This window comes from Ceratotherium simum, chromosome 10 (assembly GCF_057802395.1).
Source record: "Ceratotherium simum simum isolate JZ-2026a chromosome 10, ASM5780239v1, whole genome shotgun sequence".
NCBI classification, from domain to species: Eukaryota; Metazoa; Chordata; class Mammalia; order Perissodactyla; family Rhinocerotidae; genus Ceratotherium; species Ceratotherium simum.
In genome coordinates, this window is record NC_141909.1 from 37,198,702 (window position 1) to 37,342,880 (window position 144,179).

The following is a 144,179-nucleotide window of genomic DNA, read 5'->3' on the forward strand; positions in this document are numbered from 1 at the left end:
TTTTGTGAGGATAAAGTAGAACTTGGTTATAAATCACTTTGAAATGTCCAGATATTTACCCATAGATACTTACATCAAATTGCGGAGAAGCGAAACTGGCTCAGAAGCATAATGCGCTAGAAAGAACCTGGAAGCTCTAAAAATGAGGAAGCACTTCTTTATAAAGAGTCATATCTGATAAATGATAGCAACAATTGAATATACGGACATATGGGAAAAACAGCCCCATGTCTAATTGATGAAAAAAGCTCTTACTATTAGATTCTTAAGAAAGACGGTTACTAACACACTGGCACTTTTTCCCAAGGTTTGTAGAAGCAATAATTCACAGTAAAACTGTACAGGAACCCATCTTCTTCCATATGTGTTTACCTTATTTTCAGGAAGGGGCTTTTTTTCTAGGCAGATACAGACTAGTAGGCAGCCACATGTTGCAAAGCAGTCAGAACCAGGTGGGTGCAGACATGAGTGTTCTGATTATTGATGCTGGTACCTTATCAGTTATTAGGTGTTTTGAATATCAGTGCTGGGTAGGTAGGGGGAATTAAGATCATTACTTTATTTTGTTTTAAGTTTGAGAAGTGAAAACATACATTTCATGAACGTTTTAAGACAAACATCTTAAGATAAATCAGATATCCACATATAAAAATATGTAAATAAAATAAAACAATAGAACACGTGTCATATGTTTCAGGATTGAAAAGAGTAAGATTTTTTAAATGCTCAAACATTTATCTACTTTTAAATAATGAGGAGACATAAACTTTTAAAAAAAGAATAACAAAATTCAAACTTGGTTCTTTTTCCCAGATACGTCAGAAATCACTGTATGGAAATATATTGCAAAAGACTGGTCTAGACTTTGAAGCCTTAATTGGACATGTTCTTATTAGAAATCATGGCAACTAATACCTGGTCTATTTACCACTGCTGTATTCAAACTGCCTAATGCCTAAACTGGAACTTTTAATTTCAGTAAAATACCCTGCTAACGTGGGTTTTCTTTTGTTTCCATTGGCTAATATAGACTCTTATAAATCATAGGATTTTGGAGCTGAAATGAATTTTATGGGTAAATCCTCTAGTCCAGTCTACTCATTATATAAACGAGTAAACTGAGATCAAGGACATATTAGCGACTTGGTCAAAATTACACTGTAGTTGGAGGACAAAACAAGGATAAAGTTATAGTCTTAATTTTTCCACTAGTAAAGGAGAGAAGCAGCAAAAAAATTCAAAAGTGTCTGCAAAATGTCTATGTGTGAGTTGTTTCCTCTGTTAATTGTGTTTACTCATTTCATAGCCAGGGCCTTATCGTGCCAGACATCATAACTAGATGAAAGAAGAAAGTGTGGTTATTTGTATTCAGATTCCTGACTGGAGAAGGAGAGAGCATAGAGATTACTTACAGATAGTATGCAGTAGACTTTGTGGCCCCTCTGTCTTAACACCATAATCTAGCACCTTTAGACAGGATGTTCTCACACTCTTGAATATACTTTATGAAGATTTGTCCTCACTGAAGTGCTCCTTTTACCCAGTGTATACAAAGTGCAAGATTAAATAGATCAATTCCAGACCTGGAGAATCAGGAAGCCCAGTGTATTAGCAAATATTAAGTTCAGCTGCTTTTAACAGAGGCTTCAAATAACAGTGAGTTAAATAAGGCAGGACTCCATTTCATATTTCAGCAAAATAGAAAAGGAGATAAATGTAGGAACAAAGTTTCTGTGTAGACAAGAGGCGATGAGTTCCTTCAAACAAATGGAAGGATTGGTCTTTATAAGAAATAAAGACCTTTATTTTTATTTTATTGAGGTCACATTGGTTCATAACATTGTTTAAATTTCAGATGTACATCATTATATTTCAGCTCCTGTATAGACTGCATTGCGTTCGCCGCCAAAAGTCTAGTTTCCATCCGTCATCATACATATGTGCCCTTTACCCCTTTTTCCCTCCCTGCACCCGCTGGTAACTATCAATCTGTTCTCCATATCTATGTGTTTGTTTGTTTATCTTCCACATGTGTGAAGCCATATAATAGTTGTCTTTCTTCGTTTGACTTGAAAACTTCCCATTTGACTCTTGAACCACCCTAACAGGAGAAAAGACAGAACACGTAGGTAAAAAAGCAGATACACTGGTCATTCTGGTGGTGGAACCATGAGGCAGGCAGTTCACAAATTATTCCTTTATTATTTGAAAATGAGTTTGAGACAGGATCATCAGCAGGGTAGGGACTTGGTTGTGTGTATATGTGGAAGCATAGGGTTTAGAGTGGAGACTTCATAACAACTTAGAAAGTATAGAAGCTACAGAGGCCAATAAAGAAATAGTGGACACGTGGACACAGTCTAAGATTCTGATATGTGGGTGCGTCCTAGAAGATTGTCAGAGTCGGCAGAAGGTAAAGTTGTGTGAATAAAACCGCAGTTGTGGTTAGGTGTTCATTACACCATACAATGACTATCTCTTTCCCCTATCAGACTGTGAACTCATCAGAAGTAAGAGCTTGTTTGAATTCTGTATCCCTAGCATTTCATGCAAATCATAGTGATAAAAACTTTGTTGAATGAATTAATGGTGTACATTATTAGAAATATGGGATAATCATATTTTGTCATGTCTCTGTATTGTGTCCAAAGATAATGCTCTGTTAAATACAGCTTTCTGTGTGTTATCTTCTAACATACTTTCAGCCCACGGTCCCTGAAACTCATAGAAAATGGAAAAAAAAAACTATTATATAGAGCCTCTGTTTTGGTTTAGATTCAGCACTAAGTCATTGTTCAAAAAGAACAATCAAATTTCTGACTGCCCCAGCCCACTACGATTTCTACATAATAGTGACTTTCTGAGATTTTTAATTGCTTATAATAGGCCCCTCTGTTTCCTTCTAACTCAAACCCTAAAAATAGCTGTTACTGTTTTTTTCCTTTGAAGGCTGTATCATTGAGGTCTATGGAGTATCCCTGAGAGAAAAAAACATCTAAAAACAAGGCCTGGGAACTCTACTAAATGGCCATAAAATCCTTCACAAAATGGAAAATGGAATAGTTATATTGATTATTTTAGAGCCAGAGATGTTCCATGGTTGCAGGTTTGGCACCGTTTGAAGTTGCATTTACTCTTTTAGGCTGTTAAGGCAGTATTTAATGAATCAATTCAGTCATTTAGTCAATAAGAGTATCCTTGTCTCCTAAAAGAGTTAATATACCTTTTCAGTGGTGCTTCACTTATGAAAAAGGAATAGTTAAAACACTCAAAAAATCAGACAATATTAGTTAAAATACCTATTTTTCAAAGATGGATTTTTCCTTACCCCAATGATACACATATTATTTGTGAACAGACTCATAGGCCCACATAAGAAGCATTCTCTGTTTAGAAATGTCAATGGAATGAAATGCTGTCATAGAATAATGATCTCTTGTTCCCACATAAATGCCTGGGGAAAACTAAGATGTTCATTTTCAAAGCAGGAAACATTGATCCACTGGGTATGTCCTATTAAAATGACTTTATTTTATTCCATCAAATAGCTGATGTAAATTCAGTTATTTAGTCTGATAGATATGGGTTTCAGAGAATGACATTTGTGTGCTATAGTACTACTAAGTAGATGATAATCATTGCCTTTTGCCTTGCTTTATTTGTCAGCAAAACAGAATTAAGTTTGTTCACGAATACTCTAAGGTTTAATATTGGCAATTTAGAAATGGTATATACTGATTTTATTTTTCTTTGATTTCTTTTGAGTAAACCTTTTCCAGATAAAATGGTCATTCAGTTACATAGTTTTGAATTATATGCATTCTATTGAGAATTCTATATATTGTTATATATCAGACAGTAGGCACTATAACACAACATCTGAAGATTTGTGGCCAATGACTGTTCAAACGAAGGTAAATGTTACCATAATAAAAAAATGATGGAGAATCATGCCTGGTTTTGATAGTATTTTAATCTGAACAGCAAAAAGGAAAGATGACCAGAGGTCCAGGGGGAAAGATGGAAAAGCACAGAGATTTATATGTTCAAATAATGTGCATGTACATACATATAAGTCTGTGCACAAATGATCTGTAGGTGGACGCATTTTGCATGATGAATAGTCACATAATTCCCTGAAGCAGGCTTAATACCTGCCTTAATGGTGTACACTGTGGTACATGCCGTATCTTATCGGCAGTTCAAAATACAAATTGTGATTCAAATTAATGGGATCAGAATAAGCCTTTATATCATCATTTCCTTTCATTGGGAACTAAATTTCTTGTTACCACCATTCGTATGGCTGGGTTGATGCAGTGAATTGTTTTTTGAAAATTATAGAAATCAAAGTTAGAGTCAAAGGAAAAAGTACCTTTTGTTGAAACAACGTGCACTTCCTTTCAAAACGGGATCATTACATGACATTTCTGAAATGAAAGCCTTTAAAGGACAGTGATTATCAATAAGACGAAAGCTGGACAAAATATCCTCAGATATAGGTTTATCTCAGTTTTTTACATTATTTAAAAGAAATGTTTCCCATTTCTTACCAATGTGTTTTAAGAAAAGATGAGGTCTTGTTACACTTATCATGTAACACCCCTCACTCTAGCCACTCCTACTAAACCTCATATTTTCTCGTTTTTTCTATCTATAACAATTGGCCTAGTTTATGTTTAGAAGTTCTGCAACTTCTCTATGTTGCTTTTGCTTTCTGTTCCGGTATCATTGTCCGTATAGCCATAAGTCGCAGTGGAGCATATTGCTGTTAAACCTAAAAAGATGCATCCAGGCACCATCAGGGAAGATCTTATGCAGTTGAAACCACAAGATTACACGGATACCAGACATTATAAGTACTAAGTACAAAGAGCAGTAATGAAGATTTGCCATAAGAAAAGCAAGTCAAGAACTTGGTTACTGTAGTTGGGGTAGAACACAAAACAAGCTTCGCTATATATTGATCCAGGCTTCAAGTGGCCTAAGACTAAAGGCTGCCCCTGACTAAGGACAGAGTTCCAACAGGAACAGAGTTCCAGCGGTCATATTGAGCAAACATGCGCAAAATACATTGCCCTAGCTTCACAAAGGAGATCATTGCTGGGGCAAGTAGCCAAATACATCTGTACAGGTTGGCCTTTTATGGGCTTAGCCGATTCCTATTTCCCTGAGTACAATATAAGAACAGCAACTGGGCATTTTCTTCCACGTGTTCCTATACTGGCCAGTCACTGTTAGTGATGAAACATCAGCACTACCCAACCCACTCCTTCACAATGCACACAGACGTGCCAAGTATCAGATGAAAGAGTCAGTCCAAGACACACGTTTGCCCTTTACAGGCGCGTGTCAAAAAGAGCAATACAGAGTCAAAACTGCTGCCTTATCTCACACTGCTTTAACACAATGACTGCTTATTCTCCTCTTTTTCTCATCTGACCCTTCAGATTTTGACAGGCTATACCTTTTCCCCAAGACATTTTGACTCTTAAAATAAATAAAATAAACAACAAAACTCCTTTGATCTCTCTCCATCAAGTGCCATGTTCTATGCTCTACCCCTCTATCTGCTGTATTTACACCACCTGGCACTCGGCTCAGAAAATTTGAAATCCAGAGATTTTTCTCCACCATTAAATATATTATTTTAGAGCATTTTCTCAGCTATATGATACAATTGATTAGCCAGAGCTTTACTTAGATTTTCTTTAAAGCCATAAGTCAGAATAGCAGATGCAGTTTATTTTAATATTTGACAACTCAAGAATCATTCACAAAACATTTTTCATTTCTCCTCCCACCTATGTTTTTACACTTTTCACCAAGTGCTATTTTCTCCAAATTATTCTACCATCTTAGATACACAAGGGCAGACACATTTCCTGTCAAATCTATTTTTAGTGACTCTTTTGCTTCATAGACAAAAATCAATTAGGATATACTTAAACACTCTAATGTAATATCAAAAATTACAATCTGCGGGACTAACATTTTCTTGGTTATATTTCTAAATGGAAAGTGATAGGGAATATATATTGGCACATTTAACTGAATAAATCAATACAGTTCCAAATCATTCTGCTTTATTTTAAAGTGCCTTTGTTAAAAATATCTATAGTGACTAATTTATTAACTCCTAGGGCCATTTAATAACCTTGTTTAACCTGTGAAATGTTTCATAACTTTAAAAAGCCCAACGAATGCTATAATCTCAGAATTACTAACTTCCTTTCAAGTAGTGCAACATACACAAAACGGCCTAGATCCTCCTTGATTTCACTGATTACACTTCCTCATATGACCTTTTTCACATCTCCGTTGTTTCTGCTGTCATAAGGCAAAAAGCTTATTAGGTTTTTAAATGCTGAGAACAGGAGGGAATTTGTTAGGTGCTTGCATACTTAGAGTAAATGAAAAGTGTATTGTAGGAGATAGGAAAAATTTAAAGATAACCTATATAGGCAGGACTTGGTTTGCTTGTTATGTGTCATTCCCCAAATGTGAATTTGTTTTCTACTGCATACCAGAAACTATACGACCACAGAATATTGAAAAACTACTTACTTAACTTACTACTTACTTAGAAATAGGTAAATTGCCGCATCCAAGTTCTTTTACCAAGATACTCACTTAGTTCTCTGTCACCTTTGTGTAGAGTGTGTGTGTGTGTGTAACCTTGGAAAACACATTTATTAAGTGAGTATTTAAACTTTGTTAATCACACATAAAAAAATTTACAACACATGTTTCCTGGTCACAAGTGTATGGTCTCAGTGGAGAAAAAAGTCAACAAATGTAAATCAATAGAAAATAATATAAAACAATACATCATCTAATGCTCTGTTTTATGGCCTAATAGTTTCCATAGGAACTGAGGAGAAGATAATTGGACTAGAGTCAGAAACAAGTTAAATGGCAATACTCATGTTTTACTTTGTACAGATAAATGGAAAGGTACAAGCTAGAAATATAGAGGAGAGCTTCTTAGATTATAAAAAATAAAATGAGCATGAATACAGAGACTCCTTACATTATGGTCTAAATCAGTCATTCTTACATGGGGCAATTTTGTCCCCAGGAGACATTTGACAATGTCTGGAGACATTTTTGATTGTCACAACTGAGCTGAAGGTGTGGATGTTAGGGAAGTTGTGAGGGGCAAAAGTGGGTTTGACTTGCATCTAATAAATAAAGGCCAGGGGGGTGGTAAATATTCTACAATGTGCAGGAAAGTTCCCTCAGAACAAAAATAATTATCTTGTCCAAAATGTCAATAGTGCCAAAGTTGAAATGTCCTGGCCTAAACTGGCAGATGTGTTTCTCACATCTTGCATCCCACGCCAGGGTGCAGGGGAGCTGAAGCAGAGCCTCTACTGATTCACCCGGCCATTCAAATGGTGGTAATATGTTGCTCAGATCCCAATGAAAAGAAATAATGATAAAAAGGTTTATTCTGAGCCCAGTAGTTTGCATCACTAAAACACATGTAGTGCCAATAAGCACTTCAAAGCGTATACCACAGTATGTACCATAGGGACACGGGGGTATCTTTCCACTTATTTGGGTCTTTTATTTCTTTCAACAATGTTTTATAGTTTTCAGTACCTGAGTCTTGCACTTAAACTTATTCTTAATTATTTTATTCTTTTTAATGCTATTGTAAGTTGAATGGTTTTCTTAATTTCAATTTTGGAGTCTTCATTGAGGTTGTATAGAAATACAATTGATTAAAAAAAAAAAAGCGCTTTACACCAAGTCTATGCAATTTATGCCATAAATACATCCATTACTTCCAAAATTTTCCTCCTGTTCTCTTTTTATTTTTCCGTGTGATAAGAACATTTAACAAAAAATGTACCCTTTTAGCAAATTTTTAAGTGTACAATATAGTATTGTTAACTATAAGCACTATGATGTACAGTAGATCTCTAGGAAATACTGATCTTGCATAACTGGAACTTTATACCCTTGGACTATCACCTCCCTTTTTCCTCTTCCCCTCAGACCCTGGTAATGGTCATTCTCATCTTTGCTTCTATGAGTTTGACTATCTTAAATTCTTCATATAAGTGGGATCATATAGGATTTGTTCTTCTGTGATTGGCTTATTTTACTCAGCATAAGGCCCCCAGGTTCATCCATGTTGTCACAAATGACAGGATATCCTTTTTTTTAAGGCTGAATAATATTCCATTGTATGTAAATACTGTATTTTCTTTATTCATCCCTCAGTGGGCATTTAGGTTGCTTCCATGTCTTGGTCTTTGTGAATAATGCCACAATGAACGTAAGGATGCAGATATCTCTTTGAAATCCTGATTTTGATTCCTTTGGATAAATACCCAAAAGTGAGATTGCTGAATCATGTGGTAATTCTATTTTTAACTTTTTAAGGAACCTCCATACTGTTTTTTATACTAGGTACACCAATTTACATTCCCACAAACAACGTAGAAGAGTTCCCCTTTCTCCACATCCTTGCCTACCCTTTTTATCTTTTTTTGATATAGCCACTCCAACAGGTGTATATCTTCTTTGGAGAAATGATATTCAGGGCCTTTGTCTATTTTTAAATCAGATTACTTGTTTTCTTTGTTTTGTTTTTGCTATTGATTTGTAGGAGTTCCTTCCTTAAATATTTTGGATATTAGCCCTTTAACAGATATATGGTTTCTCCCATTTTGTAGGTCGCCTTTTCACTTTGTCGTGGTTTTCTTTGCTGTGCAAAAGTTTTTTAGTTTGATGTAGTCCCATTTGTCTATTTTTGCTTTTGTTGTCTGTGCCTTTGGTATTATATCCAAGAAATAATTGCTAAGGCCAAAGTCAAGGAGCTTTTTCCCTATGTTTTCTTCTAAGAGCTTTATGGATTCAGGTCTGACATTTAAGTATTTAATCCATTTTGTGTTGATTTTTGTGTATGGTGTAAGATAAAGGTCCAATTTAATTATTTTGCATCTGGATATCCTGTTTTTCCAATACCGTTTATTGAAGGGATGATACTTTCCCCATTTTGTGTTCTTGGTACCGTTGTCAAAGATCAACTGACCATATACACGAGGGTTTGTTTCTGGGCTCTCTGTTCTGTCCCATTGATCTACATGTCTGTTTTAACGCCAATACCATACTGTTTTGATTACCGTGTGCTTGTAATATATTTTGAAATCAGAAGTGTGATGCTTTCATCTTTGTTCTTCTTGCTCAAAATTATCTTGGCTATTCTGGTTCTTTTGCAGTCCCATACAAATTTAAGAATTATTTTTTCTATTTCTATTCTATATAAAAAATGCCATTGGGATTTTGATAGACGATGCATTGAATCTGTTGCTTTGAGTAGTACGGGCATTTTAACAATATTACTTTTTCTAATCCTTGAACATGGGATGTCTTTCCACTTATTTGTGTCTTTTTAAATTGCTTTCATCAGTGTTTATAGTTTTCTTAGAGATTTGAATTATTTTCTGGGGCTTACAGTATACTTCTCGAAGTATCAAAAACTATTTTAGGCTTTAGGTTTTTACTAACCTAATTTCAGTGAAACATAGAAACTTTACTCCTGTATAGTTCCCTTATCTCCACTCCTGTACTATTATCATTAAACATATTATGTCTATACATATTACAAGCCCAAGAATGCATTCTTATAATTATGACTTTATATCATCTTATGTCTTTTAAGGAAGCTAAAAGAATAAAAGAAGGCAAGTATTTGTTTATAGAGTTTGTTATATCAACCTTCATTTTTTTTTTAATAGTGGAGGACATTCAATGAATTGGAGAGTATTTTTTTTTTTTTTTCCCCTGGGAAAGATTTGCCCAGAGCTAACATCTGTTGCCAATCTTCCTCTCTCTCTTTTTTTTTCCCCCTCCCCATACCCCAGTACATAGTTGTATATTCTAGTTGTAAGTCCTTCTATGTGAGCTGCTACCAGAGCATGGCTACTGACAGACGAGTGTTGTGGTTCTGCGCCCAGGAAGTGAACCTGGGCTTCCAAAGCAAAGTATGCTGAACTTTAACTGCTAGGCCATCAGGGCTGGCTCCATATCAACCTTCTTAATTATAATTTCTCAATTTCTTCTGATGGATTCCAGGTACCTTTTGATATGGCTTTTCTCAAACCCACATTTTTTGTGCTCTTATTGCTGAATATATTATATAGCTATGTATTATAATCTTAATAACACAGTTTTATATATATTATTTTATGCAATTTCTTCTTAAATAAGAGAATAAATGGTAAGTCATACATAATTAAACTATCTTTTATAATTACATATATACCTGCATAATTACTTTTACCAGTGTTCTATATTTTTCTGTATATTCAGATTACTCTCTGGTGTCACTTGATTTCAGCCTAAAGAATTTTATTTAGTATTTCCTGTAGGATAGGTCTGCTAGCAACACATTATGTAAACTTTTGTTTGTTTTTAAATGTCTTTATTTTGCCTTCATTTTGGAAAATTAGTTTTGCTAGATATAGGATTTTTGGTTGACAGTTTTTACTTTTGGCACTTTGAAAATGTCATCCTAATTCTTCAAGCCTCCCTTGTTTCTGGTAGTGTCAGCTGTTAATCTTGTTGAGGTTCACTGGTAGGTAATAAGTTGTTTTATTCTTACTGCTGTCAAGATTTTTTTTGTTTGTCTTTCTGCTTTTTGAGTTTGATGTGTTTGGATATAGATCTCTCTGTGTTTATTCTACTTGGAATTTGTTGAGTTTCTTCATTGTATAGATAAATGCTTTTCATTAAATTTGGCAATTTTTCAGCAATTATTTCTTCAAATATTTTTCTGCTCTTTTTGTCTCTCCCATGTTTCTGTTACTCTCATTACACGGATGTGGGTGTGTTTAATGGGGAAAATATTTCTCTGAGACACTTTCATCGTTTTTTATCTCGGTTTTCAGACTGCATAGTATCTATTGATCTACCTTTAAGTTTGCTTATTCTTTCTTCTGTGAGCTAAAAACTATTGTTGAGCCTTTCTAGTGAAATTTTCATTGCAGTTATCGTAATTTTCAACTCCAGAATTTCCATTTGGTTTTTTATAAATTTTCCATACTATTGATGACATTCTCTATTTGCTGAGACATTTTCATTATATCTTTCTTAGTTCTTTGGGCATGATCTCCTTTATTCTTTTGAACATATTTATAAAAGTACAATAATAATTGCTTTGAAGTCTTTCTTCTCTGCTAAGTCCAACATCTGGACCCCTGCAAAAGAAATTTCCATTGACTTCTTTTTTCAGTCATGTCTCAGAATTCTTGTTCAAAACTGGACATTTTAGGTAATATATTGTAGCAACTCTGGATATTGATCTCCTCACCAAGGTGTTGATGTTGTTATTGTTTACTTAGTCATTTATTTATTTATTTAGTGACTGGGCTGAACTAATTCTGTGAAGTCTATTTCCCCTGCAGTGTATAGCCTCTGATGTCTCTGTACAGATATTTTCTTGTTTTTATCCTTTAGGCTGGTTACCTTGGCATCACTGCAGGGTCAGAATAAGCCACTTGTTGAATAAAAGTTGTGCTTAAGCCTTGCTAGCCAGTTAGATTATTGCCCTTTACTTTTGTGTGTGTGTGTGTGTGTGTGTGTGTTTGTACATGTGTGGCTTGGATGCTGCTATCACTGTTCAAGGAGTTTACATTTTTGCCACCTGTTTAAATGAGGATTAGTAACTTGGATTTTCTCTTGCTCATCACTCCCAAAAGGATGTAGTTATGCACATAAGCTCCCAAACATCTAAAGATTCATGTGATTTTATTTTTAAGCCTGGATTCCAGGGAATTGCTCCTGGGTCATTGTTGCTTATTTTCAGTCAGTGTTTGGTCAGAGGTTGTGCTTAAACCCCTATTCAGTGAGGATTCCAGTCTCTATTGATTGTCTGTATACATTTTCTGGAATGTTTTTAAGTATTCCTCATGCCCTGTTCTGATTGCTCCTGAGTGCTTGTTGTCTGGTGGTTATCTACAGCCTTCCCAATCCCAGAGAGTGACTTTGACCTCAGGATCGTTCTTCTTGGCTGTCTCTTTTCCTGGTTCTTTTTGTTAAACTTCTTATTATTCTTCCTTTTCACTTGTGGCTAGAGTATCAAGGAGCTAAAACTGCCTTCTTTATTTCTCTCCGTTATTTTGAATAACCTTAAGGTATGGAACTCTTCATGCTCTATTCCGAATGAAATTGGCCCCCTCAAGCAGAGCTGTGAAGTTCTTAGTCCTATAGCCTGTTTCTCGGGCAGAACCTCTGTGCCACTACACAAGAGCTGAGGGTGAGACTTGCAGCCCCCTTCTCCTGGAGTAACATACCTGCTCTATCATCCAGATCTTGTAGGATAGCACCTAGTCTTCTTGGCTTGCCTCTCCTGGATTGGAACCTCCACCATAAGTGCTAGCTGGGTTGTGAGTGTTCAAGGTCCAGTGTTCTCCTCCTAACACACCTTGAGTAGATCTTAAGCCCAACAAGTCAAGGCTGGTTGGAAGAAGGGTGCTCTATTCACCTTAGCTGTGTCAGCCCAGAACTACCTCTGCAACCAGTAGCCTGCCCCACCTGGGGTGAAAATGTAGCCCCAGACTGGGAGTTGGAGGGATAGAGAGCCTTGCCTTCCAATTTCACCTGTCTAGAATAGAGGACCACAGATAGTTTCCACAAGATGGAGCAATTTACATGATGGAGCTAGTCATTGGTCCAACACCACAGACTCTTGCTCTTCTTACTTAGATTTAGTAAATTTTGTTGAATGAATGTTTCTGCATTTGCTGTATAACCCTACACAATTTCTAGAGACTTTAGATGCTTTTACTTTTTATTTATTTTTTGGTGAGGAAGATTGGCCCTGAGCTAACATCTGTGCCAATCTTCCTCTTTTTGTGTGTGGGATGCTGCCACAGCATGGCTTGATGAGTGGTGTGCAGGTCTGGGCCCGGGATCTGAACCCACAAACCCCAGGCTGCCAAAGCAGAACGTGCAAACTTTACCACTATGCCACCGGGCCAGCCCCTACTTTTATTTACTTATTTCTTTTTATAATTTTCTCCAGATAAGGGTTGTTTGTTGGGGGAAAGAATTTCCTACGTTCCTCACTCTGCTATTCCAGAAGTCAGTCATATATTTATGTGTGTGTGTGACTGCTGACTCTGACTGCATCTCAAACCCTAGTGATATTAAAGCGTCCTATGGGTTCAAAGACACCTGATCCTAGAAAATGTGAATAGATTCTGTGAAAAAAAATGCATCACAACTAGCTGCATAACAACCGAAAAGTTGTGTGTGTGGCAGGGGTGGGAATGGAGTGAAGAAGTGGATCAGGAATACGCTGGGCAAAGCAGAGCAGTATCACCAAATCTACTGCGGAAAGAGACAAAATCAGAAAAAGAAGGAAAGCGAAGGAAAGAGCATTTTCAACTACTATTTTAAAATATCTACTTCATTCACAGTATTAAAAAATTATAAATAAAATTAGGTATAAATGTTTAATATAAATATGCCTGTTAAGACAATTACCCATATATCTTGTGCACTGTTAAACCATTTATAAAATTCTGGGGAATCATGCTTTAAGTATCGAATTATCTTGAGATTTTAAAATGTATTTCTCATAACTTTGGAGAAATATAAACTTCCTTTGGCCTTACTCTTTGTGCATATTAAACACTGGTTTAGAATATTGCTTAGTTGATAATTTGTTCTTCCTGAAATATTGCCTCTAGAGAAAATTCTAATGACAACCACTTCTCTAAGCACTTTCTTACAACTGCTTATCAATTAATTAATGAACAGAGGGATATCTTTAATGAAGCTTCTCACCTTTTTGGGAAGACCAAATTAAAATCAGAAATCCCCTCCAGTGTGAAATAACAATTTTCCACTTTAAGCTAAATGATGCTCTCAAAACCAAAGTATCAACTAGTACATTTTCATTTACTGACCACTTTTTCCAGTGTCCTCTACTTCCAAAAATAACATGCCATGTGTATACCATTGGTCTAAATGCTCTCTGTATAACTCAGAGTTAAATCACAAATCACAGAGAGCATGATTCTACGTCTGCCATTGTTGGATAGAAATAGAATAAAAAATCTCTCAATATAAAGAACTTCAACTCATGGCTGTGTAACTGCTTAACATTTTTGACAGGTAAGGAATTATCAAGAGGCATAAAGAGTGGAAAATGATAGAGAAGTTTCTGTTCTAATATGGAATAATCTTTCTCATAGAATGTGTCTTCTTCTGGCATTCCATGAAAAATGATTACATGCCTGATTATTATATCTTTATCTACCCAGGATATTAATCAGTCAATGAATTTAATAAATATAAATTCTGGATAATTTAGGGTTCAAAAGCACTCTTTAGTCACGTGCCGGGGGAAAAATACAGAATAAACTTGCCAGTATCTTGCTTGAATAGACATAGTAATATTGTTCTTGTCACTATGGTTTTTAACATTCATTCAAATGTAGTGTATTGTTAATTAAAGATAAATTTACTTTTAAGGGGTTCCTCTGTGTTCCTAAATTTGATATAACATTCTTAAAAATATATTTAAAAGTCACTTAAATAGTGTTTACTATGCATCAGATGCTGTTCTAAGTGGTTCTCTACCAATTCATTTAATACGTCTAACAATGCTACATGATAAGTATTATCATTACTCCTCTTTCATAGAGGAATTCACAGGAACTAACTATGGCCAGAGAGGATAATTCCCCACCAGGAGTCACAATGAAGCTAAACGGCACAGCAGGAGTTGTGACACTAGATCTACAGTACATGCTGCTATTCACCATGCTATGCTGCCTATTTTCGAAAAAAATACAGCCTATCCTCTAAGTTATTTTTTAGCAACATGTATCATCATCATCAGAGCATTAAAGTACTGAGTGGTGCTATACAATCTGTTCTGTACAAAATTAGTCACATAGTCTTCCCTCTAAGAGGTTCCAGCTAAGCATGGCCACAGATTATCAAAATGTAACATATATTATAACAATCCTAACTAAATTATTTTTGAAAGATTTTGTTAGTTTGGCTGATAATTTCCTTTCCCACTTTAGAGTAAAGTTGTGTTATTAAGAATACTCTCTGGTACATATCTTTCTCATACCTATAAAGGAATTTCCATCTCTATTCTCTTCATTCTTTCTTGTTTCTAAACATTCAATGTATTTTTCCTGTATCTAATGAAAGATTGAAGGTCCTTGAATGGCATGTTTGAGGGTATAGATGGTATTCAGTGGAAAGTGGGAGTCATCAAATATATTTTTTAATCAGAAGAATGTAAAACTATCTGTACATGTTTTTTTTTTTGGAAATCTTAAAAGTAAGAAAATATAATTAAAAATCACCTACTCTAAAATCAAATGTAAAACTGTTTTTTTACTGATTTTTTTTTTAAATCAGTGAAAAGCCAAGAGCAGTGACTGTACTAAAGATAATTATTATCTCTGACTTATTTTAATACACTTGAAATTTTGTTTCTCGTAAGAACTATTGCCTTCTTGTTTGACTTCCTGATTAAGTTTCAGTAAAATATGCATACAATAACAATAAACTGTATTCTGTATGAAGTATTTCCTATGCGTGACATCCTTTTTTATGGGTCAATGTTTATATGTGTGTTAATAACAACAAAATTATTATTGAAGTCACACTTATTTGAAATAATTTAAATTCTATCAGGAAATCATTGACAGAGAAGAAGAAATTGGAAATAAAGAGGGATTAGATTTCTTAAGGTTTCAGAAAGCTCTTTATCTAAAGAATCACTTTTTCGAACTGTCTCTTCGTTCAGGATTCTGACAAGATAATTTTGTTGAAGCTTCTCATGATTCCCATGTGTATGTTTGTATATGTGTGTGGGCGAGGGTAGGAGATTAGTAAGTCTTTAGCTAAACTGAATATCACTACTGTATTTTTAATCCTATCGTTTACATACATTTCATTCTTTTAAGTTAGCCATGTAGTTTTTTTTTTTTTTTCTTACCTTCTCCTAAAATTGAAATACTTGAAAGCATGGCTTAAGATAGGTTTTATTATTTTAAGTTTTTTTCTCATTTTATTTAGACATTTATTTTTAATATTGTATGCTTTTCCCAAGTTATAACATTTTGTAGCTCCAAATAAATTTCATGCCTTTCTACAGGAGACTTTTGCATGTTAGGGTGATGAAGGCATAGTGTAGGGAAAAAGCTAGTGTCTTTCTTATCTAGAATTCCTGGGCTTTGGTTACACTGTTGGCCATGGAATTTTTTATTCATCCCTTTTTTGGACTCAATTTCCTCATTTAAAAAAGTCTCAATATTTATTTCAGGTAGTAGTTATGAAAAGTAAATAAAGATTATACATATGCATGAATATGCGCATATATCATATCTATCTTACTAGGTAAGTTACTCTTAATGCTCAATAACATTTTATTTCTCTGACATCTAGTAATCATTCATTTACCAATTTATTTATCTATTTATTTACATATTTATCTATTCAACCAACTCATTAAGGCTTTACTATGTCCTCATTCTGTATAATTTTGGAATATACAGATATATAAGACAGTCTTGGTCCCAAAAAACACACAAGTAAATGAGAAGAAATAAAGATAAATAAATAAAATTAAGTAAATGTGATAAATGTTCCAAAAGAGTTTCGTTTAGAGTGGATTTTTATTGTTTTTGATAATCATATGCTTCATTTTCAAAATTTTATTTTTCACATTTTATTTTCACAAGTCCATGGGTAAGTTACACATTTATGAATAAAGTATATTCCTAACTGTTTCATTCTTTATTTTTTTTTAAATAGTTCCTTGTTTTCAAGTGACATATAGCAAGAAACATGCATTGCCAATTTGATTTTGGATATGCAAACTCGCTTTTGACTTTTTCCTTGAAAAGTGACGTTTCAATACATTATTTGGATGGTTCTATCTGTAATAGCTAAAAATTCCCCATTGAAATTAATAGAGTCTAATCGACAACAAATGCTGCGTTGAAATGAATGGGTTTTAGTAGTGAGTCATCCCTACTGGAATGACAAGTCATGTGTAGTTTATAGATCGTATAGTTAGAGAAGGAAGAGACCTATTAGATCAGTAAGTCTGCATTGTCTGCTTAGTTAGATATAGTCCCCAAATAGAGGACAGAACATTTGATCTTAGCCAAAAAGCCATGAACAAAAGCTATTTAATTTATTGCAATTAAAATGAATGGGATTTAATCTAACACATTTATGAGGATGCGATAACTATCGAATCACATTCATTTCAGTGTGGTGTGTTAGTCATCCAATTCTATTCATTTCCATGGGGATCCATTATTTATTGAATCACATTTATTTAAATGGGGATTCATTAGCTAAAAAATCTAATTAGTTTCCATGTGCATGCATTAGCTATCATGTCATCCTTCCTTTCAAAGACAATTCTCTAGTTATCAAATCCAATGCATTTATGTTTGGATTGGATTCTAGAGTTTGAAAAAGCTGTTACTCTTAATTAAATGGTTGCAATAAACTGTTATCCTTATTATACTGTTGCATATTTAAGAGTATTTTCTAAATATCCAAAGACTTAGTCACCTCAGTTTTTAATAGCTAAATGAAATGATTTTCGCAAAACCTCAGACAGATAGTCTTCAAAAATAGGTTAACAACTATTATCAGGAAAAAAAACCTGATTGCAGTTTTAAAATGACAGTCATCATTCATCATCCTTGCCCCTACCATTTTATTTACACACACACTCACACACGCCACATTTCTTTTTACCAACAACGTAAAAAAAAATGAGATTTAATATTAGCCAGAGAACTGCATTACATTATGAATTGGTAAGGGGAGGGGGGGATGAATTTGTTTATAAGGGTTGGGTCTTCTACTAACAAATATCCTACAAATATTCTTGGAGATAATATTGGTCATAGCCAGCAATTTATGGGCTGTTTTCATTATAACCAGATATCTGAGAGAATGGTCTACCTGTTAGTTGTCTTTCCATTTAAAACACCTATTTAACTTCTCTCCATCTTGGCCCACTGTGACAAAACATAATCTTAGGAATTTTCTTTTAAATTTCAGTTTCCAAATAGTAATATCCAGTAATTTTATGATTTTCTACGACATGCTATTGATAGTATATATGAGAAACAGAAACAAATGCCAAATTTTTTAACTCATTTGTTTACTTAGAATCCATAGAGAAAGTAAAATTATTCTAAATTTCAACAAAAATCACAGGATTTCAGTTTTTTAAAAAATATTATTCCAAGATCCTTGGTTTGGACAAAGGCGATGCATCCATGGAGGTTGTAGAATAGCAAGATGTATAAAGAGAATATTTGAGACTCTTCCACATTTATTATCTGTATTATGTTTGCACGTTTTTAATATTCACTAAATATGTAAAATATTTTAATATTCAATCATTCTTTCCATTATAGTTTAAGCTCAGTGCAAAAGGGACCTAGAACCATATTTACCGTGACTTCCTCCACATTTCCCTCAGCTTAATAAACTTTTTAGAGGTTTCTACTAGATATAAGTCCTTGACTTCACTTTTCTTAGATCGTTTATTTTAGAAAAATTTTATTTGTAAATTCTTCCTCTACCCCGTTGAGATGTAAATCTTCTCTCAGCTTCCTCCTAGTTTTATGACCTAGGAATGTCAAGGACCTGGGAGTTATCCCTTGGAAATGGAATCATCAAGAAAGACAGAGTCACTATTTCCCAGTATCTATGGGAGGGCAGGAGCCTAACTTTGAGCAGCACCGATTAGCCAATACAGATAGCCTAATTATACTGATCAACCTCCCCACTAATGCCACCCTCCAGTTCTCTTCCACTGGCTCACCCCATGGATACATCACCCTTTTCCAAACCAAGGCTCTTGTAATGGTGTTTCTAAAAGAGCTGAAATCCTATCATTTTTCTTCAAATGTAGAATAATTTTATTTAATCTCTCTAAGTGAAAATTGATTTTAAGTGGATATTTGCATTAAATATTCTCCCACCTTTTGTTTCATTGAAGTTCAGCTCAATCTTTCTCCTCTATTGCAATAGTCTTGAATAAAGTCTTCCTTGTCTGTTTAACACCTTCTGGTGTAATTTTTCTTTGATAATATTTGCCTTATTCATGACTGTATACCCATTATTTAGCACTTTATTACTGAGTGCCTATAATGTACCATGCTTGGAATGCAATGATATATAAGATATAGGCCCATCTCCTCTATCAAGGATCTCAGTATCTACTAGAAGATGCAGGCTTATAAACCAAAGATTATAATATAGAGTCAAGAGTAGAGTGACCTTTTTATTTGAATTAAACTATACAGTGACCAATTTTTGTGTGTGTGTCTGATCCACTGAAGTCCATGGGAGAAATATTGAAATACACTGACGCTGTTGCTAGAGACCTAAAGCCCATTTAGAGAAATTACACTTTAGTCACTCTTTGTTTCTCTGCTTCCCAGTTAAAAAAAAGACAGCTGTGTGTTTTTCTGGTGGGAGATATGGTGGTGAATGGCAGACAAGGAGATGTCTCTGAATTTAGTACCCCTCAACCTTTGGGACAAATTGAAATTGCATAATTCTGGAACAGTGGGAAGATCAGACTTTAGTTATTTTAGTTTATGTCTGCAGGTGTAATATGTTAAAGAGCATGTTTAAATTTATATGCTAATCCTTATATTTCAGTGTATATCAGAAAAGCAGCAAGAATTTATAGCATGCTGGTGAAGTTATAAAATCTGGGTTCTAGTCCATGCTCTTTCAAAAGTAACTTTAAGACTCTGGGAAAATCCATTACCTCTGTGAACCTCTCAGTATTCTCAGTTGTAAATTGAGGGTGTTAAACTAGCTGAATCCAAGGTACTATATATTTTAAAAATATTTGACTATGTGCTTTTCTAAGAGGAAGAAAACTGATGAATGGAAAATATTTTGTCATATACCTGGTGACCATGTTTTTATTGATATTTTAGTAATTTTATTTAATACTAATTATTTGACCATCCCATCCCCAGGCAATAAGGCTCTTTACATTCTAGTTCCAACCTATCTCCCTACCTTCATCTCTACCAACAGCTTTCTCCTTTCGCTGAGATCCATTCATGCTGTATTTTTCATGAGTGTCTCACATGCCAGGGCTTTTCCGATTCTCCACGATGAAATTCTCTGCCCAGCTTCTTTGCCTGACAAAACTTCTCTACTTTCTGACACAACTCAACCGCTCTCTCTTCTGTTACTCATCCCTGACTTTAATGCTCCAGGCAAACGCCAGAGACTGCCTCTTTTGTCTGTGTTCCCACGTATTTGGTTCACACCTCTCTAAAACAAGGTGAGGAGGTGATGTCACGAAAAGAGTTAAACAGTGCACTCAGAGAAACCCAATTCCCAACTCTCAGCATTGTTCCTTTGAGTTATGCCTATGAGGTCAATTTGTTTAATCTCTCTAAATCTTAGTTTTTTAGCTTTTAAAAAGGGATATAAACTCCTGCCTTAGATCGTTGTGATTAAAAATGACAGCATGTGCAGTGGTTCTAACACACACTAAGTGTCCAATAAATGACAATTTTCTTCCCCCATCACTCATATTATCATAATCAAAATGTCTGTGAACAAGGGCCGGCCCAGTGGCCTAGGGGTTAAGTTCACACACTCTATTTGGCTGCCTGGAGTTCACAGGTTTGGATCCCAGGCACAGACCTCTCAAGCCATGCAGTGGCAGACATCCCACATATAAAGTGGAGGAAGATGGGCATGGACATTAGCCCAGGGCTAATCTTCCTCAGCAAAAAAAGGAGGATTGTCAACAAATGTTAGCTCAAGGCTAATCTTCCTCACCAAAAAAAAAAAAAAAAGAAAAAGAAAAAAAAATTTCTGTCAACAGAAGGAAAAACGTTTATCTTATTCATGACCTATGACTTAGGTAAACAAAACTCTCTTGTGTTCCTTCTAAGCTGTAGAAACTACTTTTATGTTTTCATCACTGCAAGCTAGAGTTCTTAAAGTCACACCCCATTCTGGCAGAAATATTGCTATTGTAATCTCTCAAGGAATTTACCATTTAGCTTATACAAGTCTTTATGGTCAGCTCAGGTACAACCTGTTGTCTCATGATGTCTATTCCAACTCTTAGGCTGCGAGGTATCATGTATGCCCTTTTGTTATTCCAAAAGTGACAGCCTTCATGCTGCCCTGGGGTTTCCTTTATTACTAGAATTGGCTCATTACACAGAATTAGAATGCATACTTGTAATAACAAGAAATCTTTAGCAATTACCATGGAAAACCTCCAATTGGTAAGGAATCCATTGTAGTAAATGTCTTTTCACTGAAAAACCACTAACTAAATGCTTCGTGTAGATGTTTTACTATGGAACAAAGGATTAGGAACAATGGTGAGAAAAGTAAAAGACTGAGACCTCAGATGAAAAGTATTTGTAGGAAAAAGTCTCGAGACATCAAGTAGTTGCAGAAGTAATTTGTCATTGATAAGATGAGTATGCCCAACCTATTTCTTAAGATATTATGGAAAAAATATATAGCTACTGATCTGTTTGTGTGTTTTGGTTATGAACCCAGTAATGGATTTAATTGGCTTGTTATTGTAGAAGGGGGTATGGATGTTAGAATTAAGAAGGAGGGGTTTCTGTTATATATGTGTTGACCTTATAGTGCTGGTAGGAGAGGCTTTCATTTTTAGGAAAAAAATATACAATTCAATTATCAATAAACATATTTAATATAATAAATACCTACGGCATGGGCAAGCAGCAATGAAGGTATCTATAGTATAGGATTATTTCTGATAGACAATGTTAAAGTATATATATTATTATAAAGATCAACAGATATGGTATAACTTTATTATATAGGCATTTTATGTAAGCATATTTTTAATAATGGAATTGTAACATGCATAAAGCAACAGATGAGAATGCAAAAATAGATCTTCATTTCAGGTCCAGAATATTCTTGGCTTCTATTGTTAACTCTTAGGTATTTTCAAAAGAACCATAGTCTACATCTAAATTCTCAAAGACAGAACCATATGAACTATAATTTTATATGTTTTTAATTAGCAATTTTTAATACCTCATACTGCAGTGATGACTTTTTTATGCTGGAATACCCCCTCCTTTTCTTCCTCCTGAGAAGGTGGACCACATATCATATGGCTGATTCTTGGCACTTTAATTTCAACCACCTTGGCTTTTGAAAAGCACCCTGTACACTTCACAGTCTGTTTTGTGATCACTGAAACAGCTTTTTGAGATATGCAGCAATACACACTATGCATTTTAGATTAGAATCTGCCCTACCCCCTAACCCCCCCCACACACACTTTTAATCATTTGGCTTTATGGGGGCTTTATCATTTTCATTAATGGAAGAAAGATATTTAAACATTTGTACAGTCATTGTATTTGCAGTCTGATCCATACACTAGCTCTAGCACAAGGACATTTGGTCATATATACTATGGCAGCTTCTTTGTAGTACTCTTTCTTATTCATTAAATGAGAGAGATTATTTTTTCATCTAATAGGGTGATAAAATAAAACACTTATATTCGGGGGTTGAATTACCCGGACACAGTCATCTCAGAAATAATTTCCATTAGATAGCTATGCTGTTGAGTGTCTAGTGATTAACAATGCACTAAGAACGTATATTTTGTCATGTGAATTGGTGATTTTATTTTTACCAGAAATCAACACTAGAAGACTATGGCACCAAGTGTAAGAATTGTCTTGAAAGAATTTTATATTTTCCTAAAAGCAGTAGTTTCTCACCTTTCTAATTATTTTTAAAATGACAAAGGGTAATCAAGAAATTCCACTAATATTTTTATATTGGTGATTTGAGTAAGAATTTTGATCATTTTTCCAACTCAAAATAACAAAAGAACTCAAAATAGCAATAAACACCCCTAATAATATCCTTTTCTAAAAATAATTTCCTGTGTAACCACATCTCCCCCCAAGAAATATCTTAGTGTAGATATAACATCTATCAGTTATTTTTTCCCCTTTAAGTAGTTCGGTGAGACAGTGTTTAAAAATACACATGATATACAGTATCAAATTTCAATCTTGGCTTTTTATGCAACTGAATAACTGTTATAATCAATGAGAAAGAAAAAGCAACATTTTTGAAGGTTTTACTTTTCAGAACATTATTTGCCAAAAATACAGAGTGGTTTCCAAAAACATTCACAGCCACCATCACCTCTTCATGCAGTCACAATAAAGATATTTTTGGCCCATTTTATTCTGCAGATTTATTTAAAGAAAATATAAATTTAAAAACTCAAACTTATGACTAATAAACAATTTGAAATCTGTGCGAAATCTTAGCAGTTTTCAAAAACTCTGTATATTTCCCTGGACCTGTTTTATTTCTTCTTGAAGAGTAATGCTAAAACCTGATGCATATTGTTGATATAATTTTCTATGACTTAATACAATCACAAACATTTGGGGCTGATAACATGAAACCCATATTTTGTAGTTACTAGAAAAGACTTTCACCATAGGGGGAAAAAAACGAGAAAAGTTAAGAGGACAGTTCCTCAGTCTGTACTGCTGGGTTGGTGAAAATACATTCATTTAGGAAAATATATGATTGAGGTAGATTGTGGAATGATGAGGTGGAAAATAAAGGTCCAAATTAGGAACTACTGCAAAAGGAAAGCAACATTTTTTAATTTATTTCCAACAGAGCAGGACCTAGGCTTCAAAGACTCCAACGTCCAGCCATTAAATAATAAGGTAGTTTTTATTGAGGAGACATGCAGGATACCCAATATAATTAGATAGTAGGCCCTGGAGGATTTACAGGACTTAGGATTTTTTAGAGTCAAAGAGCTAAGTAAGCCAGTATTAAAAGACCCACCCCTGATATGAATAAATCCCACATCTGTAAGTTGTTTGGGAATTTTGCTTTGAACCTTGTGAGGTGCTGTAACTCAACAGTCCTTTGTTTTCCATGGGGCTTCTTCCACCTTGAGCCTTATATCGGGCAGTCTTGTGGTTTCTCTCTTCTCTCTCTCTCTGCCTGTCATCTCTCTTTCTTTCCCTTTCTCTCTCTCTCTCGTAATAGTTTTTTCTCTCTATTTGTTTCTTCTTTTTTCTTTATGTGCATGCTTCTCTTCAAGTCATTTAAATTAAGAGCTAAAATATTTTCAATACCAAAAGATTATTTTCAGATTTTAAATGTTGCATAATAGAAGATTTTTACACTGCTCTTTTATTGCTCATGATTTAAAACAGAAATATATTTTTTCCACACAAGTGCACTCTCACCATAGGCATAATTTTCCAAAGTATTCATAATGAACTCTTAGTTTAGAAAGGGGGAAAAAAAATGAACCAATGTGATTCAACATGTGATGGGGAATTTTATAGACAGAAAATTCAATAGCTGACCAAAATATGTTTTGTGCTCTGATAGGCAGTCAGAGGCATTGTTTAGATTTATTATATTTCTCTCCAGTTCAATCTCGTCTTGTAGCTTTTCTTTTCTCCCATGGGCCCATTTCTCTTGGTTTGCTTTGTCTTCAGTGTCTAAATCTGGAAATCTCCTTTCTTTATTTTCCTCCATTCTTTTCTTATAAAAGGTTTCTGGATGTAAGCATTTTCCAGTCATTTTAATTTTTTAAACAAATAAAAGAGAGCTGCATGCATGTATTAATCCATTTTTAATAGCCACTACTGAAAGACAGGGCATTTTCTTGGTATTGTTTTGAATTGCTATTATCTTGAAAGAGTTTTATTTTTATCAATATCTATTGTGACATTCAGTTAAAATGACAAAGACTCCCATGCTGGGCAAACTGAAGAAACCCTTTAGTTCAGTGAATAAAGGACTGAGACTGGCTGCGGAGGATTTTTTATGTTTTTGTTCATATTCTATTGATTCTGTAGTTCCTCTTAAATAATTTTCATGTACTATTAAGGGAACATGGTATTTAGTATACAGATAACTTTTTCACAGGGTCAACTATAAAGTTTGTAAGATCTGATACGTTGCTGCCATCTATGGACAGAAAATGAATACTGATTTTCACGTTAAATGTGTGACTGACATTTTCACATATATGTACATAAACTTTTATAAAACTCTAAAGAATGCTCATATGCTTATTTATACATATAAAGAGAGTCTACTTATAAACATCTATTAAAACTCTGAAAAGAATCAATCTGAAAGACATGGATTCAATAAGTACGGGTACCATTATCAGAGCATTGTATGGCAACAGTGTGCAGTCTCTTACATAAGTTGACAAAATATTTTCACATACCTATCTTTCAAGATTATGAGTAGAGAAAATACAATTATATTATCTGCCCCATTTTACAAATGAGGAAACAGGCTAAGAGAGTATTCACGATTTGCTGAAGTCACGGTGCTGATCAGGGGAAGAGTTCGCTTGAGCGGAAGTCTATCGACTCCACTCTCTAGGATTTCTTTCCAGTATTTTGCAGGGCCTGGACTTTTCAGAACACTTGTTCCTCAACCCTTGCTCAAATTTACCATTATGTATAAACAGCTACCACCTAATCAGAGCTCTGCCCCTTCATTCTTTCAATAAATATTTGAGGGCCTACTCTGGGCCAAGAACTCTGCTGGGAATTGAGAAACTGCTGAGAACAAGAAAGAAAAGATCCTTGCACTCTTCAAGCTCATATTCTAGTGTGGAGAGAGGCAACAAAAGCATGTACATAAATGGATGGACAGGACCAGTTCAGAGAGTGGTAAGACCAATGAAAAAAATAAAATAGGGGCCGGCCCCGTGGCTTAGCGGTTAAGTGCGCGCGCTCCGCTGCTGGCGGCCCGGGTTCGGATCCTGGGTGCGCACCGACGCACCGCTTCTCTAGCCATGCTGAGGCCACGTCCCACATACAGCAACTGGAAGGATGTGCAACTATGACATGCAACTATCTACTGGGGCTTTGGGGGAAAAAAGGAGGAGGATTGGCAATAGATGTTAGCTCAGGGTCAGTCTTCCTCAGCAAAAAGAGGAGGATTGGCACGGATGTTAGCTCAGGGCTGATCTTCCTCACAGCAAAAAAATAAATAAATAAATAAAATAAAATAAAATAGCATGATGTGATAGTGAAGATCAGGGCACTGCCAATCCTTACAGAAATGTAGAAGAAATAAAAATACAATCAATGCTTTGAGGAAAATACAGCCTAGTTGAGAAGACAGGAACAAACGATGCTATCATTATGCAACATAATGAGGTAAATATGAGGAAGAATAATAAAAAATAAAAGGCACTTCATTGTGTGGCTCACACTCCATTCCCTGGGCTTCAGCGGTACAGAATTAGTAAAGTTCAATACAGCACTGACCTCACAAAGGATAGAAGTCTCAGCAAAGTCTCCAAGAGAACATTTGATTTGTATAGACAGTGCTGAGGCAGAGGAAACGTTTTTGCAAAGGCATGAACTTGGGGATACTGAAGGAAGGAACTGTGTAGAATAAAGGGACTTGAGAAACGTACTTTTTTTCTAACACAGACATTTATTACCACATCAGGCTTTGTTAGACATTGCATTTCCGAATCCATGCTGTTTTTTTTTTTTTTTTTGGCCTTGGCTCTGTATCCAGAACAACAATCTTAAAACAATCTTTTTTTTACCACACAAAGTTTCTTTAAAAAAAATAATATCACCATAATCTTGATTATTCTTAAGCATTTATTGTGATTTACATGCTGTAATATTTAAGAAGTATTATTGAAAAAACTTAGTAAGAAATTAGCTGGTAAGCTTAGAAAAATGTAGCAAGTAAATAATTGCCATAAGTGGTATTCTTTGTATGAAGTGAGAATTTCTTATTGAAATATTTTTATTCTCGAAATGTCTACTTCTAATTGAATCTAACCTTTTATGATATACCATGAATTCAACTTAAATTCTAATAAGAATAATTGATTATTATTGAATTCAACTTAAATTCTAATGAGAAAAAAATGACTATTTAGAAAAAATATACAGTGGCTCTATGTTCTAGGAAGCAATAAAGCATTATGAGAAATCAGATGCTTTTTGCAAATAAAAGATACAATTCCCATTCCTTGTTGTTAAGGACTCCTCATTCCAGCTCTAAAGAGCATCATTAAGGAATATAGCACCTACCTAAATTTCAGTATCTCAAACAAATACCCATAAGCAAACATATTGGTAACTTTCTTTCTTTTTATGTTAGTTGTGAAGATAGGAAGATAGTAGTTTGAGATAGCAGGAATTTTTAAATAATCTGGAGGTATATATTTATATCCACAGAGTTAGAGATTTATCTCTGAACTGGTTAGTTTGATCAGTGTAAATAATCCATCCTGAATCCAAAATCCAAAGCAGTTCTTCGGGTATGTAATTGAGCCAATGAAACAACGAATTGTCAGTTCACCTCCCTATGCAATTTGGCCACACTTGACTCTATGTAAAGGTAATGATACTAATTGAAAGCACAGTACATTTTAGCCATTATTCAGACAAGACACACAGTAATAAACCAAATTTTCTAGTTTTATTCATCCATCGTGAATGTTATTACTATGAAATGCATTATGCAAGCTATATTTTATTTTCTTCACAAATTACATGAAATGAAATAAAAACTGCACATTTTTACAGCACATACTATAATAAGCATTTTTGACTCAAGTCTTTTCAACATTTTGTGCCCTGCTCTCAAAACTTGATTTCTTTTTTTACACACCATTACTAACTTAAAATGATTGACATTGTTAAGAAAAGGACTATAATATACTGTATCTGACCTTTTTCATTTAAGTGTTACAGTAAATAATCCTGGGCATGCCAGTGAAGCATGGATAACACCTCCTTCAATTCTGCTTCTAATTTTAACAGCAAATAACAAGAGATGCTCTGCATTTGTTCCTTCACACTCACTTTGTACCTATGATTTCCAGTATTTGTAGATTTCTAATCCTCTTGCCTTTCTGAGTATTAGAAAATACTCAGAAGTACTCAGTATCTCTAATTTACTGTGACATTTGTTTGTAGTTGTTAGATAGGTAGGTAGGTAGGTAGATAGATAGAGAGATAGATGATAGATAGATAGATAGATAGATAGATAGATAGATAGATAGATAGACAGATGGAAACCTATAGATAGTTCACTTAACTTAAGAGCAGGGTGTAGTCAGGGGAAGTTTTCCCACAGGAGATGTATTTCTGCTTTGAGGATTATTTTGTGTAATACAATGAGGATAAGGGTATAGGTGGAGGGCAGAGAGAGGGGAAGCATTCCAGGAAGAGAAATTAGAAAGAGAAATGTGGGAAAATAGCAAGGCATAGGCAAGCTTGAAGTCTTATAGGAGTATCAGTTATTTTTTCTGGAGCATAGGATGCATGAAGGAGAGTAAAGAGTCTAGAGAATGAAGTGGCAGCTGGATCATGAAGGTCATTGTACACCATGCCAAGGACTTCAGAGTTTATCATTTTTAAAGGGGTAGAGGTTAGAAAGAGAAGGAAGTGCTTTGAAGTTATGATATAATTAGATTCTTCTTTAAAAAAATCATTTGATTGGAATGTGGACAATGGATTGGGCAGAGTCGGGGAATTAATAGTCCAGGTTATTGATAACCTAAAGCAATGGTTTTAGGTATGAAAAGGAGGAGATGGAAATGTGGAACACTTAAGCGGCACAATCTTCAGAGCCTGCTCACCAAGTAAATACGGGAGCCGAAAAAGAAATAATGGTTTAGCATAACTTCATGTTTTCTGGTTTGAGCAACTGGATGAATAATGATATCCTTAACTACAATAGATAATAAAGAAAATGTGCAATTTGGAGGGAAAAATGATTAATTCAATTTTAGGTATGTTGAATATCATGGATGGCGTAGACATACATCATTTATTTTACTACCTGAGAAAAATAACAGCTATATGTGTGCACAAATTTTGCTTTGAGATGTAAAATATGTAAATATTTTTTTTTAGGAGAGAGACCCTGAGGGGGAAAAAAAATGACATGAAGAAGAGGGTTTATATAGTTTCTGAACATTTTGAGCGCCTAATAGAGATCTGTTGAATGAATGAACAAATTATGTGCCAGATACTGGTCTATACACTAAGAACACAATGGTGACAAACAGTCCCTGCTTTCAAAGAGCTTGCAGTTCAGTGGGTGAGATAGAAATGCAAATAGATAACTATAAAAGAGAGAGATATACAATATAAATGCCATTAGTAGAGGATGTTCTCAAAGTTTTTCAGGAAGAAAGTATAATGGATTCAGGAAAATTTCTAACGGGTGTTTCGCCTAAGAATTAAAGGAGAGATAGGTGCAGGAAAGGCAGCCGCTGCAGTGTGAGGAATGGGTTGGAAGCGAGCAACACAGCCTAAACGTTCTTCTTGGCTTGACTAAACTTTAGATGTATTTTTTCCTGGCTATAGGCACCTGACCTCCCTTTTCTTAGAGCATTTACTTTAGAAACTCGTGGTTGTATATTCTTTCTTTGCCTCTTTGAGATGTAAATCTTCTACAACCCAGGAATGTCTTTCTCAAGGACCTGGGAGCCATCCCTTTGAAATGTAAACATTAAAATAGCACCCATTATCTCCCAGTCACTGTGGGAAGGTAGGAACCTAACTTCAATAAGCACTTATTAGCAAACACAGATGGCCTAATCATGCTGACCAACCTCCCCACTAACTTCCTTCAAACTTCTCCACTAGTTTGTCCCAGAGCTTAACTACCCTGCCTTGGAGTAAAGGGGCATGTATGTATGGTGACGGATAAAAACTAGACTATTGGTGGTGAGCACGATACAGTCTATACAGAAACTGATATACAATAATGAACACCTGAAATTACACAGTTATAAACCAATATGACCTCAATAAAATTAAAAAAAAAAAAAACTCCTCTGCCTTTTGTTTCGTCAGAGTTGACTTCAATCTCTCTCCTCCATTGTGATCGTCCCTCTCCCCTTGCACCAATATTATTCTGATTTCGCTCATTTGTGTGTGTGTGTGCGTGTGATTAATTCTATGCAATTTTATCACAGGCGTAGATTCCTTCACCCATCTCACAGAAAAAATACAGAACAGCTCCATGACCACAAGGATCCCTTGTATTGCCCTTTTCTAATCACACCAACTTCCTATTCCATCTTTTTCTTTCTTCCTGCCAGGTTCTTAACCTTTGGCCACCATCGATCTGTTTTCCAGTTCTCCAATTTTGTCATTTTTGAGATTGACATTTCTCCCTCAGCATGATTCCCTGGAGATTCATCCAGGTTGTTACATGTATCAATAGTTTATTCCATTTAATTCTAAGTAGTATGCCAGAGTATGGCTGTGCCACAGTTTGTTTAACCATCCACCCATTGAAAGACATCTGGATTGTTTCTAGGTTTTGACTGTTATGAATAAAGCTGCCATAAACACTCACGAACAGGTTTTTGTGTGAACATATGCCTTCATTTCTCTGGGATAAATACTGAGGAATATAATTGTTGGGTTCTATAATAGTTGCATGTTTAGTTTTTTAATAAACTGCCCAAATGTTTCCCAAGTGCCTGTACTATTTTATATTTTACATTGCCACCAGCAAAGTGTGAGTGTCCTCTTTCTCTGCATCCTCGTCAGCAGTTAATGTTTTCACAGTTTCTTATTTTCGTCACTTTCATAGGTATTTAGTGATATCTCATTGTGGTTTTTACATTTCCCTGATGGTGAATGATGTTAAACAACTTTTCATATGCTTATTTGCCATCTGGTTATCCTCTTCAGTAAAATGTCTGTTCGTGTCTGGAAGTTTTTGAGACTGAAGACAAGTTAAGCTATTGCAGTAAATCATAGGAAAGAAGATGAGAGCCCATACTAGAAAAGTGTTAGGGGAATGAAGAAAAGGAATCAATTTTAAGTGATCTTTAAGGGATGGTTCTTTGGAGGTAAGGATGTGGAAATGAGTAAATTCACAGATGACACCGAGGTTTCTGACCAACTCAATGTAAATTGAATGGCCAATTCAATTGGTTGAGGAGAAAGTACAAGGAAAAGAATAAACTAATCAAGAGATATTTTTTGAAGAAGTATAAGGAAGTTGTAGCTATAGATGAATTTCTTTCATTATTTTATTCAAGAGATCTAAACAGCATTTGAGTATGTGATTAAATTTGTTCATTTTGTATGGTAATTTCAGCTTGTCAGTAAACTGTGATAGCCTAGGAATTGGCTGAGAGTGTCTGGAAAGATAATCTGAGATGGAAAAATAAATAACCATAAATAAAGCACAAAAACAAACCGTCCATATAGGAACATTTGAAAATACATTGCACAATAAACTCTTTTATCCCATGGTCAAGGAATAGAGCTTGCCAGCTCATCTGCTGATCAATACAGACTCTCCTTGCTTATTACATGGATTACTACATAATTGTTTAACCTTTACTCAAACACACAAACATACATATACATACACACACACACACACGCACACACACAAAACATGAATCATGTTCCCAAGTGTAAAATAATATAGAAAAAGAAAAGCATTTCTTTAGAATTTTATCTGCTTATTTCAAACCAGTATCGACTTTAGGGCTACATTGTCTAGGAATTTGAAACAATTCTACGCAACACCTTGGGAAATTAGTGTCTTCTGTACAAGGAAAGTAGAACACCAAAAATTTTTGTGCAACTTTGCTGTATAAGAAGATGTAGTTTTGGATTCTTGAACCCTAGGAAAATAAGCTACAGGTGAAAAGATTGCACACTGCAAATGCCAAAGAAATACTTTCATAGGTCTGCAAGATGATAATGGTTATCATCTGATATTAGCTTGATATCACTGAATAAACAATTGTGCTCAGGAGGAGCTGGATACAGTTTAAAAGTTAATGGCTGCTTGCACAAGTGTGCACACTGTCTTTACACGGGCATCAATTCCTTTTATAAGAAATTGTTCCAATGAGACCAGCAATTTCTAGTTTCCAAGCTCCAAGGCTTGTCCTAGGAGAAAAAGGAGGGCAGGGTATCATAAAGAATGTTCACACTGCATTGTCTGTATTAATGCTGGAGACTTTTCCTTAATGTCTTAAAGACATTTCAAAGTGAAAACCAATTGATAGAGCACTCAAAAATTTGGAAGTTTTAAGTCCCCAAAGCATTGACTGAAACCTAGGGGACAGTAGTGGGGAGGGTTAAAAGAAGATAGTACAATGAAAAATAGCTAGTGTTCCCTATAGTGAAGATAACTTAAATATGTTAATTACTTTAGAATAGCCGTTACTAGTTTTTGTGAAAATAATGAACATCATTATTGCAATATTCAAAGCAAAGCAAAATGACAGAAAGTAGAAAAAAAGAAAAGGAAAAAAACCCAAGTACTATCATCCATTAATGATAACTATCATTTATATTTGCTGAATGTTTAGTTTTTAAAAATCATCATGTAAATATCATTCCCATTACAACGTATTACTCCTGTGCATATATTATAAAATATAAAAGGTTTGGAAAATTTTATATTTCATAAAAAAATTCACGAGAAATATTTCAACAGTTTCATTGGCAGTTGTTTTAAGTTTATTTTATATTGTTTTCAACATGTAGCTTCTCTGATCTGTGGATTTTTGTGGAAATGTTCAGTGCTTCAACACTCTTGATTTTAGTTATACAGGCCCACCCCCAACCAAAAGTTCAGCTACTGACTTTAGCATGGCTGTCCTCATTTGCATGAAGATATTGATATACCAGGTATTTCTTGGATACTGATCTGTCAATCAAACCCTTTATCTTGAATATAATATCTAACTTCTGCAGTATAGAAAGCTGTCCATTTATCTAAGACAGTCCCAGACAGGCAGGAATATGCTGTCTTGGAGTACATTCTTTCCCTAATATATAACCCATGTCTCTTGAATTGTCAGGTAATTTGAAAGGAAAAGTATCACTGTACATCTTTCTCATTCAAATTACATTGTCCATCTTCCTACTCCTAGCCCCTACCCTGCCTGTATCTCTGGGAACTCTCTCAGCATGTAAAATTAGCGAGGCAAAAATAGGAAAGTTGCCTATGCCAGTCATTGAAATATGAACCTAAATTCTCAGTCCAATTTCTTTTCACGGTTTGGCATTTTATAAAAGTACATAAGCAATTTAACTATCTATTATTGTGCGTCCAGGGAATTGGGGATTTCTAAGAGAAATGCTGATTTCTACTGCAGTGAAGCAAAGGGTAGAGCAGAGGAAAGCTTTTGCTTTGGTCGCTAAAGAATCAGAGTCTCAATTAGATGAGGGGGGGGGTAGCTGGGCTTGGAACATAAGGCGTGTGTCTGTGGTGAAGTGGGGGCACACCTCTGGAAGAGCCAGGTTAGAGTACTCTGTTCTTTTGTACAGTGTGCTCTCATAAATTTCTTGTGGGCAAAGCTTGAGAGGTGTGGGTGTTTGTGTGTAATATGCAGACACATTCTTAAATTATGTTTTGAAGTGAAAGGGTTGTTGAGAAGATGAAAGGATGCATGAATGAGTTGGAAATCCATCTTACAGCTAGTTAGGGACGTTTTAGATTGGAACTTCAACTTGTTTTAGGCTATCAGGCTCCTTAGAAAATTCCAAGTGAGAGTTTGCCTTGGGAAAGAGCGTCTATAGTTTAATAGGTTTGTGTGACCATGATAACTTCATGATCACTGAATTAATGTAAATAGAAGCAAATTAAATTATTTTGGACATTTTCTTTGGGGCTTCTATTATCTAACAGAATCCAGGAAAATCACACATGCACGCAATATGAGTTTTGGGCAATGATAAGAGGATCTTTTTCTATTTTGACTAGATGTTAGAGTTAGATTGCAGACAGTTTGTGTTATTAGGAGAACAACAAGAGCATGCAATGATTTGACATGTGTGAGAAAGCAAGGATAAAGTAGAAAGTGGAAGGAACTTATGCTTATCTCTGTAAATCTTTTTCTCATGGAGTTCTAAATGTTTTTATTTGTTTTCAAATTCAACTTGAAGGTGACAAAGTCAATTTGAAATGGGAGACAAAAACCTAGGTTTCTTATGTAAAATGCATTGAAAACTCTCTAAGAACTCTTGGTTTCAGTAATGATTTTTAGAAATAAGACATTCAAGTTATATTTGAATATTCTTACAAGGATTCTTTTTTAAGAAATTACAATAGAAATGATTTTTAAGTAGTCCAAATTATATATGACAGAATCTTTTAGTATTTTTTATTAAATTGATCAAGCTTGGAGAATATTTGCAAATAAGCAACTTAACATGTTTTTAAACATGGTATAATATGTATAATTAAAAGATATTTGTTTATGAGGCTGATATTTATGCATCTTATTCTGTAAGGTACTACAGAATATAATACAAGTATTATGAGAGATTCCCATAGTTTGAACATCTTACCATGCTTTTAGAAGGAAATTCTAGATCTTGAGATGTTTTTATTGTTAAATACTAATATATTTTTAGAATGAAATATTTTTCACAGAGGACTATACCAGTTAGAAGAATGATTTAAAGAAAAAGAAAGAGAGAGGAAAAGAAAGAAAAAAAGAAATCAAACCTTGGAATCTATGGGAAGAGCAACCATGAGCTCTAGTGGCAAGATGTTATAATGCCAAGCTTGGGTGAAATTCTGCAATGATAGAGTCTTCCCTTGATATTCAGTAAAGATTTCTCAGTCCCCCAAATGAAGATTAATTTCTGGAAATAAGCATTTCTCTAAATCAGAATCTTATTAATTTCCACACCATGCCAACTACTTGGGTAGTATTTCTATAATTTATATAGTGCATATAATTTATCCATCATAGCTTTTGCAAAACAACACCAACAAGCGTATTCTATTAACAACATATTTTATGTTGGAGATGACATAACTTATACTGCCTCTGATCAAGTCATTCTTAAGTTAACTTGGATTTTAAAAGAGTATTGATTTATGTGCTGTGCTCTTGATAATATATGTGAGCCATCTCGTCCCTCTGCTCCGCCATCTGCTTCCTTCACACACACAGGCACAATTTTAAAACAGGAAGAACGCTTCTTTTCTCTAAATCTGACAAAACTATATTTTAATTCTTCAGGGCAGTGGCAAGGTACAAATACAGTTTAATAAACATATACCAGACATCAGTTCAAAGGAACTTTTCGTTTTTATATGTTTTCACAACTTTGGGCAGAAAGAGGTTTGATTTTTTTTATTGCTGTACATTTGTTTTGAGATTATTTTAATTCTATGTGCTTAATCAGAATAGCAACTAACATGTGTAACATCATGTAGAATTTTTAAAACTCCTTATTCATTGAACATGTATTGAGTAACCAAAATGTGCCACGAACTGTGCTCAATGTTAGATGGTGTATATTCAAATGCTTTATTAACTTTTTTCCAAACAGCAATGATCATTGAGTTAACATTATTACGCACTCTTTCTTGAAAAGAATGCTTAAGTTTAGAAAGGTTAAGTGAAACACAAAGCTAATGTATTTCAGATTCAGGATTTGAGCTCATATTAACTGCCTACAAATTCTAAACTCTTTCTACTACGCCTCCCTCCTGCTGTCTTGGTTCCTTTTTGGGGCAATTCATCACAATGAATATAAAAGTACAACTTACTTCAACTGTCACATATACTTTATATTGTATCCAACTTTACTATTTATAAACTGTTCTCACATATTAATATATTTAATCCTCTTAGAATATCCCTGGATATTAAATAGGAATTTTTATTCCTCTCATAAAGTTTCATTGTGAAATGTTCACTGCTCTTAAAGGACTTTTAAAAAAGAGAATATTTTATCTGATCTCAACTAACACATGAAGGAAAATTGTCACGGCCTTAATCCTAAAACAGAATGTAGCTACACATGCTGATCTAAGCTAGAGAAATTTAGAGGGGAAAACCTTAACTTAGGTATGATATTTTGTTCATATTTCTTTACAACACTTCTGATTGCAAGTCTAAATTAGTCAGGGATTTTGATCAGATCCAAATGGAAGGCATTTTGTATGTGGGCAGTTCTGCCATATGGGATAACAGCATGGGGCACATGACAACCACTTCCCACTGGACAAGAGTGTAGAGAGCTGTTTAATACCCGCTAAATACATCAATTAAAAATCCTTACTACTTGTAAAAAAATGCATTTTAAGAATCACATTATTTAGCAGCTGTTACATTTCTTTCCCTGTAGAATTATAGAACTACAAATCCCACTTCAGTCAATTCTAGAGAGATTGCCTGTCATACTTTAACTAACAGGCATATTGTATCTCAGAAACCTTCTGGGCCAAATTTGTATATTAGCCTCAAGTTGGCTTCTAAATCAACAAACTTATATAACTTTGCATAATCAAATTTTGTATAAAATAAAATAAACACACAAAGAGGAATAATAGTTGAACTTAGAGCTCAGTTAGCCTGGTGGGATTTGATACTTTTAATTCTCACACAATCCTCTGAATTCTTTTTTTTTTAATTTGATATATGTATATATTGTGAAATGATTACCACAATAAAGTTAGTTAACACATCCATCACCTCACGTAGTTAACTTTGTGCGTGTATGTATGTTGTGTGTGTGTGTGTAGTGAAAACATTTAAGATCTACTCTTAGCAAATTTCAGATGTACAATACAAGATTGTTAACTATAGTCACCAGGCTGAATATTAGATATCCAGAACTCATTCATCTTATAAATGAAAGTTTGTATCCCTTGACTAACATCTCCCCATTTCTCCCACTCCCCAGCCCTTGGCAACACTATTCTACTCTCTGTTTCTAGGACTCTAACTCTTTTAAATTCCACATATAAGTGAGATCGTATAGTATTTATCTTTCTCTGCCTGACTTAATTCACTTAGTACAATGTCCTCAAGGTTCATTCATATTGTCTTAAGTAGCAGAATTTCCTTCTTTTTATGGATTACTAATATTATTATTATAATAATATTATTATTGTCCATTATTGAATATGTGTATATGTATATACATATATACACATTTATTCACATTTTTTTTATCTATTCATCCATGAATGGACACTCAAGCTGTTTCCATGTCTTGGCTATTGTGCATAATGCTGCAATAATAATGGGCGTGAGGATATCTCTTTAATTCTCCTTTTATTTCTTTTGGATATATATCCAGAAGTAGGATTGCTGGACCCTATGGTGGTTCTATTTTTAATTTTTAGGAAGTCCTCCATACTGTTTTACATAGTGACTGTACCAATGTCCATTCTCACCAACAGTGCACAAGGGTTCCTTTTTCTCCACTACCTCACCAACACTTGTTATCTCTTGTCTTTTTGATAATAGCCATCCTAACAGGTGTGAAATGATATCTCCTGGTGGTTTTGATTTGCATTTCCCTGGTGATTAGTGATACTGAGCACCATTTCATGTACCTATTGGCCATTTGTATGTCTTTTTTGGGAAAATGTCTATTCAGGTCCTTTGCCCATTTTTTAATTGGATTATTTGTTATTTTGCTATTGAGTTGTATAAGTTCCTTATGTATTTTGGATATTAACCCCTTATCATACTTTATGGAAGCCTCCTTAGAACTATAAAGGAAAAACAACTTTAAGTAAATACATAAAAGAGTGAGAGAAAGGAATCAAAGCATGCTGCCATGAAAAGTCATCAAAACATAAAGAAAACAGCAAGAGAGAAAGAAAATAACAGAACTACCAAAGAATCAGAAAACAACAAACAAAACGGCAATAGTAAGTCCTTACCTATCAGTAATTATTTTAAAGATAAATAGATTAAATTCTCCAAATGACGTGGCTGAATGAATCAAAAAAGGGAAAAACAACAAGAATCAACAATACACTGCCTACAAGAGACTCACTTTAGCTTTAAGGAAACACATAGGCTAAAGTAAAGGGATGAAAAATGATATTCCAAGCAAATGGAGAGGCTACACTTAAAACAGACAGGTAAATTTTAAGTCAAAAATGATCACAAGAGACAAAAAACGTTATTAATAATAAAGGGGGCAATTTATCAAGATAGAACAATTGTAAATATTTATGCACCCAACATCAGAGCACCTAAATATATAAAGCAATAATTAAAGAGGAGAGAACACTCCCAAACTCATTTTATGTGGCCAGCCTTACCCTGCTAACAGAACTGAAAAGAGAAATAGACACAATAGAATGATAGCATGGGACTTTAATATCCCACTTTCAACAATGGATAGATCATCCAGACAGAAAATCAATAAAGAAACAGTGGATTTGAACAACACTATAGACCAAATAGACCTAATAGACATATACTGAACATTATATCAAACAACAGCAGAATACACATTCTTCTCAAGTACACATGAATCATTATCAAGGATAGAGCATATCTTAGGCCACAAAACAAGTCTTAACAAATTCAAGAAGATTGAAATCATTTCAAGCATCTTTTCTGACCACAGTGGTATGAAACTAGAAATCAATATCAGGAGGAAAATTGAAAAATTCACAAATATGTAGAAATCAAGCAACACATTGCTGAACAACCAATGAGTTAAAGAAGAAATCAAAGGGGAAAAATATATCTCAAGACTAATTAAAATGGAAAGACAATATACCAAAACGTATGGGATGCAGCAAAAGCAGTTCCCACAGGAAAGTTTATAGCTATAAATGCCTACATTAAGAAAAAAGAAAGATCTCAAATAAATAACCTAACTTTAAACCTCAAAGGACTAGAAAAACAAGAACAAACTAAGCCCAAAATTAGCATAAGGAAGGAATAATAAAGATTAGAGCATAAATAAATAAAGTAGAGACTAGAAAGACAATAGAAAAGATTAAAGAGGCTAAGAGTTATTTCTTTGAAAAGCTAAATAAAATTGATAAACCTTTAGCTGGACTAAACAAGAAGAGAAAGAAAGAAGACTCAAATAAATAAAATTATAATTGAAAGAAGAGACATTACATCTGATATCCCAGAATTACAAAGGATCAGAAAAAACTGCTGTAACAATTATACACCAACAAATTGGACAACCTAGAAGAAATAGGTAAATTGCTAGAAACACACAACCTACCAAGAATGAATCATGAAAAAATAGATAATCTGAACTGACCAATAACAAGTAAGGAGATTGAATCAGTAATCAAAAAACTCCCAACCAAGAAAAGCCCAGTACCAGAAGCCTTCATAAGTGGATTCTACTAAAAATTTAAAGAAGAATTAAATGTCATTCCTTCTCAAATTATTCCAAAAAATGGAAGAGAAGGGAACACTTCCAAACTCATTTTATGAAGCTAGCATTATCCTGCAACCAAAGCCAGATAAGGACTCTACAAGAAAAGAAAATTACAGGCCAATATTTTTGATGAATATATATTCTCAACAAAATACTGGCGACCTGACTTCAATAATATATTAAAAGGATCACACATCATGATCAAATGGGATTCATTCCTGGGATGCAAGAATGGTTCAACACTTAAAAATCAATTACTATGATACACCACATTAACAGCATGAAGGATAGAAACCACATGATGATCTCATTCAATGCAGACAAAACATTTGACAAAATTCAGCATCCTTTTATGATAAGAACTCCCAAAAAACTGGGTATAGAAGGAATGTACCTCAACCCAACAAAGACGTATATTACAAGCCCACAGCTAACATCATACTCAATGGTGAAAAGCTGAAAGCTTTTCCTGTAAGATCTGGAGAAACACACGCATACCTAGTCTTAACACCTCTATTCAACATTGTATTGGAAATCCTAGCCAGAGCAATTAGGCAAGAAAAAGAAATAAAAGACATACAAATCAAAGAGGAAGAAGTAAAACTGTCTCTGCAGATGATATGATATTATACATAAAAAACTCTAAGACTCCACCAAAAAATGTAAGAACTAATAAGCAAAATCAGTAATGTTACAGGATATAAAATCAACATACAAAAGTCATTTTTGTTTTTATATAATAACATTGAGAAAAGAAATAAAATAATCCTATTTACAATAGCATCAAAAAGAATACTTAGGAATAAATTTAATCAAGCAGGTAAAAGATCTGTAGACTTAAAACTACAAGACTTTGATGAAAGAAATTGAAGAAACACAAACAAATGGAAAGAAAGATATCCTGTGTTCATGGACTACAAGAATTAACATTATTAAAATGTGCATACTACCCAAAGCAATTTATAGATTTAATACAATCTCTATCAAAATTCCAAAGGCATTTTTCACAGAACTAGAAAAACAATCCTAAAATTTGTATGGAACTACAAAAGACCCCAAATAGTCAAAGCAATGTTGAGAAAAACAAATCCTCTGAATTCTTACTTAAAAGCTTTCATTTAAATGTAAGTGTGCCACTGCATTAACAATATATGCCAATGACATCTTAAGCTCAGCAAGGAAAGATTCTTTATATAGAATCAATTCCTAATCACCGGCTTTCTTTTCCTTGATCACCATCAAACACATCTGAACAACCACTATGTGCAAGGCACTGTGCCGAGTGAAAAAAGGTGGCTCAATGCTCTTTCCTTCCACATTATTAGTAGGTCACTGAGAAAGAAAGAATCCATTTGGGAGAACAGCCAAGGTGAAATATTGAAACCTGCTCTGTATGGCAAAGCTTTAACTTTTTTCCCATTAAATATTCTAAATAAACTTAGATGAGTTTTTCACCCTTTCACAATTCTGTAAATCCAAGATTTATTTAGAGGTAATTTACCTTAATTTATTTGTGTATTTTCAATCTGAAAAAACTGTAGTTATCATTGCTGTTTAATATCAACATTACTTCTTAACATGTAGTTCTTTTAAGCTCTGAAGGATCATTAATTGTCAATATAATTAAATTTCAGAACAAAGAAAAATTAGGATACTTTTGGTTGTTTGTGATGGGGCCACAAATGAATGGTATTTCATTATGTAAATCTCTCTCACTCTCCCCATCTCATGCATTCATTTATTTACATCACATTATATCTGTCTCATATTAGGACATTGGGGAGTATCTGTAACTCAGTGCACTCTTTTATAGTTAATTATTTTGATTTACCAGATCCTAATTGAAGTGTTTTCACATTTTAGTTATTCCAAAGATAATTAATGTTAGAGATGATAAAGTATGACTTCTAAATCATGTGACTTCATTAGCTTCCCCATTAAGTACTATAGCAATATTTCATAATTTTAAAAATCTAGTCCTTTTGAGAAAGACAGGTTATAAGCTTCTAATGCTTGTCAAAATCTTTTTTCCTAAATTTTTAATCACTAGACTCCTGTGCTTGTCATGAGCATCTCTCAAAAATGTCTTTGCCTGTCAAATGCAGAAGCATACTGTAATTTTAAGAACCAAAAATTTATATAGTGAAAATGAATTTTTTTTTTTTTTTTTTTTTTTGTGAGGGAGATCAGCCCTGAGCTAACACCCGTGCTAATCCTCCTCTTTTTGCTGAGGAAGACCGGCTCTGAGCTAACATCTATCTCCAATCCTCTTCCTTTTTTTTTTTTTTTCTTCCCCAAAGCCCCAATAGATAGTTGTATGTCGTAGTTGCACATATTTCTAGTTGCTGTATGTGGGACGCGGCCTCAGCATGGCCGGAGAAGAGGTGCGTCGATGCACGCCTGGGATCCAAACCCGGGCTGCCAGTAGCGGAGCGTGCGCACCTAACCGCTAAGCCACCGGGCTGGCCCAAAATGAATATTTTTTATAATACATTGAAAATGTGTTACTGAGAATATTTAAAAACAGACAAGTCCTACTGTTTTACAGTAGGACTTTGTTAAATTTGTATAAAACACACAGCAATAAATGGTCACAAGGAGCTAATACACACACTTCTATTTAGACAGTAATGCAGGTGAGGCAATTATATATTCAGCAAGTTTTCCTTCACTGTACTCACCCTACCATAAATCAATTTATTATCACAAAATAAAATTAATGTTAATAAATCACAGTTACTATGCGCTGATCACAATGCTCTTCTCTCTTTGGCTGACACAATGTTTTAATCAGAACTGTAGTGGATCTAATCTCTCTGGCACATTCATTTTGGAATACTAGGGTGCATCTCTTCAGCTCTTTCCATGGCAAGGAATGAACTGCTATTTCTTTCTTTCTTTGGAACTCTAAGAGTTCATCTTCATGATGGATACATCTTCAAATAGATGTATCCATAGGCTAGTTGATTTTAGAGAAGATGTTTCTGGAATTTTTATTCTGAATTATCTACTCTGAGAGAAAGGTTATTGCAGGTGATCACATAATACAATTACTGCAGCTCACTGAGCTGTAACCTCTAAGATCAAATAAAGAACCCAGGTATCACCTCATAATTCCAAGCTAAAAACAGGATTTTGAAATAGACATGAGGAAAATCCTAGCTGCATTCAGGATGTGTTTTTTTGTTTTGTTTTGTTTTTGTTTTTTGTGAGGAAGATCAGCCCTGAGCTAACATCCATGCTAATCCTCCTCTTTTTGCTGAGGAAGACCAGCTCTGAGCTAACATCTATTGCCAATCCTCCTCCTTTTTTGTCCCTGAAAACCCCAGTAGATAGTTGTATGTCGTAGTTGCACATCCCTCTAGTTGCTGTATGTGGGACGCAGCCTCAGCGTGGCCAGAGAAGCGGTGCGTTGGTATGCGCCCGGGATCCGAACCCGGGCCACCAGTAGCAGAGCGCGTGCACTTAACCGCCAAGCCACGGGGCCGGCCCCCAGGATATGTTTTTATATGTCTTACAATTTTCTTTAATTCTCGGTGGAAATAACTGAGGCAAGTCCCAGGGCACTGTACTATTAATAATTCAATAGTACTGATTTTGCAAGTAGTGACATATTGAGCAATAAAAATCTGGCAATTTGTATTAATTGATATCCTCTAACAAGCTGCTCCAGGGTGTGTTTAGTAGTTTGTTTCACCTTTCAGCCAGACCACTTGATTCAGGGCATTGAGATTTAACGGAAAAAGTTTGAATATGATTTTTCTTTTGATCTTGAATAAGATCAGTGAAGATTCATTCTCAGAAAGAATAGAGACTATTAAACAGTTTAATACTAATCACAGGTACAGAGCTATAATTAGAGAAGCTGAATTTTAGATTAAACCAGGAGCACATTTTTTAAAGAGGTTGTTTCCTAAGATCAAAAAGGTCTTTCTTTGAAAGTGTCCACAAACTTCATTAATTTCAATGGCCCATAGGGTGACTTGCTGTCAGATTTCCCTTAGTATCCCTACTCGTTCTTTTTTTGTTTTTTGGTTTTTTTGCTGAGGAAGATTCACCCTGAGCTAACATCTATGCCAATCTTCCTCTATTTTGTATGTAAGCTACCACTACAGCATGGCCGCCGATGAGTGATGTAGGTCCGTGCCCAGGAACCAAACCCAGGCCACCAAAGTGGAGCATGCTGAACTTAAGCACTAGGCCACGAGGCTGGCCCTCCTACTCCTTTTTAAGGCCATTGGCATTTACACAATTAATTTAAGCTGACGAGACTAAGCTTCTTCCCAAAAAGCTAAAGTAAAGAGTTCCCGGACCTGATGCATTGAGTGCATCAAGATAACATGAGACTGCCATCTGAAGGCAAACTGTGTTTTACTAAAACATATAACCTCTACAGCTAGTTTCTTTCATATTAAAATTGTAAAATTATTTTGCTTCCTCAAGTACCTTGTACATCAATCACCAGCCTCACTCAATTTGATGTTTCCATTTTGAGAAGTGGTCTACTCTGCAATCACACGCAGTTACCAATGTGATCTGATAGGCCTGGAGGGCTGGGTCACAGAAGACTTCTTCTATAAATCCCAGGAAATTTGACCCAGTATAATCTGAGAATGTCAGTGGCAGATGGCTCGTGGAGCCTGCCTGAGCTATTTCTCCCTCAGGCTTTAAGACAGGTGTCTGATCATAAGTATTGAACAACAAAAACACCGACGCTGCATATGTAGTACCACAATTAAGGGTTTAGGCTTAGAAAAGAATTCTTAAACAGAATTTTGATCAGTTTATGCTAAAGAACACTGTATTTGCTGCTTTTTAAGGAAAGAGACAAAGATAAGTAGTTCTAGATTTTGTGACTTCATAATATCAATATTTTCATCCTTGAAGAATAAACGTCTCTCTTGTAGCTGTCATTGCTTTTAGTATAGTGCGCAAATTGATGTCTCAGTGATGGCTCTAGGGAATAGTTGAAAAGAACTGAATTTGGAGGCATAAGTGAAGGACTTAACGATTAATTTTTCTCTCTCACAAATTATTTGTCTTAGGGCCATTTACTTAACCTGTGTATTTTTCTTGGCTTTCTTATCTGTAAATTAGACAAATAATATGTCTCTCTGAGAGATGATGTTAGAAATTAAAGGAAAAAGTATATCAAAACACTTAGAAGAACACTTGTCACTATCACTTATCACTTATCAACACTTATCATTTATGTTAAAAGTTAACCAATAAGTGTTAGTCGGGTTAGCTTCAAAAATATTATAGTTGCTTTATATTTCCAAAAATTTTGAAGTGCTCATTCAGTGTTAGGATAGAAAGTTTTACTCATTTTTTATTCCACATAAGATTTAAAGTCATTATAATAAATATATAATATTTATAAAACTATTATTAAAGTTAGATAAGTGGAATTCAGAGGAGGAAAAATTAAGACAGACAAGAATGGCATATAGATATTTACACTCCGTGACCCTGCACATCACCGGAGTAGTGTCATAAGTTTTACTCGAAGTCCTTAGTAGCCAAAGAAAAGAGAACAATATTTTCACAAGAATGGTAAAGTTCATAAAACAAAATAATCATATGTTTAAAACAAACACTAGTTTTCTTAATGCTGAGAGACTTTTCATGAAGACCACAGAGTAATGAGTGAAAAGTCCTTGAAAACATTTCTACAATAAAGACATTAAATAGATTTGTGTGACTCGTCTTCTAGCATCTCTAATGCAAGCAGATGCTATAGTAAAGTCAACTTTTTCAGGATCTAAAAATTGCAGTATTTTATTGTCTGTGTCTTCCAAATCACTGTCCATTGTCACTATGTCATATGCCAGGCACTATTGTAGTCTCCTGTGATAACACTGGTGAATAGAAAACGTATTATTTCTATCCATATGATGTTTAAAATTTTTGTGGTGTGAGATGGAAGTTAAAACACAAAGTAGGGTCGGCTCTGTGGCTTAGCGGTTAAGTGCGCGCGCTCTGATGCTGGCGGCCCGGGTTCGGATCCCGGGAGCGCCCGGAGGCACCACTTCTCCGTCCAACGCGAGGCCGAGTCCCGCGTACAGCAACTAGAAGGATGTGAACCTATGACATACAACTATCTACTGGGGCTTTGGGGGGAAAAAGCTGAATAAATAAAAAATCTTAAAAAAAAAAAAAAACACAAAGTAAATAATGTAATTCCAAATTGAATTTTACATTAAACTGGGAGCACATCAGTAACATGAATGAAATTTGAAAAGAGCCATGGGATAAAGTAGAACTAGAATTATCTGTGTGTAAGGCATTTGGTGGCTCCTTTTGCTGAGATGATTAAACACGTCCTTACAATTAGGTGAAATTTAATGTGAGAACCACGTGATTAGTAAAGCAGTAATGGTAAGTCCAGAAGGAATAACTTTCAGGGAGAAAGAATGGAATGTCCACAGGCCCAGGGACAGAAATGAGACTGTAGTGTTCAAGGGAGAGAGGAGACCAGTATAAGTACAGCATAGCAGATGGAGGCAGAAGGGCAGTGTGAGATGAGTTTGGAGAAATGATCAGAAATCAGGCCATTCACAGCCATTTAGGCCAATGAACATATTTAAATTCTATTCTAATTTGCAATTATTGGAGGGTTTTATGAAGAATAGTGGTAGAGCATAAGTTTAGTTTGATATAAAATTTTAAATCAAAAATATAAAATTTAAAAGAACTACTTTGGCTATTTAACTCAATTTTTCCATACATGTTATTTCTTTGAACTTCATTTTAGGTAAATATTATAATATATATTCTTAAGTTTATAATATGGTAAATATTTGGAGAGTAGAAATATCTTTATTGCTAACTAAAATGAATTTTCAATTCACAAACTGCAATTTGTTGCAAGGTACAAGTTGCAAATTATGGAGTCTATAGCAAATATGAATTAGTACCCTCTGTGATGGTGGACCATAGGGATACCATAGTCTTCAAGGCAAGAGAGTGGTTGAGAAATATATATTTACATCGCACTGTGGTAGTGGGAGAATGACATCGGTAAGTCCAAAATATTGTAGGAAGTGTCTTCGTGTAGGTAAGTCCAATGTGATATCATGCCTACTTTCAGTAAGCAATGAAGAAGCTAAGAAATCACTGCTTTCATTCAGGTGTGATACATATTAAATGTTCCATTAAGTCTAAGAGAGATTACTACATTGTTTTCTGAATTAGGCTACCTGTGCTTTCGTGTACTTTCTCTTAGAATATGGTAAAAAGCAGTAATACTAATAGAGGAGGCTAATAAAGTTATGTTGAAAATACATTTGCAAGCTTCTCTCTTTCTTTCTCTGTCTTTTATTTTTTAATATACTGGATGCATCAGATGACATAAGTTTAGTCGTGGATATGTGTATCATCAGAACATCATCAAGGAAATATCTCTCTTCTTATACAATTACCAGATATATATTTATGTGAATATTCTTATGGTATTCTGACATTGTCACCCAGTTATTTATATTTTGAACAGCATTGGTACTTAAAAATTGCCTTTAATTTCGATGACATTCTGTGATACATTCTAACTGAATATTTCCCCCATGGCTATCTGGTACAGTGATATTTTTGGCAGGATACATTTTAAACTCCACTTAAAAGGGAATCCAGCTAAAGCTTCATGAGTTGAAGTTCTAGACCAACTATGCAATTACTTGGTTGAGATAATCTGAAACTTGACTCAGTTTATGTAGGTAGATATGCCCTGATGATGAACAAAGACTGATCTATGATATCCCCAGATTTTAAAGTGTTAACTCTTAACTATAAAGAGGTATATCCTAGAAGACTATTGACGTGTGTGTGCGTGTGTTTAAACTTTAAATATCTGACTATCCTCTGTCCCCTGCCTAACTATCTCTCTGACCTTACCTCAAATCTCTTCTGTCCTTTCCTTACAATTCAGCAATATAGGCCTTTTTTGATCTTGTTGTTTTGTTTGTTTTTAAAAGCCAAATTGTTCCTTTGTTTATAACTGTCTGTCTTTAGCTGAAATGTTACCTGCTCATCAAGGCTTTTAATGATTGCAAAATTCCTCCAGCCCTATCAGTCTCCCTTATTTTTATTATGTAATGTCACTCAATTATTTTATTCAGATGGTGTGTTTCTCATTTATCGTCTGTCTTTCTCTTCACTCTCTACCTGCAACTGTAAACACGTAAGACCACAGGCAAAACTATACTGCGGGTTCTGAAACAGTGCCTGGGTCTTAGTATGCATTTAGCAAATTTTGCTGAATTACTATATTATAGATGGAAAAATAGTTCCAATAATCCAAGTTCATAATTAGTTACTATATTATATTATTATATTATAGATGAAAATAGAGCTCCAATAATTCAAGAATTAAATAATTATCAAATTCATAATTCTTTAAATTTTCTTCGCTTAAGGAAAGAAAGGGCCTGAGTGACCTTACTAAAATATGTTTTGATGCTATAAACTGACAGGTGCTTATTGTCTTAACACAGAATAAAAATTGCTTAGCCTGTTAATCCAAGAAGCAAATTGACTAATGTCCAAATCTCTAACAGATCCCAATGTAGCCATTTTAAGCACTGAAGTCTGCTCAAATACTACAGTACAGGTCGTAAGCCTTGTTCATCATTGGATAGGTATAATTACACTGCTTCATTCTTTTTTAAGAAGGCCTCATCCTTAATGGCAGCCGATTATGTTTGGGAAATAATGAAGCGACACCAGAGGAACAGGCCTTTATCAAACAACTCTTGCTGACCTAAAAGACAATCTAACCAATATTTAATGTAAGAGTTGTATAAGGATACGTAGCTATACATTACAGGTTCCTCTTGATTGTTACAATCAACTTTATTCACAATCAAACCCCAACTGAATTCAGAGGAAGTCATGTGTGTGGGAATCAGTCACACTAGAGGAGGCTCTTATAATCGTATGGGCTTGGGCTTGGGAGTCAGGACCTGGGCTTGAATCCCAGTTTTGTAATTTACTAGTCTATGACAAGTTATTTAAATTCCCTGAGACACACTTTTCTCCTATGTGAATTGAGTGTATTAAAGTTTTTGCCCAGAGGTCTTTGTGAGAATTACCGAAGATCGTGCATGTATGGTGTCTGGTGTATTGTTTGGCAGATAATAAGTGCTCAACAAGCAGTAGCTTGTTTTTGTCATTATCATCATCTTCATCATAAGTTAGAGAAATTCTGACAATTTCAACTTTTAAGTGGAATCATTACAACAGAAGATAAAAAAAGAGATGGAAACATTTATTGTAATACATAAAAATATTAAAATTCAGAGATATTCTCTAAAAATAATGGCACCATCAAAACAGTTTTTGGAGTCTATATTAAGGAACTGTACTAGATAACAGTACTTGGAATAATTCCACACTAATACATACGTTGTCAATATCAAAGACTTTGCCAGCAAGAGAAAATCTTACACTAAACAAAATTCTTCTCCAAATCACATACCACTAAATAACACCTTCTCATATTCCTTACAGTAAATGCAATTTGAATGCTTGTATATCAATATTTATTGTTTTAATAATATATCATATGGCAATTACTTCCACCATGAGTTTTGAAGATATGAGCATCACCAAAAAAAAGATAAAATTTAAGATTTTAAGAAAATTTATTTAAAAAAAATATTCAGTAGTATGTCTAAAACTTAGTCCTTAGTTATTTCGTTGTCAAATTTAGAAATAGCTTTCAATCCTTCCTTCCAATTTTACCTCTAAATATGTTCTATTTACACCTTTTGGGTTTTTTCAAGCATCTCTTTAACATAAGAAACATAAAACATAAAAATAAATACCAACACTAAGAATCCAAAATTTAACAAATAAAATTCCCCCTCAATGTCTGTCTCTCTGTCCATATACATGTATTTAAGACTGCAGACAGTGGAGGTTAATACCATTCAATTGTAGTCCAATCAAGTCAGCATTTTCTCTTGAATTGTGTTTTTTGTTTATTTCATAACTGATTAGATCTTCTGTACAGAGATGTGAAAAAGTTGTCAGTTCAATTATTTGGATATTCAGGAATATCTATAATTTAATGTCTAGTTTGAACTTCTTATGCTCGAAATAGTAGGTGGGCACCTAAAATTATTATTCAGTTGAAATGCTTCACGAATGGTACCAAGATTGACAGTGCATTTTCAATATCCTTCCTTGTGATATCAAGACACTTCACAGTGATTTTTACAATTACCTTAATTAACAAAGTCCCTGGAAAGAAACACAGTGGCACTGCTTTATTATGCTCTATAAATACAGTTGTACATTGTGCAGTAGCTTATTCATGCATCCTTTTGACTCACATAAACAGCAAACTCGCCTTTCCTTTGCTCAGTTTATTAATTTTAGACCAAGTGAGTCTTCAGGGTTTTCATCTCTATACAACTAGAATAAGCATTGAACAATCGGCTACACGTTGACTCCATTAAGACCGAGAACAGTATGATCTAGTTTCAGGAACTACTTTTAAACTCTGGCTGCAAACATTTTGTCATTTTTATACTGATCATCTTAGCAGAAAAGTAAAATATAGCTCTCTAGGCAGAAATCCTCTTACCAAGTGCACAGACCTTGTGTACTCAGTGACAACACAGATGATAAATATGGAACAGGCCCAGGAGAAAAATCCCCCAGCTTCCCTGCACCCGTGTATCCATTATGCTGGCGTATAAAAAAGGCCATGTGCTCTGAGAAATGAAATCTAAACGATCCATTCTTCATCTGGCTCTCCATCTTTCATAGGTCATATGTACATCATTCTACCAAGAAAATGGGGAGTTCTAAATGTACATTTAAAAATTCAATTTGACCAGCATTTATTAAGCGTAGACTATATGAAAAGAACTATGTTTGGCATGGAGGGCTATGGAGATACAGACTATGTGGCCTTCAAAGACACGTGTTCAAAAAATTACAGGACAGGGCCAGCCCCGTGGCTTAACAGTTAAGTGCGTGCACTCCGCTACTGGCAGCCCGGGTTTGATCCTGGGCGCGCACTGATGCACTGCTTCTCCGGCCATGCTGAGGCCCCGTCCCACATACAGCAACTAGAAGGATGTGCAACTACTACATACAACTATCTACTGGGGCTTTGGGGGGAAAAAAAGGGGGAGGATTGGCAATAGATGTTAGCTCAGAGCCAGTCTTCCTCAGCAAAAAGAGGAAGATTAGCACAGATGTTAGCTCAGGGTTCATCTTCCTTACAAAAAAAAAAAAAAAAAAAAAAATTCCAGGACTATAAATAAGGTGAATTTTTTTTTTAATTAATCAGAATAGACATATACCTCAGACTTAATTTTGGGCCAAAATTCCTGAAATTCTAAGACCAATAAACTTGTCAATATGCAGGTCCTTTACCATAGAGAAATTATTTAAATATATGTATGTATATATTTAAATATAAAAATACATACATATATATATTTAAATATAAATATATGTATGTACTTTCCTAAGTAAATAGTTACATTCTCATAACTTTTATTATCCTTAAGCATTTGGTCAATGTTACTGAAGGATACATTGGAAAAACCAATTGGAAATAACAGTATTAATGCTTTACTTTTTAGTTCGTGTGTTGCAACAATATTATCCAATTCAAAACTACAATTTTTCCATAATTAATTCACCCTATTGCCAATTTTTACTTCTAAATAAAAATAAACATTTTTATTTATAAAAAATTTTTTTTCTAATATTTTTAGCTGGTATAAATAGAAGAAGGCATTGGGTTTTCACAGATACCCTTAAATGATTGATAATGTACACATTTGGCAAAAAATAAAGTTTATTCTTATAGTATGTACTATTCTGCTACACCAAAAACATGTACCCAAGAAATGCACTTTATGTATGGTGTGATATTTTATTGAGAAGTAATTATTCAGTGTTTTCACCTTTTAGTTATATCATATTTTCTTCACATTGCTGACTCAAATCTGTCATGAATTTGTGATTCCTTAAAACTTCAAGACTGTAGGGCCGGCCCCGTGGCTTAGCAGTTGGGTGAGCGCACTCCGCTGCTGGCGGCCCGGGTTCGATCCCCGGGCGCTCACCGACACACCGATTCTCCGGCCATGCTGAGGCTGCGTCCCATATACAGCAACTAGAAGGATGTGCAGCTATGACCTACAACTATCTGCTGGGGCTTTGGGGGAAAAATAAATAAATAAAATTATAAAAAAAAAAACAAAAAAAAAACTTCAAGACTGTATAATTTCTAAATCTGAAAGATTTCTATCAAAGATTTATCAGAAGTTGGAAATAATTTAGAAAGAACTGATGCCTTGGCAAATTTTATTTTACAGGGCTAAATTAAGAGGAAATAGTACAGGAGAGGAAATGCTGGGCTTATATACAAGACATGAATCTTAGTTTCATCATTAGTCTTTTCTGTGACCTTGGCAAACCATTTAATCTTTGACATCCTAAGTTTGCTTATTTCAATTTGAATGTTATCTAGGAACATTTTACAGGTTGTCTATAGGAATTCTGAAATAGTTACAGTTTTTAAAAGGAAATATATTGGGGAAGATGTAGTCTGTTCAAATCCTACTCTAAAGAAACAATTCATTAAAAGTGCTCCACAAAATCCCAGAGGTTCCCAAGACACTTTCAAGGATACCTGTGGTCAAAATTCTTTTCATAATATACCAATTCACCATTTACCATCTCCATTGAATTGATATTTTCACTCACGGTGCAAAAACAATCATGGGTAAAACTGCTAGCATCGTAGCATGAATCAAGGTAGTGAAACCAAACCTAACTAGTTGTCATTGCATTCTTCACCAGCACCTACTTATAATAATAACCATAAGGTTAAAAAAAGAAAGCAAATTTCATTTGAGAATGCCTTGATGTGCATTTCCCTCATAATTACTGATGTTGAACATCTTTTCACGTGCCTGTTTGGTCATCTGTATATCTTATAAACCAATGTGACCTCAATAAAATAATAAAAATAAAGAAATAATAAAAAGAACACTTCGATGAATCAGCAAAAAATATCTTTTTTTAGAACTATCAATTTTTGGATACACCTCTTTTTAATATTCTGTGTGAAGAAATAGGAAGTACAAATAAAGCTCTCCTGCTGCGTATCCAACTTCAAATGATTTTCTTGAGCAAAAAGTATTTGTGTGATTAAGTTTAGAGTTAAACTAGCTATTTTTTCATGAAAACTCATTTTTACTCTAAAAACACTGATTAACTATGGTTATTTAGACATAAGTATTTGGCAGATATTTCTCAAAGATTAATGCCACTTCAAGGAAAAGAAACAACATTATTTTTGCCAATGATAAAATTCAAACTTCCAAGTGAATATTAGAATTTTGGAAAAATAATATCGTCCCTAGTGAGTTTGACATCTTCCCAACACTAAAGATTTTTCTCATGAGATCTGTGGTGACATTAACAAATGTGATTTTAAAAACATATTTTCTATTGGAATGTGTCAATAGTGATAGGATGTATAGTCAGTGAATCAATATTTTATACAAAATTGCATGATATTTTGAAACCATGCTGTCTTGACATGAGTACAGCCATGTTTGGCCGCTCCATTGACCTACAGCCACCAGCACAAAAAGAAATATAAAAGCTGCTTTCTGTGTGGTGGGAACTGGCCTTTCTCCCACGGAGGGAGTTGCAAGTTGTAACAGTTCAAGGCTCTTGGAGCGTTGCAAGTTGTAACAGTTCAAGGCTCTTGGAGCGTCGTAGCACGGGATGGACTGGCCATCTGTGCCGGGCTAAGACCATAACCAAAGAAAACAATGCACGTACACAACTACTGGGCTGGGACGTTAGCCAAGGGGCTCAGTGCACGTACGCCACTGATAACCATTTGTGCATGGGAACACTGGATGCTTGCTCTGTAAACTCTGTAACTGCTTATATAAACTGCTGGAGACTGAGACCTGGTGAGAGTTCCACCTGTGGAAGGGACACCTTGCCCAGGACGTGTGATCCTTGCCCAGCCGCGTTGATTGACAGGGCTCTCCCGGCAGTGGGGCGTGGATATTGTGAGTAACTGATTTGATGTGAAGTAACTGATTTGATATGAAGTAATTGATTTGATGTGTTCTCTTTTCGGTCAACCTGGTGTTTCGCTTTCCGGTTGATTCGTGTCATTTCTCTTCAGCCGATGTGGATATTTTCCCTTTCCAGTCGGGCTGATGTTTTTTCCTTCTTAATATTTGACCTATTTGGATCTGTTTGCAGACTATCGCCTTTACTATCCTCTATATAATAAAATATACCTTCAGTCCATTTGTTTGGAGTGGAAAGTGTCTTTTACATCTCCGATCGAATCCCCGAACCTCTCATAACACATGCATAGTCTTCTGAAATCATATATGAGTAAAACATACATTTAAAGGGCAAGATAGAACATTGGATTCATATAGCAGAATAAAAAAAGGTTATTAATGTGATTTGATTCCATATTACAATTAATATTTAAGGAACTACCACTTGTCTATTTAGTGGAGTTTCAAAGAATAATATCCATAATTATCTGAAAAGGCTTTTAAATTCTCCTTCCATTTCCAAAAACATATTTGCATTAGGCCAGATTTACTTGATGTACTTTAACAAAAACATATTACAGCAGATTTGATGCAGAAGCAAATATGCAAATCCAGTTACCTTCTAATTAGCCAAATATTAAAGAAATTTGCAAAAATGAGGCCAATCTTCTCAATAATTTTCGAGTTGGAAAATATGGTTGTATAAAATATATTATTTTTGTTAACATGTAATGGATTTATTAGTGTTGTTTATAAATGCACTAAAAATAAATATTTAAAAAATTTGTTTTAGTTTCTAATTCAGTAAATATTAATAGGTAAAACCCAAATAAACAAAAGTTGTTTGGGGTCCTCAATGATTTTTAAGAGTGTAAAAAGATCCCGAAACCAAAATGTTTAAGGTGCACTTTTTCTAAAGAACAAAATTTTCACTTTTAGCCTGCTTACTTTCTCATGTGACCACTGTGAGATGCCAGTGTCACTAAACATTATCTGTAGCAAGAAGACTGAATAGTCTACATTAAGGGGAAGAGAAATGGACAATGACAGTTAGAAGCTTGTTTACTGTTGTCTGCATAAAATGCTACAGCGGAGAGGGCCCCAGATTTTGGATATTAGGTTACATTTTGGAGAAGTGAGCACGTAACATTAATAGGTAATCACCGTGATGTGCAGAACAGGATAGATCATCTATCAAAGAACAGAGAATAATCTGAAATTTTAATCAAGGCATATTTGAATGTAAAACGTAGCTTAATCTATGTTATTAACACATCTTCAAAAAAAGAAGAAATGCCTCGAAAAGAAGCAGTGATCTTGAGTCTATGAGTTGCCATTGTTTGTTCGAGGCATACTCCCACTACTAGCTAACATATGGGTACTTACTCCATCCTAGGTACTGCTGTAAGTATTTTGCATAAATTTGTCAACCAATCCTGCCTTCAACGCAATGGGCTAGGAATGATAACTTCCCCCGTTTTATATACAGGAAATTGAAGCACAGCCATCTGGATTAAGTAGCTTTCCCTGGATAACACAAAAAATAAATAATGGAGTCATAATTTATTTCTCCTCTGTTTGACTCCAGAGACCATGCTTATTCAGCACAGCCTGCACACACAAGAGATACATTCTGCGTCACCCAGATTTCACTAGGCTTCCTAGTGGCCCAGTTAAAATCTGCCTCTGCAATAAATTTCTTTACTTGGATTCAATATTACCTGATAACAAACAACTTGATTTTTAAAAATTTGCTTATCACAGTTCAGTTCCTGAAAATCATCTAAATGTAGTGGACTAGACCTGGTCTTCAATGACCTCACCTGAAGGCTGATCTGCGGAGAGCTCCTGGCGTGGCGGGGTGACTTTCTTGGCCCAAACCACTCCCTTGTCACAGAACCTCTGCTCTGTCACCCAGTAGCTGTGAGTTGCATAGCAGGATATTTACAACTTCAATTTTGTATAGTTCTTTGTCATATTTACAGAAATCTTATGAGAAATACACTGGTATCTCATAAAAAATATGAAACAATGTTAACACCTTGTATGAAGGAACTAGAATGCTGTTAGGAATGGAATTCCGCTCTCCTAATAATGAAAGACCATGCTTTCTTCTGTCTTGTGCTGCCACTATGAGGTGCTCTGAGCCTGTTTCCTTATCTATCTCATGCAAGTTGGACAAGTTGGTATCAGATGAGTTCATTTCAAGCTCCATTAATTAAAGAGAAATTAATTAACTAAGAAAAATAAATTCCTTTTGGTAATATGTAAGTAGATAATGGAGCAAAGTCCAACAGAAGCTTGGATTTTAAGGAGTATCTATAAAATACATTCTCTGTGAGTATTCTAAGGGGATTAAGGAGAAGAGGACTGCTTGATTTCCATATGGGTTTCCTCTCATCCAAATAATTTTCCTAACAATTACAAACTGCTTCTGCATGGGACCATATACAGACTATCACGTGCTTTCTAAATTTTCATTATTCCAAAATTCATTCTCAAAATAGTCCTTGACGGTGTTATAGATGTCATCGGTATGCTTCCTTTCCTGCCCAAAGCATTGCCGTGTCCCTTTCACCGTATAATAATGAGATATATTACAGTATGTCTTAGAGTAGAATTTCATGTAACGGAGCGGTCTATACAGCACAGGCTTGAAAATATAAAAACTGTGCTTTTAAATTTGATTCTGCTGTATCACACTGACCAAATTATATAATCTTTCTGACATTCATCTGTAAAAATAAAAAGGAAGAAAAAAATGAAGAGCAAATTGATCATAAGACGTTCAGCACAGTACCTGGCAAATAGTAAGGTTCAATATATGTTAACCATGGTAATAATCATAATATTAACCCTATTGAGGAACAGTTTCTATTGCTTATTCATCCATTAGTATTTTTATGCAAATGAAATGTGCAACTTCTGGTAGTTCAAAAGTGCCTTGCTTTTGGATGATGGCTCTAAGAATTGGAGGTTAGAATGTTGAAACAGACGGGGGAAAATTAATATTTCTTGAAAAAATTTTTCATTGTATTATTCTGAGAAAATGTTCATATACTCCAAACTAATGGGAAACTATCTTAGTAACATTGACATTTCAGGCTTTTTCTAGTGTAGTACTCGTTATAAATATGCAAAATCGGCTATTCATCTCTTCATCAATTAAGAGCAATAATTTAGGAAAAATAAATTGGATATTATTCTATAAAATATAGAAATAGGTGAAATTACCAGTGGGCTTAGTTTTGAAGAGTAAAGTGTATTGTTATATATTAAAGACTTCAACTTTTAGACTAGGAAATTCTCCTTAATATTTTCATGTAATATAAATTAGAAAAACACAAATTAGGGGGCCGGCCCAGTGGCGCAAGTGGTTAAGTGCACGCACTCTGCTGCGGTGGCCCGGGGTTCACTGGTTCGGATCCTGGGAGCACACTGACTTGTTAAGCCATGCTGTGGCAGCGTCCTATATAAAGTAGAGGAAGATGGGCACGGATATTAGCCCAGGGCTAGTCTTCCTCAGCAAAAAAGAGGAGGATTGGCATTGGCTGTTAGCTCAGGGCTGGTTGTTCTCGCCAAAAAAAAAAAAAAAAAAGAAAAACACAAATTAGGATAATCACAGTCAACTTATCTGACTGTGATATTTATACATATATATCCCAAATGGAATTATCTCTGGAAAGGGATAAAACTCTCAATGGAGACAAGGAAATTTCCTAAGAAAATCAAATCTGTCTGTTGCATTTCTTAGGTTGTACTGCATATAAAAATACATATTTGATTGTGAAGATGATAAATTATAGGTAGTAAAATGTATTATCACTAACATTTATGCACATACTGTGTGTAATGCTGTGTAGGGCAGAATTTTAATTAATACTTCATGAACTCAATAGAAATTATAATTTATGTTGTTATCAATATTCACTCAGAGGAATGCCATTAGTTTTGATTTGTTTATTTCTATGCCTTTATCTATGGGTTTCTGTGCTATTACTTTGAATCATACTCATTTGTTGTGCTTATTTTCTCTATACATTCAATGTAACATTTTAAACACTGTAGAATAACTGTGTGATGGGTAGAAATAGTATTATAGGCTCAATTAATTTATTCTTTTTACATCCCCATACCTCTTCTTATAGGTTTCTATTACTTCTTCACTGACTATTTAGATTTGTCCTAGCAGGAAGGATTTAATTTTCTCAAAGATAACAAAAGCTAGGAGTTACGTATTTTTCTATTGCCACATTTCATACACTCCAGATTGTCATCATAAATAGGTTGTGAGCTTTTCTAAGGCTTCAACCACAATTTATAGTTCTCATGAATTCCACCCAGGCCCTGGCACAGCACGTGTTTATTCAGATATTACGTGCTCCATGGGGTGCTCTGGCAGGCTTTATGCTAAATGCTGAGTAAACACAGATAAAAGACAAAAATCTCTGCCCTTAGAAATTCAGTCTAGCGGGTAGTAAAAAATCAACATGCAATTAAAATGAAGCGTGATCAATGCTCTGCTAAAAGCACAATGCAGTGATTTGAAGGAACAGGCAATCTTCCAATAAAAATTTTTAAAAAATTTTTTTCTTCCAAATGGTTAAAAAAATGATTTCCAAGTGGGAAAAATACTGAAAAAGAGCTTTGTCGGTCTCAAAGATTCTAAAAAGGGTCAGTAGCAGAAATAGGGAAAACTGGCCCATGAAAGAGATTATGAATGGGGATGGTAGATAGTGAATTTGAAACTGAAAGAATAATATTATTAGCAAGTTCAAAAATCAGTGTTGATTTATTCAGGGCTAGGATTTCCAGGCACTATCTGAAGAACTGCTAAAACTAAATATTCAACTAAGTTAAGAGGAAGATCCAGTAGCTCTCTTAGGTACACAAGATTCAAGTTTGAGGTACACAGCCCAGTTCCCTGGTTTTGTCCAGTGCACTTGAACTGACCATTTACTATATCTTTCATGTCCATGTGCCACTACTAGGCCTTTGGGGTGGGGTGATGCAGAAGGAGGTGAGTCATCAAAATGAATAATAAATGGTACTTGACTTCTGGCATGGAACCAAGGAAAATGAACTGATAAGGACCATATAAGTTTGATAAATATTGTAAAATTAGTATGTACAAACTACAGAAATTTAAAGAAAAGCTACTTCAGGCCCTGCCCCATGGCCAAGCTTTTAAAGTTCCACTCGCTCCAGATTTGGATCCCGGGTGTGGATCTGCATCACTCACCAGCCATGCTGTGGTGGTGTCCCACTACAAAATAGAGGAAGATTGGCCAGAAGTTAGCTCAGGGCTAATCATCCTCAAGCGAAAAAAAAGAAAAAAGAAGAAGATTGGCAACAGATGTTAGCACAGGGCAAATCTTCCTCAGCAAAAAAGAAAAGCTACTTTACTTCTGTCTAGATAATTACAAAAGGCTTGCTGGATAGAATTTTATTGGAGCTGCAACTTATGGGATAGGCAGGTTTTTTGTGTTTTTTTTTTTTTTTTTTGTGAGGAAGATTAGCCTTGAGCTAACATCTGTTGCCAATCCTCCTCCTTTTGCTGAGGAATATCAGCCCTGGGCTAACATCTGTGTCCATCTTCCTCTACTTTATACGTAGGACACCTGCCACAGCATGGCTAGATAAGTTGTGCATAGGTCCACACCCGGTATCTGAAACCGTGAACCCCGGGCTGCTGAAGCGGAGTGTGCGAACTTAACCACTATGCCACTGGGCTGGCCCTGGCATAGGCAGGTTTTAATGGCCTGGAATAAGTGTGCAACAAAATTATTTATACAAATATGGTGGAATTAACGTCACAGTAGAAAACAGGATTTCAGAGCTTGGAGGTCTTAGTGGTTTTCCAACCCAAGCTTTTTGATTGTGGCAGTGGAGGAAATTGAGATCCAAAGAAATAAAGTGACTTACCTAAGGAAACCCAGTTAATAAATAGGAGTCATAGAACCATTACTCACATTCCCAATTGCCAATCTTGAGCTTTTTCTATTTTCCTCCTTTACTTTACTCTGCTGATGAATTCACAAATATGCAATTTTTTGTGAACAACCATTCAATGTTATGTATCTCTAAGGTCTTTTCATAGGTTATGAAAACTCATAACTAACCACTTATAAAATAAAATATTCATAAAGTATTAAAATTGCAGACTCAATGTTTAAAAATATACTGTACTCTAGAGTCACATAACACTATCCTAACTATTTTGAGCTGTGCTACACGGTGACCACTATTAGCTCCAATTTATAAAAATAATTTGATTCTTCCCAAGGCAATGAGAGTAGGTCCCCATACAATTTCTTAGTCTATCTTGTTCCAAGTAATTTGAAGTTGTGGATTAGTAAATGAAATGTGGTATCTTTTGTGGCATTCTGAGATATAAATTGAAATTAATTGAAACAAATAGACAATTTGCCATGCAGCACGTCGTTAAGTGGCTCAGAGTTTCCTGTTTTACCACAGAAAAGATAGGTAGAGAAAATAAGCACTTAGGACGAATAATTTAAGCATCATGATATATTTTTGTCTTGAGCCCTCTTAGATATGATAGTTTTCAGTTGATTTCCTTGTGTTTCCCCATAGGTTGCCAATACCACTTACGGGTGTTGATCACAGTGATGCAGGAGAACATTAAAAAGTAAGTGATTAACTTTTAACAAGTTGTTTTAATGAATGAATGTTTTTGGTTAGACTGACACATCTTAATCTCAAAGTGACAGGAATAGTCCTTGTGGACCCCTGGATTTATCTAAATTATTTAAATAACTGCATACAAAGATGTTTTTGGTAACAATTCAAAATTAAAAGGCTATTTTTAAATAATAAGGGTATAGTCACTTGAGTTATTTAAAAAATTACATGTGGATTTGCAAGCATAGGAGAAGGACATTGTGTTGACCAGTAGTATTCTACTTTAATTATCAGAGACTAATGAGAAAAGAAGGTAGATTTACTACACCAATAATGTTCTAAAAATTTTTTTGACCTGGAAAAGATGCAGAATAATAATGAATGATTCAAATAATCTTGGCATGTGTTGGTATAGAAATGCTGAATTTTTAGAAACCTTTGCCAATAGTGGCTACTGTCATACTCATGTTGAAAAAAGACATTTTGTTTCATCAAAATAACATTGTCTTTCACAAGAAATTGATGGCAATGTTTTATATTTTGTTACTTTGTATTCAATTCACTTGGATTTTCGCATTGCTAAAAAAGGCAGAGGAATAAATAGTTTACAGTTACCTCTAAATTTGCTACATGTTAAAGCAATATTATAATGAAAATAATTTAATTAAAAATGTCCAAATATTTTATTAGGTTTATATAATCTTCACATTTTGAGAAACAAATATATGTTTATACTAAATATATTTAAATGATATTGTTAATTGTGATAAATTTTCAGATTCTAATAGAAATACATTTAGTTGTATGAATGATGTGTTAGATAATATTTATCATCATAAACAGTACTTATTTATTATTTATAAAGTATTTGGGGAATAATAAAAGTTGAATTGTAACAACTTATTTTTCAACCTCTATCAGATGGATTTATTAATTATTAATTATTTTGTTAATTATTTCCATTGAATTATTGTGATTTTTTTTGTGAGGAATATCAGCCCTGAGCTAACATCCATGCCAATCCTCCTCTTTTTGCCAAGGGAGACTGTCCCTGGGCTAATGTCTGTGCCCATCTCCCTCCACTTTATGTGGGACGCCGCCACAGCATGGCCTGACAAGCAGCATGTGGGTGCGCGGCCTGGGATCCAAACCCCAGGCCGCCAGCAGCGGAGGACGCACACTTAACTGCTATGCCACGAGGCTGGCCCCTTGAATTATTGTTATAGTTGCTTATACCAACTGGCTTTGTAACTAGGGATTTTTCTAATATTATTTGCCTGAATGCTCCTATATGAGATGAATCTATAACATTACTTATTTTGTTATATTATCAGTTTTAATATTACATAGTACATTATAAGTTTATTATATTATTTTACCTATCAGGCTTTGCTATTTGGGATATATGATCATAAAATTAATTGCAAAGTATTTCATCTTTTTATTTATATTAGACTAGGTTATTTGACATGGAAATGATCAGCACTTTGAAAGTACGAGAAAATTTTCATGATGCCATTTTCAGATGCAATTATTTAACAGAATTAACTTAATGCCATATTTATTGCATGCATGTACTTTGAGTACTCATTTCTTCTTGAATTAATCAAGTACTTTTTCAGAAAAAAATTATCAAGTTTTGGAAAAAACATTGTCATTAAGTTTTAAATGCAAACATGATGCTATATCATTTATAATTTTTTTTTGTTTCTTGGTTGAATTTAATTAACTAAATTTCTTTTCTGTTGTACTGCATATTTTATCAATCCATACCTTTTTTAATGCAAAAATTATATTGTATTATTATTTATATTTTCTTGATTTTATTATAATTGTTTGATTATATTTTTTCATTAAATTCCTTAATTAGTTTTCATTAAATTCCTTTTGTTTAAAATGTATGTGACATGGATGTGTTTCAAAGATGAGCAAAAAAAATTCCATAGGGGGCCGGCCTGGTGGTGCGAGTTGTTAAGTGCACACGCTCCACTGTGGTGGCCCAGGGTTCGCTGGTTCGTATCCCGGGCCGCACACCAATGCACCGCTTGTCAAGCCATGCTGTGGCAGCATCCCATATAAAGTAGAGGAAGATGGGCATGGATGTTAGCCCAGGGCCAGTCTTCCTCAGCAAAAAAAGAGGAGGATTGACAGGTGTTAGCTCAGGGCTGATCTTCCTCACCAAAAAAAAAAAAAAAAGAAAATCCATAGATTTACAAGTATTTTATTTATTTATTTTGTCTTTCATTGACATTTGGTTTGGGACAGTGTACTGTTTTTCTTTTCATTTGAAGGGATTATTTTATTTATTAATATATTGATTTTTACTTCCATTACTATTATCTAAATTTACTGTGCTATTTACAGAAAATAAAGACTGAGTGACTTCCAATTGGGGAAATTTGTTGGAATTTTATGTAAGATGGTCATAAATATACATACTGTTTTACAACAATTTTACTGGTTAAGGAAAACTGGAAAAGAAAGCATATCATCTGCTTACAACACAGATTGAAAGAGTTCTAGCTATTAGATATACGTCTATGATTTTTATTTTTATAATTATCTATATTCTTGCTTTTTGTCTACCTTTTCCTCCAAACGTGAGAGATGTTAGCATTCCATTATTCCTTGAATTTATTTATTTGATATTGGAAAATTACTTACGGTTCTACATTATCACTCATTATGTTTGGACTAAATGACTTTCTAAAATGAATTGAAAAATTAACAATTTTTAAATTAAATTAACAATTTTTAAATTCATTTTGGAATATTTTACGTAGCATAAACATTTAGTGATTGCTACATGTTTATTGTAAATGTTGCCTTATAAACATATAAAATGTTCATTTTTGTTTAAGTTTTACTTTGAATTCTAAGATATATGATTTATTTTAAATTTTTAAATAAATAATACAACAAGCATGAAAAACACACATAAGATCAAAAGAATATTACTTAATTATACTTTCCTTCTCTTAGGATGGTATTTATAGAAATTCGTAAATATGGTGGCATATCTTTAACTGTAAGCAGAAGGACAGGAAAAATAGAACATAGATTAAAAGAGAGTAAAAAAAGACCCGTGCGTGCCCTATAACCCAGCCATGATTGTATGTGGGCAGTCACTTTGGTTCTATGACAAAAGAGCTAGCATGGAAAGAGAAAAAGAAAAAGGTACCAAAATAACTGTGTCTCTGAGATAAACAAACAAACAAGTAAACAATAAAAAACCCTACTTGCTCAGGAGAATTAAAGCTGTTCTTTGTACTTACACCAAAGGGGAATTAATCTCACAATGCTCTAATTGGAGTAGTAGGTGTGGGGAGAAGAAACACTGTGTGATTGAATGAGAAATCTTCTCATCATCTTTATAGTGAATTTTATAGGACTGTTTTTTAGAAAAGCCGTCAACATAACCTGATGACTTCATCTCAAATTGCAAATCAGTAAAAGCAGTTTTATGGGAAGCCAATACAATATAATCAAATGTGGGTATGAGGGTCCAGCAGAGTGTTCCGGGCAGAAAAGCTGCCCGAGATTTACCAAAAAAATCAGGCGCTGGTCAACCATGCACATTTAAAGTGTAAAGTGTGATGTTTTATCATATGTATATGCCCATGAAACCATTACCATAATCATGATATTGAACATATCCATCACCCTCACAGTGACCTCATTCCCCCTTTATAATCCCTCCTTCCCTCCCTCCCTGGCTCCCTATCCCCATGACCCTTGGTTTACTGTTTTGCACTATAAACTTCCTTTTCTAGAATTTCATGTGAATGGAATAACAAAATATTTACTCATTGTTGCTTTGTTTTTCCCCACACAGCATAATTATTTTCAGAATCCTCCATGTTGAATGTATAATATTTCAGAGTAGTATTCACTTGTATGGATACACTACAATTTGTTTTTCTACTCATCTTTGTTTTTTTTTTGGCTGAGGAAGAGTTGCCCTGAGCTAACACATGTGGCCCTGGGCTAACATCCGTGCCCATCTTCCTCTACTTTGTATATGGGTCACCCACACAACATGGCTGATAAGTGGTGTAGGTCTGTGCCCTGGATCCGAACCCATGATCCTGGGCTGCCAAAGCCGAGAGCATGGAACTGAATCACTACACCACTGGGCCAGCTCCTCTACTCATCTTTTAATGGACATTTGGATTGATTCTAATTTGGAACTATTACAAATAAAGGTGCTATAGATATTCAAAAAAAATTTCGTCTATAAAACTGAGAGAACTTGATTTCCCAGAGGTCAGTCAGAATTTAGGCTTCCAAAATCACCTTCTCTAGACTATTCCTAAAAGTAATGTTAACTCAGAATCTCTCCAAGTCAAATTCAAGTCCTTCTAGAAGAGGGTAAATTATTCTTGGCCAAAGCGACACTGGCTCAAGTAAGCTGAACTACCCTATCTTTGAAAGTTTACTTGGTGCGACATCCAGAGAAGGAAGGTCAGGGATTATAGCGGAACCAGACAGGTTAGGGAGGACTGCAGATTGCTCCTCACCTGACTGTGATGAAGAGTTAGATATAATACTGTGATTGCTACAATATTTTGCTTCTTCTCTAATGTTAATTTACTCCTAACACTTCTTTGTCAGACTGATTTTCAAGTGCAGAATGCTTCTCCTTAATGAATTCCTACCAAGAAATCCTATATGTGGTTTTGCAGAAGAGAGAGCTGTCAGAATCGTGAGCAGAGTTTCCCAAGTCCTGTAAGGACACGTGGTAATCAGTTGTTGGGATTCAGATCTACACAAACGTGGGTATTGGACTGGAGTGGCCCAAATGGAGGGCAGACATCAGGCGGGTGCTTTTTGCAAAAGCCACAATGGGGTTAAAGTCTGGCACAGGGGTTTTGTGTTTTATTGGATTTACTTTATGTTTCCTCTGTTAAAACTATTTGATAATCTTTCAAATACTTAAAGGATACTAAGTTTTTCACTTTATCAGAGATCTTAAAATTTTCCTTATAAGCTTGTTTTGGATTCCACTATATGTTTCCTTGTTTTGTCTATAATTTTTCTACATACTCTAAATCTTTGAAATTCATAGATTGAATTGTTGGATGCTAGAGATCATAGACTCTGATTCTTGCTATGACTGCTTTTATCATGTCCATAGCCTTGCACACTTCTCTTAGTGTACATTTATACCCATTCTGTAGAACTAACCCTAAGAGTAGAATTTCAGATCATCTGGTACATAATCTTCACCTTTAATATATGATGCATAACTAATTTCAAAAATATGTACCAATTATGTTTCCACCAGCAGAATATGAAAGTTCCTTTTGCTTTAGATCCTCACCAAAACTTGATACTGTCAAGTTTTAGTTATAGTGATTCCGATGGATATGTGGTGTTACCTCAATGTGTATGCGTATGTATGTGTTTTCCAGGAATATAATCAAATATTATTTTTATTGTATAAAAATAGTATATAAAACTACTATTTGAAAAGTAGAATTGTTTAATTATTAAAAATTTTCATAATTTTACTCACTGTTTTGGACAGAGTAATCTTATAATTTTTTTCTAATGGACAAAAAAATCAATATATGGTTGTGTTTATTTGTTAGTGATATGAATTACAAAACTCATTCTTGAACCCTTATCTGGGGAAAAAATATTGGTAATTCCAAACATAGCTAGAATGGTTTGCATAATTTTTAAATATATACTTATGATAAAAACTTTCAATATATTATGGAATTCAGGCATTTCAATGTTATCATATTTAGTTTCCTACTGTAACACTTTAGTTCAATTAATTTCATGTGCAGCTCTTAATTAACATTAATATTAAATTTGAAAGCAAACTAAACAATATTAAATTATTTTCATAAAGTTTTAAATGAGAGAAGATTTTGTATTTCAATCTGAAACTCTAAAATCATTGGAATGTAGTTCAAGCTATCACATTTATTTTCAGAAGCTAATTTTGATGTAGGATATTAGTCTAACTTGCTCTTACCAAATAAGTTTTCCAAAGATCCAATTTTCCTGAGACTGAACAAATGAAATCAAACCTTTGTGTGACTCCTTGTGGAAGCCCTTTCAGAGAAAGGTTGTAATGTCAACCAAAAAATGGATTTTACCTGGAGAAAACGAAATAGTCAATTTCTTTCGCCTTTCAAAAGCCAATTAGTACCATGCGATGTACCATGATGCCCAGTCTTCATGTAGGACAGCGGACTCTCATGTCATGCATGCATTTGATAAAAGAGAGCATTAAACTTTAATTTCAGTAGTTCAACGCATTAAGTTAAAAAAAACTTGCCCAGACATTTTTACCTTTTGCTAGTAATGTGGTCTGCTGCCCAAATTCCTCCCTTCAGGAAGGAAGAACCCATTTTTCCAGCTGCTGCAGGCATTGATGGCTGAAGTCTCTCTGCTGAGTTCTTTTCTTGAGGCTGACCATAACTGAAGAGAGCTGCCTTGCCCAAACTTATGCTCACTTCCTGGAGCAGCCTGAATGAATGATTGTTCAGTGTGGAGCACAAGTGTCCAGAAACCTTGCCCTAACTTAGAGTAACTCTGTATGCCCATCCCAGCTCCAGAGCTCCCTGTGGGACTGACTGAGACTTTTATTATGACTTCATTACAGCTCAACTTCTCTCTCTTGCAAATCCCATTTCCTTCAGTTTTACAGGTATTTTTCCCGAGGAGACTCCGCAGTAACTTCCTGCATAAATCTCCTTCTCAGAGTCTGCTTCCCAGGAAACTTAACCTTCTAGAGTTAGTGCCAGGAGACGTCCAAGAAACCAGACTCCAAACTAGAATTTTGGAGCTAGATCTTTGTCAGTCAGCTGTCAATGAGAACCCCATCACAAGTTGTAGGTGTCCCGTTCATAGTCCCTGGCATGTGGAACCAGTGGGATTGTTCAAATTTTCACTGAATTGAGCTGGATGATGGTAGAAAGAAACGTACTGGCTCAGGCAATGTATCAGGAATTTAAGTTCTATTGAGGTGTCAGAAATCTTAGTTAAGAGGAAAATGGAATTAGCTGTTGTAATAAATTCTGCAGTAAATGTTGCAGTAAATGTTTGGAGAAAGACATAAAGTCTGAAAGCCAGAAGGCCTACTTGAAAGCTGTAAATAGACTCATCTCCTGCACCCAGAAGGCAGAGAGAATTGAAGACCAGGCCAAGGACTCAATCATAGGAGTAAGCAGAAATCCACAGAAGCTTGAATTCTCAGTCCTGGCAGATCTACTATGCCAAGGCCAGGGGCACGAATGAGGAGTAGGAGAGTAAGACATGAGATGGGAACATCTTGGTTGATTCATTTGAAAATCTTGAATTTCCAGATTTTCCAACAAATTTCTATACAAGTATGACCTACATCTTGCTATTAAAGGCTAACACTCCCCCTTTTTGGAAGGCAAAGGAAAGACCTCCTCCTTGCAAGAAAACAAGTGTTCCCTATTCTCAGAAACTACTTTCAATATTTAAACCAATAAACATGATTAAGTCAAAGATAACTTGGCCAGCATAGTGCTAGACCTCCTAAGGAAGGAATGAAACTACATCCCAAAGAAGCTGCAGGATCTAGCCAATATGCACTTGTAGGAGCCAGAAGAATACATATGGGATTGGACTGTGAAAGTGCTGAATCAAGGGAAGATACGTGGAAAACAAAGTTGGTTAAGCACAAGTTTATCAATGTGGAATTTAGCATCTCAGTACCATGTTACAGATGGCGGTAACATGCTCTTAGAATAGCTGTTAGAAGCATGAAGAAATAAATGGGCACATGACATAAAATAAAAATACCAGAACTGCTATGATGGATGGTGGAAGGAGGAATCGAAAGGCTCAAATAATTGGATAGAATAGAGTAGATACACTGTGTAAGGTTAGAAAATTCACATTATGACTATGTTCTGTGAAAGGGCCTAGAGAACAACGCATTTAATAAATCAGTAGGAGATTCTTTGTGAAGAGGGGCACTAACATCACTGAGACAATCAGCGGTGGCTGTTCTCTGTAGGTCAGGGCTGATGGTAGGAGAGGTAGTAACTGGGCCCCCTTGATAGTAATGAGGATGACAGGAATTGCAAATAATAGAGACCTCATCAAACTAGCTCTGTGTCATTTAGACAAGGTTCCATGTTTCTTTGATCACTTCTTTATTTTATGGTGCATATTTCCAAGGCCCATCTTATACTTTCTTTGCCCTTACCTGGGAGTCAGTCATTTCTCTCTGATTCCTTTCAGTCTGACAAATTGAATTTAGAAATCAACGTCTGGATGCTAAGTGTGCTCATTGTTTTGGGGGTATCACTGCTCCTGGGCCCTCTTAGTGGACAAAGCAAGGGAATATATATATTCACACACTTATATATCTATGTAAGCACATATATTAACATGTGTATTTATTTCTATATTGATTAATATATATTGTACAGCATGAGCTCACACTGATTTCCCTAATTCTAATGCAACACGACAGAGTTTGTTCTTGTTCTTTCCCTTTCCATCTATATAACTTTCCTCTCCAATAGTAAAATGCCTGGTTCACATAATCCTTAATATATTTACTTATTCAATCAATCCAGCACTATGTATTCAATCTCTCCTTGCTGCCCTTTCCCCTTTCCCCCACCTGTAGAGGGGCCTTTTTCAGACCACTTACGCTCCTCAACCCACAGCAGGCATCCACCTCAACCTGTCCACGTGGCCCATGCATGTTCTGTTACCTGGATGGATGTCATCTTACTCTGCACTATAATGCCCTCCCTTTTGAATGCTCTCTTCCCTCTGCTGGGGCTCCAACACCCCAAGTTGGGTTATCCTTCCTTCCTTCATTGACGCTTTACTCACATTGCTCGGGCACTAACTTTCTGAGCTAGGCTGACTTCCAATGAGCTGTCTCTCTCACTTCATTTGTGTACCAATATCTCATGGCAGGTGGATCCACTTACCTCCAACTCTTTGCTCCAGGCCATCCTACAAAGGCACCCTCCTCAACACACTTGGATTCCCGCACTTCATGTTGGATTACCTTGCTTAAATGCCAGCACCCCATGCAGGCCACCCTCTCACATAGACTTCCTTATTCCACCTGTGTACTGACAAACCGAGCTGATTTGCCTCCTTACATTGATGTTCTTTTCACCCTCCTGGAGATCCAACACCCTGTGCCTGGCCATACTGCCTCCACCCCTGCATGGACAATCTAACACTGCTCAGGCTTTCCTAACCTGTGCCAGGCTACTCTCCTGTGTGGATGCCCTCCTGACCAAACTAGAGCTTTGACATCTATGCTGGGCTGTCTTATTGTGCCTGTGTCTTTATCAACCAATATGTTATCCAGCACTCTGCACTTGCTCACCAGCCCCCTGAATATGCATCTTCCTCATCTGGGTTGAGTTTTAACATCCTAGTTTAGGCCACTAATATCCACACCCCCATACACACGCACACCCACACACTCATGCAGAAGACTTACCATCTTCTGTCCCCCCTTATAGCTTTGGTCAGATCTGTTCAGGAAGGGAAGGATAAGAGGATGAAAGAGAAATGGAAAAGGAAGGAAAGTGGAAGAAGAGGTGAGAAAGAGATGCTACATTATATTCTAGAAGCACTGTTGTTCTTGCTTTTACATTTTAGACTTTTTTGTTCGTGGCTTGAAGTAGAGATCAAGTTTCAGGTTTTTTGGTGGTTTTTTGTTTTAATTTGTCTGTCCTAGTGTTCTAGCATCATTTATTGAAAAGTTTACACTCTCCTCTATGATTTAGAGTTCCACTGTTCTGAGGGAAATTAACTTTCCATATAGTCCTGAGTCTATTTCTGTGCTTTTTATTTTATTCCATTCATCTATTTCTCTTCTTTACTTTATTTTATTGTAATTCTTCATATTTAGTAGAGTAACTCCTCCCACTTTGTTCTTTTTATCGAAAACTTTTGCTATTCCTGGTCCTTTGTATTTCCGTGTATGTTTTATAATTAGTTGCCAAGAATACCCTCTAATCTCTGCCTACAGAGCAGATCTATAGATACTGAATTCTGTCAAATTAATTTTTTCTGACAATGCCATTATATATATTTTTAAGGATATATCTCTGGCTTTAGAAATCTAAGTTGGCAGTCATTCTCCTTTATCACACACACACACACACACACATATATACACAAACACACACACACATACATATCATTGCTTTTTCATTTGTTTTTGTTGAGAAGTATATTAGTAGTCAGGAAAAGCAAGGTTATTCTTCAATGATAATCCTCCTCCCCGGCATGTAAAACAAAGTTTCTCACTCAGCACACACATCATTTGGCTCCACATTATTTTGAATCAAGAATCCAAGCTGAATCTCCAGACTCTTGATTGTCCCTGGCAGATGTGGCAAGAGGAAGAAAATGTGTGTGTGTGTGTGTGTGCGCGCGCGCGCATTTTGTTCCAGCTTCTCCGTTATATTTATCAGGATGGCTCACTTGAATTTCACGGACTACCAATTCCAGAAGTGGAAAGTTCATTCTATGTTTAACGTTCTCCAGGGAAAGACATTGCAACCCGTTCCTTGAGAACCCTCTGCAATGCAGAAAAATTTAAATTTCCTGGAAAATATTCTAAAGTGCTATATTAATATATATTCAACACGATTGTTTAAACTCCTTTTTTCAGTAGTTTTTTAATTTGTCTATAAACTTTATGTAATGTAGCATTTTTCTTATACTTGAAAAATAATATCTATTGATTAAAAAGAAAGTGAACTCTTTCCTTTCCTCATTTAGACCTTCAATTGTTACTTTTTCTTGATTCTAAATTGTCTCTAGATTTTGTTATCTACAATTGTCTATAGAATTTATTTATAGAGTTCATTTAATCTGAAATAAAATAAATGCCTGACTGTAACTGCAAAACTACCTACAGTTGCCTAATCTCACTGTTTATTCATCACTATTACTTTTCCAATGGCAGTAGTATGTTGTTGTTTAATAAACATTGGAATTCTTTGCAATTTACTGCTATACTTGCATATTGCCAAACCTTTTGTCTCTGGTATTTTCATAGTCATTTTTCAGTATTCAGTCCTGATTTCGTCATTCCTAGCTTTCTTGTGTATTACCATTTCATGTATATAACATGTATATAAAAACTTCGGAAGGTGCCCTTCCCATAACCTAGCATTTGTGAAGGTCACTTGATACTAAGGAAATTGTTCACTCTTTTATTGGGCCACTGATTAAAATGAAAAATGTGGGATCTAGGATCATCCCTGCTGGTTTTTAAGGTTTTTATTTTTCTTCAGTTTGACCCTGATTAACAGCTATGTAAAAAGAGAATACAATATCTTGTGGTGTGCAGGAAAGAGTAAAAAATTATAGTATTGATTTTGTTCTAATCACAAATGTTTTTTATGGAATGAGGGGTTTGCTTAATATAACCACCAAAAGTAGTATATTCAAATAAAGTGATTTATTTACTTTCATGTTGCTTTGTCATAAGGTAATTACTCAAAGTGTAATCCATGCATAAATCAAATTAATTAATACCATAAAACAATAGCCACAAGTCCAATTTTTACAGCAATCTTAATCAATAGTATGAAAATGAGAAAGTAAATGAAAGTACAAAACCAGCCTCTGTCAAAAGTAAGTAAGCATAAGGAATCCAGAAAAATCAATTAACATATAGACTTGATTTATTCAGTAGGTGACATTTTATTATTATATTTGCTTAACTACATAAAATTAATAGTAATTGTAAGCAGAATGATAGAAAATAAAAATGAAAATATATAAATGAAATGTTATGTCTTTTTCCAAGTTCTTAATTGTTTTTTGAAAGAAGGAAGATAAAAGAAATAAAGAAAGAGAAACGGTGAGAAACATAGAGAGATGGAGAGAGAGAAACAGAGAGGGAGGGAGAAAGGAAGAAAAGTCACCTAAGACTTTAACTAAATTCTGAACTTTTACTGAGGCTATGTTTCAAGTCTAACCATTGTATAGCTGACATTTTCTAGGTTTCTTTACAATTCTCAAAAAAGTTGCATTATAAAATAATATCAATTATTTATCAACGTGGTCCATTTTATATAAAAGTCTCTATGTTAAAGAGACTTTATAATTCCCCAAATTAAGAATCTGTATGAAGTCTCATTAAGCAGATCTGTTCAGCTTTTGATCATATTTCTATTTACTGGGTATGCCAGTGTAAGCCTTTACCGAGTTATTTCAGTTTCAAATTTAGTCACTAATGTGTTCATTTCTGAATCATAAAAACGTCAATACAAGCTCTTCTAAACAAATAATTATCAATTATCGTCTTTCTCATCAATGGAGACTTTGTCCAATGAGAGTTTCCAATTCTAATCCAATTTGAGGAGGTATGAATGGCATAAGTGATATTTCACCCTAATAAAATTGATTAATACTTTTAAGGAAACTCTCTTAATCTGCCCTTTCTTTTATTTCATCTATATTGTTTGAAGAATTATTTTGATTTCTGTATATGAAAAATAGCCTAGAATGAAAAGGCACTAACTTTGAATAATTGTTTTATTAAAAGATGAGAGAACTGGAACTGTGTGTTAACTTGTGTTAAGAGATGAAGTCCTATATTTGAAACGAAGTTTGACATCTCTATAAGTGTTCAGAATGGATTGCATTTGTCAAAAAATATGCTAGAGGGAATACAAGCACTTAATTGGTGGTGTCTGTGGAGGTCTGAGCTAGCATACTTTTAAGTTTTCTCTGAGAACTACTAGTATATAATCAAATATTTGATCTAATGCCTATGTGCCAAGTACTATGAGAGAGAAAAACAAGAAATAAGCTAAACTACGCAAAGCAAAGCTAAGCTAAACTCAACTAAGAAATGTAAGATTTGGTCTTGAGTATCAAAGAATTCATAGGTTACATGGGAAGATAAGATATATGTTTGTTTATAAATTTATATAAATAAAATCCTGTTTTCAGGCAAGTTCATGATTTATCAAATGAAAACTGCAAAAATTAAGTGTTATAGATTTTTGGATGAAAGAGATCACGCTTCCAGCCGGGCTATTCAGTAAAAGCTTCACAGGGAGAAACCTAAGTTTCTCAGAGAGTAACTGGCTCAGGCCTGGCTTAGTTTTCAGCCAAATGTTTGGTATTAGAGTTGAATCCCAGGAATCAGATCTAGGTCAGGATGTGTAGTTACTCAAAATGGTAAAGAGTGAACATTGTCACATGGCTTAAGTGTTTTTGTAGAAAGTACTGTTGGCATAAGTAAGGATATTAACATTTTCTGGCACACCAAAATATTGACAGGACAAGAACTGACAGAAACAACGGGACCAGAAAGTGTACAAATACCAGCAGAGAAAGGCACCTATAGAAGCAACGGAACGGGTGCATCCCAGTAACGAAAATAAATGGTGCTGGAAAATTGAGGATTGTTTTGTTCCTCACCACCTATGCATTGATTTAGTAGACAAGGGTAGGATTTTTAAAAAAATAACCATTCTATTTAAATGGATCCAAAGTTTTGCTTAAAATTTTGTCAAGTATCTGAGAGAATCAAATCCACAGCAAATTTCTATGGCAAGTAGATCGAGACATGTCTAAAGTGGTATTTGAATATTAGTGTGAACATTGAACTAGGAATTAAGAAATTTGAACTTTATTCCCTTCATCACATGATCTCCCGAACTACCCAGTTACCAATTTTCCCAAATGATAACATAGACCAAAACTATAGTACACCATCACGACTAGGATATTGACAGTGATACAGTCAAGATAGAGAACATCTCCATCATAAGGATCCCTTATGTTGTCCTTTTATAGCCATACTTCCCTCCCATCCCTACCCCTTTTTAATCCCAGACAACCACTAATATTTTCTCCATATCTATAATTTTGTAGCTTAATAATGTTATATAAATGGAATCATACATAGGTAACAGTTTGGGATTGGCACTTTTTTCACTCAGCATAATTCTCTGTAGATTTATCCAAGTTTTCACATGTATCAATAGTTTATTACTTTTTATTGCTTAGTAATATTCCATAACATGGATGTACCACAATTTGTTTCAACATTCACCCATATGAAGACATCAGAGTTGCTTCTAGTTTTTGACTAATATGAGTAAAACTGCTAAACACATTCATGTACAAGTTTTATGTAAACATAAGTCTTGATTTTTCTGGGATAAATGTGCAATTACTGGATCATATGGTAGTTGTGTGTTAAGTTTTATGAAAAACTGTCAGTTTCCAGAATAACTATACCATTTTACATTCCCACCAGCAATGTACGAATTATCCATTTGCTTTACATTTTCACCAGTATTTGATGGTATCACTATTTTTTACTATAGCCTTTCTGATAGGTGTGTGGTGATCTCTCACTGTGATTTTAATTTGCATTTCCCTAATGACAAATGATGGTGAAGATTTTCTCACGTACTCATTTGTTGTACGTGTAATCTTTTCAATGAAATATCTCTTCATATCTTTTGCCCATTTTTAATTAGATCTTTTGGTTTTTACTGGTGAATTTTGAGAGTTGTTTATATACTCCAGATACTATTCTTTTTTTGGAAATGTGCTTTGCAAGTATTTTCTCCTAGACTGTAGCTATTAACAAGATTTTTTGGAGAGCAAAAGTTTTTAATTTTAATGAAGTCAAATTTATCAACTTTTTCTTTTATTTTCTCTAATGAATTATATTTAATGTTAAGTTTAATAACTTTTTGCCTAGACGTAAATTCCAAAGATTTTCTACTATGCTTTTACTAAGAATTTTATTGTTTTAATTTTTACATTTACATTTTATAGTTTTACTGTGTAAATCTAATGGACATGATCTATTTTGGTTAATTTTGGCATAAGGATGATACTTTAATTTTTTTCCGTTTTCTCCAGCATTTTCCAATTTCTCCAGTAACATTTGTTGAAATGGCCACCTTTCCTCTGTTGAATTGATATTGCTCTTTTGTCAAAAAAATCAGTTGAGCATATTTGTGTATGTCTATTTATTGATTTTCAATCAATTACTGATTTTCAATCATTGATCTGTGTCTATCCTTCTTCCAGTAGCACAAAGTCAACTGAATAGACTGATTCCTTTCACTTTATTCTTTTTCAAAATTGTCTTACCTGTTCTAATTTCTTTGCCTTTCTATATAAATTTTAGAATAATCTTGTCTATAGTTACAGTGCATTAAACTTGTGTATCAGTTTGGGGAAATTGACATCCTTATTATGTTGCATGCACCCTGTGGGTGCATCCCTTTATTTAGATCATCTTTGATTTTTTTCATCAGTGTCATACAGTTTTCAGTACACATGTCCTGTATATGTTTTGTTACATTTGTACCTACATATTGCATTTATTGAGTGATCGTATATGGTATTGTATTTTTTATTTCAACATCTACATGTTCACTGATAGCATATAGAAATAAAATTCATTTTTAATTTTTTATGATATATATATCATAAAATTTGCCATGTTTACCATTTTTAAGTGTACAATTCAATGGCCTTAATTAGATTCACAGTGTGGTACAACCATCACTGCTAGCTATTTGCAAAACTTTTTCATCACCACAAACAGAAACCCTATAACCATTAAGAAATAATTCCCAACTCCCCACACTCTCCAGCCCTCGTAAGCTCAAATTTATTTTCTGTCTCTATAAATTTTCCTATTCTATATACTTCATATAAGTGGACTCAAACAATATGTAGATGCTTTCCATCAAGTTGAGGAAGTTCCCCTCAATCTGATTTTTCTGAGAGCTCTTTTTTTAAATCATGAGCGGATATTGAATCTCTTATACAAATGTTTTTCTGCATTGATTGGCATCATCAGGTGGTTTTTCTTTTATAGTCTGTTAATACGGTAAATTATATTGTTTGATTTCCAAACATTGAAAGAGCCTTTGATCACTGGCATAAACCTTATTTGGTCATGATGTATAATTCTTTTTATATAGTGCTGAATTCTATTGCTAACATTTTATTAAGGATTTTTGTGTCTATAGTCATGAGGGGTATTGCTATGTAGTTTTATTTTTGTATACTGTCTTTGTTTGGTTTTGGTATCAGGGTAATATTGTCTTCATAAAATTAATTTTGAGGGTTCCTTCCCTTTCTATTTTCCAGAGAGATTATACATAATTGGTGTTAATTCCTCTTGAAAATCATCTGGTTCTAGAGATTTTTTGGGGGGTGAGGTCGGCTGAGTGGTTATATCACAAATTTAATTTAATAGTTATAATCTATTCAAGTATCTGCTTCACATTGGATGAATTGTGGACATTTTTATTTTAAAGGAATTAGTCCATTTCATCTAAACTGTCAAATTTAACTGTGTTGATTTGTTTATAGTATTCCCTTATTATCATGTCTACTGGATCTGTAGTAATATCCTCTACTGCATTCCTGTGTTTCTTTTTTTTTTTTTTTAATTTTTCTTTATTGCAGTAACATTGGTTTATAACATTGTAAAAATTTCAGGTGTGCATCATTATACTTCTATTTCTGCATAGATTACATCATGTTCACCACCAAAATACTAATTACAACCCATCACCACACACATGTACCGAAATATCCCTTTCACCTTCCTCCCTCCCCCCTTCCCCTCTGGTAACCACCAATCCAATCTCTGTCCCTATGTGTTTGTTTATTGTTGTTATTATCTACTACTTAATGAAGGAAATCATACGGTATTTCACCTTCTCCCTCTGACTTATTTCACTTTGCGTTATACCCTCAATGTCCATCCATGTTGTCACAAATGGCTGGATTTCATCGTTTCATATGGCTGAGTAGCATTCCATTGTGTATATATACCACATCTTTATCCATTCGTCCCTTGATGGGCACTTAGGTTGTTTCCAAGTCTTGGCTATTGTGAATAATGCTGCAATGAACACAGGGGTGCATGTACCTTTACAAATTGGTGTTTTCAAGTTCTTTGGATAAATACCCAGCAGTGGAACAGCTGGATCATATGGTAGTTCTATCCTTGATTTTTTGAGGACTCTCCATACTGTTTTCCATAGTGGCTGCACCAGTTTGCACTCCCACCAGCAGTGTATGAGAGTTCCCTTCTCTCCACATCCTCTCCAACACATGTTGTTTCCTGTCTTGTTAATTATAGCCATTCTGACGGGCGTGAGGTGATATCTCATTGTAGTTTTGATTTTCATTTCCCTGATAGTTAGTGATTTTGAACATCTTTTCATGTGTCTGTTGGCCATCTGTATATCTTCTTTGGAGAAATGTCTGTTCAGGTCTTTTGCCCATTTTTTAATTGGGTTGGTAGTTTTTTTGTTGTTGAGATGCATGAGTTCTTTATATATTTTGGAGATTAAGCCCTTATCAGATGTATGGTTTGCAAATATCTTCTCCCAATTGTTAGGTTGTCTTTTCGTTTTGTTGATGGTTTCCTTTGCTGTGCAGAAGCTTTTTAGTTTGATGTAGTCCCATTTGTTTATTTTTTCTATTGTTTCCCTTGCCCGGTCAGACATGGTGCTTGAAAAGATGTTGCTAAGACCGATGTCGAAGAGCATACTGCCTATGTTTTCTTCTAGAAGTTTCACAGTTTCAGGTCTTACATTCAAGTCTTTAATCCATTTTGAGTTCATTTTTGTCTATGGTGTAAGGTAAGGGTCTACTTTCATTTTTTTGCATGTGGCTGTCCAGTTTTCCCAACACCATTTGTTGAAGAGACTTTCTTTTCCCCATTGTATGTTCTTGGCTCCTTTGTCAAAGATTAGCTGTCCATAGATGTCTGGGTTTATTTCTGGGCTTTCGATTCTATTCCATTGATCTGTGTGTCTGTTTTTGTGCCAGCACCATGCTGTTTTGGTTACTATAGCTTTGTAGTATATTTTGAAATCAGGGAGTGTGATACCTCCAGCTTTGTTCTTTTTTCTCAGGATTCCTTTAGCTATTCGGGGTCTTTTGTTGTTCCATACAAATTTTAGGATTCTTTGTTCTATTTCTGTGAAAAATGTTGTTGGAACTTTGATAGGGATTGCATTGAATCTATAGATGGCTTAAGGAAGTATAGACATCTTAACTATGTTAATTCTTCCAATCCAAGAGCACGGAATATCTTTCCATTTCTCTGTGTCTTCTTCAATTTCTTTCAGAAATGTTTTATAGTTTTCGGTGTACAGACCTTTCACCTCTTTGGTTAAGTTTATTCCTAGGTATTTTATTCTTTTTGTTGCAATTGTAAATGGGATGGTATTCTTAATTTCTCTTTCTGCTACTTCGTTGTTAGTGTACAGAAATGCAACTGATTTTTGTGTGTTGATTTTGTATCCTGCAATTTTACCATATTCATTTATTACTTCTAAAAGTTTTCTGGTGGATTCTTTAGGGTTTTCTATATATAAAATCATGTCATCTGCAAATAGTGACAGTTTCACTTCTTCCTTTCCAATTTGGATCCCTTTTATTTCTTTCTCTTGCCTGATTGCTCTGGCTAGGACTTCCAATACTATGTTAAATAGGAGTGGTGACAGTGGGCATCCTTGTCTGGTTCCTGTTCTTAGAGGGATAGCTTTCAGTTATTCATCATTGAGGATGATATTATCTGTGGGTTTCTCATATATGGTCTTTATTATGTCGAGGTACTTTCCTTCTATACCCATTTTATTCAGAGTTTTTATCATAAATGGATGCTGTATCTTGTCAAATGCTTTCTCTGCATCTATTGATATGATCATGTGATTTTTATCCTTCATTTTATTAATGTGGTGTATTACATTGATTGATTTGCGAATTTGAAACCATCCCTGCATACCCGGTGTATTCCTGTGTTTCTTGATTGTCTAAAAGCTTTCTGTCTTTCCAGGTTTCCCCTTTCTTGGTCCTTTGTCTGGACCAAGAGGCTTTTGTTAAGGCCTATAGTGTTTGTGCCTCTCATATTTCCAGCTTGTTGGCTTCTTCTGTTCCAAGTCTGGTATATATGAGGCTAAAAGAAAGCCCTGGAAATTCACCACCAGCTCACTTTTCAATTCCCAAGATCCTTAGCTGGGTCTGCTTTCTTCTTTCTACCTTGTAGAGTCTTCTTAGGTTTGTTATCTGTACTGTCCCGGGTCTTTAGTTGTACATAGCGGTGATAATAGGGAAAAGTGCATCTACTCCATCTTCCTGGAAGTGGAACTCCTATAAAGTTTTTTGAGTGGGTTTTACTTGAATCTATCTGAGCTTATATGTGTAGGTAGGGGATAATGAAATAAAGCTCTGTTTTTTATTTTTTTAAAGCCTTGATCACAATTCTGATCCTTAGTCTATGCATGGGTATTGACTAAATTGTTACCTTCTATGACATTCAGTTTCTTCATTCATAAAGTGGTATAAGAAGTCCACTCTCCTCAAAAGGCCCATGTAAAGATTGATATTGCATCTAAAAAGACTTGCATATGGTATAATCTCCCCATACGATTTTTAAAAAATAGACTTATCCAATTTTATAGGCAGCGGATTCTCATTGTAAAAATTATAGAAAAGTCACAAAAACAGAAAAAGTAGAAAATTAATCAACTTTTTCCCAAGAACTCAAAATAATCCACAGATAATATTTTTGTGTATTTTCTTTTAGCCTTCTCCAAATGGTTAATGTTATTTCATGCTATGATAATGTACTTCATTTTTTTATATATTGAGATAACATTGGCTTATAACACTATATAGATTTCAGATGTACATCATTATATTTCGATTTCTGTGTAGAATACATAGTGTTTACCACCCAAAGTCTAATTACCATCCGTCACTGTACACATGTGCTCAGTCACCCCTTTCTCCCTCCTCCCTCCCCCGCTTCCCCTCTGTTAACTACCAAACTAATCTCTGTGTTAAGTGAAATAGGTCAGACAGAGAAAGCCAAATACCTTATGATTTCACTCATTATTGGAAAATAAAAACAACAACAACAACAAACAAACATATAGATATAGAGATTAGGTAATGCATTTCTATAACAAAATAGTTTAGCTTTCATGAAATTCATTTGGCTTTATCCAATGCATTAAGACTTTCACTCTTTGTTTTGACATAGATTCTTAGTAAGCATTGTGTTTAGAAACATATGCTACTTACAAGTACTAAATTTAAAGAGTTTTCATGGTTTGTATTAGAAAGAAGGTTTTTGAGTCCTTCAATAATAACTATAATTTGCATTGTAAGTGCTTATAGATGCCAGATGCAGCGCCAAGTGTCTATCTTCATAATAATTTCATGAAGTGATTAATATTATTATCACCACATAAGAGATGAGAAAATGTAGGCTCAAAGGGACCGCATTTTTGTTCATAATCACATGCATAAAAATTGGCAGGGCTTGCGTCAAACAGATCTAAGTTCTATTTGAAACATGGCTTTTTGCACAATCATTCGATGGACTAGGAAAATGAAAGTGAGGAGAAAAACAAGGTATAACAAGGAAGCCTCCAGTGATGATTTCAGGTATCTTTGATATAGAAACAGATGATTCACAGAAGCTCACAAGTAAGCCACTTAAGGTTTCAAGTCTTCTGTCCACCCTTCCGTCTGTTTACAACTGCTGCCAGAAGGCAACAGCTTCTCTTTTCCCACTTTCCCCAGGATTCCATATCTCAAGCCTTTTTTTTCTTATTTGTCTATATTGACTATAGACAAGCAGACTATTGAGCTCACTTTTGGCTGCCACTATATACTGTGATTAGTAATTCTGGTTCTTTGTCAGATGGAATCTGGTTCCAATCTCAGACTTTTGTCAATTCACAGACAAAAAACCTCTTGAATGGAGTAAAAGCTGAGCAACTTTAAGGAAGGACTCTGACACACTGCCATAAATATGTACCATGAATCTTCCTCTTAGCCCTCTCCAAAGTTATGCGCCACATTTACCAGAATGGCTATACTCTGAGGAGTGGGAAGTGTCTAAACTCTTCAGAGATTACTAGATACTGGCTCTGAACTGAAAGTATTTCCCAGAGACACAATGTGCCATGGAAGTCCACCAGTCAGAGTTGTGACTTGTAAGAGTCAAATGAGAGTAGTATATGCTATAGTAACCTATGTTTTGGTAATTTCCTTAGCTCCTGTATACATAGTTAGAACTGATATATTTTCCCCTCGTTGGCACATTGGCCCATGGAATAAGAGTGATTATTGCAAAGTTATGCTATCAATATTTCAAAGGTAAATAGTATTTTATTCAGATAAGTAAAGCTAAATATATAATAACAATTGTTGCAGTTATTTATTGAGCAGCTAATAAATGATGCATTCTTTCTATATGACTACGAAATCATTACACCACGACAGTAAGTGGCTTCTAAAAACATTAACATAGTGACCTGTTCATCTTGCTTTGATAAACACAATTATCTAAATAATTGCTTTTTCTTATCACTGTCATAGCCCAAAAAAGGGAAATTTTCCATACAATTTAAATTGCAGTATACACCTCCAATCAGGTTGCTTCTCTAGACTTCCCTCTTGGATTTTGTTTAGTCTTCCTGTTTATTCCCTGAAGTCCTATTTGTATCCTGCTCCGTCATTATTGCATTCAAATTGAGCTTACCACGAAGTATGGAGAATTGTCCTTAATTCCAGGGATGTCTTCCTCCTGCCATCATGACCACCATCTTTAGTTGTCTCCATATCCCTATCATTTAATGCTGCACCTCTGCTGCTCCAAGATGGTTATCCAGTGATAATACCTTTTAAGTTGGGAGAAGTAAATACATTTTCAGATGAAGGAAACTTAAAAGAATTTTAGTCAGCATACACGCTCTGGAAGACTTGCTAAAGAATGTACTTCAGACAGAATGGAAATTATACCAGAAGAAGACTTGAAATATCAGGAATGAAGGAGGAGCCACAGAATAGTAAGTATCTGTGCAAATATAATAGACTATTATCCTCTTGAGTTCTTTAAAATATGTATTATAGTTGAAAGCAACAATTATAACATTATCTGATGGGTCTTCCCATGCATATAGATATATTATATAAAATACTTTAGCATAAGTGGAGTGGAGGAAGAAATCTCTATTTTGGTAAAGTTTCTACATTCTATACTGAAGTGGTAAAATGCTGATTCTAAATAGATATTCAGAAGTTAAGTATGCATTTTTAATCACTAGAACAACCACTGAAATATATAAAGGAGACATTTTCAATATCATGATAAGTAAATTAGCATACAATTCCAACATGGTTTAAATGACGGAAAAGATGGCAGGAAAGCAGAAATAAGGGAACGCAAAATAAAGGGAACACACAGAAAACATATAATGAAATGGTAGACTTGTATCCAAAGATAATAATAATTACATTAATTATAAATGGTCTAAACATTTTTTTGTCAGATTGGATTTTAAAAAATTACCCAACTATATGTTCTCTACTAGAAACTCATTTCAAATATAATGATAGTTATAGGTTAAAAATAAAAGGATGGAAAAAGATATATCAAGCAAGTATTAATTAAAAGAAAAATGAAGTGGCTATATTAATATCAGATAAAGTGGACTTTAGAGTAAAAAAAAAAATGAATACCCAAGGATAAACAACACTACAGAATGATAAAGTAGTCAATTCTTCAAGAAGATATGATGATCCTAACTATGTGTGCACCCAGTAACTGAGCTCCAAAATGCACAAAGCAAATGCTGACAGAACTGAAAGAAAAAAATAGACAAATCTATAATTCTATTTGGAGGCTACAATAATATTCTCTCAGTATAAATAGAACCATTAAACAGAATGTCATCAAGAAGAAAAGAACTAAACAACACCAGCAACCAACAGGATCTAACTGATATTTGTAGAATACTCCACCCAGCGATAGCAGAATACACGTTCATCACAATTCCACATGGGCCATTCATCAGACTGCCTGAATCATGGGTCATAAAATCAACCTTAACAAATTTATGAGAATTGAAATAATTCAAAATATGTTTGCAAACCATAATAAAATTAAACTGGAAATCTATAACAGAAAGATTACAGGAAAGAGGAAAACATCTAATCATTTGGATATTAAACAACACCTTAACTGAATAATCTACAAGTGAAGGAAACTTCCAAAAGAAACTAGAAAAGGTCGGCCCTATGGTGTAGCGGTTAAGTGCATACACTCTGCTGCTGGCGGCCCGGGTCCAGATCCCGGGTGCGGACTGACGCACCGCTTGTCAGGCCATGCTGTGGTGGCATTCCACATACAGTGGTGGAAGATGGGCGTGGATGTTAGCTCAGGGCCAATCTTCATCAGCAAAGAAAGAGGAGGGTTGGCAATGGATGTTAGCTCAGGGCTAATCTTCCTCAAACACACACAAAAAACTACAATACCATTTGCAATTACTAAATAAATGAAATATGTAGGTACAAATCTAGCAACAACAATAAAAAGAAATTATAAAATATATATATATTTTTTTTGTGAAGAAGACCAGCCCTGAGTTAACATGCATGCCAATCCTCCTCTTTTTGCTGAGGAAGACTGGCCCTGAGCTAACATCCTTGCCCATCTTCCTCCACTTTATGGGAGATGCCTCCACAGCATGGCCTGACAAGCGGTACGTCGGTCCGCGCCTAGGATCCGAAACCGGCTGCCAGCAGCAGAGCGTGTGTGCTTAACTGCTATGCCACAGGGCCGGCCCAGAAAATATTTTTAACTAACGTAAAATAAAAGCACTAAATACCAAAATTTGTGAGACACAGATAAAGCAGTGCTTCAAGAGAATTTATAGGATAAATGCTTATATTAGGAAAAAAACAAAGGTCTAAAATCAACAACCTAAGCTTTGAACTTACTTAAGCACATGGGAAAAAGAGAACAAAATAAATCCAAATCAAATTTAAGGAAACAAATCATTGAGATAAGAAATTAATTAAATTGAAAACAGAAAATCAGTTGAGAAAAATCAATGAAACCAAAAGCTGATTCTTTAAAAAGATCAATAAGATTGATAAACTTCTAGTAAGAATGACAAAAGGAAAGACACCTATTACCAATACCAAGAATGAAGGGGTTCTCTATAGGCCCCACAGATATGAATAGAACAACAAAGGAATACTGCTAAAAACTCTACACATGTAAATTCAATAACTTAGATGAAATGGAGCAATAATTGAAAAGCACAAGCTACCAAAATTAACCCAAGATAATACAGACAACCTGAGTAACCCCATAAATATTAAAGAAATTGAATTAATAGCAAAGATCTTCTGGAAAAAAAAATGTCCAGGTATTGTGGGTTTCGCTGGTAAATTTTACCAAACATTTAAGAAAGAAATAACACCATTTCAATCTCTTCCAGAAACTGGAAGAGGTAGGAACATTTCCAAACACATTTTATGAGGCAAATATCATCCTGAAATCAAAACGAAAAATATTACAACAAAGAAAATTATAGCCCAATGGCCTTGAATAACATAGACACCAACATCCTCCACAAAATATTTGCAAATAAAATTAAATATGTAAAAAGAACGTACCATGGCCAAGTGGAATTCTTGCAGTTATGTAAGACTTGTTCAGTTTTCAAAAATCAATCATTGTAATCCATGTTAACAATTTAAAGAAGAAAAAACACATGATCACATCAATAGATGCAGAAAAAGCATTTGACAAGATTCAACACGAATTCATGATAAAAACTTTTAGCATCCATGTTTAGAAAGAAACTGCTTCAACCTGATAAGGGGCATCTACAACATATTTACAGCAAATTCATACTTAATGGTGAAAGACTTAATGCTTTCCCCCTCAGATTGGAAGCAAGACAGAATATCCAGTCTTCCCACTCCTATTTAACATAGGACTGTACGTTTTAGCCAGATCAATAGACAAGGAAAAGAAATCGAAAACATAGAGATTGGAAAGGTAGAAATAAAAATCCTCCTATTCACAAATGACATGATTTTCCACATAGAAAATCCCAGGAATATACAAAAACTGTCTTAGAATTAATAAGTGAGTTTAAGTTAAGTAAGTGAAGGCTACAAAATACAGTGTGAACACACAAAAATTAATCGTATTTCTATATTCAAGCAACAAACAATTGGAAATCAGAATTTAAAAAATATATTCCATAAAAATAACTCCAAAAATATACGACTAAGTATTTCAGATATCACAGCAAAGCCTATGTAAGCAGAGAAGAATACCATGGAAGACTCAGCACAGTAAAGAGGTCACTTCTTTCCCAACTGACCTTTAGACTTAATGTAATGCATATGCAAAAGCAGGACTTTTTGTAGATATACAGAAACAGAATCTAAAATTTATAAAGAAAGACAAAGGAACTAGGCTAGTGACAACATCTTCAGACAGAACAATGTTTGAAGAAATACACTACCTAATTTTAAGAACATTTAAGAATAAAGCTGTGATGATATAATAGTCTCGTATTGGCAAATGGACAGGCACATAGATGAATGGAACAGAATAGAGTCCAGAAATAGACCAACAAAACTACGGCCATTCGGTCTTTGACAAAAGTGTAAGTTTGGGAAAATCTTAGAACACGTGACATAACTCTCCCTTTGCTCACAGGTCACTCGGGGTACGAAGCATGTCTTCAGTGTGGTCCAGTTTGTCCCCCAGCAGGAGATTGGTATCGGCAAGTCTTTAGATGATGTCTCTAGAGATGGTCCTGAGTAGTGATTCTATATTCTCAACAGTTTAAGATTAACACACAATTGATGCAGAAGTTCCTGTGTGCCCCGAAGGGAACTCAGAAGTGCAGAGAGAATCTTCATGGGAATAGACTTGGTATTGAGATAATAGGGATCAAATTTGGGAAACCTCATGAATGAAGATTTTTATCAGGCTGGCAGATGTCAGTTACAGGTGCCATCAGAGTGCCCCCCATAATTAGGCAGGACCTGTCACCCTTCATTGTACCCCAGCACAGGATACGTAACTGATACAGTGGCATCAAGCATGTCCTAGCAGAAGCCATTTAAGACCCAGAAAAAGCAAAAGAAAAAGTGGGTTATCCATGCCTCAACCCGCCCCACCATGAGCCTACATAAATTTTCTCCTGAATTCATATGTTACCTTGGGAAGCTGGGCGGTGGGGTGGGGAGTGGGGAGACCTTTCGAAGGGAAAAAACACCGATAAGTCTGAAGTTTGTATTGTTATCCTCGCAACTCTGTTTGAATCTGTTTCCTTAGACTCGTGAGGAATCAAATAATATGATGCTAATATTATTGTGTGTCTGCTAAGTAATATTTGTTATCTAGTTATTATAAACAATTCCCCACCAGAGAAGGTTAATAAGTTAAAATCAATATTTCCTTAGTGTTAAATTTCATTATAGATAGTATACGGTTAGCTAATTGTCTATTTTATCTATTATTTTTACAACTATCATAATGAAAACAAATAAAAACAAAATGTTTTCTTTTAAGCTTAAGCTTTTGTTTTAATAGACAACTTATCAAAGTATTCAGCATTTTTAAACTTCTACATGTATTAAATGACTCGAAGGAACATTTTCTGGACAACGTGAATGCCATTTATTTATCCTAATTGTATTACAATAAGTTAAAAAAGAAATTTCTTAAACATATTTTTGGTTCTTAAACATATTTTTGGTTCTATTTTCTAGAACTTGAAAACAAGAAAAAAAACTTGAGGGGGAAAATTTGACCCTTTCCGAAATAATCAAATTGAATAATCCATTTAAATTTGCTTGTAAATTGAAATGTCTTTGTAACTGACATCGTAATTATGTCATATCACATATCAGCACCAGATGGCGGTAAAAGATTGCCTAATATCAAGTATCATTCCTACATTCCTGTGTGCTTTGGCAGGGTTTTAAGTTTTGGCTCCTTTCAGGGCCTTTTTCATGTCAAAATATTTTAAATAATTTCCAAATCCTATACAAACGCCAATTTCTTCTAAAGATAGGACTCAGGTTATTGGAACTTTAAAGTTATTAGAATTATAAAACTGTAAATAATAGAAGGAGTAATTTTCTGCCATTTAAATTTAAAAAAGCATGGAAAGTACTTAAAAAAGACGTTAAAAAGTTAGGCAATCATTTTCTAAGTTTTCTCTTATCAAAAATTATCAGGTAAATATACCGTGTATTTACATATAATACATATATATATTTACATATATATATATTTTTCTTTTTCCTGTGGCTAACAAAAGATAGACCTTTATTTCGCTCTCATGATCAGCATGCCAGGTTGGTGGGTAGCTCTGCTTCTCAGTGACCCAGGTTCCTCAGTTACTTCTCCATCCCTCAAAGCCTTGTTTTCATCTGCACGGTCGAGGCGGGGTTGCCACAGGTTCCGGAGTTCTGGAGGCTGGGAAAACCAAGATGAAGGTGCCCGGAGATCTGGTGTCTGGTGAGAACCTGCACCCTGGCTTGTAGACGGCTGTCTTCTCGTTGAATTCTCACATAACGAAGAGCACTGTACGTTCTTTATACTATGCATAAGGTTATTGTTGATGAAGAGAAAGAAAGAATCTGTTTATGTGGAAGTGACTTAAGCATGTAGAAGATAAGTTTGAAATGATTTTAATGTTACATCAATGATTCGATATGCAGCATCACGTAAATAATTTGAGTGCGTATAATGGCTTTGTAGCATTTTCATATTGGATACAGTACACAGGTGTGGCCTTGTGGGACACCCAGGGAAGAAACTTGATGAAGGAAAAACAGAGTAAGCGTCAGGCTAAATTTCCAATGGTAGGCCATTGTCTGAACTAAACATGTATTTATATTTTCTAACTCATCCACTCTTTTTTATTTCTCACTTTGCTATACACATGACCTATAATTCATAATTAATTCATTCCATATTAAATTTTAATTGTCTTCAGAGATCTGTTCATACAAAATTTTAGATGCTTAAAATTATTATATAATATAAAACCTTAGATTCTTAGGTTTTTTTCATCTGACAATAAACTTTCTTTAATATGTTCATTGCTATTATCCTCAAGAATAAGAGAAAAATAATTGCAAGAAATTTTTTTTAGGAGACCTATCTAATGCATTCTAGAGTACGTGGATTTTTTTAAGTTCCTTTGCTCTTTTATTATATACTTTCACAAAACATCTTATTTCAAATTTTGAAAAAGTTTTTTTTAATATTTTTCTATTCTCTATGGACAAGCATCCTCACAAATTGATCAGCTTCAGTCAATGAAACTGTCTAACAAAGTCTAATAAAGAAATTGTGGCAAAAAAATAATGGTAAAAATAGGATATAATTAACCTATACAAAAATAGGTTATATATTATATTTAACCTATATAAAACTAGGTTATATATCGTATTTAACCTATATAAAACTAGGTTATATATTATACTCTATGATGTAACATATTAGAATCATTTACTTATTTATGATACTTTTCTGATAAGTTTTATATCTGATTTCAATAAGAATGTGTTTAATTTTATTTTAGTTTCAAATTGACGAGTGAAAAAGCATATTTTTATCATTAATATACTGACAGAGGACATTGTCACACACTTCTGATAAAACCTATAAGAAAATAATAGGTGTTGAAATCTGATCTTCCATTTCAAATGTTTATGTTTAATTAGCTAGATCACTGAGGGCTTCACAGAAATATTGCACACAGCAACCTATTAAAAATGAGATGGGTCTAGATTTCAGCTAGTTTTTATCCCGTAAATGTAGAATAAAAATTACTGAAATTTATCTGTCTTTGGCAATACCCCCCCTTATGCCTAACTCTCCTTTTATCTTCCTTTATTTTATTTTGTCTTTCTCCCATCACTGCCTTCAGGAACGTCCCAGCCGACACCACGTTTTAGCCCCATACTTCAGAGGCTGCAGCAATGTCTGATGGACATTTCAAAACTTAAATCAGTGGTCCAACATGCAGACCACTGGCCTTTGGGCTTATTTCAGTTCATTTTTTTAAATACTACAGATAAACATAACGTAATAATTCTCATTTTTTTTTAATCTAAAAAAATTATCTACAAAAAGCTGAGTCTGGTTTCCACGCAGCAGCAATCAGCTCCGAGTCGAGGGGCACCTGCCCTATTTAGACTGAGTATGTGTGTCCAGTTCCTCAAACTTCTAACTACTACATTTTGGATTCCTGAAAATGGTCCTAGATGTCAGTTAACATTTATTATCACATTAGTGCTGTTACTCTTTCCTAGAGTGGTGAATTCTCTCTGTCTTCATGTCTCTCTTAAAAATGGAAAAATAAAAGTAGATCAAAAAAGTACAAGTGGCAAGAAGAGTGAGAGGCAGTGGATTAATTTGTGTGAGTGAGCAATACTTCTGTGCACTTAGTATCAGGTGATCTTCTAGGCCCCTGGAGGAACAGAAATCTGTGACTCCTATTTAAAACCTGTCTAACGTGATAGTATGCTTTAAAATTTGCCGGTTCTGGGAAAAGTGGTGTGCCTACGTTTTCATTTTCAAAAGTACAATTCGATAAATAGTTTCTAAATTGTTACTTGAAAGCTTCAGGGTTACAAGACTACTTCTGTATACCTCTAGGAATTCCTGGACTTCCCGTAGACGCCTATCTTTTCTCCTTCATATTTCAAGAACATACATGCATTTAAACACTTGCTTTCTGAATATATTATGGTTAGCTCTCTAAAGGCACAGCTATAATAGAAGATTTCAGATACAATAGCAGGCAGATGAGCTGCCTTGTATAAAAATCTCATGGTTTCTCTTTGCATATAAGACATTCCAACCAACTTGGAATGACGCATAGGATTCTTTATCCCTCAGTCCTGGTCCATCGCTTGGAATTTTCCAGAGTTACTGCCCTTATGTACCCTGAGCTCTAGCCATAGAAAACTACTAAATAATCCCCAGTCATGCCTTATATGATCACATCTCCAAGAATTTCCTTCTCTTATTTTTGGAATCAGGGATGATTCTGAACTTCTCCTAATCCTTCAAAATCCTGTTTAAAAGTTATGTCTTCTCAAAAGTTGTTCGTGCTTCGCTTCCAAAAATCTGTCTGTTCTCCTCTGTATGTTCATACCAGCTCCTACCTAATTTTAATTGTTATAAATTTTGCTTTATAATTATTTAAATGTCCATCTCATATTTCACACTGAATATAATATATGGAACATGATAGTGTTTAATAAACTTGTACTATCGTAAAAGAATATAACAGTACAATAACATATATCAAAATATATTTGGGGGAAAGAGGAGAAAAGGTTGTATATATGTAAAATTCAAATCCTCCAGTTTTCTGCTCATGTTGGACATACAGACTCCAGAACCTGACTGCTTGGATATAAATATTGATCACTTTCTAGGTAGTCTCTAGGCTAAGTTTCTTAGTACTTCTGTGTAATTTCTTCGTTGATAAAAAGATGCTAGCAATGGTCCTTGTCTTATAGGGTTATAATCAGGATTAAACATGTTAATTTATGTAAACACCTTAGACAATACCTACCAATAATACATGCCTATGAGTATTCACTATTATTATTATTGAAAAAGCCTACATTTTAAAGCACTAAGTATTTTTCTCCCAATTTAATATATTAACATACGCATTTGATAATATATAATCATGAAAGTTCTGGTGCCAAAAAAGGGAATATTTTTAAATTAATCAACATACCATGGAATACTACTCAGAAATAAAAAAGAACAAGCTATTGATGCATGGAATAACTTGGATGAATTTCCAGAGAATTATGTTGAGTGAAAAACTCAATCCCAAAAGTTAAATACAGTGTGATTCCATTTATATAACATTCATGAAATGATAAAGTCATAGAAATGGATGATAGATGAGTGGTTGCCTGCTTTAAGGATGGGGGTGGAGTACAGAGTGGTTATGAAAGGGCAGCACGATGAATCCTTGTGGTGACGGAACAGTTCTGTATCTTAACTTCGGAGGCAGATAGACACACATGGACCTGAACATGGGACAAAAGTGCACAGAACTAAATGCACGCACATACATACCACATACCAGGTGAAGCTGGGGAAACCTGAACAAGAGTGGTGGATTGTATCCATGCCAATATCCTGGCTATGATATTGTACTCAATTTTGCAAGATGTCATCATTAATAGAAACTTGGGTAAAGAGTATATGAGATCTCTCTATCTTAATTTTGCAAGGCATTGTAAATCCATAATTATCTTAAAATATAAAGTTGAATTAAAAATTATTTAGGATTAGACTTATTGGATTCAAAATATTTAAGTAGTAAAAAAAAATATAAATAAATAAATAAATAAACAAAATAAATATTTAAGTAGTTAAAGCTGAACATCTATTTTAATCTAGAGATAAACTAAGGTAGTTATATGTACAAAAAGGTAGGATCAAAACGTTCATCTCTTTACCATCTCTCTTGTTTTGATTACATTTTCGTGAAAAACGAGGAACTGAAAAGAGAAATTTAATGGCATTTATATATTTCATTCTATTATGTTATTGAATAACCAACCCATAATTATTATACTTAATTTAAATACAAATGAATCTCCTTTCCTAAGTGGTCCAGCTGATGAATTCCTTTTACGTACCCTTTCAGATGTGACATCGTCATCTTTGAAGTGTGGTATTTTCTCCATCTTTCCCATTTCAAGTGAGGAAAGATTGAATGAAAACGGATCCCAGGCAGTGGCTGGGTAATGCAGAGCAAGCAATTGTTTAGAACATAGACCAACCCAAATTTTTTCTGGAAGAGTAGTATTTTATTACTAAAATTGTTTAAAACCACTAAGTCAAGGCGATAATATAAAGCAGACCAGCTTCTCTATGACTTTATTGTCATTGTTGAATTCTGTACAGATAACGAACGGCCCCTCCACATCCCATTCCCTCTTCCCTCCCCCTCCCAGGCCTAGACCACCTACAGATGGCTCCCACTCGCTCACCAACCTTGGCATGCAATTGGTCCTAGATCAAAGCCGAAATCATGTCTGTCCTAGAGTCAGTCCAGTCATTTGTGGAATACAGAAAAGGAGTAAAAAAGCTAGCAGATATCCTAAGACAGGTGAGTAAAGGAGGTAACAATGAAAAGAGAAGAATTTAAGGAATTAAATAAAAAGATTTAAAAAATTATCCAAAAAGATCATAAAATCACGGGGCATTTTAGCCACACCAATCAGAAGACTACAGACCTTATATATATATATATATATATTTATTTTTGTGAGGAAGATCAGCCCTGAGCTAACATCTGTCAATCCTCCTCCTTTTGCTGAGGAAGACTGGCCCTGGGCTAACATCCATGCCCGTCTTCCTCTACTTTATATGGGACGCTGCCGCAGCATGTCTTCCCAAGCAGTGCATTGGTGCACGCCCGGGATCCAAACAGGCAAACCACAGGCCGCCGCAACGGAACATGGGCATTTAACCACTTGCGCCACTGGCCCGGCCCCCCAGGCCTTATATTTTTCAGTGCCACCTAGTACTTTGAGTCAAGGACTCAGGAATATTAAATGACATACCCAAATTCATAGAGTTAATTAATTGCAAACCGAAAACTTGGACTCAGGTGCCTTGTTGACCCATTGACTCATACTATAGTTTTTTGCTTAGGACATGCACCTCACAAATAAAAACCATCCTATGGTTTTATATAGTTTATACATGATACTGTTTTATATAGTTTATAGTTTATGCATGAAAAGAAAAAAACCTAATTTATTTTACTGTTGTTTTGATTACATTTACAAGGAAATATTATCAGGAACTGGAGAAAGAAAATCACATCTACCCCTTCCTTTCCTCATCACCTAATATTTATTTATTGTGCGGCCCCCCAAGGGAAGGCCCTTCTCACTCCTTTGTATTCAGTGCATTGACTTCCTTCTGAGCACTTGGACTTTTTATTGTTTGACCCCCTGCATCTCATTGATCTGAGTTCCGTCCTAGAGTCTCTCTTATAAAACAGGTTTAAGGGTTTTGATACCTAGAAAGATATATACTAGATGAGTGCCACCTCTGTGGGGCAATAAAACAAAAGCCCTTTAACTCTGTACATGCTCTGACCTTTTGATCCTGCATTTGCAAAGGAAGTGCCACTCAGTCGGGGTCTGGTCTTCCAAGTTGCCATTGAAATGGGCTCACTGAACCTTTTAATATTTCACTAGAACTTTTTGCTATCTATCATATATATATACATCTCTCAAGGAGTGAGAATAATTTTATGAGTGATTTTTATTTAGGTGCATATAAAAATGTTTTTCTAACTTTGGTTTTCTTCAAAGTGTTTATTTTTCCGTGGATTTGATGATACATTAAATTCTACCTGTAAGACAGAAGGGGTTAGTATGCTTGAATGGTGATGATATTTCTGAGATAAAAGTTCAAGAAAGAGCTAACCTTCATTTATTGATATAAAATATTAAAACAGTTATTTTTAAGCATTAAAATTGAAACAGGTCCACAGGATTCCAGGTGAGGTGGTTTGAGGTTGTTTTGTTTTAGAGAAAAATGTGATACAGAAATGCATCCTGAGATAGCCTGCCTCCATTATCAATTTTTTAGTCATTAAAAACCAATGTTTTCAGAGGCTTGTCTTGACATTTTTATAAGAATTTGGTCATATTTGACAAAGAGAATAAAGGCTAAAAGTCAAATTCCCATGGATTAAGGTTTTTAGAAAAAGTATGTATTACCACTGTGTTAAAAGAATTTTTAACATTAAATTGCAAACACTGTGGAAACAATTTAAACTTTTATAAGGTCATTTAGTGTCATTCTCTATCATGATCGAATGGTCATACTCCCAGTCTAGACTGACAACCATAAAATAAAATTGGATGAATTTTATGTCTTGTTTCTACAAGACAGTTCCAAGGTTTTTACTGTTTTTTTATCCAGATGCATTTTTCTCCCTTAAAAATGCTACATATTGCACAATGAGTAATTATACTATTAATCTTCAGATGAACAATGCAAATTAGAGTAGTTATACAACTCCATGTCCCAAAATAAATTATTAATTAATTTATTAATTATTAACTTATCGTTAGTTAAATTCAGGGAGGCTTTTTTGATTCACAGATGGATCCAGGAGAAAGCATTGCGAAAGTGTTTTTTTTCCTTCCAAATTGGCTTCTCTGCTATTCTTTTTTTTTTTTTTTTTTAAAGATTTTATTTATTCAGTTTTTTCCCCCCAAAGCCCCAGTAGATAGTTGTATGTCATAGGTTCACATCCTTCTAGTTGCTGTACGTGGGACTCGGCCTCACGTTGGACGGAGAAGTGGTGCCTCGGGGCGCTCCGGGATCCGAACCCGGGCCGCCAGCATCAGAGTGCGCACACTTAACCGCTAAGCCACGGAGCCGGCCCTCTGCTATTCTTTAAACATTTAATATTGTCCAATATTAAAGAATGCAGATATAGGGGAAAAAAGTCATCTGGAAAGTTATCCTGATTTTTCTCATTATGTCATGCCTTTTTTGAGTAAATGAATTGAAGTCAAACGTTCATTTTTGATACAATTCAATTTAATCAGCATAAGTAACATAAACACTATTGTTTCTTACGTTGATATTCATTTATTCTTCCACTAATTCATTCAGCACCTATATGTTGGGTGGCCACTCTGTGTAAGGAACTGTCTCAAACACTGATGAGACGCAGAAAATTAGGTTGTTAAGGTCTCTTTTTTTCATGCAGCTTATGATATAAGAGTGAGAGCAAATCAAACAAGCAAGCACTTTGCAGTGTAATATGTGATAATGAAATTTAAGGATGCTATAGACGAATATGGACAAAACGACTGTTGGGAATCACGAAAGGCTGACCAAGGAGGCATCTAGGTTGGCACCTGAAAGATTACTAGGACTTTAGATAGTCAATAGTGGAAATAGCGCTTCAGGTAGGAAAACCAAAAATCAAAAACAGTAAGTGGGACGCAACACAGAGAAAGGTAAGTATGGCTTAAACCTGGATTTTTACGGAAGGAATGGTGAAGACAAAGAGCAAGGGCTAGATCACAGTTGTTCTATATGGACTTCAATCTAAGGCAGGAAAGATTATTAGAATATGCAGGAGCTGAAGAGAGTATGTCCTTCCACTCAGACAACAAGTACACACATAGAGTCATCTGTGTTTATGATACACGAACTACACATGATATTTGAATATTATATTGGGATTGAGAAAACGCACATCTGTCCATCATTCTAGGTTGCTGGGTAGAAAAAAGACTCTCTTCAGGAGCTTGGTTCTAGGTTGATCTTTGAAAGCTGAAAGTTATATTTAGAGATGTAAAGTGAAAAAGATGGAACAAATAGAATAAAACTCTTTAAAAAAAGGTAGGCATGCTAATATCCAGATCAATAAGTTTTCTTTCGTATTTTGTGATATTACTTTTTTCTTATACAAATAAGGAAATCAGAAAAGAGATCTGTTTTATCTTTTGGATTCTATTTATTTTCTCCATGGATTCTCTGCTATTCCTGTTTTTATAGGTAAATTTCAATAATTACATATATATGATTTTATACTATATAATAATATGATATATTATAATATATTACATAATTACACAAAATAATAATATATAATATAATTAAAATTACCCATATATATATATAAGCAGCATTTTATAGAGATATGTAGACTTCAGGAAGGGAAAACTGTCATTTGAATTAGTTGACAGGAAATAAAAATTATCAAAAGGTATTTCATTACGTTTTGGGGAATAAAATATTACAATTTTAAACTTTCCTTGGTTTAGGAGCTGTGAAGTACAATTTTTGAAATTTATTTACAGTGATAAATCCAGCATTAGTGACAGTCCATTGTGTACATTCAGAGGGCTGTCTTTATGGAGTTTTTAGAGTTTCTTCACTTTTTAACTTACAGCTGTCCATTAGAGCTATTGTCAAGCTTTCTTGATTTCACCTAAGGCTGCTTCTCACCTCTATTTTTAAGACTACTGGAATTAGACAATTAACAACATGAGTATAGTTGATGGTCCTGTCTGTAGGAATGGTAATAAGCTTCGGAAGATTAATAGCATGAGTAGAATTTTATAATGGAACATCTGCAGAATAACCATTAAGCATATTTGTCATGGTAATTTTATTTGTGGCTCCTATAACAGAATTCTCAGCAACCAGCTAATACTTTGCACTGACCAAATATGTATGTTTGAAAACCTGGTTCCCCTATGGATATGTGCTATAAAATGAAGGCATTTGAGTTATGTATTTGGGTTATGAATAATCCAAACAGAACATAATTGACCATTATAGTAGTAACATTGTAATTTCAATTCACCTCTATTGTGCCTTGAATTGAATATTTAAGAGAAACCAATGAACTTAACTAGCTAATTAATACAAATCAGTAAGAAAATTATATAAACACATTAATTCATTATGAATATTAACTGAACCAATATTTTAAATGTTCTCTGATGATTTTAACAAAGGAAATATACTTTCAAGGTGAACTACATTTTCATTTCAAATTAGGGATATAGATAATAGCCACATTAATTATAAAGATATATGCAACTTGTATGACCGTTTCAAGCTCAGTGGGGTACAATAACGCATGGTGCCAGACAACACACAGTGGAAAAGCCTCTCCGTCTGTGTATCGCAAGTAATCGCTGATGAATCCATTTCATATGTCCTTCTGCAGATGAAAGGTCTGCCTTCACTGGAATCCATTTTTTCCATTTCAGTTTCATAGTAGAAGCTTATTTTAAATCAGTAGAGAAAATGACTGTGGGAGTACAGAAAGCCTCATATATGAACACAAATCCTTATTCTTGACTCTGATCCTGCCTTGGGTTCGTATTTGTGACTTTCTCCTAGTGAATATGTACCATTTTCAACACTTTGTTAATGTTCTTTGTGGAGTCCCAAAATGTATTATCTGGAAGGAGATATCTGAGCTGGATCAGGCTCTGCAGTGGTAGATCCAGAACCACGAAGTACTCAGTAAGTTTGTGGGGTGGTGAGAAGTTCAGTGTGGTGGGTGTTTCTGTGAATGTGAAGTTAAAGAGAGAACAATGGCATGGTAAGACTTTGCAATAGAGATGTGGGCTGAGTTTAGATTATGAACATTGCTGTTTGTGATGTTAATGGGATTGGATAGTAAGTTGGGGGTAATGAAAATGATTATAAGATAGGGATTAACCATCCTGGTGTCTATATGAAAAATGACTTGCCCAAGAAACGATTAGTAAGCAAGAAAAATTTTATGAGGCTGCTGACCACAACAAGACTATAAATAGGAGATGATGAGGGCCTAGGAAGGCAATAATTAAGAGATTCTGAAGCTCTTACTGAGGTAGATTAGACAGGATTTAATAATGAATAGTAAAAAATAACAGGGAGGAATGGAGAATCTAGAGTGCTGTCAGTTTTTCCAGTGTAGGAGAGAATGGAATGATCCCTCTATTAGTACAAATCAAATTATAAATGAAGAAAATGCTCAAGTGAGAGAAAAATAAGTTTGGTTTTGGAATTTAGTTTGAGGTCCCTATACAGAACATTTAAGTGATTGGAACAGTTAATCCTATATGGCAATGAAATTTGTGATAAAGATTGGGATCTCGAGATAATCACGACCATGGGAACAGATGAAGTCATCCAGCGAGAACCAAGAGTGAAAACAGAGGAGTGGGAAATTTCACCTTAAAAGGGTGGCAGAGATAGAGGAACGGAAGGGGACGCCATGGTGAAATGGCCAGAGATATTGAAGTAAGGAGGAAAAAATACACTGAAGATAAAGAGTAGAAATAAGATTTTTAGAAATAGGGTTAGTCAATACTGCTAGAGACTGTTAAGCTCTTTAGGGCAATTAAATAAAAGATACTTTTAGCCTTTGGCTATAGTAATTAGCAGGAAATTAGTAAGATCAATAAGAACATTTTCAGTAAAGTGGTAATGGCAGTCATTCAGTTTTTATCTGACCTATGGTTTTTAACCACTTTTACCTCAAAAAATAGATTTCTTTTTAAAATAGTCAGTTGTTTTCAAAGCAAATACATGGCTCAAGTAAACTGAAGTATTTGAGGTATTCAAATACTTATTCAATTGAATAAGTCTATCTAACCTACCTCTTACCCTACAAAGGACTTTGTTCTTTAAAAAATTTACCTATTGACAGGCTAGGACAATACAAATTATTTAAATAGTAATTCAACCTTTTGTGTATTATAGCTGCCCGTATATTTATAGAATGGGAATGACACAAAGTATAAATAGGTCATTCCCCATGTCCCTATAATATGGCAGAGCCAAGCGATTTGAATGCACATTACATTGCCTTTTAACCCTGCAAAATTATTTAGCACCTTATCAAACTAGCAGATGAATATACTACCCAAACTACAAGCAAGACTTTAGAATAAAAACAAAGAATGTTAAGGAATAAAAGGAACCTGCAAAATCAGCTCCTCCGACTCTGTAAATATTAGGTTCAGAAGGTTTAATTTACTTGATCAAGAGAATATATTTAATTATAAGAGAGTCAGACGTAGAATACACATTACTATCCTTCATATGTTCTTATTCCTTTTAAAGAAAAGATGCAAAGGTTGCTGGTCCCAATCAGATATTTAATTTAATGCAAATGATTTTCTTACACTCATTTTCACAAATGTGTATGATTAGTCTTAAAAATGTTTAAAAGTTTATATTCATTTTCTTAATGTACTTCCATTTTTAAAAAGTACTCTAATAGTAAGGTTTTGTGATTTTTAAGCAAATTTAGATCAAATTATTGACCAGTAATGAAAGATTATCGTGATCAAATTTATTAAAACTAGAATTAGAGGTATAGGGTTAACTCTGTTGTGCAATGCTTGAGTCACGTGCTTCCAAGAATAGCTAGAAAACCGTACAATCTACCCACTGTCTCTACTAACCCCTTTCCTGTTATAAACTCAGGGTTCCAATAGTACTTATGAATGTCTTGAAGGAGAAATTAATCCAGCTCAATTCTATCTTAATACATGTTATAGTGAAATAGAATTGGCTACTAAACAAATAGGTTGGCCATGGAAAATCATGTCCAAAACTGAGAATTTCCTCATGCCATCCCTGTCCCAGTATCGCCAGGGATTGTCTCCTTTGTGGTCATGAATCTTTGAGGGTGGAATTCCTACTCACCAGTGTGATACCTGCTGGATGAGACCTGAGTACAACAGGCCATGGTACCATAAACTAAAGGGGAAAGGAAGCCAGCATCATTTGAATTCCAGCTCTGTCAGTTCTCTGTATAGGCATGAGAGAGCAGGAATTGGGTTTTCCAAGTCTGTTGCGCTAAGTGTCAGTATTGTAGATGAACCCCAAGGTGGCTCAGGAATGTGAGAGTTTGTTACTAGTAGACTTCTGTCTTCCCGAGCAATGAGAGTGTCAACAAATACAGAGCAAATGGCTGAGGACCAATCCTTCAAATGTTACCAGGAGGCTTTGGGGACACTCTTCAGAGCCAAGTTCTGTTGAGGTTCCTCTCTTCGTAGACATGAGCCTAAAGTGTTACTAATGGTTTTAGTAATTATCTCCTTCAGTTTACATACAGAGACACCAGTGCAACATGGCCCAGAGTCATGTTTCACACATGTGTAAGCATAGATTAGGAAATTCTTCTCAGCAAAAGCAGCTTCCGCTTCACAATGATTCTCTGATCCTAAAAATAAAAAAAGAAAAACACAACAAAATGAAAAATTATCAGCAGGCATCACTCCCAGAACCTTTCTCATCCCAGATCTGGAGAGACATACAAACCCATGTGCAAAACGGACAAAATGACAGACATATAACATCAGCATGGTTTGTGAACAGGCCCTATTCAGCATCTGTGCTAGGATAAGCCTCTCCCTCCCTCATAAGAGTCTGAACCTCATTGTGTCCTATTGTCTACCTTTTTGACTCATTTTCTCTGATTCACAGCTTTGTTTCCTAATTTCTGTCTTTTTTCTCCTCTGCTTTAATTAATATAAATTACCAATATAGCAATTGCCTTTTGTCTCCCACCTTCCACTCGAATCTGGGCTTATGATTAAACAAAATACTTTGAAACATTTTGAAATACACTAATTGAAAACTTGCACTGAATAATTAGGGTCATATTAACAGAATGATTCAACACTTACAATAAAATCCCTTTCTAATGGTGTTTATTTGGAATTATGTGTGTAGAATTCTGAAAATGAAGGAAAAAATAGTTATTGTAAATGTTTTCTTAAGCCCGATTTATTACTGATACAATCTCCTTCCTTCCTTCTGCCTCTCCCTACCTCCTTTCTCTTTTATTCTTCATTAATTTCTGTTTTTCTCTCTTCTTCTCCTTACATTTTGGATATTTTAGGAATTTTAATATAAAGTTAAATTTTATATTTAAAAAGAGAATGCAGTGACAGAGTGCTATCGCTATTGTTAGCTGTAATGGTAATGTGGTAATAACAGCAGCAGCACCAACATCTTTATCATCTTATGCATCACCATGATAATTTTCACCTTAACTCATGCAAATGTTGCCTGATTTTAAATGCCAGCGTTATGTTTCCTCAAATGTGTAGTGAAATTCTCTTCCTTGATTTATAAAAATTCTGTCATAGAATAAAAAGACACAAGGGCACAATTTGGAATAGATACATATCCTTATAAAGGAATAGGAAATTAAATACAGTAAGGATTAGTACATATTTTTTAAAGGATGGTGACAGACAAAAATACACTCAATATTATATGTTAGATTTTAGACTATTAGGGGATTTAATATAATTTACTTTTGCAGGTACTTATTTGAAATAATTCTGCTTCTTCAGCATAGTTGAAATTGATTAACTAGATATATAGCTTGTCCTGATTCTTTACTAAAAGTCTACATCATGTAAGTTTAAAGTTAAACAGACTCAAAGTCATACATTAAATTGATGGGTAATTTAAAATTAGAATAAAAGACGTTCAAAGTATCAACCTATTTATAACTATTTTCTCTGATACTCATATTTACTTTAAATATAGCAAAGGAAGTGTTCTCATAGTAAAAGATACAGTCAGGCTCTAAATGAATAGGTCAAATATCCAGAAATAAAACAAGGGAATTAATACTTTGACCCCCCAAATTTCCCTGTTTTGAAAATATATCATGATAAATGGGATATATTCAAGATGTAGGAAATACTTATGATGAAATTGTGGAAACATATTCAAGGGAAAATAAGAAATATAAAAGAAACAGGAAAAATATTTATAGAGTCTGTGTCTGCTTGAAGATTGAAATCTATTCTCTTCTAGAAAATTCTAGATATTAATCTAATGGATTAGTGGGATATTTAATTATAAACTGTCATTTAAAAATTAATGATACATAATGATTTGATTTAGATTTTAAAATTATAATATTTAAAATATTAATTGAGGACATATAGATACATTTAAAAATTAAAATATACATACAGAAATCGGCTTTATTCATGTGCTTTCAAAGTCTTCTCTATTAAGAGATCAATCTCTTTTCTCAATTTTCTTCTATATTCTTAGAAGAATATATAATGGAGCATATAAATACAGTTATATGTATTATAATTGCAAATTTAATATTTACAGAGAAAGGCAGTTTTATTTTTAAGCCACACACTCAAAAGTTGAGTCTTCAGGAACAACTGGATTCAAAACGAAATTCGGTTTAATTGTAACACATTGTGTTTTGATGAACTCCAACCTCTATTAAAATCTTCGGCCAAAACCTAACCAATGTTGGACTTCCACAAGAAAAAAAAGAGATAAAGACAGCCTATCTCATTATATAATCAACATTTAAAAATAAATTTTAACGAAAAATGCAAGAAACATCATTAGAATGTTTATTCTGGTCTACCTTGGAGGATGGCAAATATATCTTTTCAGCATCAATTTGAAAGACGTGTTTCTCTGTCTAGTCATTAGCTTTCAGCTGCCAAATTGTAGACATCAGTGAATGCTCTACAGGGGAAAAACACTTCAGCTTAGATATTTGAAAAGTAGGTGTTTTTTGAGTGCTGCTACCATATGTGATATCAGATGTCAGTTTATATTTATACATAAAATTGAAAATATAGTATCTATGGCATGATGATGACCAACCTAAAAATTATACCGTAAAGAAAGTAGCATAGGGTTTATGATTACATGCATAGGAGTTTATTACTCTCTATGAACCAGTTAATCTTTTTGGTTCTTCTGGTTACTCTTTTTGGTAGAGGAAATAATTGTTTCAATATTGCCGTGTATTTATAGTAGTTAAGGAACGTATGATTTTCACTTGCCTTATACATGAGTTTAACAAACACAAATATTTGTTATAGTTCAATATTCAATTCAATAATTATTAGGCATTCTTCCCAAATTAATATTGTTTTCTGAAAGTGAAAATATAATTTTGCCTTCTTTCTTACTGAAAAAATAGTACTCCATGTTCCTTCTCTCCTGTTCATATGGATATTTTTCTGGATAATGAGTCTCTTGATCCAGAGAACTGTGAACCAAAAAGACAATCTGTCCCACCCACATGTAAGGTATAGTAATAGAACAGAGAGAAGAATATTCTAATCAACACTTGTCTCTTTAGTTTCCTTTAATTGAGATGAACACTAAGCCATTTTTATTTTATTCCATGGCACTGAATTATAAGAATCGAAGAGAGTTGTTTTTCAGAATGCTCTCCATATCAGAATGCCTGATTGTTTTCTTATAATTAGACTCAAGTTAAACATTTTTCGAAGCGATAAAACATAGGTGATGATTAGCTAAAGTTATATTACCAAGTGATAGATGAAAATCTTAGGTTGCTGACCAATATATAGATTTGCTGCTTTTTGTGTTAGGTGCCAATGCTTGGGGCAATGATCTCTCACCAGAGCTAGGTGGGTCATTTTAAATATTTGGTGGGCAGATTTATAATGATTCTCCTCCCTGCAACCCCCTGCCCAGGTTCCACCCACTGGTTATTCAGTCAAACGCTAATCTAGGCATTCTGTGACAGTAATTTGCAGATGGAGTTAAGGTTACTAAGCGACCTTAAAAATAAGTTGATTATCCTGAATTATTTGCGAGGGCCCAATCATACGAGCCTTTAAAAGGATAGCAGTGAGAAAGATGTGGCAAAAGAGGGAGGCAAAAGAGAGACGAAGCAGAAGGAAAAGTCAGAGAGATGTGAAACTTGAGAAAAACGTGACCTGCCCTTTCTAGCTACGCAGATGGAGAAAGAGGGGCCTGAGTCAAGGAATGGAGGCAATATCAAGAAGCTGATAATGACAGCCAGCAAGAAATCAGGGCGCTCAGTCCTACAACCTCCAGGAACTGAATTCTGCCAGCTACTAGAATAAGTTTAGAATTGGATTCATCACCAGAGCCTCCAGAAAAGAATGAAGCCCTTCCAACACTTAACTTCAACCTTGTAAAACTCTAAGTAGAAGACCCAGCCGTATTACACTGTACCTTGACTTTTGATCTATAGAACTCTGACATAATGAATTAGTTTCATTTTAAACCATTAAGTTTGTGAAAATTTTTTTAAAGAAGTGATTGAAAACTGATACAATATAGGAAATGGTCATGGCTTCTTCAGCATAGCATTTGAGTAATTCTTTATATCAGAAGGTGGTGAGGATGGGATGCATCTCAGGTGACTCTAAGTTACTTCAGATAAGAGACGGTCTTATTTGATGGTGTATGCACCATCTCCTTCGCTATCAGCTGAGTTGAAGCCAGGCACGGTAAGAGATGCTCAATAAATGTATTTTGAACATAGCAAATTACCTTAAAATTAAAATAATGCATTTCAGGTTCTAAAGGTATATAGAATTGAGTATCCTTAGCACTGTTTTTTTCTTAGTCTTATTTATCAAACACTGTCATCCACTCTTTTGAGCCGATTTTCTTTTTCTAATTAATTTTATTGTTTTTGTTTATTTGTATGTTTATGGGAGAGTAATTATAAAAGACTGTCTGAAACTTCACAGATACTCCTTTTCATGAACCTCATTATCAGTATTTCATAGTTTAATGGATACCTGGAATGCAATAAAAACTGGCCATTCACTTATTCGTTCATTCATTAAAAAAATATGCATTGAGTACATGTTTTTGCCAGGCATTATTCCCACTAACACTTTTGTGAAAATATGCAGGTGGTGAACCGATTTCATGTGGTAAATATGAAAAACAAGAGTTCACCATATTAAATGTTAACAATGGCTTCTTTCCTAGATTCTGAGGAACACTCCCAAGTTAGTGTAATCAGTCAGTTTTCTCAAGGTTAATATTTGTTAAAAGGGTGCATCCCACATTGTTATGGGCTTCTTCCCACTTAGATATTACTCTTTGCTTTCAGATATGAGAAATCTATTTCATACCCCAGGGTTTCCCAGGACTATTATAAACAGACGTCAACCTTGCCTGCCTCTATATTTCCTGCTGCTATAAACTCACTAATTTCTCTTTGTCATTCTCGAAGATTCATGTGTATCCATGTGTAAACATGGGTTATTATATGTATACATATACTGTCTAGCCCTGTCTACTGAGAGAGCCTGGAAGCAACAACAATGCAGTAGCAATGAACACACCCAGCATTTAGATTTTGCTTTTTAATGAAAAGAGCCAGCACTCTTGCAGAAATGACTGGTTCTAGGGCTGGGAAGGAAATATACAAGAGAATCCACCTGAAAACTTTGTTTTATGCTTTTAGTGGAATGGAGAGCAACTGAAGGAATTTGAACAGATAACAAAATCTGATTTATGCTTGAAAAAAAAAATCACTCTGGCTACTCCGTTGGAAATAGACTGTGGGGGAGTTAAGACCAGAAGCAAGGACACCAGGTAGGAAATTATTGTATTAATCTAGATGAGAGAAGATGGTAGAAGTAGTGAGAAGTGGTCAGATTCTGGATACATATCAAAGATGAAGTCTAGGGTACCCTGATTGATTAGAAGTAGAAATTGAATGTGTGTGTAAGGGTGCTGTGTGTATGTGTGTGTGTGTGTGTGTGCGTGTGTGTGTGTGTATGAGAGAGAGAAGAAAAAGTTAAATCTAATCCCCAATCTCCAGGGATTTTTGATTTAACCTACTGAGTATAAGTTTTCAAAAGATGAAGAAACACTAGGAGAGAAGAAAATTGGTGGATAGGGGGTAAAAAATCAGAAAATCAGTTGTGTACATGTTTATTTAGAGCTATCTACAGGCTTTTAAGTAGAATTATGCATTGGCTATGAGTCTATAGTTAAGGGTAGAAATCTGGGCTAAAGATATACATCTAGGGATCATCAGCATATTGCTCATGTTTAACTATGAGACTGAACCAGAGCATCAAGTAAGTGAGTGTACACAGGAAAAACAGTCCCTGGACGTAATCTTGGGGCGCTACTACGTTGCCTGTATTTTAGATCCATAGTACTAAATACAACCTAAAATGCTGTTTTTGCTAAGTTGAATTTTAATAATGACCATCACTGCCTTAAAATAAAGCGAATTACCATGGAGATTTTGGGCCCTATGAGAATACCAGTGGGGTTAGATTTTGGGAGACAAAGGCCTTTAACAACCATTCCATGAGCTTTCTACAAACCACTAAAAATATTCTGATAAATGTGAAAATAAGTTTGTTACAATACAGTGTGTATTGGAGCTAAAGCACACATTTTATTTATTTTAAATACTCTGTTTTGTCTTGTTTAATCCATAAAACTTTTGCATTTTTTTCATGAAAAATCTTTGTTTGCCTTAATATAAATTAAAAACTCCTCCAATAGTCTAGCAAAATTGACTCTCTGTGACTATGCACCAAATTTAGTTGGTCTTTAAATTTGTCTGTCACATAGCTGTCTACTCCTAGAATATGAGTAGTTCTTCTTCAAATCAAGTAATACAAGTAGCCTTGTGGCTTAATGGTTTGATTCATAGACTCTGGAACCAGAATCCTTTGAATCACATTCTCTACCATTCACCTTGGGCACAATTTGCAACCCTTTTAAATGTCAGTTTCCTAATCTGTAAAATGGAGTTGATAATAATACTTATTTTATAAGGATACTGTTAGCTATTAAAGAAAATCTATTTATAATGCTTAAAATAATAAGTAATAGCTAGATGTTGTTATCATATGTAATTAACACCATCTCTAACATTACTGCACAAATGTCACATATTTAGGAAATTCATCATCTGGTTTTAAAAAATCCTCTGGCACTTAGAAAGCACTTGAATAGTTCTTATTTTGATTATTATTGACCTTTCATTTCAAAGTCAAGAGAAGAAGCTGCTTACCTCTAAAAATCTCAGATAAAATGATTTTTAAAACTATTATACTATTATTTCATGTTTACTTTTATGTCCAAGGATTATAAACAATTTCTAAAAATAATTTCCTTTCTTTTATGAAATATTTGGATAGCAAATATCAAACTTTTTGAAAAAAAGAAATATTTTCTCAGAGTATTCTTTATTTTTTATGTTCTTATATTTAATAATTTATGGATAATTAGAACAGTAATAAAAATATTTCACATATGTATTAATAATTTAGTATTCTTGTGTAATTAAAATTTCTTTAGTTCATTCCATTCTTCAAAATTTGACATACGTTTCTCTGAAAACAAAAGTTGAGACTTACAGTTTCATGAAATGGGACAGCTGATTTGAATTTCTGGCAGACAAATTTACAAATTCATGTTTAAAATGCTGCTTTGCAAAACTTACTATTCTATCTCTAGCTGAGATCATCATTTCTCTAAACGTTTTTCATTTTTTCCTGTCCCTGGTGAGTGTCTCAAATTTGGAGTATAAGACTAGTATCCAGGGACTATTTCAAATTCATAAAATTTATATAGGAAAACAATTTAACATTTTAGGCACATTCTGCTGCACTGACAGATATCCATAAGTTAAGACATGCTTACTTTTCTGCCTAGCACTGTAACCATTTGCTTAAAAAGTGTTGATTAAATATGATATTGCAGGTCCTTCATTAAATGAGACACCCGAATTTCATTTTGGGCTCCACTGAACAATTCTGATCGCCACTCAAAGTGACAGTTCAAGTCTACTCTTTCTGCTCACACAGAAAATATGCAAAGCTCCATGTTTTTGAAATGATCTTCAGAGAGAAAGAGTGTAAATGGGGTGAAGTCGACTGCTTGCTGGCCCTTACAGTATAGCAGCTGTCTACACAGCCTTCCACAGTCCCCTAACACATGGTCTGTCTAGTTTTTAAGCCACCAGATTGATTAACAGATACCTTGAAGTTCTAGTAGAATGAGAAACTGCAACTCTTCTGTGTAAATCAGTGCTTGACAAGCCATAAAGACGAGGCATATGGTGTCTGGGTCATAGCGTAGGCTTTGGAGTTCAGCAAAACTGGAGTCATATCTTGGCCTCATTGCTTACAATTTGACCTTGGGAATATTTATGTTCTGGGCCTCATTTTCTCCAATTGAAGAAAGAAACTAATAAAAGCTACCTCACAAATTACCGGACAGAGTAAATAAGCCCATATGTGTGTATGGTGTCTGATGCTCATTAGCACCAATCAAAAATAACCATTTTATGAAATGTGTTGTCACTCCTGGGACTGACCTTGTGTTGCCATAAATGATAGAGCCATTCAGTTTAGCAGCTCAACCTTACATAATACCTGAGAAAATCAAACCCAAGCGTAGACTTTTTTTTCTTTTCTTCAAGGAAGCCCATCTTTATTAGTGGAGTAAGCCAGTGATTTACAAGTTACTTGCCTTAAACCCACAGTGTCTCTGACTTCACACCTGGCAACTGTCTGCCAGCTGTGCTGCTGTAGTAACTCAGTGTGTGTCTAGGAGTTTTCCTCAGATTTAGTTGGCACTCATTCAGGACCTGAGTTTCAGTCCTCTCGAGTAGGGCCCTTACAGACGGCCAGGCTTAATTATCCCCCTTTTTCTAGTAGACCGTTCTTGAACTTTTTGGCCCAGCTGCTGGCTAAATTCTTGTTTTAACCTGAGTCTATCATACTGCCCAATCACCATAATCTTGTTCTAGCACTAGAGTGTTGCCGCCATCGTCCTGAGAATAAACATCATCAAACCCATCAGAACACTGGCATTCTGGGCAAGCTGGACTGTAGCCTGGAATACTGGAGCTTAGCTCTCTGCTCACTTCTGTAGTCAGGCCAGTCCTCTAGTTTGGCCCTTTGCTTCTTGTTCCTAGCTGGTGTCCTTTTACAATGTAGATGTGATTTACAGCCTGGATATACTTGTGATGAGCACTATTGGCTCTCCACCCCATAGCAATCACCCCTTCTTCCTTGCTACCAGGATCCTATTTTTGTTTGGATAGCAGTATGCCCAATCTTGGATGTGAATTGTTCCAATCCATTTACGCCAATAATGTCCTCTTTCATTAGTGATTGTTTTAGGCGTGGGCGTGTAGCCCAGTTTTCACCAGTAAGCTGTAAGAGGAAGACAACTGAGAGACTTTTAGAAAGATTATTCTTCCCGATAGAGAAGAGATCTGTATAAGGAAAAAACTCTTTGTTCTCACCACCACCCTTTATTGTTTTGAATATTATCACACGAGAGAATCTAAAACCTGGAGCTGAGGCAGTGATCTTTCAAAATTAGGTGACAAACCTGGGGACAGAATCCAAGACAGTGATGGAACAGAGAAAGCAGGTAAGAGCCTAGGCCCTTGAAGGCCTCACTGATGTGTCAAAGAGCCCAGAGACCGCCTGACTCTGGGCTTCCTGTTAGTGTCATCTTACCAAACTCTTCATTTGGCTTTCAGTTATATTTAGCCAGAATATCCTAGCTGAGTCAAACAGTTTGTATAGTAATAACTGAGTTCATTTTAAAACTTGTATTAGTATCTGTCAGCTAAACCTTCTTTGCCAAAGGATCCACTAAATCAGAAATTTCCTACTTTTTAATAAACAATTAACTAAGCAAAAAACAAGTCACTTGAGACTTTATTTTACTTTACTTTACTTCATTTCATTTTTACTTGCTTCCTTGTCATAGGGAAGAACATTTATTTATTCAGCAATCATTTATCATGTCTTCAATATAACGAAGAAGTGTTCTTTAGGAGCTAATAATTGACAAGGAGAGGTGAAAACTGCTCATAAATAACTACAATACAGTGTGATATACGATGAATAAGCAATGAAAAAGTAACATGTTTATTGAAAGTAGAAAGATTACTTCCATGAAGCTGTTTCTAAACCATATATCCTAACGAAGGCAAATGGGAATCTTGAAGAAACGGAAATAAAGAAAGTTTTGAAGTGGAGAAAAGAAATCTGAGTTTGGTTTACTGCAGCTTACCAGAGGAATGACCCTATACAAGTCAATTAAACTGTTTATTTTTTTTTGAGGGGGGGAGAAAGATCAGCCCTGAGCTAACATCCATGTGCTGAAGAAGACCGGCTCTGAGCTAACATCTCTTGCCAATCCTCCCCCTTTTATCCCCCAAAGCCCCAGCAGATAGCTGTATGTCATAATTGCACATCCTTCTAGTTGCTGTATGTGGGATGAGGCCTCAGCATAGCCGGAGAAGCAGTACATCGGTGCGTGCCAGGGATCCGAACCCGGGCCGCCAGGAGCAGAGCGCGTGCACTTAACCGCTAAGCCATGGGGCCGGCCCCAATTGAACTGTTTTGAAGCTCACGTATTTGTAAAGTGAAGACAGTCACACCTCATCCAGGGAATTGTTGGTAGATTGCATGATGCATATAAAACTCCCAGAGCACAGGTGTCACTCCATACATTTTCATTATCTCATTCACCTTGGATGTGAAGAACAAATATTTTAGGATAAGGAGAGTCATTATCTTACATTTGAATATTGCATTAATATGGATTTTCATGAATTCATTCAATTTTTTTCTTAAAACAACCCTAAAAAGTAGGCAGTAGAGTTAGCATCATCCATAATTTCAGAGAAGGGGATTTAAGTGCTGTGTTGTTTTGTGAAAAGCAAACTAAATCGGAACTTATATGACCTAATATCCAGTCTCATTTCTGCGACAACCTGGTGCATGACCATGGGTGTGTCACGTAACCTCTTGTACCCACACTTAAATCTTTATAAACTGGAAATATTCAACTAGATAAACTCTAATTCCCTCTATAACACTTTAGCTGCTCAAATGCAGTAGCCTTCAAGAACACAGGATCTGGGCCTTGAACTCGTAGGCTTTGATTTTGAGTCCAATATTTTTTTTGAAGGGGGACTTCACACTAATTATAAGTGAAATGATAACTTAATGAAACGGGATTTAGACCATTGCACAAAATAGTTTAACTTCACTTTCCACTTTCAATGTCTCTAATACACATTAATTGTCCTTCTGCCATTTACAGTCAAATTAAAACAATAATTTACTGTCTATATATAAAAAAATCAACTAACTTGATTAAATAAATTGATAAGGATAAGAAAAAGACCGGACATCCCAGCAGCAATGAGCACAACCTATCTCCAGAACTTGGTTTCAAACATCACTCTCTAATAAAATGAATCAAAATTTCTTGGAGGATTGGTTGGATTTAGGGCTTAACAAGGAAAATATAAGATAAAGTTGGAGGATCTTGTAGTTACAGAAAATAAGAACATGTTTAAAAAACAAAACTGTGAAAGAGACATGTGAAAGGGCCACAAGAGTAAAACTGAAAGCGCTTCCAATGGCCAAGGCTGAGACAATTTAAGCAACAAAATAAATAACATTTATTTTTAATAACATTTATAATGAACTGGACTATGACACAAAGTATAAAATAAATATCCATGAATCCATACTAATATAAATAAATAATTGAATAAATATATAAATATGAGAGAAGAGATAAATGTTCCGTATAAAAGTATTCCAAATAATTTATATAGACAATACTCCAACGGGCAATGCAACCAAGTCCTCCCCCTGTCTGCTAGCATGTGCTGTACTCAGTGACTTTCTTCCAAAAACTGGAATATGAAAAGGTCTGCAGAGTGTGAGGGTAGAGTAGGGGCTGCTGGTAACTTTATAGTAGAGAAACCTCCCAACCATTCCTTGTGCCAGGTGACCAAGTTTTATATCAACTGTCATGTCATGTTGGTATCATGTATCCCTGATATGGGGTGATCAGAAAGGCACTTCATCTCTATAGTATTCCTCCCCAAAACACAAAAGCCAAGTGTAACTACAAGGAAAGCATCACACAGACCCAAATCAAAGAACATTCCACAAACTACCTGAGTAGTATCACCAAAATTTTCAGTCATGAAACGGAAGGAAAGACTGAAAAACTTTCAGAGAACCAAAAGAGGCTAAAGGCACAAGATTACTAAATGGACTAAATGCAATGTGATATCCTGGAAGGGATCCTGGAATAAAAAAAGGACATTAATGGACAAAGAAGTAAATGAAATAAAAAGTCCAGAGTTTAGTTAAGAGTAACGTACCAATGTTGGTTAGTTGTGACATCTTCTTGGTAATGTAAGCTGATAACAATAGGGTAAACTAGGTAAGGAGTATACAAAAATGCTCTGTAAACCTACAGCTATTGTAAAACTAAAAGTTTATTAAAACAATAAGATTTGTAGTTATCGTATTTATTTATATTTTAATTTTTAGGTATATAAATACTGAAAAGAATTATATTGCATAACATATGAAGAAACATAGCCTCTTCTTTTTTGTCTGTTGTTTTGCATCTGTTACTTTATCTGCTGTCACTCTACAGCATAAGTATATTTGGAGGCCAACAGTTTTTACACATGCAAAACAGCTTCTTACTCCAGCAAAAAGACTTATTCCTACAACTGGCCTTTGAAACGCCCTCTGCTTTTAATAAATAACCGGTTTGGAGACAATTTTGCTCCTTTCAGCTCAAAATGTTTGTGTGTGTGCGTGTGTGTGTGTGTGTGTAAGTGTCTATGTACATGTGTGTATGTATTGCAGTTATCCAAGCATTTTAATTATCACCCTGGATTTCCTGGTCACTAGTGTCAAATCTTAACAATTTTTCAGCTACAATACACTAACAATTAAAATACTGTGGCTGACAGAATTTATGACATGAATTCTTAATAATGTATTTTTTCCCTTACCAATATAATTAGTTGAAAAATAAAAAAGAAAAAACCAAAAACCTGTCAAAAGTAATCCACGACAAAATGAAAAATTTTCAAAAGGAAATCTAAATAACTAGTGTAGAGCAAAGGGCTTTGGGATATACCCTTAGTCCCTCTCTGTTTCATGGTGGTGTTGGGAACCCACGTGTACCTTGTTGCAGGATAATCTCATTTTCTTTTTATCCTATGCAGGGACATCTCCTGGATTGTGTAGTAGGAGGAAGAGGCTATGACCTTGCTGCTTCCCTCATTTTATAGAGCACAGGTGAGAGTGGCCTTTCTGGTGGAAGAGGTGGGCAGTCTAAGCTTGGGCATCGGCTACTTGGGGGAGTTGCACACCAGTACTGGGAATGCCAGCTGCCCAGTGGGCTCACTCACACAGAGCCCGTGGGAGACGTAGACTGTGTGTCGCCATCCAGTTGAAGGAGGGGCAGCTGGCTCTAAGAGCGGTTGCTGTCAGGCCATGGACAAGCCTGCTGATTTCTCCTCAGCTTGACTTTTTTCATTTTACTAAATTCATAAATATTTCAAGTATTTGTGCTGCCATAGACTAAAAGGAGTTTTATAGAGCAAAACATAGGCAGCATGTTGTTACAGACCAGGGCTGAATCCTGCCTCTCCAAATTACACTTTGTGTAAACCATTCAGGCTCCCTGAGATCTGGTTACCATACGTACAATATGGGACCATTTATCTGCACTTCACATGGCTATCTTGAATGTATAGTGACATTATACACATACACATACATACACACACACACACACTCACATGCACACACATGCAATTGCAACTTAGATTTAAGATGAAGCAAAATGGCGTCAAAAGACTGTTATTGGTTTTATACAATTTGCCAAAATGATAACTAAGATGTTTACTCACTTTGTGAATAATGAAAATGAAGTGGTTTAAGGGGAAAAAAATCATGTGTTCAAGGAAATAAGTGTATGACATATATGAATCTCTGTCCACAAACTCAAATGTGCACTATCAGTTCATTTTCTATGATTAAACATAATTCCTGCCTCCATTCTATGTATTTTAAGTATCATATAAATCCTATTATTTTGTGGGGGAAATTCTTGGCCTGGATCACATCGAGTTTTGGGGAACAGAGTGAAGTGGAATTGGGGATCAATATACATGTCTATCAAATCATGTTACTGTTATTGTATGTGCTGACCCAGACTTTAAGCACATTCAGGTCTGAAATTTGCTCCTGCTGTACAACAATTTTGTAAGGACTCTTTTGCAAGCCAACCTAGCTTTCTTTTTAGGCTCTGCTCTCTCCCCAGTGCTGCTATGCAGTCTCGTCACCCAGCCATGATACTACAGTATCTAAAAAATCTCTACCTTTGTGTACCTAGTCTGAGGAATCTCTTTATAGCCTATCACTAATAGAATGAAAATACAGGAATACTTTTCTTGCTTCTCCAAAGATATTCCGCTGTGTCTGTAAATGCTTTTGTCCTATCTTTTATTTCCTCAAAAATCTTCCCAATGAATATTAAGAACTTGGTCCTTGTCCAAATACAACAGCTAGAAAAAATATAGCCTAATCCTGCAGTCTGCCATAAGGCTTTAAGGTAAAACCTGGAAACTACCAGCTTGAGAGGTGACAAGGGACTAGAAAAACAAATGGTTCTAGGGAATGAAAAAGACACAAAAACATGTTACTATCTTATATGAGCATTTTACTTATTTACACATGTAAAAGCTTGAAGCAGTCATGCAACTAGGAGCCGTAAGATGATTTGCTGGCACAGAGAGAGTTAAAGGATGCTTTAAAGTAACTGGACAACACATTTTAGGAACGTAGATAAACACTGGAATTTCTCCTAGATGCTATGACTCTGCATGTACAGATAACTCAAACACATTTATCCTGTATAATAATGTCCTGATTTTTAGCAGGAGTTTCTAGACAAATGTGTCATTTTAGAATAAAAATGAACAATTCCCTCTGGTTATATCTAATGAAAAATATCAAATTGAAGAAACTAAATTTGGAGAAATAACCAACGTTCATCTTGTAATTTAGGAGAAGTATAATAAAATCTACCAATATGAAAGAAGGCTGAAGTCCTGACAGGGACTATAATTAAGCAATAACATATTATTTTGGTGAAGGAAGAAAATAAACACAGGAAGCCTCTGTATATCAAAAAGAATGCATACCTATGGAAAAAGAGAAATCTGCATTGTAAATTACTGGCAGAGGAAGAAGCAGGATATGACAATTAAATTTGGGAGGGGATGTGTAAAAATCAGAATAAAGTGAATAATGACTAACAACGGGAACCAGAAACTGTTGGCAATGAGCAAATGCCCTCTGTGGAAAATATTAGGAAGTTGTTTGCTTGAAACGGAAATGTGAAAATTAGAAACTAAATTGCTTGACCCAAATTGTCGAGCTTCCCAATTAAGATGTAGGCAGCGAAAGAGACATTGCATTTGACATTTCAGAGCTTGTTAGTGTCCCTAGAGAGAGTGATTGTGGTGCAGGTTTTAAAAAGGATAAGGTATTAGTTAGTGTGGTGAGAAGGAAGAATGCTCACGAACAAGGCATGGGAAGAGGCAGAGAGACAAGGCAGAGTGCATAGACTTTTTTTTCATGTGATTTGGTCATAAAGGGAAGGAGAACCAGGGCACGTGCTTGAGGGCAATAAAGTGTTAAAGGTGCATCCATTTAGACACTTTTGAAGACAGCTGTCAGGTGGGAAAATCACCTGTGCCAAGGTAAAGGATGCAAATTAAAAATCGGTGAACAGTGATGTGAGTAAAGCCCTAGCAGAAGTGAACTGGGATGGGGAACAGCAGTTGCCTTTGAAAGGGTCAATATGATGGTGAAGACAACTCACAGAAGATGAAAAATGACTAGAAAAAGACATGGAGAGTTTCAGTCTCCATGACCCCTATTTTCTCCTGGAATTGACTCTGTCAGTGTATGTATTCATTCGCAACAGAGAATCTGCTATGCTTTTTGGGCAAAACAATATGTAAATATTGGCAAATATTTGAGACGTTTCTCAGGGCCCTGATACTCAGCAATCTTAGTTTCCTTTGGGTAAATATTGAAACAATTCCAGGATATTTTTGCATAGGAAGTTAAAACGAAAGTATGATGAATAAAAATAGAATTTTCTTGTTGTGATTATTATACCAGTGAGATGATACAAACTTGTATTTTAATGAAATGGCTGATATAGATAGGAAAAATAGGGGAAAAGGTGATATGAAATCTGTAAGCTACTATAGTTAGATTCCTTTTCCAAGCAACACTGAATAAAAATATTGCAGAGGCCAGCCCAGTGGCGTAGTGGTTATGTTCTCAATCTCTGCTTCAGCAGCCCTGGGTTCGCAGGTTTGGAGCCCAGGTGTGAACCTACACATCGCTCATCAAGCCATGCTGTAGTGGCATTCTACATATGAAGTGGAGGAGGATTGGCACAGATGTTAGCTCCGAGACAGTCTTCCTCAAGCAAAGGGAGGAGGATTGGCAACAGATGTTAGCTCAAGGCCAATCTTCCTCACCAAAAAAAGTACATATATAAGGGCCGGCCCGGTGGCGCAGCAGTTAAGTGCTCACACTCCGTTTCAGCGGCCCTAGGTTCACAGGTTCAGATCCCAAGCGTACACCAACGCACCGCTTGTCAAGCCATGCTGTGGTGGCGTCCCATATAAAGTAGAGGAAGATGGGCATGGATGTTAGCCCAGGGCCACTCTTCCTCAGCTAAAAGAGGAGGATTGGCAACAGATGTTAGCTCAGGATTGATCTTCCTCACAAAAAATAAATAAATAAAATAAAATAGTTAAGTCCAAGCATGTAAGTTTTAACATGAACATACATGGTAGACATTATTGTTGCTCACCAATTCTGGGAACATGCAGGGATTGAACTCACTCATCTCGTCAAAGTTAGGTACGGCCATGTGCTTTACTTGACCTACAAGGGTAAGTGGAATACATACCTGTTCCTCATGCTGGATTCATTTAAGACGGAGGCATGGTCCTCCACTCTTTCCTTCTAGCAGTGGTCCTGGATTGGCTATATGGAGCTGCCTTGCAGAGTCAGGAGACCTCTAGTGGACTTTATGTGAGGAATAAATAAACATTTGATGTGATAAACTGATCTGATTTACAGATTGTGTATTACTATAGCATATACTAGCATATCTTAATTTACACAAGGTCATATTTAATAATTTATTAAACATTTGATGTCAAAATCATTTAATTGAGGTCTAATTGAAAAGATTACGTGACATAATATATACAAGATCCTAGACTATAGTAAATTAAAAATAAATGTTAATTGCTTTCCTCTTACATCTCTTTGACATATGTTTGATAGAGGTTTAATTTTGTGATACTTTAAATCTTTTTAATATTATATATCTATGAATTTACGGTATGAATAACATTGATCCAATATTATCATAGACTGTGTTAGAAGAACATTAAATTATGATATTTCTTTTAAGGAAGCATAAATAATATCAATTTATAACAATGAGCATATTGTTTTTATAATTGATGTGGTAATAGAAATAATTACAATAGTTGCATTTTGATGAGATAATCACAAAAGGAGGTTCTTATATTTATTTATTTATTATTTTGTGTGTGTGTGAGGAAGATCAGCCCTGAACTAACATCCATGCTAATCCTCCTCTTTTTGCTGAGGAAGACCCACTCTGAGCTAACATCTATTGCCCATCCTCCTCCTTTTTTTCCCTCTTTCTCCCCAAAGCCCCAGTAGATAGTTGTATGTCATAGCTGCACATCCTTCTAGTTGCTGTATGTGGGATGCGGCCTCAGCATGGCCAGAGAAGCGGTGCGTCGGTGCGCGCCCGGGGCCCGCCCCTCTTACATTTATTATTGTATTAAGAAGCTGAATGGGTCCAGTCCCGTGGCTTAGCCGTTAAGTGCGCGTGCTCCGATGCTGGCGGCCCAGGTTCGGATCCAGGGCGTGCACTTACGCACGGCTTCTCTGGCCATGCTGAGGCCGCGTCCCACATACAGCAACTAGAAGGATGTGCGGCTATGACATACAACTATCTACTGGGGCTTTGGGGGAAAAAATAAATAAATAAAATTATAAAAAAAAAAGAAGCTGAATGTTTGAAAGATAGATAGAACACATATAATCTAAGTATCTAAGTATAATCTAAGTATCATCACTAGCAAAGAAAAATTGCACCAGACAAGTTAAACAGGCAAGGAAACTTTATTGCAATGGGGAAGAGAGATTGAACTCATTTCCACTGAGCTAATGGAAAAGTACTGGAGGACTTAGGGGGAGAGTTGGTCAATGAGAGTAGGCCATTTGAGTTTGCTAATTGGTGCTTATTGAAGTTAAGCTCCTATCCTCCCAGAGACTGGAAGATAGGGGCTCTATCTTTCTTGATGATTACATTTTGAAGACATGACTCCCAGGTCCTTGATAAAGACATTTCTGAGTTGTAAAACCGGCAAGAGGCTGGGAGAAGATTTACTTCTCAAAGGGGCAGAGATAGAATTTACAGCTGCAAGTTTTCCAAAGTAAATTTTCTAAGAAAAGGGAAGTCAGGGCCTATAGTCAGGAAGAAACCTGTCTAATGTTGGTCAGGCTGAGGGGAAGGTTTTAATCATCCTGGTCATCACCTATCTCATTTCTATTTATCATTCCTTCACAGTCTATCTTCACAGACCCATTTCACATACCTCAGAGAAGGGCCAATTTTTTCACTCCCTAAAGTCCAGTCGCAGCAATTTAACCTTCACATATAATAAGATTTGCTCAGACTAGATTAGTGGGAAGACAAGCATAATTTACATAAAAAGTGATGAAGCTTTTTCTATCAAATTAATATATGACTATATTTGAATTAAAATAGGCTTAAAGGAATTACATTATGTCTGAAATGCTGTAATGTCTATAATTTATACAGTATGAATTTCCAGAAAGAGAGACAATCTCATAGTAGCCAAATCATTGTAGGTGTCATGTTTCTTCTTTAAAGGTTAGGAATAAAATTCATCACTTGAATCATTTGTTCAGCTTATTGAATTATACTTTCTGCAAGCATTTTTAAATGCCTAAACTGTGGCAGGAATTTACTAATGTTCCCTGATTCTTAAATATCAATTACTGATCTCAAGGCAATTTAATAAACTTAGTTCACTAAACTAAATTTCTCAGACAACTGGGAAAGCAAAAGACTATTCATATTGCAACTTTAAATTTTATTGTTGCCCAATTTCTTTTGCTAATGAAGGAGGCTCCTACCACTAGCCAGGTAGTACTAAACTAAATAATGAAAGAAGCTGGCTCAAGAACAAAATGAAGACCGTGCCTTTTCACACAGTACATACCCTTCCACCTCCAGTTCTTCCCTGTCATCTGCCTCCAACAAAACTTCCTTCAAATTTCATTGTAAGGAATGGCGCCACATTTCTATGGTCATTGTATCTTTACTAAATACAGGCAACTTTTTTTAACCAATGAGATGGGAAATATTCTACACATTTCTACTATGATTTGTCATTAACTTTGGTGAATCTTTTGGTACTTGGCTGAAATTTTTCATAAAGCCTTGCAAATATCTACTCCCCACTTAAGAACTTCAAATAGGAAATAGGAGTCCCCAAAGCACTGGATAAAGAGATGAGTTAAAATACAGTCACTGCTTTCAAGGATGACAGATTTCTACTCGGGCTGGAGGAGTCAGGCAAACAAATTCCAATGTGACATGACAAGTCTCCTTGTGAAGATATGTATATGCTGATGATTGACCACAGAGGACGAACACCTAACTCAGTCTGGGCAGTGAATAAAAGTTTCCCCGATGGGATAGTACTCATTCAGAGTCCTGAAAATCAAATAGATATTAATCAGATGGAAGATGGAGGAAGGGCATGCTATTTAGAGAGCAGCATTATGTAAAGGTCTTTGACATGAAACAACACAGAATAATTAGGGAATTGGAAAGAGGAGTGCAGCAAGATAAATAGATGGAGATGAGGTCATTGGCAGGAGAACACGCTGGAGAGGTAGGCAAACTTTAGATTATGACCAATGTGTGTTATGAAAAGGTACTCGGACTTTTACTCCAAGTAATATGTACAATGTTTGCATATAATAAATGCTATCAAACCAGAAATTCTATTAATTATTTGTTGAATTAAATTAACATATACCCATATATATAGATTGAATTAAATTTAGTAATCATTCCTTGTAAGATATTTTCTAGTAGGTAGTTCTCAATTTTTTTTACTTGAAAAGAAAAAGCCTGGTTCAATATGTTTGAATAGTTGAGAACTTTCCAATCAATTTCATTTTACCCATGGAAAACCCATTATATAACGTAAGGTTGGCAGTATCTGAAACATTTACCTTACTTACCATAGGTGAAAGTGAAAATCAGTGTGCTAATAGAGCAACACAGTGGTTTTTCTGTCAACATGAAATACAATTATTAGGAAGGTTGGGGAGATAAATACAAAATATCAGTTCATTAAAGGAAATAGCTGAGCAAATTTGAAATTCATGAGCTCCCATGGATATTATGTTGCTTGCAAATGTTTATGTGAATATTATGGTGTCCAAGTTTCATGATAAGTGGTTCCTGAAAAGCTGATTTGCACCTCTAGCCAGTTTTTGGCATGTGACTACATTAATCTTGAATGCAGGACTATATTAATCCTTCTCATACTCTTCTCAGCAAAAATAAGAAATATGTCATCCTCAAAACAAGCCTCTAAACAGGTCGGCATGAATTTGAAAGCATATTGACGTAAATGAGGAAGAACAAGAGAAAAATGAGTCTCCGCAGAACACGAAGATTTATTGTGGCAGGAGGAGAAGTTAAGGCAGCTAGAGAAATGAGTTGCTTGTTGCCTGTTTGTGCAAGCCAAACACTGTTCTATAAAATTCATTTTGTAGAGTTCATATAGAGGTAGAAATTAGTATCTCATGTCAAGGCCAACTATATGAGGAACTCTTTATCTTTAGAATAAACTTATATACTCTTTTCTCAGTTGAAAAGCTGGATAAACCTTAATGAAATACATAAATCTTAACAGTGTACAGTATCAATATTAAAAAAAACCCTAATCTTGGAATATGAGAAAACCCATACTGAACAAACTTGAAAAGAGCCAACAACTAGTTAAGCTAATGTTTTGATATTACATTAATGAACTTTGGAGCATTTCTGGACAGTTGATACATGATATTATGTGACATTATTGTGGAATACTTGTCTGTCTAACCCACTGAACATGGGTAACTTTTATTTTCAATTCTTTACTTTTAAAAATTCAGCTTTCAATATTTTAAAGAAGATGTCATTGAAATTTAGACCTGCTCTTCCTAGTTGCTGTATTTTACTAAAAATTAATATAACAAAGCTTAAGTTAAAGGCTTGTTTTCTGAATTACAAAATGATTTCCTTAAATCATTCCACAAATATTTATTGAGTACCTACTATATGGCAAACACTCTTCTAATCTAGGGATGTGCAATTTTAGAAAATAGTAAGTCACTACTCTTACAGTGCATCTATCATATTAGAGGATGACCAGTTGATTATAAATAAAATTCTGATGTGTCAGGCGGCAAAAGTTTTATGTAAAGAAATGAAGCAGTTACAGTGTTAGAGCAGATCTCTCCCATCAGGTAATATTTCAGCAGAGACAATAAATGCTGTCAAAATGTTTTGACAAAAATGTTAAAAACTACTCATGTATCATATGCACGTATAACAGGTATTTGTTCAACTCATTAATTAGAGGGGGGAACAGGAAGATGAAAAGTTGGTTCCAAAAAATATTTTGAGATTAGCCTTTTCTAGGCATTTTGAAAACAAGGCATGTTAGAATAAAGCTCCTGGGCTAGATAACAACATTGGTTAATGTCCCATAGGGCAGTAAAACATAGCTATTGGGATTCTTTTTCTTCTGAAGAGAATTCTACAAGTTAACGTGTAACATAACTGAGTCTTGGCTCTAATCAAATTAAAAATTACAAAGTCAAATAGTAAAAATCTCCTAGAAAATTAAACAATTTTTAGGTGAGCTTGTTAAACACTAATGCCCAAATATGGTATTGAAAGGACATGTAGTACCGTCTTTTGATTTCCAAATTTTTAATAATTTTTATTATCAAAGCTCTGCAAATATTTTATTTGCCACCTTATCTTTCCCTTAGGTGAGGACTTCTGACTATTTTTGGCTAATAAGATATGAGTAAGAATTATAATAACTGACTTTTATGTTGAGGTAGTATAAAGCTTACTCATGTTTCTTTAATATCTTTCTTCCCCTGCTATACCATCTGAGGAAGACATATTCTATACTATGTGGCTATAAGTTGGTGGATCCTCCATGAGCCCACATTTTTGAGTGATTATGTGTGTTAGAGACACTACCTCACCCTTCAGGCTCCAATTCCCAAATAACAACATTTAAAATAAATGAGATATATATCTTTGTGGCGTTAATTTGTTGAGATTTGAGTGTCAATTTGTTACCACAGTGTAACTAGTTTATATTGACCAATACAGAAATTGTTACCAAAAGTATGGTGGCATCTTAGAGGTTAAGAATAGTTATTGAGGAACCTAATATAAAAGGCTGGAAAGATGGGTATCCATGTTTTACAGTGCAAAATATTTAGTAAAATATCTCCTGAAGTTCCTTGGGAGACAAATCATGTAATCAATAAAATTATATTTCTAGAGAAAGAGGTTGGAAAATGGAATGTTAGTAGTAGATGTTGGTGGCTGTTATGGACTGAATTATGTTCCCCTAAAATTCCTATGTTGAAGCCCTAATCACCCATGTGACTATATTTGGAGATAGGGACTTTAAAGTGGTAATTAAGGTTAAATGAAGTCATAAGGGTGGGGTCCTAATCCAATATGACTACTGTCCTTGTAAGAGAAAGAGACATCAGGGATGCAGGAGCACAGAGAAAAGGTCATTTGGGGACACAGTGAGAAGGCAGCCATCTCTAAGACAAGGGGAAAGGCCTCAGGAGAAATCAAACCTATTTTTATTTTTATTTTTTTGATGAGGCAGATTAGCCCTGAGCTAACATCTGTGCCAATCTTCCTCCATTTTGTATGTGGGTTGCTGCCACAGCATGGCTTGATGAGTGGTGTAGGTCCGAGTTTGGGATCCAAACCTGTGAACCCCGGGCTACTAAAGTGGAGCAGACGAACTTAACCACTACACCACTGAGCCAGCCCTGAAATTAAACATTTTGATACATTGATCTTGGACTTCTAGCCTCCAGAACTATGAGAAAATAAATTGCTGTTGTTTAAACCACCCAGTCTGTGTTATCTTGTTAGGGCAGTTCTAGAAACTAAAACAGTTGCTATTGACTGCTATTGGCAACAAATTACAGAAAGATGTTATTAGCAAAGAAGAAAACAATGACTGGTTTGCACCCTTGGTACCTCAATTTTTCTAAGGGAAAGGGAGAGGACTGAGAAAACTGTGTGGCTCCTGAGGAAAGCATATTCCCCAAGCACACTTCAGATATGGCTGAAGAGGATAAATAGAAAAGGAAGAACCTACAAGAGGCCACAGTTAAGTGGAAAGGATTGTTCTTCCAGGGGGAAAACTCAATGCCTAATCAAGATATGTTTCACATCCCCAGGGTAAGGGCTCTCGCAGTTGCTAGAGTAATTGCTGAGTATCTCTCATTCCTCTTTTTCTCAATTTTTTAAATTACCTGTCCCTGTTTCCTCTATTACACATTATTTGAGGTGGAGAGAAAAGAAAACTTTTTTTTAAATTATTTTTTATTTTTGTGAGGAAGATCAGCCTTTTGCTAACATCTGCCAATCCTCCTCTTTTTTTGCTGAGGAAGACTGGCCCTGTGCTAACATCCATGCCCATCTTCCTCCACTTTATATGGGACGCCTCCACAGGATGGCTTTCCAAGCGGTGCCTCGGTGCGTGCCCGGGATCAAACCGGCAAACCCCAGGCCACCGCAGAGGAGCGTGCACACTCAACCGCTTGCACCACCAGGCCGACCCCAGAAAACTGTTTTTTGTAGCATATAGGAAGCCCATCTGGACTGGATGTAGAGATTACAACCAGCACACTTAGATCCTGGGCTTCCAAATGGATTCAGAGCCTGGATGGACTCTGGCTTACCTCTATTGGGGATAAATTAAGTATTCTAAATGTGGGAGAAAGGAAACGATGGGATATTTTGTCAGCAAACAAGATGAATGCATAGAAACAATAATGCTAATCAATTAATTCATTGTTCCCCTATATTTCTATTCTTATTGTAGTTAGATGGGACTGATAAGTACTGGAAATAAAAAATGACTGGATATGTCAAGAATCATTACTAGACTGAGGCAGTAAAATTTGTGGTTTTATTTTTACCACTTTAAGTATAACTTAACCCATCTTGATAAATAGAAGCAGAAACAAAATGAAGTTATGGATTAGGTCATATGAATATCTGAGAAAAGAACGTTTCACACAGAGGGAACTCAGTGTGCACAGGCTGAGACTTGTGAGTATGCTTGGTTGTGTGAGGAAATTTCCATCCCTGTATGCACTGACTTGTTAGTGTATATAACATTATTAACATCATATCCTAACTTAGCCTACCCTAAACATATTGAGATGTCACCATTGAACAAATTTTCAGATAAATATGTAGGTAGAATAATTTGAAATGTTGGGAATTATTGTTAACTATTCTGCATCCAACCACATTGAACATTAAGTTATAATCAACATAGCCATCTGAAGATTTATTCTTAACTCCAGTCTAGTTTATTATTATAATATTGCAAGCTATTTGTTTTTAAACATCTTATGTAATTTCCCCCCATTTTCAGTCATCGTCTCATAACTCTGCCTAGATTCCTTTGCATAAAAAAAGAGACTTTAGTTTGCTGTTTTGATCCTACCAATTCTACCATTTACAGAGCTTTTCTTCTTTTATCTCTATGTCAAATAGGAAAAATAAAATTGAATTAAGATATTTAAATGCTTTATAAGGAACATAAACATATTACATTTTTTACTGCTACCATTTCTATAAGGTGAACAAAACACTAATAAAAATATATTTTGTTATTTTAAAAATGGCTTTCTTTTTCTTATCAATCAGAATGACTTATTGTCTTACTTGGTTATATTTAGTCTTATGCTTCCCAGTGGCTATTTAATTCCTTAGTCAGGTAGTTGATTTGTATGAAATTCTTGTTTATGTCTCTAATGCCCTCATGTTATTAGGGATGAATGACTTGAAACAGCAAACAAATTAGGAAGATTTCTCAAGAGGTCTTTAACTCTGACAAAAATAAAACAATTAAAAATATGAAGACAATTTATAAATTAGAAATGTTAAGATGATTCTGAAAATTTTGTTCATTACAAAACCAAGTAGGATTCACCTTTTAATCCTTTAAGTATTCAAAAAAAGACCTCAGAAGAGTCATTACTTACCACATGTAACTGTGCTCACCAGTCTGGAAACGCTTCAAATTCCAAAGTTAATTACAGTAGGAAGTCAATGTGTATAGGTTTACATTATGTTGTCATCCTTCATCACACTACTGAGAAAATCAGTCTTTTCAATAGAATGTTTATGATAGCAACAAAATTATCACACAATTGGAGTTGGTATATAAGATTTTTTTAAATCTCCCAGATTTTTATTTCTCTCTCTCCATATGTATGTGTATTATAAATCTTATTTGAAGAACACAATAACCTTATAAGATAGGTATCATCATCAACCTACATATTACAGCAGAGGAAACTGACGAACCAAGAGATGAAGTAACCATCTTTTCATTTTCAATTTCCATGTAAAATCTCTTCCCAAACCTAGTGGCTTAAAACAGACGTTTTATTTTCCTCATGAATTTGTGGATCAGGAGTTTCAAAAGGTCTTGGGGTGGGCAGTAGCCTCATCAACACGGAGAGGGCAGGCAGCTGGGACTGGAGGATCCACCTCCAACCCAAGATGGCATGTTCACTTGCACTCCTGTTGCCTAGCTGCTGCTTCGTCTCTTTCTCTCTCTAAGACATCTCTTCCTCCACAGCCTGTTTGTGCAGCTTGCACTTCTCAGAGCGTGGTGAGCTCGTTAAAAAAACTAAAGAATGAGAAGTCAATGAAGCTTGCAATGACCATCAATCAAAGAAGTCGAGGATAACACCCTGAGGAAAGTTTCCGATAATGTAAGAACACATAAACCTTTATATCTTACCTAAGCTTGTTACTTTTTTTACCCCTGTGTGTTGTACTATAGTCTGGCAAAATAAATTTCAATTTGAATAGAATTTAGAAATTTATTTTAAGGCTATGAAAATAGAGGTGTACTAAGAGAGACTGCCTCACTCTGCAAATTTTTTGAGGGGGAATATATTAAAAAATAGATTTAAGAGAAAGAAAAGAATGACTATATTCATAAGATCTGTGGGGAGGTAGAAAACGTTAGGAAATGAGAATGCCAGCAGTCTTTCTGGGAACCTAGCATTTGGGAGTTTTAGCAGATTCCCCATTTATGCAAAGGAAAATTTGAATCTCTCTTAATCTTAGGAAAGATTTGCAGGGCCTTTCCTTAGAGCATCCCCTATTTTTTACTATTTTGTAAGGACAAAGAAAGATCATATAATACACATGGAAAGATTTTTCTTAACTTTCTTCCATATTCAACTTAGTACATCACTCCTTACCCTGTGACAATAATTATTATCTTAGAAGCCTGGAGGATAAATTTCAGTAGGGAGACATTGGCTTTGCTTACAAAATACTTTGATAGTAGTGCCAGGTCTCCTACTGAAGAATATACTCTGGATAACAAAGAAAGAAGGGAGATCTTAAGATGGGTTCAGCGACAAAGACTTGAATGAAACAGGTCTACTGGGAAGTTTTAAGGAAATGCTAAGACCTGTGTCACGTCATGCTTTTCTAGACACCACTGGCTCTTCTCCCATCTCATCGATTGTATAACAGAATTACAGTTATACTATGCATGATTTAATTGGATTTATTGCAGAAGCTCAATCAGCGATGTGTTTGTAACAACCTTGGTAGTGGACTAAAAGACTGTCAACCCAGAAAATTACATCTGGATTACATCTGCCTGAACGTGCAACACAGAGGATATGGCAGACCTTTAAACAATAAATTACTACAACATGATGCCAGATATTTCTCAACTTTGATTTTTAAAGAGTCTTTTAATTATTAAAATATTTTAAATACATTATAAGAATTTTAAAATATGAGACATATAAGGATTAATAAAAGTTATGCATTATAATTTCTATTTCCTTGTTAACAGAGAAAGAATATTTTCCAAATTGATGTGGAAAGAAAGACTTTTGAAGTAAACATCAAACATATCTATGTTTAAGATTAGGTTCTGTTGCACATCACAGAACCCCTTCCATAAGTGGCTTTTAGAGTTTCTCTTTCCTGTTAAGGGGGCTGGGATAGGCAATCTACAACTAAAATGGTGGCTCTGTAATGATAATACTATCAAGTTTTCTTTTTTTGCTATCTGTTATCCTTAATGTGTTGCCTTGGGGTCTAAAATCCATGGTTAGGCTCAGCTCATGTTTCTGCATTTTGGACAGAAGAAATGAGGGGCAGGTATAGTGAGAATGGAGTAGCTCTCCCCTTTTAAGAGAGATTTTCTGGAAATTTCATACAAAACTACTACTTATACCTCATTGGTGACAATTCTGTCATATATCATATTTCTTCCAAAAGGCAACATTCTGTTATTTGGAAGGAAAGGAAGAATGAATTTGAGGATAGGCAGTTATCAGCCTCTGTCACAAACACTATGTGAGCATTAGGAAATGAATAAATATCTCCTCACTGAAAGGCTGATTCGTAGGGGAAATATTCAGAGTGCCGGAGTAGTCATAGATGGGCCTGAGTGAAGTCAGGCTGGGAGGAGTCTTGATGCACATGGGAAACCAACAAGGCCTTTGAGCCAGAGCTAGTAGAACGGCCATAGCACAGTAGAGAGGGCCATGCCCCTATGCCTGCTGAAGAGTCTTTTGCGTGATGATTCTGAAGAATATACTAGCATCTGGGGCGATGTCACTGACTCAAGATATATGAATGTAGTTGTAGAAGTCTTCATTTTGCCTCTCAGAGTATCTCATGCAAACCCTGGAACAGGAACATTAGGAGTATCTTTACCTGCAGACAAGCAGCCTTCTGCAAGGCCACCTACTTCATTCCACAGTAATCTAAAATGAGGGTGTGTAACACTGGGCAAGTGCTAGAAAGTTTGGGCCATTAAGTAGGGACAGGTCAGGGTTGGGCACACCAGTGGCCTCATGGAGGGGACAGGACCATCTGCCTCCTTGCTGGCTCTGCCAGACCGGCCTCTCCCAGTCCCCCACCTTCTGACTTCCTCCCATCTCTAATCACAAAAACCAAAGAATAAGTGTTGTTGGAGAAGGACTAAAACCAGGCAGCCAGTTCTTACCTTCCTGGAGCCCCAACCCCACAGTCACTCAACACCATGACACCCAAGAAGAGGCTGGGGAGGGGGCTCAGAGGCTGCAGGCCTTACCTCACTCCTTTACTCTCTTTTACCTCCAAGAATGTCTGCAGGCTAACACTTCAGGAAAAATCAATGTGTCCAAAACAGCATAACACTGTTGGCAGTGAGAAGAGAAACTAAGCAAAAGTTGCTGATCCTGTTAAATAATAAGACCAGGAAAACAAGTAACTTAGCTGCTTGCTCTTGGAAATGCCTTCTAAGGAAGATAAGACTGTCAAATAACCAAAACAGTTGATTTATGAAGACTAACAGCATGCTCATCAAACTGTTCCAATAAATAGCTTGTTCATCAAGAATCCTCAAAATTCCTTGGTTTACTATGCGCATAGATCTAAAGCAATTATGTCATAAGCTCTTCACAATCCCAATGAATTCTCTTTCTTGCAAGACCCACTCTCCCCAAGATCTTAATTCCTATAAATAACCTCTCACGTTTTGGGGCTCTGTAGAGGGGGAGGTTCTCCCATGTTGCGGAAGTTTAATGAATTCACATTTGCTTGAGTAACAAGTTTCTCCAGTTGTTTGAGTATGTTTAACAGTAATAAAGAAGTAATGAATTATTCTTACTGGACAAGTATTGTGAACTGTTTATGTGTGTGTTATTAAGATCTTTTTCAAATAGTTTGCTGTGAAGATTGCTACTTTATGGTACAAGATTTGCCTTGTCCTTTCCTCACGTCTTGCATGAAGTCTCCATTCTCCCACTGACTGCCACAAGTCCCCGCCTAACCTTGTCATCAAAACTGAGTCTCAGTGGGATCTTAAATTGTACTCTTGTATTTAAATAAAGCCTTGGTTTTGATGTGAAGGAATTAGCGCCTGATTCCCTGCTTTAGCTGCTGATCGCTCTGCTAACTCTTTCTTGCACATCTTAGAAAACAAGAAAGTTTTATGTAAAGTCTGAGCCTGCACCCCTATTTTCCACAGCAGAGCCAATCATATGTTGTCATGTCTTCTCCTTCAGTTGTCCGCTCCCAAAATTTAATGCAGTAGAACTGAGTCTGCCAAGTGATATCCTCCTCTTCATAGCCTATTCACACTCTTATACCTCATTGCTCTGACTAAAATAAGTAATACCTGATTAAATATTTTCATAGATAGATCTTAGAGGATTGTGGGACTTACTATTAGAGAGAGCTGTTTTCTGATCAAGGTCTATCACTGTACAGTAACAGAAAAATACGTCCCAGAGTTTTGTGATGTTGCTTGGGAATTGGGGCTGTTTCTTTGTTTTATTGAAGACGGAGTTGTTTCTCTTTTCCCTTTTCTGTTGCTTGGGAATTGACGGTATTTCCTTGTTTCCTTAGAGATGCTGTTGGTTCTCCTAATCCTTTTCTGTTAGAGAGAAATAAAGTAAAAACATGTTAACTCATAATTTTTAACTGGAGTTATCTCAGTTATGTATTTTTTAAATGAACTAAACAGTGATATGATACAAAAGAAACAAATTCAAGATATCTTAGTAGTTAGATGAAAATTCCATTATATATATTTCCCCCGCTCAAGATTATTGTCCGAAACGAAATATATTAATATATTCTCAAAAGAGATCTTAGAATCGTCTTGTCCTTTCTACTCATTGTTTTAAAGATGAAGAAATTGAGTTTAGAACTGCATCTGTCTTAAAGTTACATTTCCAAAAGCCCTGGCGGCATTGAGTTTTAGTCTTTAGCCCATTTGCTTATTTGAGGGGCTGCAGTTCCTGGAAGCCAGCTAGAAAAATTCATTTCTATGGCAGAATTTATCTCGTGCTGATGGTAACTCTCACTTAATTGACCAAGGCTATGGATGTCCATACAAAGTTTTATCCTTATTGTCATTAGCTTTTACACTCAACAAGTTCCTTTTTTTTTCTTCTTTAGTCAGCAAAAGGAAGTAAATTAGGATTCTCTTTACAAAGAGCATTATAAATATTTTCTTCTAATCAGACTACATGCTATCTTTGCTGGGTATTTCTGATGCTCTCTGTAAATTCACTCTTTGCTCCTTGGATCCAGTTATTTAATATAATTAAAATACTTGGAGAAAGGATATATGATGAGGGAATAAGAAGCTAATCAGGAAATAGGAAAACTTGAAACACCTTTACAAATTAGTTCTTTGAGATAAACATATAACCAGTTTTGGGACAGATAGTCAATGCAGATTTCTCAACAGTGACAGAAAACAAACCAGAGTTAATTACAAATCTGTTTCTTAGTCTAAAATAAATGGTCTTCTTTTCTCAACTCTGAAATTAGTTCAAAATAGATGTGAGCTGCCTCCTAGGTTGTTTCTTTCTCATATCCTTTTACTGTTCAATTATAAAACTCAGAGCAAGAAATCTTGATGGCATCTTATAATGTGAAATACTCACTACCATTTTTATGTGTTTCTTTTTTTTATGCTGAAAACACAGTTTTAAATTGGGTTAAGTGTAAGTAACTAAACTGATTATCTCTTGTATATTCATTATGGAATAGCTTGTGACATGAAATATTTCAGATGGAATCAGATTGTATTTACCAGTATTAGGTTTGGGAAGAGAAATAACTAGGATGAATGGAGGAGAACTGAAATTTTCTCTCCTGTGATTGAGTCAGTTTCTCTACATCTGCTGTAGCATTGATATACATGCGGGAAAAAGGCAACATCAATCCTTTGTCAGGACTGAGATATGGGAGATGTATGTTCTCATCTCTCTATTTCCTTCAACTGAACTTTGCAACTTTGCATCAACCTGCAGAAATGCATTGTGTTTAATAGTAGCTACAAGTGCCTCTGAGTTATGCAATAGGAAATAAGGCTTTAAGTGGCCAGCTGGTTCTCTGGATGCCCTTGGATGCCATAGAAAATGACACAATTTCTCACTAAGTTTTTGTGTTAGAATATTTTTTAGCTGTCAGTGACTGAAAATCCAAAGTAACAGTGTCTTATATGAGAAAGAATTCTATTTGACTTTCATGTAAGTAAAACATACCAAGAGGTATGTTGTCAGGTCTAAGGTACTGGACCATGGTATCAGAGAATTAGTTTCTTTTTCTTTCTCCACCATTCTCAGGTTATGGCTCCATATGAAATTAATGATCCAGCTCTAGTCCTCATGACCTTAGCCCAGACTGGCAGGAAAAAGGAGAGATAACGGAAGAGAAGGAAGGGAAATTCTCCAGAAAGGACACACTCCACTTATTCTTAAATCCTATTAGTTAGTACTCCCTCTTATGTCTACATCGAGCTGCTAGGAAGGCTAAGAAATGTAGATGTTACTTTGAGTGTCCATATCCAGTTAAAAAATAGAGTTATGTTACTAAGAAACAAGGAGGAAATGAATTTTGATCAGTTCCACATTACATCACATTGAGTTTTTGGACTCAATTTTTAAAGGTATTTGAACATGTGAACTAGAATGTAAACTCCACAGGAGCCTGGACTTCTCTGTTTTGTTGATGTTATGTGCCCAATGTGCAGCAGAATGTCTGTCACATCATAGATACTTTATAAAAATTTTTTGAATGAATACATGTCCTACTGAAGTGAAATGAGCTCAGAAAACAGGAGGCTTGGACCTGAGTTTAGTTCTTAGACATGTTCCCTGCCTGAATCTGCGTTGATCACTTAATCTTTCAGGGAATTATTTTCCTCTTTTTACAGTGAGGTTTGGTCAAATTATCTCTGGAACACTTTTGATAGTACTACTCATAACCTAGACTATGCAGTTGAAAAAATTTAGCCTGAAATTCTGTAATTTAGAAAACTGTGAAGAGTTTATTTTGAAATGTTTTATTGAAATAAATCATGTTTACAGAAAAGTACACATATTATGAGTGCATGGCTCAAAATTTCACAAATTAAACAAACCTGTTTAACTGGAAGCCAGATCAAGATATAGAATATTTCCAACACCCTCAAAGTTCTCTTATTGTCCCATCCAGTCACTATACCACAAAACTAAATACTATGATGACTTTTATCAGCATAAATATATTTTTTTATAATTTAATATATCTGGCTTTTTTCACTTAACATGATGTTTCTGATATTCATCTATATTTGGTATGTAGCATTATCTTATTCTTGTTGATGTATGGTATTCATTGAACATGATATATTTGTTTATACTTATATATCACTGAGAGACAATAACTGGTAATTTATGTTTATGTATATACGTTCATATATAAATTTATTGATCCATCCTAGTGTTAAGGGATATATGGGTGTTTCTAGTTTGGGCTGTTATAAAGAGTGCTTCTGGAATATTTTCATATAAGTCTGACGGTGAGGGTACATATACATTTCTCCAAGAATGATTTCTGGATCATAGAATATTTAAAACCAAATAGACAGATACTGCCAAATTACTTCCCCCAAAAGTCATATCAATGTATACTCCCATAAGATCCATCATATGCAAATCAAAACCACATGAGATATTACCTCAAGCCTGTTAGGATGGCTATTAACAAAAAGTCAAAAGATAAGTGTTGGCGAGAATGCGAAGAAAAGGGAACCCTTGTTCACTGTTGGTGCGAATGTAAATTAGTGTAGCCATTATGGAAAACAGTACAGAGAGTCTCAAAAAATTAAAAATAGAACTACCATATGATCCAGCAATCTCACTTCTGGGTATATATATAAAGAAAGTAAAATTACTATCTCAAAGAGATATCTGCACCCCCATGTTCATTGCAGCATTATTTAAAATACCCAAGACTTGGAAACAACCTAAGTGTCCATCGATGGATGAATGGATAAAGAAAATGTGATGTGTGTGTGTGTGGATATATATATATATGTGTATGTATGTATATGCAATATTATTCAGCCTTTAAAAAAAAAGAAATCCTGCCATTTGCAGCAACATGGATGAACCTGGAGGCCATTATGCTGAGTAAAATAAGCCAGACACACCATTTTAAAGGCTGTATAACATTTTTCTTTAGCAGATATTGCACAAGTTACACAATCATCCACCTATTGATAGAGGTAGAGATGTTTTTATTTTTTATCAAAAGAAACTAAGTATTTTCATGTAAAGCATTCCTATTTCTGATCAATTTCTTAAGGCATATTTCCAGAAGTGCAATTATCTGATACAGTATGAGCACTTGGATATGATATGTTTGATATATTTTGCTATCTGCTATCCAGTGGCTTTTCCTCACAGCACCAATTGCAGGATACAAGACAATAATAATTTCTGTATTCTCATCATCTGTGTGTAACACCATTTAAAAAGTTTAACATTTAATATACAAAATACGTAATACATCCTTGATGATGCCTTACTTTGCTTGTGTTTATATTGAACATTTTAGAATATGTTTGTTTACTAGTTTTGCTTCTTCTCTTGTAAACGAACCAAGAGTCAGAGAAAAACCTTGACTAAATTTGTGCTTGCTGGCAATCTCACTGCTATTGCTTTGGGAAAAATGACCATTCACTTAACAAAAAGATTTTATGTGTAGCCTTGTGTGTGGGTGGCTGCTGAAGTGCAGTGAAGGAAATAAGTCTGCTTTAGATCTTTTGAGCTTGAGAACCAGCTTCCAGGCTGTCACTATGGTTACAAAGACAATTAAAGTGACGCCAGGGCTTCCTTCAACTCTTAAACTTCTCTCTAGAGCTTGGATCCCATTATTTTCTATAGATGTGAGGAGTCTGGAACTCAAACTGGAGAGCAGAGGGAAACTCTGGGAACCTGAGTTGAGTAGTATTCACTGTGGTAAATCTTCCTCCATGCTAAATCCAGTGTTCCATTCTCCTTGTTATGATTGGTGTCGTCAATGACCATTTGTTACCTTGGGGTGACACAGAGACTTCCTCCATTTTCCTGAACCACATCATAGCCCAAGAAAATTCCTGACTAAGTATAATGGATTTGGGTTCTAAATGTCAGCTCAAGAGGGGCCAGTGCTAATGACCCACATGTGCCCTCTCTTTGGCATGAATGCTTCACATTAGGTTTTTTTTTTTTTAATAATTTTATTTTTATTTATTTTTTTTTTCCCCCAAAGCCCCAGCAGATAGTTGTATGTCATAGCTGCGCATCCTTCTAGTTGCTGCATGTGGAACGCAGCCTCAGCATGGCCGGAGAAGCGGTGCGTCGGTGCGAGCCCAGGATCCGAACCCGGGCCGCCAGCAGCAGAGCACGTGCACTTAACTGCTAAGCCACGGGGCGGGCCCCACATTAGGTTTTATATTCTTTTCCGTAATGAGCATTGTGTCAGTTATCTCTTCATGTAAGTAATCCACAAGCAGGTACTCTCATATATACTCTCTCCACACTACAAATTCCCTTTCCACATGCTAATTTCTTTTCCTGTTTTTTTCTTTTACTGAGGGAGATTCACCCTGAGCTAACATCTGTTGCCAATCTTCCTCTTTTTTGCTGAGGAAGATTCACCCTGAGCTAACATCTGTGCCATTCTTCCTCTATCTCGTAAGTGAGTCACCACCACAGCATGGCTGACAAGTGGTGTAGGTCTGCACCACGGGTCTGAACTGGCAAACCTGGGCTCCTAAAGTGGAGGGTTCCAAACTTAACCACTACCCCATGGAGCCAGCCCCTTCACATGCTAATTTTATATGCATTTCCTCCATATATATACCCTCCCCTGAGCTTAGGTGCAGTTAGGAAGACTCAGGAGTGCCCTGTGATCTTCGAATCCAAAACTTTCCTCTGACAAAGACAGAAATAAAATTCTAGCAGCTCGCTTCCTTGCTTAGAAAAAATGTCATTTTTTTCCTAAGAGAAATACTTGTGTGATTTTTTTTCTAATTCCAACATCTGTCTTTCTGTCTATCTATCTATCTATCTATCTATCTATCTATCTATCTATCTATCTATCTCAAAACCATAGTGTTCTAATATAAATCTGAGTGCTGTATCCAGTGCCCACAGCTTGGCCATGGATGGGATCTGGCATGCAGGGGTTCTGGCTGTGACTCCAGGGCAATGTGCCAGAATAAATCACCAAGCCATAGCACCATTCTATACTCCTGATGGGACAGCCTTGCAGCAGCGGCAGCCTCTTATGGTCCTGGAGGTGCTTATTCCCTTCTAAGTCAGTATTCCCATAAATTTGTTCAGCTTGTTATTGGGAGTCTCACAGCTCACTTGTCTCGGAGAAAAACGAAAGGGTAAGAGTCCTGGCCTTGTCATCTTGGACCTTTTCTAAGAGAATGGACACACAAAAAAAGAAAGAAAACGTCTCTGTTAAAATGCACACACATCTTCATTCCTATCCTTTTCCAGCTGCTTCCCATTTTTTGCCAGCACCCTACAGAAAGGCAGACAAAGCTTTCTGGGCATCAAAGACAGTAATTCTGCACGTGACATGGATCACCCAGAGAGAAAAATCCCATGTAACTCATCACGAGGAGTACTGCCAGATCATATGAGCTCTGAATCTAAAGCTCTGCCTAACTTAAAGCAAACCTACTATTTTGTTTCAAAATGGAAATAAATTGACTCTTTCCTGATTACTGAAGCAAGAAATGCCCTTTGTAAAAACTTATACAATACTGAAAGTACAAAGAGGAAAGTTAAAAATCAACCATTTATCTGGATATAAGTGCTATTAACCTTATGGAGTACATTCTTCCAAGTTTTCTGTGATATAATATATATAATATATTATATATATAAGGTATATTATAATATACAAATTATTTAGAGAGAGTTTATGATATATGTACTATACATAGTCTTTTGTAGTCTGTATTTTTCACTTAGCAATATGTTGTATATATTTCTCCATGTCAATAAATATCAACTTGAATCTTGATTTTTAGTAAGTTGTATAAAATTCACTGTATGGATGTCTTATACTTTATTTAACCCATCCTCTACTGATGAAAATTTGGGTGGGCTAACTTATATCCTAATGCACCAACCTAGGTGAGCAAAGGCAGCAGGTCCATGTTATCTTCCTTGTCACTGGTGATTGAGATGGTCTGCTTCACATTTGGGTTGGTTTCACTAGAGGAAAGGATGCACATTCATCAGAGTGAAGGACACAGTTTCTCCTATGTCTTCATGGGGCTTTAGAAAGTAGGTATTGCCAGCAGAACTTATATCTATATACTTTGAACCTTAACAATCACTCCCACTGTTTCCATCTCTCATGGACGGTGCTCACGTGGAACGGCTCTGTAAGACAGCTGTCAACCCACTCACTCCCCTCTCTCTCTCATGCTTCCTACAACACACCACCATTACTTTACCTAACCCATGAGATCTTGCTGGTCTTGTGCTCTACAGAAACTGAAGAAACATCACAAAAGGACCTGGAGATGGCATCTGCTCCCTAATGCTTTCTTATCAAATATTCTCATAATTTTTAGGAAGGTTTTCAGCTCTTTTCCTACCCTATATTGTGAAAATATTTTCACTTTCTGCTCTTTACCTTTATACATCTGCATGTTTTATTTTTAGATATACTTTTTTTATTTTGGAAAAATTTTAGCTTTACAGAAAAGTTATGAGATAATACGGAGTTCCTGTATACCTTCAATACAGTTACATTTTTCTTCTAATGTTATCATGTTATATTACGACAGTACTTTGTCAAAGGTAAGAATCTAACATTGGTAGTGTCAATGCAAATAATCAATGATCAATGTATAGATAAGAAAGATAGGGTGATATTTATTGAGCCAATGCTGAGGACTAGCCCAGAAGTGCTATCCCCACAAGGGAAGAAAGCACTCTGGAGAAGCATGGTTTACAGAATGGTTTCATATCATTTCAGAACACAGAACATACATCAAGCATCACAGGAATACAGTTTTTTTTTTCTCAAAGTCACAAGGAGATGTTTTGCTGCAGTTCAGCATATACACAGCAGGTCAACTTGATCTTGGTTCTCTAGGAAGAGAAGCCTATGCTCAAAGTACTGGTATTGGTGTCAGAGAAAGGGAAACTTTCACCCCTATCTTTAAAGAATGCATTCTTTGCTTTGGGAAAATGTTTGAAGTAGATATACAATGCATGTTTGGTGGGCTGCAAGTCATGCTGCCTTGGGAAAAACAATTTTTAGGCCAAATCATGGTTAAATCAGAATGGTTTCCCCATATACCTCAATATGTGAAAATTTCTTATTATTCTTATTTCATCAGTATATTACTGTTAAGTAAACTCCAGACTATTTGGATTTCACCAGTTTTTCATTAATGTTCTTTTTCTATTCTAATGCCTTCAAATATTTTTTCCAGTGTTTTATTCAGATTTTCTTATTGTTTCTGGAAGATATTTATGTGCCCAATGTATTCCAGGGTGCATGCGTGCACACACACAGTTTTGATTCAGTGGATCCATCCAGTAATCTTTGATCCACGTCGCATATCATTGCTCCTCATACAAGTATTTTGAAATACAGTTTCTATCTTTTGTTGTAACTCAGGTGCCTCAGCTCCATTAAACTGCAAAAAATGGAGATATCTTTTTGAATACCCATTGTGTTTCAAATCATATTAGATAGTTTCTTTCCCTGATACTTGATGAAATTCGGTATGTGTACACCATCCCTGCCCTTTCCAGCATGTCTAATTTTGCTCTATTGATTCCATACTTTCTCTTTTCAAACTAATAAAAGGGCTTTCCCAGAGTGGCCTCAATGAGTTGTCTGTTGGACCCTAGAGGGCGAAGAGATATGATTCAGTGAAGCTGAGAGATGTAAAGAAGTAAGTAACACTTCCAAATTCTCAACTGCTATAATCCAATTTGAATAGCAGTTACATTACAAAGCAGAATCAAATTAACATAAAAGATTACAATAAAATATCATTACAATACTAGAACAGACCTTACTATTAAAGATTAGCACACCTACATGATAATAATTGAGTTATGTTAATGTTTAACAAGGAACTAGGTGGGAATGTGGTTTGGCAAATAGTTAGTGTGTCTATAAGTAAGTTTATGCAAGTGTGTGAATGTGTAAAACAAAGATGATTCCAAAGGCATAAAAAATGGATAACATAACTAAGAATGAAACAACAATTTGCAAGTTAGCAGAGCCCTCTCCCCAAAAAATGAGTGTGAAAGATGTGAAAGTGCTCCAAAGCATTCAGCAGAAATGCCACATTTTCCTATATTAAACAAATCCAACTCTAAGCTTGTAATTGTCAGTCAGAGTAGCAGATAATGCAACTGCAGACATTTAGGAAACAGATGGGGTGACAATTTTCGTTTTATTGGGGTTACACTAGTTTCAGAAAGACTAAGCAGTCTCTAATGTTTGAGAAGAGCTCTCCAATTTCAGTTTCTATTGGTCAATATTTAGATGTTTGAAAGTGACTTGAGGGAAGTGGACCATTTGCCTCCTGTGAAGCCAGGCTACTTAAAGCTTATAGTCATGGTATGTAGGATCTTATTCACATCAGGTAGGAATTCTCCCTCTCCCAGGTAACCTCCCTTCACATGCAAACAAAAGAGCTATATGCAAGTCAAGTTGACATCTCCATCAGTCTTGCAAACGCTGCACCCTACAAGCCAACATTTTGTCCTATTCTCAGGGAAGCTCACTTTTTCCTGAAGTGTTTGCTCATTTATGCCTTCTCCAGGTGCACCAGCCCCTCTCCTCTCACTTGGATGAACTACCTTTTCCCTCCAAAACCGGAGACAGTTTGGATGGTTGTCTCATTGTTGTGGGGCAATGTTTGTTCCTAATATCACAAAACAAAAGCTGCTAATGCCATCCTAAGGCAAGAGAACTTAGATTTAGGATTCAAAGTGACAAATTCCATTTTTTGGGGAGATGGAAAGGAAACATACCTCTGAGTTGCAGGAGATTATCCAGCACAGGGAGTAAAAAACAAAACAAAACACCAATAAATCACTCAGTGAATTGTCCTGAAAAATGAGGCCAAGACTGAGAAGAATTTGGGGATAGATATGTTGAGAGCACTGTATTAAGATAAGAGTGTTGTAAAGAGGTGAGAGATCATGCTAAGAAAAGTGGAAAGTGTGACCCAGTTCAGTATCAAAATGCCAGCAAGCCAGGGATTCATGGTTCTTAACTGTCCTATAGCAGCAAAAGTGCGTGGAAGTGAATAGTGAGGCAGAGGAAAACATTCTAATAGAAAGACTTTTGAGGAGTAGGGGAAGATCTTTAAAACATTCCTTGGTGTAGGAGTTCTTGTCTTCCAGCTAAAGCTGGGTGATAAGTAAACTCGATCCCCCTGAAGACCCCAGGGAAGGCATTCTGCAATGGGTTTGATGGAACTTGTTCTCATTTGAACATCACTTAAGAAAGTTCCCGAATTTTCATCAGTACATACACTGGTAAAAAGAAGAGAAGCAGAGCAACAAGTTTATAACATATTTATTTTAAATACTTCTTATTGAGTAATTTGAGAGGAATGAGAATTTCTATAATTATTTATCAACACTGATGCACAGAAACAGTCAATCTAAACTAACTGATCAACCATAAACAAATGTAAGATATAAATTATTTCATAAATATTTATTGATAGAATATTTATTGAGAAGCTTACATTGGCAGAGCAATATTCTACAAGTTGGGAATATAGAAGTGTACAAAACACGCAAAACCTCTGTATTTAGGCAATATACATTTTATCGAGGCGAGGTATTGGGCAAGGATTTCCTGAGATTCAATAGTGTAGCAGTGGTCAGTGAGAAGCAATTATTTTGGAAAGGGAAAAAGGAGTTATTCTCAGTTATGGATTTGACTACAGTGAGAAGAGATTATCAGATAATAACATTACTACTACAAATATGTAATTTATAATTTGTGTACCCATGTACAGTTTGATAAACTAAATATATTTTATCCATACTGTGTAATTAATTTTCAAATAATCACTAACAAGCTTTTTAATGTCTTCAGGTAGTAAAATTTGCAAGTAATATGATGATGTTGCAAACCAGGCATGCCCACCTGTATTGGAAGATTCTAAACTCAGGGTAGAGTGAATCATCATTACCTCCTATGAAATCATGTCTGAATAGACCTTGGTCATTTTTGGATGAATCTCCTCTTCTATAATAAATTGAAACTTGTTAATAAATATTGAACCATTAAAATAAAATTATTATAAGTCTAAAATTTTAGTTTTAATTGCCCCAAAGCCTTTGTATCATAAAGAAGTTTATGCATATGTATATACATACATAACATGTAAACTTTCTCCAAATATCTTATTACTTGAGTTGTCACTTCTGAACAAATTATGCTAAATATAACCTATCTGTGTAGAAGAGATATGGCTTAGTGTATGATGTGAATAAGTTATCATCTGCAAATGATATTTAGTGATCTGTGGATAATTGGAATTCATTGCTTAATGGTTATCTAAGTTCCTATTCCCTTAGTTATCCTGCCTTTACTATTTATCCAGCAACTTGAGAGTTTAAGAAAGTTTTATGATCCTATGTAAAACACAGATGATCAACATCTCTTCTTTCTCATTGTGACCATTACTAAGGCAAGGCTGCCCATCACCCTGTGTTTCATACTCTGCTCTTCAATATTATTTATTCCACAAATATTCAGTGAGTACCTGATTCAATTCAAACTCTGTCTTCTCTATTTATGGTGGAATGACAAATGAAGCATGTTCTTGAGTCCCTGAAAAATTTACAGTAGTAGGAGATTTAGGAAAGTCAATAAATATTAATGTTAAAATGAGAATGTGAACAATGTCCTGTGCAATTGTAGAGGCGGTAAAGACTAATACTATATAATGGAGCAAGACAACTCACAGAAAAGCTGAGTATTTGACTTGCATCTCAGAGGATGAGTAGGGGCTCCCTGGGAGGATATGAGTGAGGATAGGAAATTGCAATAATTCTGGCAGAGAAAACAGCATAAAAAATAGAAAATGTGACTACAATTGAGGATGTAAGAGGGACAGTAGAAGGAAAGAGGAAATGTAAGATAGAAGATCTCCAAGGGCCTTAATTATAACAGTAACACGACTGAAAATTTTATTCCTATAGTATTTGGGATTGAGATGTGCACAAATCAGTTGCTCAATTTCACATCTACTTTTACTTGTTAAAACTGAATCATTTCTCTTGAAGCTTCAAGATCTCAGATTGAATTGGACTTTCTTATTTTTCTTCATGGTTTTGTTGGGATGTTCTAATCCTTATTCATTAATTTGTACTACTGATCATTCCCTTATTTCTCCTTTAGTATTCATGATTCTACATCAGTCCATCATTTATCTCCCAAACCTGCTGATATTTTATGCTTACTTTTTTTTTTTACTAATGTGTATAAGTATTACATTTCTTATATGCATATATCTTTATTTCAACTTCTTGAATTCTTTATTCATTTTATTTATTTTTTTTGTGAGGAAGATCAGCCCTGAGCTAACATCTATGCCAATCCTCCTCTTTTTTGCTGAGGAAGACTGGCCCTGGGCTAACATCCATGCCCATCTTCCTCTACTTTATATGGGATGCCACCACAGCATGGTTTGACAAGCAGTGCGTCAGTGCACACCCAGGATCCAAGCCTGTGAACCCTGGGCCACCGAAGAGGAGTGCGTGCACTTAACCGCAGCACCACCGGACAGACCCCTTTAATTCTTTATTTTTATCTGCACATAATCTTCCTGAGCAGACCCATTCATTCTAAAGCCTTCAAATATTGACAAAGATTCCTTTTTTGACCGGACTCCTTTGAGCTCTCTTCTCGACTAGGTGTCAGCCTTGGCCTGTGGCCCTGCCCTTGGCTCACTGAGGTCAGTGAGAATCCTGCTAAGTAAGTTTAGGAAAAATTCCCTCACCCTTGATCTCTGATCAAATTCCTCATCCCCTCTCCTTGATACTCAGTCCTTGGCCTACCTTTAGCAAGAATCCTGTTAAGACAGGTTAACAAGACTCCTCCTACCCTTGCTATCTAATCAAGTTCCTCTTAGTAATTTTCTATCCTCTGACCCACTCACTCTGCTTATTGGCTATAATCCTCAGCTGTCTTTGCTGTATTCAGATGTGAGTTCAATCTCTCTCTCCTGTTGCAATAGTCTTGAATAAAGTCTGTCTTAGTGCTTTTAACAATTGTCAGAATAATTTTGTGTGTGTGTGTGTGTGTGAGGAATATTGGCCCTGAGCTAACATCCGTGCTAATCTTCCTCTGTTTTATATATGGGATGCCACCACAGCATGGTTTGATGAGCAGTATGTACTTCCGCACCCAGGATCCAAACTCGCGAACACTGGGCTGCCAAAGAGGAGCACGTGAACTTTACCACTGAGCCACCAGGTCAGTCCCAGAATAATTTTTTTAGTACGCTTCCACCTCCATGTGAATAGCTACAGAATTACTCTCCTAGGCCTAATTTATTACATGCTTTCTTTCTGATATATATCATTTCAGCCATTCATGAAATGTTTCATCGTGTAACCCTGAATCTCTCAAATGGACTCTGTATTTGTGAGAGATATCATCCTTTACTTATTCTAGGTTTGGGATTTCAATATCATTCTGGGCATAATAATTTCGCCACCCTCCCCATCTTATTTGGTCCAAAATTATGTGCATCCTTTATTGTTCATGTCTTCTGCATTCATTCATCCTTTTCATTCTGCCCACCACCTCTCTAATTCAAGATTTTATCAGTCCAGGTTGGAATCCTTCATTAACCTACTTATTGGGCAGTCTTTTTCCACTCTTTCTCTCTTTTAATTTTCCTATAAAATACTATGAACTTATTTTCTACAAAACAAAACTTTATTTCTATCACATCTTATTCAAATACTTCTGTTGCTTCTTGGTGCCTAAAAACATATTTCCCAAAGGTGGAATACAAACTTCTGGTAATATCAAAAATAACATAGTTGTTGAGCACATATTTTTAGAAATATTATTGTATCATATTAATTATTATTTATAAATTATATTATAATAATTCAATAAAATAATAATGCAATTTTCTCTGCATATCACCACAATTTTCTTAATAATTCACCAATTAATTCTAATAGTTGACAGTTCTTTAGTATACAAAGCGGGAAATATAGTAGAGTATGTGATAACATGGATGCTGGATTCTGAACCCAAGTTCTGCCTCTTTCATCTATATATCCTTTTCCTAACTATTTCATATCTTATACTTCAAATTTCCAATTTGTAAAATGGAAGTAATTATAGAAACTACCTGATACGATTGTTATGATGCATGATTGAGATAATGTAATGTGTGTAGGTTAGAACACTGCCTGGCAACTTAGTGTTTGGTTAAAATTAATGTCAGTTATTAGTATCGTTATTAATAAGAATCCATCACTATGTATTAGAATTTAAATTGTGATTTTTTTCTCTTTTTTTTCCTCCTTTTTGTTTTTTTGAACCATCTTGAGTGAGTGCTGAAAAAATAGAATTTTTAAATTCAAATGTTAAAAGAAATGTCATGAAAAATAATTCATTTTGGTATATTGAGAAACATTTGCCACAGCATCACATATGAATTTAAGAAAAATACTTAATAATGCAGTTATAAGTGTCAATCATGTTAAGACCAGGGCAATAAATTTATGATTTTCCTTCAGCTTTGTGAAGAGATAAATAGATTTTACTTAGATCTTCTCTTTCATCCTGAAACTTGTTGGCTTTCATACAGAAATACTCTCATTTATCTATTAAGTTGTATGAAGAACTTCATCTTTCAAGATGAAATATTCAACCTATGATATAGTGCACATAATTAGGGCTGGCTTTGCAAATTAGCACAAGTCATTTGAACCAACTAAATTTCTTCTCACAAAGAAAATTGATGTCAGGGATATACACATGAGGAGGAGTGAATGTTATGATTGCAAAACTCAAATTATGTAGTTAAGCTTTGAAAGGGTGAGCTGCGTGCATTATATTATCTGAAATATGTGCTTATGAATTTGTCTGAAAAATCATAGAAAATATTTTAAACATTAGGAAAGCCCCTTAAATTATCTTTATATATATATATTTTGGCTATAATTCATAGCAGGTGTAAGTGTGAAAAGAATCCTTTTCCAATATCTTGTGGCCTTTCCAAATAATTAAATACGTTTATAGAAATATAGATTCTGGACATTGCCTCATAGCTGTATCAAAACAAATTGTTTGTTGAAAAATAACTTATATAATTCTGTTTTGTAAAGATTTTCTAAAATCAAACCCTATAAGAAAAGTTAAGTATTTTTTAATGTTTTATTTTGAAATAATTTTACTTGCAGAAGAGATAAAAAGATAGTACAGAGAGTTTCAATATGTTCTTCACCCAGCTTTCCCTAATATTAACATGTTTCGTAACCATGGTACAAGTATCAAAACTAAGGAATTAACATCAATACACTACTATTAACTAAACTACAAACTTTACTTAGATTTACCCAGTTTTTCTGCTAATTTTAGCCATTCAAGGCAACAACTTGCATTTAATTTTTGTTCTCCTTAGTTTTTTTTCACTCTGTGACTATCGAACAGTCACATTCTGAATTCCATCTCGGGTCCCCCAGATTTCATGGCTGATTTTTTTTTTTTATTTGCATGCAGGAAAATTTACTCTTTAAAGTATGAAGTTCTAGGGATTATGATGAATGGATACGGTCATCTCTCCACCACTACAATACCATACAGAACTGTTGTATTGCCCCCGAATCCCCTCATGGT